The sequence below is a fragment of the Phaenicophaeus curvirostris genome, chromosome 2 (assembly GCF_032191515.1).
Source record: "Phaenicophaeus curvirostris isolate KB17595 chromosome 2, BPBGC_Pcur_1.0, whole genome shotgun sequence".
In the NCBI taxonomy this organism is placed as follows: domain Eukaryota; kingdom Metazoa; phylum Chordata; class Aves; order Cuculiformes; family Cuculidae; genus Phaenicophaeus; species Phaenicophaeus curvirostris.
The window spans coordinates 656,753-797,060 of record NC_091393.1 but is presented as its reverse complement, the minus strand read 5'-3'; the positions used below and the strand labels follow the sequence as shown (position 1 = coordinate 797,060).

The 140,308-nt window shown below is 39.9% G+C and overlaps 3 protein-coding genes across 3 annotated transcripts; 2 read left to right on the top strand and 1 right to left on the bottom strand.

Moving 5' to 3' along the window:
• The first annotated feature begins 32,265 nt into the window (after window positions 1-32,265).
• Window positions 32,266-97,323, top strand: LOC138717590 (beta/gamma crystallin domain-containing protein 1-like). Its single transcript, XM_069851120.1, has 22 exons — window positions 32,266-32,385; window positions 54,510-55,999; window positions 61,646-63,110; window positions 63,195-63,371; window positions 65,855-65,902; window positions 65,989-66,107; window positions 67,464-67,626; window positions 68,587-68,726; window positions 71,439-71,565; window positions 71,895-71,930; window positions 72,298-72,440; window positions 72,676-72,802; window positions 72,894-73,039; window positions 79,262-79,388; window positions 79,576-79,608; window positions 81,321-81,430; window positions 81,695-81,824; window positions 85,498-85,637; window positions 89,353-89,476; window positions 90,633-90,791; window positions 93,570-93,732; window positions 96,338-97,323. The coding sequence occupies exons 1-22, from the start codon at window positions 32,350-32,352 to the stop codon at window positions 96,424-96,426; spliced, it is 5,292 nt and encodes a 1,763-aa protein (XP_069707221.1). The 5' UTR covers window positions 32,266-32,349; the 3' UTR covers window positions 96,427-97,323.
• Window positions 97,324-99,106: 1,783 nt separating this feature from the next.
• Window positions 99,107-124,663, bottom strand: LOC138717588 (reticulon-4-interacting protein 1, mitochondrial-like). The gene is made up of 9 exons (XM_069851118.1): window positions 124,435-124,663; window positions 121,432-121,583; window positions 120,590-120,658; window positions 120,221-120,345; window positions 114,877-114,925; window positions 113,260-113,396; window positions 110,829-111,012; window positions 109,381-109,473; window positions 99,107-99,240 (listed from the first exon to the last, which is right to left on the bottom strand). The coding sequence occupies exons 1-9, from the start codon at window positions 124,661-124,663 to the stop codon at window positions 99,124-99,126; spliced, it is 1,155 nt and encodes a 384-aa protein (XP_069707219.1). The 3' UTR covers window positions 99,107-99,123.
• Window positions 124,664-124,855: 192 nt separating this feature from the next.
• On the top strand, window positions 124,856-139,522 carry LOC138717581 (glutamyl-tRNA(Gln) amidotransferase subunit A, mitochondrial-like). The gene is made up of 11 exons (XM_069851102.1): window positions 124,856-124,911; window positions 125,726-125,885; window positions 127,030-127,128; window positions 128,534-128,630; window positions 130,665-130,841; window positions 133,112-133,287; window positions 133,413-133,525; window positions 135,021-135,213; window positions 135,609-135,726; window positions 138,148-138,353; window positions 138,827-139,522. Exons 1-11 carry the CDS (start codon window positions 124,888-124,890, stop codon window positions 139,036-139,038), a joined length of 1,575 nt encoding a protein of 524 aa, XP_069707203.1. The 5' UTR covers window positions 124,856-124,887; the 3' UTR covers window positions 139,039-139,522.
• The last annotated feature ends 786 nt before the right edge of the window (window positions 139,523-140,308 follow it).

Genomic DNA, 140,308 nt, shown 5'->3' with positions numbered 1-140,308 from the left:
TGCTGCAGGTGACCTCAACCAGGAACAGACCCCTCTTCTGCCTTCCAAACCTAGATAAAATGGAAGCAGTTCATGCTATAGGTCAAGTAGGAAGAGAGCCCCAAGCGTGGTCAGCTCTGAGTTCAAGCCCTGGTTGCTCAGGACCATGTCCAGTTGAGTTTTGAAATCTTCTAAGAACAGAGAGTGCACAGCAACTCTGGGCAAACAACTGGCTGCAAGTGAAAAAGTTTCTCAAGGTTGGAACATCTCTTCTTTCAGTTTATGGCTTCTGCTTTTCCTGCCACTCACTACTGAAGAGCCCCTTGTCTCTTCGTGCTGACCCTCGCATGCCTATTGGCAAGCAGATGATGGGTCCTCTCTGAGGCCACCTCTTCCCTGGGCTGAACCAGCGTCTTCTCTCAGGACAAGAGCACCAGCCCCTGAACATTTTGGGGCCCTATGTTCAACTCACCCAGTTTATCAACATCTGTTTTGTGTTGAGGGGCCCTAAAACTGAACAGAGCATCTAGATGTGGCCAAATGAATTATGAGAAAAGTGGGACAAGCCTTTAATCTAGGAGTGAGGTCCATTTTCTTCCAGATACCTTGCTAGGTCTACAAAGCCAAACCAGAAATGCTGTATGAGACTTGAGGTTCAGCTTTCACAGCTGAGAAAAGTGGAATAACTTTTTACTGCATGAAAGTTCTGTGCCTAAAATAAAAATGGCGTCTAATAATTACAAGGCTTCTGAAACGATAGGGTTGTAGCTCCTCTTGCAAAATACTGTTTTTTTCTTTTTAGTCAGGGAACCGATCCTCCTGCTATTGATAACAGGTTGGGCTTGTGCTTCAGCACATGGAAATACACATGTATGTCACCACCATTAACTGCAGTCAGCCAGCTTCCCAGAGCACAAACTTCTCTTGCCTGTGTAGCTTTCTACCATCCTCTTTATAAAAAAATCAAAAAACCAAAGCCTTTAATACACAGCCAAAAAAAAAATCTCAATACTTTTTTTAAAATGTTGAAGATTGTGGTAGCATTTCTCAAAAGACATTGTTTGAAGTATTTAATTTTTATTATATGCATGATAGACTGTAATATGTAGTTGCAAGAATGCTGTACAGGCCAAATACCGGTATACTTTTAACAGTGGTTTTGAAAATTTGAGATGCTTAGTAAATGGCCATCAGTTTTGCTGTGAGAGAGACATGATTTAGCACATAACTAGCATGGCAGCTGGCAGTTTGAAGACACCTGTTTATATGATATTTCAGTTCAAAAATTATCCCATGAGCTGGTTTGTTGTTTTTTTTTTTTTTTCAGGTAGCAAATACTTTTCCTTGCTGTTAGTTACTTATCTTGACTGGCAGTAGCCACTATGGCGTTAAAAAATCTTACCATAAAAACCAAACAAGCACCTCAGCTGCTTTAGACTTAAGGCTGCTAGTGTGGATTCTCCTGCCTCGATGAAGTTTTTGTTGTACTGCCTCTCTTCGTGAGTGTTTGGCATTAAATGAGGGAAGCCAGGTGAACTCCTCTGGTCTCCTTTTCCAGCAAAAGCTTGTGGAATCTCTTTCCCAGAGAGATTAGCTACCAAGTGGAACATCTACACAGAAGAATGTGCAGTAAAAGAAAACAATGAAGAAGAATGATAGTTGTCATCATGCTGTAGGAAACCGCACCATATTAAGAAGCCAATTTTTACTTGATCCCTTGGAATTCATGTCCCTACAAGTCTTGGACATCGAATTATCTCCACCCAATGGACATTTTGAAAATTAAGACAGTGACTTGGATTTGAACTTCGAAGCGGCAAGTTGACTATGTGAGGACAAACAAGATTGTATATCTTTGGGGTGTGATTGTGTAGCAGTCTTTTTCACAATGTCCGCTACTCTGTGTATCTGGAGCTTTTGGTATTTGATGGTCAAGACCAGGCAAGTTACTTCAACCCCTCAGTATTTATGAGTTGGCTAACACATAAATGGCAGTAGCTAGATTCTTGCCCAAAATGTGTCAATGTCATCACCGTGAAGAAAGAGGACATTTTTGCTGCTTATTACTTCCTGTATTTCAACTGATTATTTGGTGCTGGCCTTTGTATTGAGCACACTAGAACCATCAGCAACAGCCATTTTCTTTAAACAACTTTCGTCTCCTCTGTTTAAATTCAACTCAACACATGTTCATCAACATACTAAACACGTGAAGGCAAAGAAACCTATGTAACTGTTATTCTGCAATGATTTGACAGGCAAACAAAAGTGAATTAGGGTTCAGTTAGCAAAGACTAGCATCAGGCTACATGCAAGGAAAGTTAGACTGTGGAATAATTGTACCTTATACTGGAGAGGAACTCACACCTTCAGGAGACTGTTGAATGTGAAGAAACGTTGGTTTGTAATTGGAGAAAGTGGCAGTGAGACCAAGATCTGGTGTCTCTTCCCTTCTTTCATATTCTTTGAGTTACTCCTATGTGAATTCTGTATTAGAAGAGGTAAAGGAACCGTTCTTCACAGCCTGCGTGAAACATGATGTTTTGCAGAAAGATGAGGAACAAATGTTGCGAAAGCTTTTCTGTGAAAAAACGAGCTTAGAATAATACAGGACATCAGTAGCTTGACTGATTGACAAGAACAGAATGTAGAAAACTGTCATATAGTCAGCTGTGTTAAATAGTAAAATATGAGTCTTCAATTCAATGTATTTTATGTGTGTAACTCTACATTTGTGCGTCATCTGGTTGAAAGAACAGATGGAATTGCTCACCTGTGTTCTTTGCAAGACTGAATTTGTGTATCTGCAAGTGTTCTTGGTTGCACTTTCTTTATGGGAGGTGGAAATGGAAAAGAGTAATTACATTTGCAGTATAATTCTTAGTACTGTACAGTGTAAGCGTAATGCCTTAGGTAAAAGGCTTTATTAGTTTAATGTTGTTTTATAGAGGAAAGAAGTCCTCTTAAACTATCATGATCAAATAATTTAATGCAGAATAGTTTGTGCTCAAATTTTGTCTAAACTGCGACCTAGTGAGGAAATTAGTGCTTATTAAAAAAGCATTTCTAAAAAGATAGTAAGATAAGGGGGATGGCATGCTAAAACATTCACTTACTTGGTTTGCATTCTTAAGAGGTAAAAAATACCATCCTGTAAAACCTTTGTAATGACATCGGTGGCATGGACGTTAGTAGACTGTCTCTCCTGCATGAGTTTGACATCGGCTACTGTTTCTGCGTTGCTAATTTTGCAGGTTTGGTGGCTGTGAAAACACGTGTGAAGAATGCTCTCCTTTTCATTTTGTCCTTTTAAAAATCAAATGACAGTCTAAATAATCTGAACCAGTAAGACTGTTGATACCTTCCTGATCATCCTGCTTGGATGTCAGTGGAACGGTGGATCATGGTGGAGAAGAGTTGGATCTCATTCCTGACTTCTGTGGGGCAGAAGAATTCCTGACTTTCTTTATTCATGTTTTTTTAGGAAAAAAATACAAGAAGTGATTCAATAGTCTCATGCCATTCACAGTCAAGGAAATTTTCCTCTTTTTTGGGGAGTGCTTCTACCTTTATTGCATGTTTATTTTGGAGACATGTTGTACCCTACTGTATTCAGGTGAATCTGATCCATAGTAGTGCAGAGTTCCATTGAGATGACAGGAGTTCTGTACTGAATAGTTAAATGTCTTTTAAAACAAGGACTGTTGTGAAAAGACAAGTTCTAGCCTGCTCATGGACTGGGTGCCAGTCTTTGGTTTTAGGGTGTTGGGTGAATGCTTCACAATGGTGACAAATAAAAATATAAAGTTGTTTTGAGAAATCATTATTTTACAAAACCATTGTGGAAACCACCCAGGAAGGTGCACAAGAAAAAAGTTCATATTGAATGGAGGTACATACAGTTGGCACTTAATAATGCATGGAGTGCTAACAAAATATTAAATATTGAATACATACCAACCCAGTGACTGCCATTTGTCTAAAAGTGAAAACAGTAGTTTTCACTCTACTCTTTCTGAACACTACCTCTTGTCTCTTCCTTTTTTCCTTGTCACATTCCCTTGTTCCTGCAACTCTCTGTCCTGTCTTTCCCTCCCTTTTCACCCTCTCGAGATTTGCATCAAGCAGTTCAGCCTTCGTTCTTTAGTTGGTTTCTGCTTGCATGGAGTAGACAGAAGAGCGATGCTTCATTGTACTTGGGATGGCCTCAGGGCGTAAGCAGGACAACATTTGCAGAAAAAAATTAATATCTGTTAATGTAAATAGTTTTACTTACTTCATATGCTAGTACACGATGGGATCCCTATCCTCTAATTTGAGGTACTACATCTGAACTGGTTGTTCCCTTTATAATCAAGGAGGGCAAATGGGCACGTCTGGTGTGCAATTCATCTCACCCTAAGGTGAGTGTCTAAAACAGGCTAAATGAATTGCATCTTAGAAGTGCCAGCTTTTCCTCATTGACTTTAAAAGCAGCCTGAAGGCAACGCCTCCAACGTATGAATTTTGGCAGTTGAATTCCATCCGTGTTACCTGATAAGGGGGAGTCAACAGACTGATGCATTCAGGCAGGACATGCTCAGGTGCAAAGAGCTTCAAAACCCATGTTGTTATTTTTCATGTGCAAATTCAGGGCACCTTCTTTGTTCACAAACAATCTAGTTTTAAAGATCAGTTTTCTGCAGAATTCCTGTGTTATTCAGTTGATTGTGGTTAAGAGGTTTAATGTTTCCTTAGGGAACTGGGATTGATCCCACTTCTGCTGTGTTTCCTAGGGAAAGCTAAGCAGATCACGGGAAAGACACAGAAAACAAACCTTTCAGAGATGATTACAGAAAGCAAATACAGGAACTGGGAGAAAGGGGAGAGTAGACTAGTTGACTTAGGGTCTGATTTGCAGAATTTTAGCCAAAATGTCAATGCTTAGGAAAGGTTAAGGCTACTGCAAATGGGCTTTTATAATGGAGAAGATGATGAACTGTTAATACTAGGCATTTTTTCTTTTAGTAGCTTTCATTTTAAAATAGAATAAAAACATGAGGAGCTGCTCTCTAATCAGAGGTTTCTGTGCAAGGGAAGAAATCCCTTCTCTAGCTTTCAAAACAGACAGAAGAAAAAAATCATTAATGCTTTGTGTGCAGGTAGTGTATCTGATAACACTGTATCTTTGTATATACTATCTTACATTAGTCACTTCTTACATCTAGCAAACGCTCTGCTGGACAGTTTACTTTCTCACACATGTTTGTTCATGCAGCCACATACTGTGAACTTAACAGAATCTGTCATCAAATATTTGATTATTCAGTACTCCTTGAAGTCAAGAAGGCAAAGATAGGCAAAGACTGATCAATATAATGGATTAATTGTCTCCTTTGGTGCAAAGAAGCATAGTATTAATTTAAACAAAAGAAATTATCATCTTGACCATATCTTTTATTTCCAAGAGTGCAAAAGTACTGTCATCTTTCATCAGCCTCACTTTGGAGCTGCACTTGGAAATTCTGAAATGAATAAAATAGTTCTGAAATGGATAAAATAGTTATTAAAAAAAACTAAACACAACTAAGTTTTAAATGAATGTCCTGAACTATAGAAATTTGTTAAACTGATAAGTTTGATGAATTCCCCAAATCCCATGTTTCAGGTAAAGTCTGACACCAGAAGCACCAGAAAAAGTGGTGAACCATCGTTTTCCATTTGTCCCTTCTTCTGTGGCCAGGGATAAGTGCCCCAAGACAATCTCTCAGGTCTTGTGTATGAACTTGTGAGGAGAAGCTGCTTTTTGGGAAGTGAGGAGGTTGTATGTTTTTTTCCTGGCAGAAAACTACTAGACTACTCTCCTCATTGTACTGGAGTTACAAAATTGGTTGATTTAGGTTGGAGGAAACCTCTGGAAGCTCATTTCAGCTGTCTACCCGCTGAAGGCAGATAGTATGGTGACGTTACATCCCTCCCTGAAGTTAGATTTGGTTTCTGAGGTCTTTGTCTAGTCAAGTGTTGAATATCTGCATGGACAGAGACTCCACAGCTTCTCTGTGAAGACTCTGAAAATTTATCCTTAGGTCTAATCAGAATTCCTCACACTGCAGTTTGTATCCTTCTCCTTTTGGTTCATCCCTGTGCATCACTTAGGAGGGGTTGGCTCCTGTTAGGCAGGTAGTTTCTACTCTTCCGTGTGCTCCTTGTACCTCATGCCTCAGCAGCTAAGCATCTTGGTGGCCGTTTCCTGTATTCACACCATTTTCTACACTTCTTGTACTGGAGATGGACAAGTAGCCTTCATTGTCACAAAGGAACACTGTTGATATGTCTGGTAATAGGTTAATGTAAAAAATAAGGACTTGCAGAGAATCAGCACTGAGAAGTCCAAGGTAATACGAAGTGTCATTGTGAACCTGTGGATTTTTGCAAGGTGTGTCTATAGTTTCTTACTTCACTTCCAGCAGGTTTTACTGTTTGTTTTGGTTTCTGTAATTTTAATTCCTTGAAACTGTCAGTTGGGATTTCGTGGTGGACATTCTACAACAGCCAGGGAGGTACTCTGTGATTAGCAGTGCTGACACCTTTTCCTACCCTTAGCTGGGAATCCTGTGCCATTTATGAATCATTTAGTGAGTAACTGGTAATTCTTGTGACAGAATGTATTTTTAGAATTTTGGGACTGTATAAGCATGTTTGACATAAAACCAAACCATATGATTACTAATGAGAGTCTGTAACATTATAGTGCCATCTCTGTCTACAAGGAGAATGTTTTGATGATTCACCCATGGTTACCAATTTGCAGATAAAGTAAAAATAATACATACTCCATGGTGTAGGGAGGACACCTGTAGGTGTATGAGGAAACTTACCTGTTGTCCCCTGTTGAAGCATTTTTGTGACTTCCCTTAGCTATGTGCAAAAGCTGAAGTAGTAGGGGATAAAATAGGAATGGAAACAATAGGATTACTCTTTCTCCTTGAAATGAAAGGGTAGCTCTTTCTACTTGAAGAATATTTGTGTACTTGGTGAAGAGGAAGAAATTGTCCTGTTTGTTTTTTCTAAATAATTCTGACTCTGTAACTCTGTAGATAATTTAGTAGAACTGCTGAGATGGCAGCCCTTGTGTTATCTTTGGTGTTAGCTCTGTATTCTTACCTGTGCAGACTAGGTCGCAAGAAAAGGTATAGTTTTATGCATGTTCAGTCTTTCTGTCTTAGAAGTTGTCTAGGAACAGAGCACCATGGAAGCAACATAGATGGGCTAGTAGACCTAGCACAGACACAGATAGCTTATACTATTAATTGATTGGGCTGATTTTTTTTTTAAAACGCTGAGAATAAGCTAACATATTCAGCCTGAAAGGGCAAATGTGCAGATACGGCACCTAAGACAGTGGCATGGCTTGCAAACTAGAACTGCTTTTACCTGGCTGATGGAAACTTGGGACACATTGAGCACGTCTGCCTCATCCCACTATGTAGACGTATTCTGACTTGACCTCATGGGATTTTTCTGGTTTAAGGCTGGATTCCTTCACTTACTTAATGGGAGGCAACCTTATCTGTCTTCAGTTTAAGCAATAAGAAATCTTTTTCTCACACCTTTTGTCTGTGTTTACTGAGTAATCTCTCCCAGGCTGTGGTAGGTTGGGTTGTGTGTTTATTAAGTGTCTAGAATAATGCAGTCTAATTTTGACTATGGCTTCTGTATGCAAATAGTAAATAACAGCACAAAAGACCAAAAAAAAAGTTGGCATCTTTCAAAGGCTCTGAATGAATACATATCATTTGCAATTTCAGAGTGGAACTCATCAGGCTTTATAGTCCTTGTTTAATGTAAAGGGTGTGTATGAGGTGAAGAATTAAAAAAGAGGGTGAGAAGCCTCTAAACATTCCACAGGGGTGTATTTTAAATACAATATAGGAGACAGTCCTGCAGGTGATCAATCTATTCACATGAAATTGGATGCCTGGTTCCTGATGAAAAGCTTGATACTTGGGGGCACTTGTGGATGCAAAGCTGGATGTGAGCTGGCGATGTGGACTCACAGCCCAGAAGGCCAACCATACTCTGGGCTGCATCAAAAGAAGCGTGGCCTGCAGGTTGAGGGAGATGATTCTACGCATCCGCTCTGCTCTGGTGAGACTCAGCATGGAGTACTGCATTCAGTTCTGGAGGCCTCAGCGCAGGAAAGACATGGACCTGTCTTCTCTCCTATGAGGAAAGGCTGAGAGAGTTAGAGTTGTTCAGCCTGAAGAAGAGAAGGCTCCGAAAGACCTTATTGTGGCCTTTCAGTACTTAAAGGGAGCCTAGAAGAATGATGGGGACAAAGTTTTTAGCAGGGCTTGTTGTGATAGGACAAGGGGTAATAGTTTTAAACTAAAAGAGAACAGATTTAGACTAGATAAAAGGAAGGATTTTTTTATGGTGAGGATGGTGAAATATTGGAACAAGTTCCCAGGGAGTTGGTAGGTACCCCATCCCTGGAAACATTCAAGACCAGGTTGGGCAGGGCTCTGAGCAACCTGATCTAGTTGAAGATGTCCCTGCTCATTGCAGGGGGCTTGGACTGGATGACTTTAAAGGTCCTTTCCAACTCAAACCATTCTATGATTCTGTGATAATCATTTCAGTCTCATTTGTTGTGGATTGAGCATAACCAGGGCTTCAGGGAGGCTCTTCTATTTTTGGGATGAAATCTGCTGATGTTTTCAGGAAAATGCTCAGCTTTGAAGTTCTAACATTGAATCATGGAGGTTTCTGTTCTCTCTGTTGGTAAAGCAGAACTCCAATGGCAGCCAAAGTTGATTCTAGTGAATCTGTCTCATTGTTAGCGTTATCTCATGCTATGTATCTGTGGCTTGGAGCAACTGGTAATTGAACTAACTGATTTTTTTAAAAGATCTAGATGATATCTTCCTTGCTTGGGACAAATAGAAATCTTTACTATAGGCACATTTGAGGTAAGGTAGAGCAAATAGCTTTAACACAGAGTTTTAGTGGTTTATGTGAGATAAATTTATGAGTAAGCTAAGTTCTGTGGGAGAGATCTCATGTTTTCACTATAATTTGCTACAAAAGGAAAACATGAGTAGAGATATGACAACTCTCCTTTTGAACTCTCTGTGGGCATATTCAACTCTTTCAGTAAACTATAGTATTATTGATGGTGTTAGTGTATCACTTTGCATAAAATAAACCGTTACATTTTATGATGGTCTGGGTGACACTCATAAAAACAAAATATTCCCCCACTGAATTAGTCTTTAACACTAAACTTTATCGTGCAGACTCATTACAGTTAATAAAATGAACAAACCAAAAATCCTGAAGCCTAAATTCAGCTTTTTCTGTCAAGATACCTGACTTCTCATCTTAACTTTCAAGAAGTATTTGTTAGCGCAAGCATCACTGTCTGGATCAAAGCACAGTTAAGAAATATGTTTGCCTTTTATAAATTTAGGTCCAAAACAGATGAGAAGCATATTCCAAACAACTTTTACATGTGTGCTAGTGTGCTAAGAATGTCTTATAAATTAAAAAAAACATAGAAAATCAGCACATATTTAATCTAGTCAGATGTCAGGCCCTAGTCTTTTTTGTTACGCAAAAAGCCCCTTTTTTTCTGTAAATGCTAAATACAATTTGATAGCAAGACTTCTAATTTGAAAACATGAGCAAAAAGTGGAGTCTGTTATAAATATTTACTAGTATGTGAAACTGTGTTTTAATTTAGACCTAAGCATTTTGATGAATGCTCTGCATCCCAAACAAGCCTTAATTTAAATGGGATATCTCTCTTTTCTTCCCACTTTACAGTACAGTGCTCAGGAGCTGTGTGTGAGACTGTCAGGAGCTGGCAGGCTGCTGGGGATGGAAGAATGTCCCATGAGCTGCTAAACCAGTGGGGCAGCATTGGAAGGACTAATAATAGTTCAGGGCTTGCATGGTGGTTTTTGAGTGATGATTACATGTTATGGAGGTGCTCGCCGTGACTGCTGAGGAGGAAGCAAATAGGAAGTATTCGGCAAAAACTTAGCCACTTCAATTTCTCATATTCTGTGCCTAACTGAGCTGTAGCAAATTCAAACATTGAGCAGAAGAGTATTTTTGACAACATCATAGTGTTGCCTGATTTAATCAGATTTTTGTGATGGGTATTTATATTTCGATATTCTGTCAAGTTTCTTTGAAAACTATGAAATACAGTTAGTCCATGAGCAGTGTTTTATTACTCTTTGAAAGATATCTAAATCACTTCTTGCTGCTGCTTGCCTGTTTTCTTTGTCTAGTTTGTCATCCTAGGTTTATTTAGCAGTTGTTTTCTTTGGAATTGTTTTCTTTTTTGATGTGTGTGATTCTTTAATAGCACTACAGTTGTAAGTGAATAGCTTGCTGTACTTTACAGTTATGTTTTGCTTGGTTTTGTTTAGGTTTAAAAGAAAAAGAAACCTCTGTGTACCTGTTTGGACATGACTAATCTCTTCTAAGTTATATCAGAGTTATTTGCCAACCTTTGGCATCTTTCCTTACTGTAATTCTGTTAACAATTATTCCCTCCCCCCCCAGCATGCTGTTTTCTGAAGTATTTTTCCTGCATCCACCTTAAAGAGAATCCTTTATGCTCTGAAGAATCCACATTTTGATAATTCATTTCTTTGTGGCTCGTAAGATTTATCGAAGTTCAGAAATTCTCTGTTCCCACTGTTCTTTATTACAGTCCATGGAATTCCTTCTTTTCCAGTGATGGATTGGATGTGCTTTTCCACTTGAAGTTGAACCCTCTGGTCATTACCCTGAGTCACCTGCCAAAACAATGAGCTAATGTAATTAATTTCTTCCCACAGTGAGCGCTATCAGTTCTGACTTAGTTCCATGGAACATAAGAGTTGATGGAGTTAATGTTAAATGTTAATTTCCTGGTTGAGTTTCTTCATAACTAAGACAGATGGATTTTTCTCTTATCAGTAATATTGCTTATTTTTTTACCAATCTGCAATTCCTTCAGTTCTCCTTCTGGGCCTATTATTACCCAGGCTGTTCACCATCTGATCTGTTTCTCTCATAATTCTGAAATATGTTTTTACCTACTTCCAGACAACTCACCAGTTTAAAACCTACATTGCAGCATAGGTATGTAGAATAGATTTATTGATATTAATGACTAATATATAAATTACACAGCACAATATTTGTTTTCATTCTGACGTATAGCTTGATTTATTGACTGCATTTTATTACTAGCAGGATGTCCAGTACACTTCAAGATGATTATAAATAAACTTTGCTGCTGCTAACAAATTAGTGTTCATGTCATCTAATGAAGCAGGTGTGACCAGCCACGTGTTGGCAGTAGCAGGCCATGATATGCGTGAAATACATGTGCTTACTTTTTTTCCTTTCAAAAACAATCAGGATGTGGTTCTCCAAGGGCAGGTTTTGTTTCACAGTGGGATATTCCATCTAGTGGTTAGGTCATTTCCACCTTTGAAAAGAGTTTTGAATCCTCTTCCATGTAGCATCTTACTCAGTTTGTGAGAAGAACACTTGTAGTTGCCTCTACCTCTCCAGTCATGGTTTCCATGTTTCTAAGGCAGTTGACATCCAACTCTCCTTTTGAACTCTCTGTGGGCATATTCATCTCTTTCAGTAAACTATAGTATTATTGATGGTGTTAATGTGCCACTTCACATAAAATAAACCATTACATTTTATGATGGTCTGGGTGCCACTCATAAAACCCCCAAAATTCCCCCACTGAATTAGTCTTTAACACTAAACTTTATTTTCTAATGTAAAGAGTATCACAGAAACAGTTGTGAAATAGAGGGTATTTACTGTCATGAAATTAAATGCCTTCTAAGTGGGTACTGCAATGTGGACATACTTACTTGATTTAACATTTCTTATGTATCCCCTGGGTTGCCCTTGCTTGCCTCTCCTTTCCTTGAAGTTTTAGCCCATGAACACTGAAGTGTTGGAGGGTCTTGATTATTCTGTTTTCTGAACTTTAGGGTCAAGTTTTTACAGAAGATGTTAGAAATCGGTTTGAAAGAGAGAAATGGTCACCATGAGCAGTTTTTCAGAAATAGGGTTTGTCAGAACCTTTCATTTCTCCGCGCATATATTCAAAATCAACTGGTTTAATTTTAAGCAATAACCGTCATTCATGTTCAGGTGTGGAGGTGTGTGGTGTTACTGTGCCCAAATATAAGGACTTTCTAGTAGTCCACACATCTGCTGCTGCTGCTTTTTCTTTGTATCAAAGGAACAGAGGGCTAAACATCTTCACGTGTTTCAGACACTCCTCAGCCTTAGTGCAAGCTCCTTGTTCACGGGGAGCTTTCAATATTTTTTGTAAGCCTGGGTCCATTGGTTTAGGTCCCTCATCACAGATTTCACAGGGGTGAAGGCCACATGAACAAACAAGGCGGTGATCAAGGGCATCTGGAGGAGTAGCGAGCACCTCCCATAACTGGAACCATGAATATTTTCCAGTGGTGCTCATGCAGCTTCTGATGTTGGTGACCTGCTTCCAAAATGCCTGGGTGCGCAACAGGTGCTGTGGTATAGTTGGTACCTTCTGCTTCTCTCCCAGGGCTGGATCACAGGCAAATAAAAATAAAGAAACATTTTGGACACTGATCCTCCATATGGCATGTTGTTATCTGATCCTTGTTAACCACCGTGGCATTCAGTACCAGTGCTGACACAACCCCGGGTGCCAGGTTGTACTGGACAGAGACTCCAGGATATGTCAGGGCATCTGAGCAGCAGGTAACACTGACTCATGTTCCAGAACTTCACATCACATTGCTGATGGCATTCAGTTTACATGACACCTCTGTTGCCTTTGGCACCAAGGCTGTCACTGTGGAGGAAGGGTGTTGCCTTCCTCTGTGACTCCTTGTCGTTTGCTGCAGTCTAGGAGGATGTAATGGTTGTAAATATTCTCTGTCTTTGCCAGTGCGAATAGGTCTTGGAGAGAAAAGATGATTTCTTAGACAGTCTAGGGGTACAGAGTGTTTGTCATGGACAGGGCAACCCAATGAGGGACACTTCAGTGCTGCATCCTTCCAGGAGCAGTCCCCAGGGGAAGATGTTTGTAAGTCAGCGACTGATTTCATGGACGTTGGAAATCCTGCTCCCAGCTCATCCTTTCAAGATGAAGTGATTGTCTGTAGATGAGCATCTTCCAAGTGAAAAGATTTCAAAGAGCTCAGGTCTAAGAAGCAATGGAGTGGCAGCATATCACCTCATCAAAGACCCAGCTAATATTGTAGGAAGTTCAGCAAACAGCCTTGGGAACAGCACCTGTGCCTATAAGCAAGTGATGTCTGGATAATGGATTTACAAACTGTCCAAGCCTGCAGGGGCCCTGGAAGTAGCCCCTGCAGCATGATTAAAAACTGTATTCATCTTAAAATATTTAAGCATTCTAAAGGACAGTTTTACTGTTTCACATTCATAAAATACTACATGGTTTCTCAGAGCACCCAGATTTGCCAGTATATTCAGCAAACCAGTCCTTGAAGTGTCTGTTCTACTTTGAATTCTCTGAGTTGATTGATTACTCGTGTGTGTTTGTGGGCCATCACAAATAGAAGAAAGTATTTTTTAAAATGTGTGTGTTAGCTTTCCATGAGATATGTTTTCCATAATCATCTTCTGCAGCCACTCTTGACAGATAAGGCAACTTGGGCTCCCATGCTCATGAAGAAACTGAAATTTTGGGCATGTTCCGCCCTCCGTGATATTGGTGCAAAGAACATTAAGATCTATATGAAGAACATCAAATGCATAGATACTGCTACAGGAAGCTCATCAGTTCTGAGTATTTGTGATACGTTGACCCACCAGTCCCTTGCTCACTTCCCCTGCCAGTGCGATGGGAAAGAAAACTGGAAAAGCAAAAGCAAGAAAATCTCATGGGTCAAGATAAGGATAGTTTAACAAGTGAAGAGGAAAAATAAAAAGAAGTGATGCACAATCAAGCATTCACCAACTCCCACTAGCAGACAAATGACCCGCCAGTCTCTAAGCGGTGGCTACTTTGGAAAAACGCGCCCCAGCACACATGCACACATTTTTTCTGCTGTGCCTGATGTTACCTGATATGGAATATCCCATCCCTTTGATCAGTTTGGGTGAGCGGTTGCCTCCCAGCCTACTTGTTGGGGGGACAGTGTAAGAAATGAATAAAGCCTTAGTGCTGTGCAAGCACTTTTCAGCCACAGCTGAAACATCGATGCGTTATCAGCTCTGGTTTTGGTCACAGATCTAAACCACAGCACCATACAGGATGCTATGAAAAAAGCTAACTCCATCCCAGCCAGACCCAGTACATGCTCTTTGGGGCTTATCCATAGTCAGTGATCTGTTGTCAAGGAAATTTAAAGCTGGTTTGTTTTTTTTTAAAGCCAGAATAAATGACATTGCATTTTGGCAGCTCTTGAAAATAATTGCCTGGGATGCACATGAGGTAAAATGCTGCAGCTTAATTTTAGAAAAGTCCTGGGTAATTTTTACAAATTAAAATATTTGTAGTTAGTAAGAAAAAATAAATCAAATAAATCCTGGATTTCAGATCTTAATAAGATTGCCCAGGAAAGACAGGAAAGACTGTTTCATGGTTTGGGTTGGTTTTTTAAGACTTGTTGAACTTACCTGGTTGTGTTTATTAATCTGTGTAAATATGTATTTGAACATGAATCTATGTCCAAACAAACAACTGGACGTATTTCACCACAATGTGACATTCCCTGCTGTCCTGCATCATTACTTAGCTAGTAATCATTGATAGTGCTATCATTGATAAATCTCTTATCCTGGAGGTAACTAGAAATGCCATCAGGTTTGGATGGCTGTCACTGTTCTCCCATGATCTTGATTTGAATGACCACAGAGGTACATATGTTGTGGATGACTCCCAGGAGCTTGCTCACATCCTATCAATTGGCTTTGATGTTCACACCTGCTGTTACCTAGTGTTGACGTCTCCTGCCACAAGACTTCCTTGTCAGATGATAGGTATTGGTGGTTATAAATCTGGTGAAGCAGCTGCTCTTCTGAAACTGTTATGATAATTGCAGATGTTTTAGCATAAGCGTGTCTCCTCCCTTCCCATTTATTAGCCGTACCCACTTTTTGGGATAGGACCTACCACAGTGAGACTCTGAAGATTCCCAGCATAACTGCAGTGCAAATAATACTAGACTTTACATCTTATGCCCTCTTTTTGGTCTTTAATATGGTCTACCTGTTGATTACATTGTGTTGCTTAATACCTGGGTATGAGATTTTATGTGGCACCAACGTAGCATGTATGCAACACAAAATAACAAATTGCCAAAGTTTGAATGAGTACAGACATTTTTTAGATGTTTATACATATTATTTTTTCCTAAAACTACTTTCCGTTTCCTCCAAGAGTAATAAAAGCTTGATTTAAAAGCATGGCTTGAGGAGATCTTCAGTCCTTACTCTCCTTTCTTTTTCCATTCTTAAAGTACCTTTCTCATCTCTCATATTTGCAGAAGTGTTTTACTTCTTCCACTCTGATTTCTTTATGTCTTATATGCCTGGAACAGTCTCAGTATTTTCATATGTTCAGTAATCTTTCATCTCTGTAAGTTCCTTCACAAATGTGCTTTTTTTGGCTAGCTTTCCACCCCTCCTTTTATGCTGCTTCACTGTCCTTTAATCTAGTCCAAATTATAATTTAATAATGAAGGTGAGGGTTGAGGAAGAGAGGTGGTTCTGTTTTCAAAAGTTAGCTGTAAAACAAAACCCTTCAGTCATCTTCCATCTTCTGTTATTACGGTCTATGGTTCAGTCTGCTCAGGCATTTCAGGATGTTTGTTTGTTTTCGTGTACTCGTGTACAGAGCAAGGCACAGAAATACAACTACATACAGCTTACAAAAAACAAAGGGAAACTGGAGCTTTTCTTTAATGAAAACTGTTTGCGTTTTTACCAGGGACAAGCAGAGCCTTTTCATGGAAATATTATTTAAAGTGTCTGCCAAGGTTTCTAATGAAAACTACTCTTTGAGACAACTCTTGGATATTTACCTAGTAGAACATGAAAAAAGAATGACTAAGGACATAAAATTAAGCTAAAAACAGCATAGAGTGGAACATAATTAGTTTGGTTTGCCCTTTCCTGAAATTATTTACTGGTTGAGGGCTTCAATCTTTTCTTCTGCATCACTGACACTGACTGCTTTTATTAATTTGTATTATGCCAGTTGGCATAGACAGGTGTTTGGGTATACTGGCTGTGCCTTGGCTGTACCTTTTATTTTATGAGACTGACATTGCATTTTAACATCTTGTGACTTGTGATCAAACAACATTACTGAGAGGATAAAAAGGTTTTTGAGGAAATACTTAGACTTAAGTGGTAAGAACATAAACACTAAACAAGCTGTTTTGAAATCAGGATGGATGGGTAAAATGAAAGTTGTGCATTCTAGATTTTTATGCTGAAATTTGCAAAGCTTGATCAGTGTTTATTGCCTCATTTTCATTAGTCTTGTGACACATCTTTAAGAGAGAAGAGTATTATGCATGGTTACCTCAGAGATCATTGCCTGGGAATGGTAGGGTCTTGCTTACAGTTCCAGCCACTGTTCTGAAGTTCCAAAAAATGTTATTGCACATGTTAGTTAGTGAGACCTGGGTAACTAAAGTGATGTTGAAGTAGTTTTAATTAGCAAAACCAAGACCTTATTGTCTTCTTGTTTCTGTAGCTCATGTTTTTTCCCATTAATTAATGGAAATGTGAATAGAAAATGGTATGTTTAATTTACTTTTTAATGTGAAAGATTTGTAATTAACAGACTTGTACACCAGGTTACAGTCCTGCCTTCTGATGTAAGTATAGTTCAGATCTCATCTTTTAGTAGGGTCATTTCTTTATGATGCTTCAGCTAAATCATGCCAGTTTATTTTTACGTTTATAATAGAGTGATTCATAACATTTAAATTAATAAGATTATCTGTCTTGAAAATAAACTTCAAATATTTAGGAATTATTTGTCATCCTTAGTTGCCTCTTCCTCATCCTTGGCTTCTTTGAAGTGAATATTATCTCATTTGAAGACAGAAAAGAGTATAGTTCTGCATTATGGATAATGGTTATCTTTTCGTGCGGATTTCAGAGTCTGTGTCTTTGCAGGAATAAACTTTACTGCCCTAAAGGTCTGCTGCCAGGTTAACTGTTTTTTTTTTTTTCAAACATGCATTTACTGCACACAGCAGCCTAGAGGGGGCTTTTAGAATGCTTGAAAGTCTGGGTTTGGAGCTGGAGTCCAACAATCTTGAATTGTCACTTGTTTCACTGTGTACGTAATACAATGAAAACATGACTGTTTCTTTTCTCTTGTATAACTGATTCTGGTAACACAGCATTGATTACTTTAGTTGTTTACTCTTACTCTTTTTTGAGAGTACTTAGGGTTTTGAAAAGGAATCTGTGGCTCATTTAGTTGGGAGAAGATTTTTTAAGAATGGAGGGGTTTATGTTTATACTTCAAAACATCATCAGGACAGAAGTCAAGCATTGGCAGCAGTGGTGAAATATTGGAACAGGCTGCCCGGGGAAGTGGTGGAGCCTTCTTCCCTGGAGGTATTCAAAAGACATGTGGATGTTATGATTCTGTGATTCTAACAAAAGACATGTGGATGTTATGATTCTGTGATTCTAAAATAATCTGCAGTCTAAAACCAAGTGCCAAAAATGTTTAGCCCCTAAATCCTGCGGATTTATCTGTGGGAGATTCTAATTTGTTGCTTATGAAGGAGTTGCCCCATCTGGGTCACAAATGACAAGATAAATGCCTTGTTAAACTGGTTCTAGCCCCTAGAGGGTTGAAAGTAGGCAAATGCAGGAATTAAAATACAAGGTTTTAGAAGGCGACTACAGAGCTGCTGGTAGATGACTCTGTAGTAAGCTATTGTAAATAGGACATCTAGGATGACTTAAGTGAGTCTTTGAACTAGCTCCAGGAAGACTTGCATTTCATGTGTAAAGTCCAAGACTTATAATATATTTGTACCAAATAATGCTTTAGGATAGAGTTTAATGTGTGAACTATTTTAAAATTAAAGTGTGATTGAAATTGTAGTAGAATGACTTTGTGTGATTCGAGATGTTTACTTGATTACTATTATACTCAACCGTCAATTAGATGTCTTGCATAAGACTTACATCAAAACTGAACTACCTGACGTACTGAGGTAGTAAGATGGTATAAACTCCTTTGGTTCCTAAGAAAAAACTTGGTATGTGGTGTCTTCCTTCCTTCCTTCCCCTCTTTCTTTCTTTCTTTCTTTCTTTCTTTCTTTCTTTCTTTCTTTCTTTCTTTCTTTCTTTCTTTCTTTCTTTCTTTCTTTCTTTCTTTCTTTCTTTCTTTCTTTCTCTCTTTCTCTCTTTCTCTCTTTCTCTCTTTCTCTCTTTCTCTCTTTCTCTCTTTCTCTCTTTCTCTCTTTCTTTCTCTCTTTCTCTCTTTCTCTCTTTCTCTCTTTCTTTCTCTCTCTCTTTCTTTCTCTCTCTCTTTCTTTCTCTCTTTCTCTCTTTCTCTCTTTCTCTCTTTCTTTCTCTCTTTCTTTCTCTCTTTCTTTCTCTCTTTCTCTCTTTCTCTCTTTCTCTCTTTCTCTCTCTCTCTCTTTCCCTCTTTCTCTCTCTTTCTCTCTTTCTCTCTCTCTTTCCCTCTTTCTCTCTCTTTCTCTCTTTCCTTTTCTCTCTCTCTTTCTCTCTCTTCTTTCTTTCTCTCTTCCTCTCTTTCTCTTTCTTTCGCTCTTTCTCTTTCTCTCTTTCTCTTTCTCTCTCTCTTTCTCTCTCTCTCTTTCTCTCTTTCTCTTTCTCTCTTTCTCTCTTTCTTTCTCTCTTTCTCTCTTCCTTCCCTCTTTCTTTCGCTCTTTCTCTTTCTCTCTTTCTTTCTCTCTCTCTTTCTCTTTTTCTCTCTCTTCTCTTTTTCTCTCTCTTTCTCTCTCTTTCTTTCTTCTCTCTCTCTCTTTCTCTCTCTCTTTCTCTCTCTCTCTCTTCTCTCTTTCTTTCCCAACTTGCAGGTGATCCTTTTAAGACTAGAAGCTTTCAGGAGCTTATATACTGAAAGTACATAAAGCATGAGAATCACTGAGATAGTATGCATGCACATTTGGACTTGTCACTTAGTGCCATGCTGAAATAATTAATTTCTTGATTACAAAGAACCGAAGCATGACACTGAGACATGAAAATTACCTCCTTCAGCAAATGCTGTGGAGGTTACTCCTGCTAGGTATAGACCAGGTCAGGTAGACATGGTAGGAGGGTGTTCTTCTAGAGCTGCAGGCTAGTAAAAGCAAGTTCACTCCTTTAAGTTTTAATTTTTAATTCCACTTCAAACACAACTGTAGTAATCTTATAATTTTATAGATGACATCTTTAATAAAAAATAAGGAAGGCTATATCTAAATTTGCTTGTTATGTGGAGGGGAAACTTTCATGAAGAATAGACTTGACCCAATCAGAAGACCAGGTGTGATTGAAAGTTAACATGGTGGACAAATCAAACTTGTTTTCATTTAGAAGTGCATGTTCATTGAGATTAGGCACCTCTGCCCCAGCTATCTGTTAAATCTAAGAGACAAGAAAAATGCATTGGTTATCTAGAGATATAGCCACAGATCAGTGCAGGGGATGGAAATAAACAGTTTGTCTTAACCAGCTTCCTCAAAGTTAGAAACTTCCTTATTTTTTTCTTAGGATTTTTTTCTTTTTGGTATAATGTTCTCATTATAGGAGCACATTGGTTTTACTCATTAAAAGGCGTCTCCCCTTGCTTTCCTGTATTCAGAACCACTTGACAGGCTCCATCCCAGACATTTAGTATAATTGCCTCCTGCTCAGGAGGTATTTAAGCATCCTAGGATGAACAAGCATTGAGGCTGGAGAATGAGTGGTTCATTACCAGTAGTTGAAGGACTTGTAGTTTAGTAATCCAGAATAGAGCTGTTAATGAGCAAAACAGAAGCAGCATTAAGTAAATGTACTGAATTTTAACAAAATGCTCATAATTTTAAATTACAAAGCCTTACACAAAATTAACTGGGCTCTCAGGGTCCCAGTTTTAAAACACTCTCTCTAGTTTGTCTGCATCTCCTTTGCTAAGATCCTCTCATTTTCATATTTCATTTCCCCTTCTCTTCTGTTTGTAACACACTTTCTTTTGCCTTCCCTCACTGCCTGCACGATCATTTTTGATAACTGTGGAAAAGAGAGGAATGATAAATTGGTATGACAACAGACAAAAATGCTGTCAGGAGACAACTTCTTAGACCTCAAAAAGTGAAGCAAAGCAAACTCTGAAAGTGAAGCCTGTTGTCTTCTGGCTCTGTAGAGTTAAGATGCAGAGATGCAGGTAGGCTGCCTTGCAGTGAGCTCATACTACAAGGAATCCTGAAGTCTTACTCTATGAGTTAGTCCTTCCTAAAAAGCCAATATGAATTCAAAGGAACACTTCATAGTGTAAATCAATCTTATGATGTCTGTGAGCTGTCAGAAAGCCTGTCCTCCGTGGAAGTATCCACATACATTTATTTTGATGTGTAACTTAACAATTTAAATTTCTGTATTCCTTGCTCTGAAAAGAATATAAGAATGAGTAACACCGATGATAACCTGTAGGGCTGCATGTTGTGAAATGTGTGTGAATGTGTGAAATGGTATCTCATGTTGGTGCTGTGCTCGAGTTTGTGATAAAACCACTTTTTACGCTGCATCTATGACTGCACTTGATACATACTGTTTGTGAGTCACCTTTACACCTTCTGCATTGTTCTCCTGGCTTAATGATTCCGTGAACTTCTTTTTCTGCTGCACTCATAACTTGAAAAGTCATAGGAAGTAGGAAAACAGATTTTTCAAAATTGTACCTTGAAGTATGTCTGCATTAAAGCATTTTGGTATTTTTTCCTCATAAATATAACTGTAAGTACACATATAACATGAAGATTATTTCTCAAAGACATGAGAGTGGTGGACATGGCCTGTTGAACACATTTATAAATTGTGATTGAGTATTGTCATCCTGTTACTTTACGACATGATTCAAACTCCACTTAGTTGTTCCATATTGAAATATGCAGGGAATTTGAATAAGAATAATTAGTGGTTTCCTAAACCAAAACAGTAAGATGTTAGGATTTATATTAAAATCTCTGCAGGCACATGCTTTTATGCAAATGAGAAAATCTATATTAGTATCTTTTGTAATGAGTTTATCATTATTTGAAACCTGAAATTATACAGTGCATTATTAATTTTGGAAGCATCTCACATTACACGACCTAACTTACCTAAAGATAACTTCATGTTACTTCTTATTGAATATATAATATTTATTCAATTTTCCATTCCTGGCATAAAAAACAGTTTCTTGACTGTTCTAAAAATTGTTCTTCCTTTCCGATTACAGCTCAGTAAAATTTTAATACCTGAGTTTTCCAAGCTAAATTTCCAAGTCTGCATTCTTAACTGGTGCCTCGATAGTGCCACTTCTAAAAAAAATGTATTTGCTTTTCTTTTGTATCGTGCTTGAAACTGTTTTATGGGTTTCTTAGGTATTTAAGTTGTTGATACTCAGAAAGGACATAATAAATTCTTACATTAATGCATTTTGTAATCACAAATCCCCATTGAATATTAGCTACTCTGTTATTTTCTGAGTAAAAGGTGGCTCCTTGCTTTGTTGCCAAATGCTGGAGTTTCAATTAGGCTTAGCATACCTGATGTTGAATGCAAACTGGCTGGTACCACACTAGGTGGTTGTCTTTGTTATAGACAGTGGGCTAATTCAGCTCATGAAATCAAGTCATTTTAGGTGAGTTCCTTTGCTGTAATTGCAGGGTGCGGTTTATGAAGATTTTGATGGACAGATAAATTGAAGAGTTTATGCAGCACCAGCCAAATCTATTAAGTCCTGCAGGCATCTCAATTATTTGGCCCATTCCTCACTCTCTCGGGCTGTGCTGCTGGGGGTTCACCTCCCTGTGTGCTACTCAACTCCCAGGACCTGCCTGGGGGTCTCTTTGGTGGCCTGATGGGTGCAGGAGAGGCTGGAACGGGCGAGAGCTGAAGCACTAGGCTGCTAAAAGGCTGTGTAATCTTCTGGGATCTCAAAGGGATCTTCCTGTGAGCTGTGGTCCCCAGCCACAGTCTGCCACTGTGGTCATTTTTTTCTGCATGACAAGATGCTGTCCTGCCAAACGATGTGGTGTTCAGATGTGTTTAGCTGCTGCATCCCTCCCTGCTGCCTTTGTACCCATCCTGTGCAGGCTTTCCCACACTTGGCCAGTGGGAACCTGGGATGCCTGCTCTGGTGTATGCCAACTCGTTTCGTCTCTTCTTGTGGGCAGAAACCTTTTTTCCTAAGAATTAAAGACTTCCCTACTCCCTGCTGGAACTGCACTGTATTTAGAGATGCCCAGATCAATTGGATGTTTTCAAAGTGAAACTTGAGTCTAAGGCAGATTACTAGATGATCACAACAAACTTTCAAGAGTAAAGTGCACTAACTATGCTAAGTTTTTTCCATCACTTTGAACCAAATGCTAATACTCAGGAAAGAGCACAGGGGCAAAACGTTGCAAGTGTGAGTCTGTGTGTTCAGAAGTCCCTGAATTTGTAAATAACTTTCTGTATCTCTCAATGTAGCTAGAGAAAGTAGCAAAATTATGGTGTAATGTGATATTTCTGTTCATCAGGTCATGGTGAGTCAATATGAACAAAGGAAGAAAAGCATCATGTGTTTAAAGAAATGAGTGATGCTGGCTTTATGTCTCCTCAGTCAAACAGCTTCATCTGGTTCTTTGAGCTTCTTGCTATATAAAATAAGATATTACCTTTGTTAGCTAAGTTAATGTGATGATTATTGTTTATACAATACTTCAAAGCTAGCCCAGAATATAAATATCAAGATTAGCTCTTCAGTCAGTGAGATAGTCCAGTGCAGTGTAGTTACAAATGATCTCTGGGAGTGAGGATGTTGCTAGTGTGTTACTTGTTCATTTCCCACCAAAACTGAAATTTGGCTTTGCCTGGGGCCGCTGGATGCTGCTACAATGTCAGACATGATTTATTTTGTATTATTACAAAGCGAGGAAGTTTGTAATGTATCTTCTCTGTCATATCTGTCAATTAAATGTCAGATGCTCACAGAAGTTGCAAATATTTACACATACTCAAAGAATCATGTTTCCAGTGGCAGGTTTCTCAGTACAGATTCATTTTCCCAAAAGAAGAATTATGGTGGTAAATTTTAGGAATATTTAGCGGAGTAAATTTTTATTAATAAACCTCAGCTGTCTCCCAGACATGGGTGCATACACAGAGCTGGTGCAATGTCAACACTTGGCTGTAGGAGGAATGTGGTGATTCTCACAGGCAGCATGGTTTGTTGAATCGGGCATGTATGTAGAGGTGCCACCCAGTGGGCAGATGGCAATAAGGAGTTTACTTGACTAATTAAAAAAAGTCCAAACCCCCACCAAAACAAAAAAGCCTCAAACCCAAACCCAACCACTATGAAAGGAGGGCATCTCACAATGCTTTAAAAAAGAATTGATTTAATTTTTTTAGAATTCACGGTGAGCACATAAAAAAAAGAGCATTCAATTTCTTGCAAATTCATAACTGACAAAGTTTGTTAGTGGTCTTCAAATGATAGAATAAAAAAAGTTTCAGTTAATTCAAATAGTCTCCAAGTGATCAAATGAAAAAATGTGTTCCTCCTTTGAAACCAGGTTTTAGAAAGTGTATCAGTATATATATGTTCAAGTCTTTTTGTACTAAACCAAGGTGCTGTTTTTATTTGGTTTGTTAGATTGTGGGTTCTTTGCCTGTACAAACAAGAGCTGGAAGTACAACTAAAGAGAAATGATTGTCTGTGGTAGGTATAAACTGGAATTTATGATGCATCTCCTCATATCAACATTAATATAAAATGATAATCTGGTTCATAGATACAAAAAAAAAAAAAAGAAAAAGAAAAAATTGAGTTTATGAGAAGTTACCCAGCAAGATACAAAATTAAATCTGTTACAGTGATTAAATTTGTCAGTTGAGATTATCAGGAGGCAAAAGAGTGAAACAGTGATGAGTATCTGGTACAGGCCTGACGTAGATCAAGCTCTACAATACTGGTCATGAAGATTTTAACTTGCTATATGATGGCTGGGCCTCTGGTTCAGCTAAAAACATTATTCACCAAGTTGCCAGATTATTTAGGAGATAAGCTTGTGATTCAAATGCAGCTATTCTCAGTCTCAAGTGTGTCTCTATTGGGTTAATTTTACAATTAGTAGAGATGCTAAAGAAGATAACTTTAAACATAATGAATAACTACAATAATTTCTATGACAGCAGGGCTTTTTTTGCTTTTGCAAATCAGAAAAGGGTAATTTGGATTAAGAAGCAAGAAACTGCTAGAATTCACTGTATTAAAGATTTGGCTACAGAGCAAGACTATCTGTATTTAGGACTCAGGAAAACATGTTTTGAAGGGTTAATGACTGTAGTATTTCCAATTGCATGCTGTTTGAAGTGCAAGAAAGCCAGAAGCTTGAAACTATTTCATCTCATGTGCAGTTGCTCAGAGCTTCCACAAACTGCCAAATGCAAACAAATACATTTAATAACCTCGAATTAATATATTGTACTGGAAAGGCAGTAGGGCTGACAAAAACAAATATATGTAGGTATGGCAGTGGACAACAAGTATGACAAGTTTGTGGTGTTACAGTGGCTCAGGAAAAGCTCTGTGCAGCCTTTGTGTGTGCAAATGTGTTATGGAACAAAGCCACGAGGCAGCAGACCTGTTCTTTGTGATTTTTGGTGTGACTAGAAGGGGAACGTTGTATCCAGCTCTGGAAGCATCTTTACTGGGGAGATGTTGTCAGAAGGAAACAGAAGAGAACACAGGAATTCATTTACAAAAGGGAAGATTATGCTAAATAACGACGGAGTGAGAGATGCAGCTGATGCCTGCAAATATTTAAATGATGTGAATTTGCCAAACAAAGGAAGGAATTATTTAGGCTGACATGGTAAGGCAGAGTGGAGTAACTACAAGAAAGGGTACTTTTAGGTGAGGTATTAACCCTGTTATTAAGGTGTATGACAAAAGAGTTTGAAGTAAGCCAGTAGGAATATATCTGTCCCGACAAGATGTGACCTAAGGTGGTTTAAACAGACTTTTCTGTGTCTAGGATGTGGGAAAGTGAAGGCAGAAAGGGAAAATTTGATTCACCTGTGAATCTGAAGCCTGGCCATTAGGTGGCAGGGTGCTGGCACTAGACGGTGGATGCCTCCCTGCCACTTCTTAATGTCATACCCCAGGAGGAGCTCAGAGCCACTTCTCAGTTCCAGGGCCTGGGACAAGTTTGAGATGCTCAGTTTTCCTGTAAAACAAACACCCACCCACCCCCACCATCACTCGCACAGCAGAAAGTCATACAGCAGCTGCGTTCCAAGCACGCGTCTCTTCAAGTGTGCATGCATCTGCTCCGGCTTTTCACTCCTTGAAACTCTTTGTGGGTTGTGTCCTGGTTCCGGTCAGAAAAGGGTTAATTTTCTGTCTTTGATGAGGAAAGAGATAATTTTGGTGAGAAGCTGTGAAGGGTCACAGCCAGGGCAGCTGACCCAAACTAGCCTAAGGGATATTCATGCTCGGTATATATATGGGGGTAGTTAGCTGGGGCTATGGGTGGTGGTTGGGATGTGGTAACTGTGGTCCAGTTTCACGGTTTTTGCAGCATGGTGTCAGGTGTGCGGCTGTGGTGCATGGCATGAAACTGTGGATCAGGAGCACACATGAATGTCAGTACCCAGACAGTGAGTGTTTTGTATTGTGTATCATTTTGTATATTCTTTCATTACTATTATTGTTCTTGTAATTTCCTTCACTGCTCTGTTAAACTATTTTTTTTTATCCCAACCTATGAGTTTTCCCCTTTCTTTCTAGTTCTTCTCCTCACTCTGTCTGGGAGGGCGAGGAGTTAGGCCCGTGGTTCTTTGCTGTCCAAGACTAAATAACAGGTAGGTAGGTAGGTAGGTAGGTAGAAGAGGTGTTAAGTTACCCCAGTGTAACAAACCATTTTGTATAGGAGCTGAAGTTGGTTTGGATCTGAGCAATGCATTAATAAAGAAAAGAAACTCTTCTATAACCAGGGATACAGTAATGGGACTGCTGAGACAGTGGGAAAAGGTATGTAAATGCAGTACATAGCTTGCTGCAGATTGTTCAGGAAAGTCCACATACTGGTTTCGTGGAAGAGATGAGAGAAGACATAACAAGCAGTAGCTTTGTATGGAAAACTTAAGCCCAGAGCAGGCCGTTTGAAATGCCCTGAATATATTCAGGCTGTAACTACAGCAACTCAATGTGCAATAAAAAAACCCTTGTTTAAAATAGAGTCTACACTGCTAAAGGATCTGCCCTAGGGAGCGATCCTTATGTATGCATCCACACCTCTCAAGATTACACGCCTTTCGAGTGAACTGGCTGTGTATGTGCTGCCTAACATTTGACCTGGGCCTGACGCCCCCATGGCTCTGAGGCCATAATTATATTTTTGTGGTTTTAGTTCAAAGTGTCTGAGGTACTGTGAGGTCTTCTTTGCTGCCTGCAAGACTGGTGTTTTTCTAGCATTATGCCAGAGGTATGCTGCATGCTATGGGGTGTGGTGTGGGACATACAGGGGGTGTCTGAGGGCAGGAGGCTAGCTGGGATATTGTAGGGCAGGAGGAGCCAAAGCTGGTATAGACCTATCCTTGCTCTGCCATCCATAGAGCAGTCCATCTACAGAGCTGTGCCTCTGCGTTTCCTCAAAGGGAAGAGTTTTCTCCAGAGGAGAGTCCAAGCACAAAGTGATGCATGTGCAGTATGGCTGACGAGGGGACCAGGACCAGAGAGTGAACCAGGGAGGTAAATTATTTGACAGTGTAGGTAAACCCGTCATGGTCTTGAGCATCTAGGTGGTGGGCGAGCTGGGGAAAAGCCCTTTACTGCTCTTAATGTTGTTTGTGTTTTGCAGCAAATCTTTATCATAGACACTTCGCTGATCAAATTGATATTTGCTGGTCCCAGGGAAAAATTTAAGTGCCGATACGGTGTGGGAGGGGGGAGACAGGATCTGAATAAACAAACAAATGTCTTCCCATTTAAAACAAGTTGCTCTTGCTCATACATGCTCTGTCTTTTTAAAAAAATGATCTCATCCTGTGTAAAAGTGTTGATTGAAAAAGGGGATTAATAAGCAAGAACCATCTCTTAGGTACAGACTGAAGACAGTTCTGAAAAACAGCAGACGAGATGGATATCAGGACTGTATATGATGGATTATAAGGGAAGCCATGGCTGTAAAATTATAAGGATGCCAGTTTAGCAGGCATTATTGGTTTACAAAGTACGTCAGTGTCCTCTTTTCTTCTTTTTCTTTGCGAGTTGTTTGCTTATTGGTCCTATTTAAGTGTTTTCATGTGTTTTTGTCTTCAGATTAATTCTTTTCAAGATGATTTGTAATTGTTGTGATAATTTAAGATAATTAATATCTTAAGATGTTTAATAGGACAGCATTGTATTGCTGCTAGAGGCTTGGGCATAGACAGGTATGAGTGATGGGGTCAAGATGTGTGGTCTGCAGCATAAAGAGAGCACTCCTCAGTTTAATTCCTATTTGATGGTTTCATTTCGCAGTTAGTACTTCTGCTGTGAACCAGTATCCCTGTGCTGGTAAAGAGAAGATGTATATAACCTACAGAATTTCTCTTTCCTCCTTTTAGTGGCTCATGCTGTCTTCAAAAGCTTGGTAATTTCCAAGGCTTCCTACCTGCTCTTCCTTTGCTTCACTGTAAAATTAGTTATTATTTTCATAAGTGAAAACATGCCAGACACACATTGCTGTAAACATACTCTAAGCATTTTTAATGTAATTAGTTGTACTATTTAGTAGCCCAACATGCAACACACAAGAAACTACTCAGTCCATCATAAATATTCACCCTGCCATTTTTCCTGATTTAAAAAGTCTTACTTCCACAGACAAAGCTCGTCTCCAGTTGCCTCTGACAATTGATGGGCCTGCTAAATGTCTGGGAGGGTTTCATAACCTGCCTGTCATGTTGCAAGCACCTTTTTCCCCTCAGGCTCTCGGGGCTCAGAGCGAGTGGGCACGGTTCCACAAACAAGCCCAGGTGAGGAAAGCAAGGGTGTGGGTTGATGGTGCGTCAGCTTCTCTACAGTAACTGTCCATCTGCCTGCCCTTGCCCCATGGGGAGTTTATCCACAGTGAGTTGGGGCGAGCTGCTCCGCGTTTGGGCTGGAAGGAGAGAATTTGGCTGGGCAGTTAGGGTAGAGGAGGTGCAGCACTGAGCCTTCACACCCCAGCCTGCCCCGGGAGCCTGCGTGTGTGCCCGTGCCTTCAGGCGGGAAGCGTACTGCAATGTGTCCCTGGAAAACTGCCCGGTGCCAAAGCTTTTTGGAAGGCTTTGGGAGCTTAACTCATCAGCAGATTGTTGCAAGGATAGGCCTTAAACCGTGAAGAAATTCAACGAGTGCCTTTTCTCACCCATTTGGAAATCTGGAGTTGGCTGTTTTCCAGCGTACAATCTTCAAGCTAAAACTTTTCACGCTGCTTCTGTCAGCTCCAGCTTTTGGCGTGAAATTGCATCCCTTAAAACAAAGGTGTCTAAAAGACAGCGTTGCTTCACCGTACTCTGAAACCAGCAGCTTCCTGGCTCCCGTGCCAAGGACGTGCCAGCACCCTGAGTGAGGGCTAACAGTGTCTGAGACTGATGGTCCTCCAGTGTGGCCAGCGGTGGGCCCATGGGGACAAGGTGTGAGGGTGCCCCAAGGGGGACTCTGCCTCCCTAAGTGGAGGGGAGCTGGCAGTTGCCTTCAAGGTGGATGTTGCTGCCTCATCTGGGGGGACTTCCTACCTAGGAAGTGTTTCCTCACCAAGCTTCCTCCTGTTGGCTCTTCAGCTTGTGGGATTGGTGGCACGTTGCTTTCTGACATACGTAAATTGTATAGCACTTGAGTTGCAGATGCCTGACACCAGCCCAGCAATGCCATTGAAAATGGTGGCCTCTTGCAGCTTTCCATCTGCTTCCCATGGTCTGCAGTTGCCTTCCTCCTTCTTATTCCTTTCCTCCTTGCTTACTTGAACCAAGTGCCTTCCCAGTCTCCTGCCTTTACTGCTCTGAGACACTGAGTTGATAGTCCTCAGTCTGCTGTTGCTCCCTTGAGTAGTGTTACAGTGGCCTCCAGCGTACCTGTTTTGACAGGGTGGGTTGCAACAGAATCTTTGAGCACTAGGTGAGCAGCTGGTTAATGTGACTTTTGAATTGTCGTGTACAACGTGTAGAGCCACCCCAAAAGCAACCTCCACCAGTGGAGACAGAAAATGAAAATCAAGAGGGACAGCTCAAACTCAGCTGTGGCATGGAGAAGGTAACGAGCTATTGAAAGCAATGAAACTTCTTCCTGGGTGGAAAACTGGTTGGATGGCCGGGCCCAGAGAGTGGTGGGAAATGGAGTTAACTCCAGCTGGAGGCCAGTGACAAGTGGGGTTCCCCAGGGCTCAGTGCTGGGTCCAGCCCTGTTCAATGTCTTTATCAATGACCTGGATGAAGGCATCGAGTGCACCCTTAGCAAGTTTGCAGATGACACTAAGCTGGGTGGAAGTGTCGATCTGCTGGAGGGTAGGGAGGCTCTGCAAAGGGATCTGAACAGGCTGGACCACTGGGCTGAAACTGATAGCATGAGGTTTAATAAGGCCAAGTGCCGGGTCCTGCATGTGGGGGACAACAACCCTGTGCAGCTACAGACTAGGAGAAATCTGGCTGGAAAGCTGCCTGGAGGAGAGGGACCTGGGGGTGTTGGTTGACAACCGACTGAACATGATCCAGCAGTGTGCCCAGGTGGCCAAGAAGGCCAATGGCATCTTGGCTTGTATCAGAAATAGCGTGGCCAGCAGGTCCAGGGAGGTTATTCTCCCTCTGTACTTGGCACTGGTGAGACCGCTCCTCGAATCCTGTGTTCATTTCTGGGCCCCTCACCACAAGAAGGATGTTGAGGCTCTGGAGCGTGTCCAGAGAAAAGCAACGAAGCTGGTGAAGGGGCTGGAAGACAAGCCTTGGGAGGAGTGGCTGAGGGAGCTGAGGTTGTTTAGCCTGGAGAAGAGGAGACCAAGGGGAGACCTCATTGCTCTCTATACCTTAAAGGAAGTTGTGGAGAGGAGAGAGCTGGCCTCTCCTCCCAAGTGACAGGGTGATAGGACAAGAGAGAATGGCCTCAAGCTGCTCTATGGGAGGTTCAGACTGGGCATCAGGAAAAAAAATTTCACGGAAAAGGTCATGGGGCACTGGCAGAGGCTGCCCAGGAAGGTGGTTGAGTCACCATCCCTGGGAGATGGGTGGATGAGGTGCTGAGGGGCATGGTTTAGAGTTTGATAGGAATGTTTGGACTCGATGATCCTGTTGGTCTTTTCCAACCTAGTGATTCTGTGATTCTTCCTTAAAAATAGGTAAATAAATAAAATAATTGCATATTGGAATATGTGTTGAAATATCAAAACATTTTTACCACAATAATAAACTGAACACCTCTATAAATATGCCTAAAGCTTTTCTGCTCCATTGTTTACCCTTTGAAAACTCCATATGGCAGTCAGTTATAAAACTAAATTGCAACTAAAGCTGTACAAACAGAGCTGGAGTTGGGTCTTTGTGATAATCTGGAAAAGAAGCCTGTGGGAAGGGGAGTTTTAATCCAACTGAAGTGGAAAATATGAATATTTTAAGGATAAAACAAAACCAAACCATTTTGAAATGCTTGGTTTTGTTTGTTTGTTTGTTTGTTTTTCTGAATGCGAATTATTTGCTCAGGGCATTTTCTACCTAAAGATTTCTCAGTGTTTCAAACTGGGGTGAGTTCGTTGGATGGCCACCACTCTGGTCAGGAGTTACTTCTGAGGCTGCACTTGTCCTGTGAGGAAAGGATGGTGAATTGATGCTTGTTCAGTCTAGGGGAACAGGCAGCTCTGGGGGGCGATGGAGGGCCCAGAGGCTCCCCAGTACGTGTGAGGAGGACACCAAGAAGACAGACCCTGACTCTTCACAGTGGTGTATGGCAGGAGGACAAGAGACAACAGGAAGACATTGAGAAAGGAGGAATTCAGACTGAATACAAGGGAAAACATTTTCACCGTTGTCTAGAGGTTGTGATGTCTCTGTCCTTGCACGTTGTCAAGAGTTGACTCATTAAAGCCCTGAGTGACCTGATCTGTTCCCATTGCTGTCCCTGCTTCAGGCAGGACATTGGGCCAGAGACCTTGTGAGCTCCCTTCCAACCTGAATTGTCCTATGATCCTAGGAGAAATACAATCAAATTTTGAAATAAAAATATCAAAATATATACATTTAAAACAAAACCTGGATATTATCTAATTGTTGAATCATCTAAAGGACGAACTATATCTTTTTATCAATATTTTTAATGAACTATAGCTTCAGACAATTCTGTATTCTTGCTACTTTGATTTTTCAGACAGTGAAATGAAAGACATAAGTTGGTCAGTTTTTACTATTCTATTTCTCTCTGAGGAGGAGCGTAAGTGAACTTTTCCACATTCTTTGGATTCAAAATTTCAAAACTGACATTGCAGAATAAGTGTAAGCAGAATTAGGTCCATTAAGCTTTAGGACTGACTGCTAAAATTTAATGTATTGATTTAGAGGTTGTATGCACTTTCATTGCAACAGTATCTTCCCAATAAATGACCTTCTGTTTTGAGAATTCAACTGATTCTTTACTGACAGAGCTGCCAGAAGGAAAGTGGACAGAATGTGCGTTGCAATGTGGAACTATAAACTCCAAATGTTGTAATCTGTTGTGTTTGTAGAGATGGAGTGACATAAAATGAGACCACCAATTTTTCTGCCTTGTGCCTCTGATGTGGTTATCCTGCTGAATCTGTATTTAGGTTTTGGTTATTTTGTTATTAGGAAAAAGCTGAAAGGGTTTCACATAGCTAAAGCAGATGGGACAAATTAATGTCTAATAAGATGAGCAAGTAGTTCAGCTAAAATAAAGCCATAAACTTTAGAAATACTGGAGGCCTAGAACCACTACAACAGGAGAAAACAGCTTAGTGTGTTTTCTTAAGAAACTCATCAGATAATTAGCTCAGACTTTATTTCACTAGGATGTATTAATTAAGCAATGTTTATGCTCCTTTCAGGTACTATGATATATCAGGCAGCCACTATACCGTTCAAGAAAACGAAATACCATCAGTAATCTGTCAACACTCTTATGTTCTTCCAGCGATATCAATGTCTACTGCCTCATTACCAGCAGCACTTAGAAAGGTAAGAGAAAATAAATATCTGTGTTATATAAAAGTATATATACATATAAATACACACACTTACATATTCTAAAGAAGGCAATTATTCTGAAAACAGAATTTAACACTAGATATAACTGTAATATTCCTTTAAAAGATCTCTGTTTGAAGTACTGGAAAATTTTCAAATTAATATCATATATGGGAATAAAGAAGGTACATAATGACTGTAGCTGGCATGAAGAGCCAACAAAGGAAATGGCTAGAGGATATCTTCCACATGCTCTCACAAAATCTCATAAAATAGTTAAAAGCAAAAATAATAAAAGACTAGCACCTACACTTTTATAGTATCTTACTTAACCTGTACTGTTTTCTGGTTTATTCCAGAGAAGGAGAAATGGCTGTGCATTTGTTTCCTAGTGTTCATTTAGTTCATGTAGTGTTACTCATTTGCTTGGCAGCAGTATTACTGCATAGAAGCAAGCTAGGGAAAATGCTAATTACTTCTGTTCTAATGTGAGAACTTAATTCCAGATTGCAGACAAGGTTGTGCAATGCCATTCTTGTTTTTTACTGTAATCTTTCCATGGAGAGAGAAATATTTTTTTTCTACATCAACAAAAGTACACAGCAGGCCAGTAACTGAAAAAAAATGTTTTTTTCTTGGTTGTGGAACTAACATCCATCTGAATATATTTGATGATGGCTTAAAATGTTCTGTCTTTAAAACAAATACATTTATTGTCTAGTCTTGTCAAGCACATCTCATCTACTAATTTATTTATGAAGCCTTTGGAAAAGACTCATTGGTATTTAGTTAAGTACTCAAATAATATAAACCCCAAACATCCCTCATTCAGCATCTTAGTTCTATTGATACTGTAGGAACATAAGTAGAAAAAGGGCCCAGTTCCTCACAATTATGAAACAGCAAAATAGTGCATTATGGTTATGGGACGTCATTTCTATTGCAGTAGAGCTAGCAGGGGAATTACCTTTCCAAAACAAAAAATTGCTCTTCACACTATTGCTGTCTTGGATGGACTTGTATATTAACTCCTTGCAAGGACTTCTCCTAGAAAAGCAAGCAGATGTTTTTCAGTGGAAATATAAGAATGACAGAATTCAGCTGCTCTTTAGTGAGCTCTGAGTTGGTATTTTGTTCTTCTTTTGGAATAAGTTGTTCATACTTAAAACTAAACTGTCGGGGTGTCATTCCTCTAACCTGGAACCAATACATTTGTACTAAGAACATTTAAAAGCCTTTAAATGAAGCATCTAAAAGAGTAACAGAGCAGGCCACGTAATTTTATACTTTGATGCCTAACACAAAAGTCTGATTGTTAGATAAGTCATAAAAATAAAGGAAATTGTGTGTGTGGTGGGTGTGGGTCTGTGAATTAAGCAGTTTCTTCTGCATTGGGATAATCTGCTAATGCGTGTAATTACGTAAGAATATAAATCTCCTGCTGATGATAGATGCCTTATGAGGACTGGGATTTAATGAAGCCCTGCCTTCCTTCAGCATTTCTTGTGGGAGAGCAGTAGAAAAAGGTGCATGACACAGAACATAAGCTGTTTGCACCAGGCTCCTCTCTGTTGCTGTTCTTCTCCATGGAAGCCTGTTCATAAGCCTTTTGAAGGTGAATGTACGAAGTAGAGTCTTGCAGGCTAATTTACACTGCCTAATTTGTTTTATCCTCTGTTTTTGCCTAATTTTGTTTTTTCCCTTTACCTTGGATAATGCTTAGAACGTACTCCAGCGATGACTAAAACAGACAAGCTCTCCTGCATTCTTTTATTAATTAAACGGTCTTCCTAAGAGACCTTGGTTATCAGTCTCTGGACCTTGTTAACATTTGATTTTGGTTTTTTTTAAAGAAAAAAATACAATATTTTTCAGCTTTCCCTTTCCTTTTTGTGATCATTAAATGAGGGAGTTCCCTTTCACCTAAATTCCTTTCCACTCTCAGCCAGTTTGTGCCTACTAGTCAGCAGAAGATCTAAAATAGCCACTCCCTTAATGGTTTTCCTCACCTTCTGAAGAAAAAGCTGTCCCCAGCATATTCCAAGAACTTGTTGGACTGTCTGTGTCTTGTATTTCTTTTCCAACAGGAAAAAAAATAATTCCAAGAAGTAATTAAAGCCGTCAGGTTCTGTCCTTTTGGATGCTTCCCTTGCTTGATCAAAAAAACCCAGTCTTCTCCCCACCCAATTAACTAGCGTATAATAAACTTTTATCATAATATACCCTGTTTTTCCCCTTTCATCATCTTCCAGAGTTGTTTAAAAAAACTTCGTCTTACCTATTCCTGTACTTCATAGCAACTCTTCCTGATACACAGTGAAATTGGTTTCTCTTTCTTTTTGTTTAACTTCCATAAATAGTGGTGGTAAAACAGCAGGTTTGATAGTGTTGCTCAGTAAGTAAATATTGTGTTGCCCTAATTATAAGGCAAAAATATTTCCTCTCACTACATCATTGTTTTAGGAAAAAAGCAACATCCTTCTGTATCAATATTGCTTTCCCATCAAATACCTCTGATGTTGATTCAGATGTACTTCCAATTCTGTATAAAGATTTCCACTCTTTTCCCTCCTTTACAAGGCCATCTGGAATGTATAACTGTTTTATTGGAAGTTTCTGATTTGAACAACTGAAAATGTCATCTATATGATAATTAAAGGTTTTAAAGTGCTTTCATCAAAGATATAAATAACATTTATTTGATCACTGGAGGTAAGTAATCTATGAGAAATGAATAAATCATACACATTTAAATATATATTTTATTTTCTTGACTCTACTAATTCTGTAGCATTTAATGTGCAGAATGTTTGTTTCAAGAAAATGAGGGTTAGCAGTTTCTCTTTTGGTATTCTGGCAAACAGAAGTTCGGTAACACACTACTAAATACTGAAAAAAAAACCCAGAAATCATTTCAGAGATGACAGCTCTGCAAAATACTCTATTTCTGGATTTCTAAAATCAATTGAGAAGGGGTCATACCTGTGATGTGGCAAATGACCTCAAATGACCTTAAATTATGTAGTTAAAGACAAATAGGCTTAAAGCTATGGGTTTTCATATAGTTAACCTGAAACCATTTATTCCTGTAGAGAACAATTGCAGATTTAGTTTGGCCTCTGCTGATAGTAAAGTGAGTGAATGAAAGAAGAGTTCCGAATCCTTCATTTTTATACATTTTCTGTACACTAGGAAAAATGATCACAAAAAATCTAGACTTTAAAATACCATGTGAGATACTTTGGTCTAAACAGTTTTTTTTCTAAGGCTTATATATGTGCTCTAATGCTTTCTCACTTCTTATATTCAGGTGTTGATTAGTCATGTTTTCAGCCCTATAACCAGGTACCTGTCTAAAGGTTTCTCAGGATTCTCCATCTAGATAAGAGTTCTCACACCTACTTGCTACCTGAGCACAGCGACTGCCTTTCACACAAAGATTCAGTCGTATGACATGAATATTTAACGAAGGAAACTGGGTGGGGTACTTTTTAACACCCAGGTGTGGCTGTGGAAGCCCATTTTGATTCTGTGTCAAATTACTGGATTAAATGAGTTTATTCTATCACTGCCTTTGCCATATTCCTGAGACAGCAGATATGCAGATCCCAATTCCTCCAGCTCTTTTAATTCATCTTTCCAGATGATAGCTTGTTTAGGTCTAGGCTATTTTCAGATTCCTCATCTGCTTCTTTAATTTCATTTCTGCCTTGCTCAGAAAAGTGTTAGCAAGACCTCCAATCCAGGTCCTCATGCTTCTTTTCCTTGAAGTGCTTTATTTTCTCAAGAAATAACAAAACGTGAATTCTATTTGGGATCCTGTGGGGTTACAAAATCACCTCCCAGTGTGATGCTTAAACAGTAGAAACAATACTGCCATTTGATAAACTTCCAATACCAAGTAAGTAAGAAACCAGGTGAGCCACTTTCCAAAGTAACAGACAACCAAATTACCAGTTTGTGGATAGATGAGAGGAGCGTGTCCTGAGGAGAACAAGTCTTTGCCTTAAGGTTCACCACGATTTTTATAGATAAGGCCTTTCAGTCGTTAACCATTCTCCTCCCCAAACCGGAGACCAAAAGAAGGGAAGGCGTCCTTCTTGGATCAGAATCAGGCTTGGAATCAGAAAGTTCAACAAAACTTTGTAGCTGGAGTTCTATGAAACGAGTCATGTGGGGCTAAGAATATCTGCTGGTGTAGGTTTTCTCAAGTAGATAAAAAACAATTTCAGGAGAGCGCTAACCTGCCTTGTGCAAAGACTGAAGGGGAAAAAGGAAGGGGAGATTATATGACACCGTAGGATTTTTTTCTTTTGAGGTGAAGGGCAGGTGTAGAAAGGCGGTCACCTAAGAGGGTCCTAAGTGGGGCAGTGGTGTGGGTTTATTCTTGGTTCTATTTTGTTTTCTTTTAAATCACGATAGGTCCTCATCTTTGTGGAATAGGTTATGCCTTTCTAGCTAATCAAATGTTGCAGCAGGACAAAATTTTATTTTATTACCTGAAAAAAAAAAACCCAAGGGAAAAAGCCTGCCGAGTGCTGAGCTAGACATTCAGATTCTTGGCGGAGTTTCTACCTCCTTAACTACACTTATGATCAACTTCTGTACAATATAATGCGCTTTGATATATTGTAGGTTGTTTTTGCTCTTCTTCAGTATAACTATTTTGTTCTCAACCTGGTAAAATTACTGTCATTCCTTGTGTGGGAAATATAGCAAGAGTCACACAGCTGATCATAGGCTCGCTAGTAGCGCATTCAGTGCTGACATTCATTGTCATCATAGAATGCTTCTAGCCACCCTCCTCCCCCAAGTATAACTTGTTTCCCTGAAATAATGGTTGCACCTCGCTCCTGGGCTGAACAAGTTGAATAATTTCTTTTCCTCTCTTTTGTTTCCTTTCTTTCTTTTTCCTACCAGGAATTCCCCCTTCTTGCTGGACAGATAGACTGAAAATCCCCTGATAATCCCCACAAAAAGCTGGCATCCACTTGCTCCCTTTTTGATTAGTCATTCTTGTACTCAGTCTGGTAGGACTACTTTCTAATCATGTTGCTCCTCGTTGTCATTCCTGCAGAGGAGAGAGTACCCTCCCATGTTTTAAGTTTTAAAGCAGGTCTGCCTATGAGAGTCATCTGCATGTTACATGCCTCTAGTGCACTAATTTATGGGAAATCTGGAGAAATATATTTCTTCAGTGTAGATCAATCAAAACATACAGCAATTTTTTTATAGGCTAGAATATATATCAGAATTTTATTTACATTTATATAAACTCATATATACACATATATATGTATAGATGCATATTTAAATGTATGTATGAATTAAAGAAAATCTGGGAGATGTTAGCCATAAGCCATGGATTTGGGATTACTGTCCTGATGCATTTGTACAAATTGAAGAGTATGGTGTATGGGGAGAAGAAAGAAGATCAAATGTGATGAAGCATGGATCATGAGAGCTCATTGACAACACTGATCATAGCTACATTATTCATTGTCTGTATGGCTTCTAATATGGATTTTTATAGAATGTTATTGTGCTGGCCAGCATGGTAATTCCTCATTGTAGTCTAAAATGTCTAGGAAAATATAAGAATGTCATAATAGTTTATTTAAGTTGTTTATTTTTTTCCTTTATCCTATCTAAACAATTTGTTCCTATTCTTGGGCTGTAACTATGCTGTGGTTTGGGCAAGAAAGTGATGCTAATAGGAGAACACTGAAGTCTTTACTTTGAAATTCATGGGGGAAAAAATGGTAATCAAATTTTCAAACCTAACCAGTTGAGTACTGTGGAGAGATGTGGGTAGGTAAGAAGAATGCCTCATTTTGTCCTGGCCATGCCAGCATTTCTTACATGGTTGGCAAAGGATTTATACTACACTTAGCAAATATTTAATTTGCTTTGTCCTTTAAAGTTTTTATAGGATGCTTAGCTTTGAGTCATGCTATGTTTTGCAATAGTTTAAGATGACTAATGCTGAAATATTCTTTCCAAATTATAATATTTACTTGATAAATATGCAATTCATAATTAAAAACACCACACCACCACAACCAGTCAGAAGCAAACAGAATTTAAATAGTATTGAAATAATCATGGAAACCAGAAAACACAGAACTGGGACAGAATTTAAATGCTGACCATTTAAGTCACAATGATGCCTCCCACAAACACTTGTGCTCTGAGAAGCCATTGTATCTTAAATTACTTGTCCACAGTATTTGATGAGTAGTGTCATAAACCAGTAACTTGAAAGTATATGGTAAAATGTTAAAACCGACAGTGTACAAGGTGTATAACTTGAAGACAGCTTCTATCAAAGCACTTGCCATTGAGAGAATATTTAAGAGCATGGTCTACACTGACATAGTGGCAGTGTTGTCTACCCTAAGCATATTTGACAGAAAGGGATACTCAGAATCATGGAAACAAACAAAACGGGCCCCAGCACGTACAGATAGTCTTTGTGTAATACCAGCTGCTTGCAAGAACCCACATGTAGGTCAGCTCTTCCTAAAGAACAGTATTAAATAACAGCAGAGGACTGAACTACGTTTTTGATGATTTGTTCAGTTTTAATAAATGCCGTCTTTTAACATAAATATTTCTTAACATTGATGCTAAAAGCTATAGAGGTAGTAGAGCCACTATACAAGCAATTTAGTTTTAGCAGTGCGTGGGTACTGTAGTCTCCGTAGGAATGCTGAATCAGGACACTTGGACAGCCATCTGTAGTTTTAAGTCACCACTGGTGATGCTTTTCAGGCTGATAGAACTTAGATGTCATGTCTACTTTAAAGAAATAAAATAAAGATAAGCCTGATATGAATTTGGGTACATCAACGATTTTTACTTTGGGGCTGTGATAAATACAAATTCATTGCTTTATCTGTATCTGTTCTTTGTCAAGGTCTCAGCAGGAAAAGGAGGGGTGAAGAGGGATACCAGAGAGGAGAGACTGAAAATTGTGTCAAAACAAGCGAAAATAACCAAAGCAACCCAAAAAAGCCAAAGCAAGAACAATTAATCATTTATAGATTGTTTGCAGCAGATATAAAAAAAAAAGCAAACCCAAAAACATAAGTAGGAGTGTTTAGAAAACATTTATGTTCTTTCAGTTACCTGATATCAGGTCTATGCTTTTCCAGGATTTTACTGTAGTCTGGCTTATTTTGTGTTTCTAGTTAAAGAACTACAGTTCTTGTAATTGCATCCACAGAAAAATAACCCATTCCTAGTAGAATTTTCTTTTTAACATGATTGATCTTTCTGAGGCACACAGCAGAACTAAGAATTCCTGAGTTAAGAGTATCCATAATGATACGTACCTTAGGTTAAGAATCATTCTGCCTAGATTTCCCAGGACACAGCTGTTATCCGTAGCATTGCAGCAGAGATGCTCTGGATACAAAACTATTATTTTTTCACAGAGGAGAATGCCAGGTGCCCTCAATTCAACTGTATTTGTTGATAATGAACAAAAGAAGCCAGCAGCTAGTTATACATGCACAGTCATACTTACGGTGTAGGCAGAGACCGAGAAGTCCCCGTGACAAAAAGCTTGGACATCAGGTCCGGTATAAATCCTGATTGTTATGATTTGGCTTTGTAACACAGCTCACTAAAGACCTACTCATCCTTTTATCTTCCAAAAAGTCTGGAAGTTTATGGCTAATTACAGCACAAGAGAGGTTCTCAGCTATCCATGAGAGAACCTCTCTGTATATTGCTCAACAAAATGACTTCTCTAGTTAATAAAATACCATTCTGATGACTAGATTAATGGCATCATTGCAATTTCCTTGTCGGTCCACTTTTTTCCATATTCCCAGCTCATTATTCTGCTATCCCCATTTGAACCACAAATTCTTTTCAGTATTAACATTTTGCTATTTCCTACCTGGCATAAGACACCAGCTCTCTTATTTACAAAAAAAATAACACCTAGGCTATGTCCTGTTCTTATGGCTGGTTCAGAGAGACCTGGAAAACATCTTTTTGTTTTATATTTCTGCTGCTTTTTGGTGAGGAGTATAGCACAAGCATTTAAGCTGTGGTTGACCGAAGGTGTACAGGACTACAGCTGACAGCTAACAAGGGCCTTGGAGAAGTGCAAAAGACAGAATGGAAGATGGCATGGCGTTACTTAGGATTTTCATAGAAGGAATGTATCTCCTGGAACACTGATGCAAGAAGAATCTGTCTTGTAGTCTAACACTTGGCATTCAAGATGGCAACGGATGCACTGAGTCAGGAAGATTCCCTCGACCCCTTTAGAATATAAGCAAATTTTAAGGCAGAGTAGGAATACCAGTAAATGCTTATTCTGGTAGAATAAGAAAAGTTTATTGAGGAGATTATTGGGATTTTTTACATGGAGTTTAAATAAAAACCCAAACCATAACATGTATCAGACAGCTTACAGTTATTTACTCTTGGCTGGCAAGTTAAGACTGATGTCACTTGGAGAACTCTCATTCCAAGCAGTTCAACACATGCACCTTGATGCAGGAGAATTGTAAACAGGCTGTGTCTGGCTTTACAGTGGATCTGCATCCTGCATGGTCTTTATGTTGAGCTAGGTTTAGAATTTAATTTCATCTTAGTTATTCCATGATCCATGCAATATTGAGAACAAACTTAGTGGATACAATGAGTGAAAATGCATTTCTCTTTGAGAGGGTTAGTGATGGCTTAAAATACAGTCATGCAAGCAATGGTCTGGGAATGGGATTATGCTGAGGTCTTCAGGGCTGGACTGCTGAATAATCTACAGTCCCCCAAGCAGTGACAAAATGAAAGGTCTATCAAACTGGCACAGTACTGTTCTTAGCAGGAGTGAGATAATGTGGATAGTCACATATTCAGAGTGGCATTCATGCATGGACAGTACAAAATGAGTCTGGTAGTGGTGACACAAGAGTGTGCATCAAGCTGTCCAGTTATCAATGTCCATCCTTTATCTGCCCCACCTTTGCGTTATCATCATGCCAAACACTTAGCTACATAGCATTTCAGCATTTCATTGGTGTTGCTCATGCTGCTGTGTAACTCTTTCTTAGGATGACACCAGGCACTTTACTGCCTTCTTCCCAGGGGTCATACTCCTCCCTTCTCTTTCTCTTGGTGAGTACAGTCTTGTGAAGTTGCTCTCTGAAGCACCTGGGGTTTGTTTCTGGCCTTCATGCTGTGCAGTGATCTCTGTGGACAGCTGTAGACTGTTTTTCCATCATGCTCTTCTTGTACCACTTCCACACTTGTGCAATGTCTTGGAATGGTTTTCAGGAGGTTGGCAGCTAGCTGTGCTCTCTCCTTGGGTGTGACCCTATTTCCATTTTGCCATGCTACGTGACCAGGTGGCTCAGCATATATGTAGTACACCTGTGCACTCTCAGATCTGAGAACGTTGCGACACAAAGCTTTTAGTAATAGTTCATTCTTCCTGACCAGGTTTTTGCCACTTTATACGCTATATAATGCATATGACAATTAGGAATGTGTATATATATATATACACATACATATATGTGTAATTTATTTCTCTGTAGTTCCAGCTGCAGTATAATAATGGGTTTGCAAAGGGTAAGTTGTGAAAACCTTCAGCTCTCTGGTTTTATTCTCTTGAAAACTGAATTACAGTGAATAAGCTGGGATGCTCTTTCACTTATCCTTCAGAACAAGCACTTGATCTGTCATAGCTCAAAATCTGCAAACACAAAATATGATCCACTTTAATAATAAAGAACTGCATAAACTACTGTTTGAGTAAGATTTAGAGATTCTAAAATAAATTACCATTCCTACAAACTAATATTGTTTGCACAATTTTCAAAACCACAGTGGGTGACATTTCAACAGATAAGCTTCTAAGTTTGTTGTGTTTGCAAACAACATCTAAAGATTTAAATAGAATATAATGTTTTGTTCCACAAACATTGCTTTTTTATAATGGAACTTGAAATCATAATTTCCTATAAATCATACCTTATGACATGCAAATAAATATACAGTATCTTTTCCTCTCACATCTTTACAGTTCCCCTCCTCCCTCCCTGTTTTTTCTTTTCATTTTACCAGTATAATTTCTGGGGTATCTTTGCTGAAAAAGAATAATTGTCTGGGAGGAGAATAGGGATTGAAAAGTGTAGCTTTTAAAGAGTCTGAAAAATCTGAACAAACTACACTGTAAATGTTCAGCAACCAGAATTTAGATAAAAAGAACATCAAGATCTGTTTATTTTTTTGTACTTCTCCTAAAGAAACCTGTGATTTTAGAAGGCTTATCAGTGGTAATTCAAGATATTCCCCTTCCCTCTTCTCCAGAGGAATTTTGATTGTTTTGCTTCTGGGAATGCTAAGGGTATGTTTTTCCTTTGGCATGTAAGACTAATTTTTATCAGATAAATTTCTGACTCTTGGACCTGAAAAAGCAATCCACTTTCTAAACATGAAAAAAGGTATAGGCAGTTTGTGGGGTTTTTTTCTAAGAGGCTGCCCAGCAAAACCAAAGCTCGCCCTGCTTGGTGCTGGCTGCTGTTCAGAGCCTTGTGCACAGCTGGGAAACTGAAGAGACTTGTCAGGTTCATCGTGCAGCTGGCTGGGAAAGTTTGCGTTGCTGCAGAGACAGAAGATGGAGTCACTGCGGACAAAAAGCGTAGGTAGCTAGAGGGAAACCAGGCACAGTAGCAGAGATTTGTCTGCCCACCCCCTTCCCATTAGGTGCCAATAAAGTGTGGGAGGGAAGTGGTAGAGTAGGAACAGGAGAGAAGACACACACCTGCCTTCTATGTACAGGAAGCACTTGCTATCTACCAGGTTTTAACGGTAGACAGCCAGCTCCTTCTTATATTCACAAGCACTGACAAGTAATGGAGTAAGCTTCTGCAAACTTGTCCCCAAGAGTTGCTAATGGAGTGTTTTTATCATATTTTGCTTATAAAGAATCTAAAATAGTTTGGGCCCAACACTACAACTGTTGTAGTTAAAAATGTGTTTGGTTAATCATGATACTTTTAAGGGTTAGCTTTAAAAGTACGTTTGTAACGTCTCTTATTCTAAGCCACAGACACCAAGGCCTCTGCCCAAACTAACATCTTATTCAGAAATTCAAGAGCAGAATCAACAATCCTGTGCATTTTGTGATATTTTCTGGAAATGCTGGTATATCTGAGCAGTATAGCTTCATCCGGTTTGATCCAATTCCCTGCTGCATTACTATTAATCAAGAAAATATATTTTTAGGGGTAAGACCTGAATTTTTTTTTTTCAAGAATACCAGGTAGGAATTCAAACTTTCCTCCAATTAGCCACTAGCGATAGTAATTAGTAGTGGGATTTAAATGTTGGTGTAGTTATATCTCTTTGGCAGCTAAGATTTAGTAATTTAGGTGTGCAAGAGGATAACGCAGCATGTCTGTAATAATATATCTGTAATAGCAGGAAAACATATATCTCCCTTTTCCTTCGGAAGTAATAATATATCTGTTTTCTGGACAGACACTTATTGTTTATTTTAATGTTTTATATACTAATTAGTTCTGTCTTAGACTAAAATAAACAGAATACAAATGCAGTTAATGAAAACATTTTCTCTTACAAGTTTCTCTTGCTTAATGTTGAATACTAGGTGATAATGATGTAATCGTGGGATTAAGAGCAAAGAGTTTGCAGGTCTGTTCTACTTGATTTAATTTCTGCCCACTGCACTGCAGGGAACCTGTGGGTCTTGAGTCATTCCTATCTTCTCTGTAATGGGTTTATAAAGTTTATTCTAATTAATAATAAAGTAGTTCTCTGTAATAATTATTGTAATAATTAGTTCAAGAGAATTCTGGGAGCCTTAGGTAAACATTGTTATTTAGAATGAATACTAAATTATAACGTTGTAATTCAAATGTAAAATGATATGTCCAGACATTTTTATAAAAGCAGGATAAGGTATGTTAGTAACAATTGTTTCTTGTAGTTAATACTCTTCATCTGTACATGACAAAAAATCTGTACATCAAAGTAGTTATCAAGGGGTGTAATCACTTGATACATTTTACAGAAGGGCTTTTTCAAGCCCATACACTATCGATCCCAGATTTTCCAAAGCGGGTGCTATGTCGAGTGCCTTCCTATTGGGCAGTGTGCCCAGGTGGCCTAGAAGGCCAATAGTATCCTGGCTTGTATCAGAAACTGCATGACTAGCAGGTCCAGGGAGGTTATTCTCCCTCTGTACTCGGCACTGGTGAGACTGCATCTCGAATCCTGTGTTCAGTTCTGGGCCCCTCACCACGGAAGGATGTTGAGGCTCTGGAGCGAGTCCAGAGAAGAGCAACGAAGCTGGTGAGGGTGCTGGAGAACAAGTCTTACGAGGAGCGGCTGAGAGAGCTGGGGTTGTTTAGCCTGGAAAAGAGGAGGCTGAGGGGAGACCTTGTTGCTCTCTACAACTACCTGAAAGGAAGTTGTGGAGAGGAGAGAGCTGGCCTCTTCTCCAAGTGACAGGGGACGGGACAAGAGGGAATGGCCTCAAACTCTGCCAAGGGAGGTTCAGGCTGGATGTCAGAAAAAAAATTTTAATGGAAAAGGTTATTGGGCACTGACAGAGGCTGCCCAGGGAGGTGGTTGAGTCCCCTTCCCTGGACGTGTTTAGAAGACGGGTGGATGAGGTGCTGAGGGGCATGGTTTAGTGCTTGATAGGAATGGTTGGACTTGATGATCCCAGGGGGTCTTTTCCAACCTAGCGATTCTGTGATTCTGTGATCAACTTCTCAAAGCAAGCATGTCAAATATGCAGTTCTCCTTGGTTTTTATGAAATTTGACTTTGGTCGTATCAGCAGTTCAATTTGCAGCTTGTTTATTGTCTTTATTCCTTTGCAGTTTTATAGTCTCACATTAACAACACGGTGCTCAGAAGGATGGCTTTCTGCCTCTTGCCCTGTATGCCCGTGACAGCCTATTTTCTATCATACCAGACCTGATATCTAGAGCTAGCACCGCTGAAGGACTGAAATACCTAGGTGCTTTAATTAGTTAACTAACTCCTAGGCATATTTTCCCTAGACTGAATTAAAACTGCAGGTAAGGACCTAGGTTTCCTACGCAGTGCAATCAAAGAGTGAGACAATCTATATCCTTCATCTGCTGAGCACTTAGAACTAGCTAACAGGAAAGACTGGGCACAGGAGCGTATTAGAAATCCTGCCTTGCTCCTAGGCTACATGCAGGATCATGCAGAGGTGCCCAAGCCAGCCCAGGAGGAGCCAGCTCAGTTAGCCAGCACAGAACAGCCACATCAGTGCCATGTTTGTCAAAGGCTAATAATATATGTGGCTCCTTAGGATTATTTCCTCTTTGCCCATAATCACTTCATGTAAAAATTTATGAACAGTCTTGAGGAGATGGGTTAGAATATCTGGAATGAGATCCAAGAATTACAATGAGTCTGACAGTTTTAATATTATTTCCACAGTCTGAGTTCAAAGGTGATTTCAGTGTGCATAATTTCTCTTCTGGGAATATATATCAGTTTTATTATATCTAAGTACATAGCAAAGAAATAAATTCAGATTGCTACTAAAAATGCTTTTTCTTAGATGAGAACGAGGCAGAATGGAAAACATAATGAGTTGTCACTTGTGCATTTTTAGGTGACCTAACCAGCAGTTTTCGTTTGATTGTAAGCTCAGTAGTATTAGTGAAAACCATTAGTGTTTGTCATAGTTCCTGATTTTGGGTTGCTCTGGGAATTTGCTGTTGCTTTTATGAAATTCTTGCCTGTGTTCTGTAATGCAGCAGGATTTTTTAAAATGTGTGAAAGCAGTGGGAAGAGATAAAGATTGATGATGCCTAAGAAAGAGATGATATCCAGAGATTTATAGCTTAGTCTATTGTACAGACACTCTTAGATTTGCAGCAAAAGAATCCTATTTCCTATTTCAAGGAATTGTACATAAATGATTAATCTAAAAGGAATTATGTTAGGATATATATTATGAGTTCATGACAGGACACTGTACGCTCTCACAAAACAGAAGAGACACCTACAAACCTAGAAGAAAGAGACCTACTAAATGGAAAACCACATATGTAACAGATTCTTTATCATTCCAAATCACATTCAGAAATTGAAAAAGGGAAAGGGGTTACATTTATTAGTCATGTCTTCTGGTTGGGGAGACCTAAAAGACTTACAAGCCCTTCTCTTCCCCTTCAAAATGCTTTTGCTATTTATCCTTCATGGCTCAACAGAAAAAGTATTTTCAAGTTCCTGTCTCTTCAAACAAAACACAGATCATCTATGGGGTTTTTTCATTCTTTACTTCCAAAGAGGTGATGTCTTGCTGAATCTTTACACTGAGTAGATTATGTAATGGTACAGCTCTGATCCAGAAGTAAGACTCGAAATCTTGAGAGAAAATATGTGACGTTAACTCATATCAAACTTTCTCACTTTTCTCTTACATTAAAACACAAAGAGTTACAAGTACAATAATTTATGTTAATGCTTTTTTTTTTTCAAATAATTTTATTTATGGATACCTTCCAAGTTCAGGAGAGTTTAAATATTCTCTCAGTGCTGCAGCATTAAATAATTGCTGCTTCTACGTTTGGTGCTGCTGCTTTTCTGCTTCTTCGAGTCCCTTCTTAATGTCATTTACTGTAAGTTGATAGAAAAATACAGATTTAATATACCAACTCAGGAAGGTGAAAAAGCAAGGATGCCTATATAAATCAATCTCTCACTGAGCGAGTTTTTTTCTTTAGCCATCATAAATGTGGATCAGAAAACAGTAATCAGGTTTATGAGAACCAACGTGTGTGGTATATTTTTTCCTCTGTTGCATATCTGCGTTCTAGTATTGCATGTTAATTAATGCACGTAAGGCATTTGCCCAATACTAACTTCACAGATCTTTGCAACAGGTTCTCTGCTCCTGCAGAGGTGCTTACTGAAGGACTTGCTGCCATCCTCCTGCAGCTGTTTCTCCTATCCTCTAATTGAGTCCCTTTCATAGTTATAATTTGTCTGCCAAATGACTTATCAGTTGGAAAGGCTCAGACACTACTTCCTTTTTTGCTTGTTTCTAACTGAGTGCTGCCAGAAGAAAGAAGGGGTTAAATCGTGGGAGGATTGCTAAGAAAAAGGGTTTGGTTAATGACACACAGGACTGCATCTCCACACCATAGTTTGTTTATTCTTCTGTAAACAGCAAAAAGAATTATCATCATCATGGTAAGGCAAATAGCACTCTCTTTTTTTTCCCCCCACCTCTTTAAACCCACCAGAAATTTTTAGGTTAATACAATATAAATTTTTTTAAAATCATAAAATCAACTGATCTCTGTTAGTTTTATAGAGCGTCTCGGTAACTGGCAGATGCTACTGCTGACAGAAGGGGAGGGGGTAAAGCTTTTAGTGTATGGAAATACCTAGCTCTGGGGAAGAGGAGATGGGAGCAGGCATGCCTTTTCTGACATGCCAGTTATTTTTTATCAGCCTCCTTTCCTAAAGAGTCATGTAAGGATCTGTCCAATTTTTATTTATGCTTTTTTGTCTTTCCTGAGCTTTTTAGAAAGATTTTTATGTATTTGATTTTGCATGACGTACTGCTTTCAGTTTTGCTTGTTTTTTTGGATACATCCAATATTTAAATCTCTGGGTTTGGCACCTAAGAAGTAACACGGGATATACGCTAATTCTATGCTCCCTGAACTGATAGTTTCCTTTCAAAAAAAGTCAGATAAACATGCAGGATCAGTATTCTCGTTATTTTATATGCTGTTCCAGATGGTCAATTTTCAGTATACACTTGAACTAAAAATTCAGTTTTACAGTGAAAAAATAAATTGAAAGCAGGTAGGTTCTGTTCTCTTGAAGACATGAACTGCTTTGCTAAAATATCCTGAATTAGTAGAAAATTGAAAGCATAAATTGTTAGTGGCAAAATATTATTTTTAAGAAAACTTAAGTTTGTTTCACTCCACTATGATCAATAGTCTCACATTTATAGCTCCTTGATTATTCAGGTAAGTTCCCCCATCTAGATAACTACATTCCCTGTATACAGAGCTCAGGTAAAATTGAAATTGTTTGAAGACTAGCTATTGCTATTTATATCCTCTGCAAGTATAGCAGGCAAAGATTTGGAAGAGGCAGGGAGTAAATTCCATGCTAGTGCAGACCTGTTAAAGTGTATTTCTTTCTCTGACTGAAGAGGATGCTGTCAACCTGGAATCTGATATATTTAAAAGAAATGCTAAAAATATTAATGCATATGTGCCAAACTCATGGTATTTGAAGGAAGGCAGCGTGTGGGTAAAAATAGCAGTTGTACTTTTCATAATAGTAACCTCTCTTTTGTGGCTTTGTGAAGGGTCAGCATAAACAAGGAAAAATATTAAAGTGAATCGAAGTAATTCAAATCTAGTTGACTGACAGCAAGGTAACAGGTTAAAAGTAGAAATTGTTTAGGTTGACTTGAATTATAATTGTTTTGCGTTTTTTCCCTCAGTGAATCAGAAAAAAAATTGTTTCAGGTCAAATGTTATAATTAAATATTAAGTATATTTTTTCCCATGCTTTTTAAATAAGAACACAAGCAAAAGCAGCAAGCCTTTATTTCCACCTACAACTCCCTCTCTCTCTCTGCCAGTATTTAGGACACTCACCTGGGAAGTGGGAGAGCAGTATGAAATCTTCTTTCTGTAGGAACTGAAGCAGGGATTTGAGTGGTTCTTGTGCTGCTCAGACTTTTCTGTCTTAGCTTCTATTTGTACATCCTTCCTTCTAGTTTTCCTACTAATATTTTTACAGCGCATCATACCAGCAATACTCCAGCTGAATTTTCAGCCTAACAAAGCCTGGCACTGCTAGTGTTGAATATTTGAGTTTCAGTCCCTGTGCAGAATGCCTGAAGAGTAGTAGTTTATTTATTTACATGTTTTTGGCTAATGCTAATGGGATATCATGTGGCTGCTGGAACTCCAAGGCTGTTTTTTTTCTCAGAGTTGTGAGAACTACAATACTGTAATTTAAAGATACCTAAAGTTCCTGGTGTTCCAGTAGGAACTTAGAATGGTCCTACATTATTAGAATTGTTAAAGATAGAAGGGTCCATAGGTTTTTTCATGTTCCTTGAAATCCAGCTGTTTATGACCTTCTAGTGAATGATAAGGCTTAAAGTTACTCTTCACTAAATAGTTTGTTGCTTTTTCCTCTCTGAAGGTGAACATACGCTAGCAAATAAATGCTTAAATTACAGAACTGTCCATACTAGATATTACCACCTATTAGTTACCACAAAGTTGCTAATGACTAGTAAAAATACTACCTTTTTTTGTAATGTGTGCTCTAAGAAGTGTTTTCAGTCATGCTCAACTGACTCAGATGAACTAATCTAAGAAAATAACATCCAATTGATCCCTCGAGACACAGCCTGAAGTTCTGATTCAACAAATCACAGTAGCTTATGCTTGCTCTCCACTGGAGACCAGCAAAGTACATGTTTAATTACGTTGTTAAATTAGGGGTTTGGCTGTGGCAACTTGTATTGACTAATGAGAAAAAAACCCAGCCAAAAACAGAGGAAATATTTTAATGCAAACCTAAACAGGTATGAATATAAATACAAACACGATTTACATTTCTTGGTTAAGAAGGTGCTTTGCTTTCAGATTAGAACAGCGCTTTAAAGATTGATGCAGTGTACTTGAAATGGCTTCCAGAATGCTGTCTGAGGGATGGATAGACAAGTCCTCTATTTTTTTAAGTTGCCAATGCTTTGGATCAGGAATTTCTGAAATGGCTAATGGCTCGAGGGTAAGAATGCTTGAGCAGAAATACGTTGAGGAGGTCTGATCTGCAGAGTAAGGATGCTTCTTGCCTTCTGAAAATTAAATATTTCAGTGTTGTGCTCTGGAAACCAAACATTCCTGTGCTGGGCTTTGTCAGGCTGGGCTCCACTTTGGAGCCTCTTGAGAAGCTCCGTCTCTGTGCCCTCTTGCACTGGCAGTACTGGCTCACCTACATTTATCTGAGTGAAAATTCAGGCTCTTCAGGGCAAGTACCCAGCCTTTTATGTGTTTTGAAAGAGCTGTATATAATTAAAGTACTTTGTATGAAGAAATTACTTCAAAACAGTTTACATAGGGCAGCTATTTCAAGATCAAGAAAAATCTTTAGCCTTGTTCCCTGAGGAAACAAGGCTTATGTGACTGGACTGGCTGGCTGTCCCTCCTCCGTTCCATCCAACACCTTTTGAACTCGTTGGACAGTTTAAACTGCATTTGAAAGGGGGAGACGTCTCAAAGATAATTAAGTTCCCATGGACTTTATGAAAATCAGCTGCTGGGAAGAGACAAATCCAGATCCACAGTTCAAATAACGAATTTTTTCCAAACATAATCTTGCAAATCCACAGCCTGACTGTGACTGTAGTAATGTCACATTGATAATGTAAACCCAACTACTTTAGAGGACTGACAGCTATTATACATCCAAATATTAATATGCAGATTGACACCAAAATGAAATTAAATTCCCCCTATTTTGGTATTTCACCAGTTTTTAATAAGAACAGTATAAGCATCCTCCTCACACTTGTAGTCATTATGCATTTTCAGAGAAATTAGTGTCCCTCACTGCTTATTGGCTTGCTTTAAGTGTTCCTGAAAAGGCAGTATTCTTATGGGTTTTTTTGGCTAGCAATGTTCATTAGTGTATCTTCTTATGCCTTCTCTATAATTAGTTAGTACTAGCAATACACATATAGAAGCAAGAAATTAGATAGTAATTGGGCTGTATTACTCACAATTGTTGCATCTGATAGGGAAATTTATAGTTGTTTTTGTTATCGCAAAAGCGCTTTAACTGTCTGAGCTGTATGAACTCAAGGCAGCCCTCAGTGTTCCTCTTCATTTAATTGAGTGTTTTGGCTTTAGTGGTTGAAAGAAGTCATCAAAGGGAGGGAAGCAACAGGCATCCAATTTTCTGATTTGCAGCTTATTTCACCGTCTCAAAAAAACCCCAACAACTCAAAAACCTCAGCTCAAGATCACGATCATAGACTTGTCTATTTGAAAGCTGCTGGGGGAAGATCCCTAGCATGCAGAGACAGGACTTCGTTGGTGGTACGGTTGCTTATCAGTTGTGTAACACACATTAAGAAAGGCAGAGAAAGACAAGGGTTCTCATGGATTTCTGTTAACACGTAAAGGTAGGGAAGGACAAGGGTTCTCATGAATTTCTGTTGACGCATATAAGAAAGGTCGGGAAAGACGAGGCTTGCCGCGGATTTCTGTTTGGTTGCAGTGATAAGCTGACTCTAGATATCCCCCAGCTCAGGTTTCCCGTATTTTCCACGCGTTTGGGCAAACCTGGCTGCCGTGCAGCGTTTCAGTGTCAGTAATGGGCCCCGGCGCTTTCCTGGAGCCGAGACTGCGTTTTACAACTCACGTTTGAGGGAGTTTTAGACCAGATACCCAATATTAGCCTGTCGATGAAGCAAAAGTAAATAACTTCCTCCTTTTTTTTTTTTTTCCACTCGGAGAAGGAAGCGAAGGTGTTAAAAAGCGCCTTATTTTCTCCCACAGCCGGAGGAACAGCCGCGGGCGGGTTGACCTGGTGCCCGTCCGCCTCCGCGGCCCCGCGCAGCGCCCAGCCGGGGCTTGTGCGCGGCCCTTCCAGTCGAAGCTGTTCCACTTCATACGAGTAATTTAGCGTTAATTAGAAGAGGACTAGTTTAGCGTTCATTAAGCATTCAATACTAATTGAGCGCCCGGGGACAGCGCCGGCACCATCAAGTCCGCCGAGTCATTCTCACGGGGGCGGGCGGGGCGAGCGGACCCCTGCCCCCCTGCAGCCTGCCCCCCAAAGCTGTCCACAGCCCCTTCAGCCTTGCTCCCTGCCCCCCAAAGCTGTCCCCAGCCCTTTCAGCCCTGCTCCCTGCCCCCAAAAGCTGTTCTCCATCCCCTTCAGCCTACTCCCTGCTCCCCAAAGCTGCTGATCCCTGCAGCCCTGCTCCTCTAAAGCTGTCCCCCAGCCCCCCCAGCCTCTTCAGCCTGCCCCTCAAAGCTGCCCCCCCAGCCCCTTCAGCCTGCCCCTCAAAGCTGCCCCCCAGCCCCCTCATCCTGCCCCCAAAACTGTTCCCCAGCCTCTTCAGCCCTGCCCCCCAAAGCTGTCTTCCAGCCCCTGCTCCCTGACCCCCAAATCTGTCCCCCAGCCCCTTCAGCCTGCCCCTCAAAGCTGTCCCCCAGCCCCTTCAGCCCTGCTCCCCAAAGCTGTCCCCCAGCCCCATCAGCCTGCCCCCCAAAGCTGTCCCCCAGCCCCTTCAGCCTGCCCCCAAAACTGTTCCCCAGCCCCTTCAGCCCTGCCCCCCAAAGCTGTCTCCCAGCCCCTGCTCCCTGCCCCCCAAATCTGTCCACCAACCCCTTCAGCCTGCTCCCCGCCCCCCCGACTTCAGCCCTGCTCCCCAAAGCTGTCCCCCAGCCCCTTCATCCTGCCCTCCAAATCTGTCTCCCAGCCTCTGCTCCCTGCCCCCCAAGGCTCTTCCCCAGCCCCTTCAGCCCTGCCCCCCAAGCTGCCCCGCAGCCTGCTCCCTGCTGCCCCCCAAGCTGCCGCCCCCAGCCGCTCCCCCCCCGCCCCACCAGGGCAGGCGCAGCCTCGCCCGGCGCCGCGCGGCGGTGTGAAACGCGGGTTCCTCTCCCCCGCGGGGCTCCGAACCCGCCCGTCCCGCCAGGTCCCCGGCACGTTCCCGGGGTGTCGCCGGGGCCGGTGACCGGCGGGTGCCTGTGGGGGCCGCCCCGTTCCCCTCCCCCGGTGCCGGGGTGACGCCGGGCCGCCCGCCTTCAGCCCTCGGCGCTCCGCCCCGTCGACATCAAAAAGCTTCGGCGGCTTCGCCCGGGGCGCCGCTTTGCCCTCAATAACGAAGGAGCCGCCCCCTTTCGGACGCCTCGCCCGCTCCCTCGTGCCTTCCCGCCGCTCCTCCGCGCTCTCCCGGGCAGGTGGGGCCGGGCCGGGGCGGGGCGGGGGCGGGGCGAGCTCACGGGCAGCTTCGCGCGGAGCCGAGCGGAGCCCTGAGCGCCGGGGCTGTCGGAGGGCGGGGAGGCGGCGGCGGCGGCCTCCGCGGGATTCCACAGCGGGTAAAGTCCGCCTGGGACGGGGAGAAGAGGGGCGGAGGGCTCCGGCGGGAGGAGAATGGGGCCGGGGGGTGGGGGGCGCGGGGGCTGCGGCGCCTCCGGGGAGGCGCCGCAGCCCCCGCGCCCCCCACCCCCCGGCCCCGGCGCGGGAATCGCCTCAGGCGCCATCTCAAAGCGCTAATGCATTAAAATTCAAATATGCGTGTGTACTCGGCGAGGCTGTTGCGTGTTTCCTGTTTACCGTGTTAATTAGAAGTTGCGAGGGAAAACAACTCACCGAGAGGCCTCCAGGGACTCCTGGCGCCCTCCTGGGCGCTCGCTGCCTGGTGCTCTGGCTCTTAGGAGTTCTGGGGGTTCTAGCCCAAAACACAAGCCGGGTGTTGATTGGACGTGCTTAATGAGGAAAGTTGTATTCACAGTTCACGTGTCTGCCTTTCAAACTGTTTTCTAGCACATGGTTTAGGGTTTGATAGGAATGGTTGGACTCGATGATCCGATGGGTCTTTTCCAGCCTGGTGATTCTATAATTCTATGACTTTGACCGAGCGGCTTGTCCCCGGTCTTACAGACACCACGATGCTTTCCTGTGTTATGTTGGGTCACATTAACTAACTGGGCAAAAGTTTGAGATTTGGGACTTATAATGCTGGTATCGTAAGGCAAGATGAGCATACTCGTAAACAAACACAGGCAAAACCATATAGGGGCATGGTTTAGTGTTTGATAGGAATGGTTGGACTCGATGATCCGGTGGGTCTCTTCCAACCTGGTTATTCTATGATTCTATGATATGTAAGGATCTTGGGGTTTAAATTGTTTCTTGAGAGTTTTCTTGTTCTTTCTTGAGAGGTAGTAGTAGTTAATAAGCTGTCTTGGTCATATTCATTGCGTCCTTTTAATTTATAGGTGGTGCTACTGCAAACAAATGTATTATAGAAAGAGTTTTGACATTAACCAAGTGTTTGTTTGTTTGCTTTTGTAGTCCACCTCACAACTTCCTGAGTCTTCTAGAGAAGAGAATAGAAAGAAACCAGTTTTGGAAAGACTTGGAAATTTGTTTGGTACAGGAAAAAGGAAAAGCGTCAAAAGTTCACTAGAACACACTTCACATCAGAAAGGAGAGAGGTCGCTTTCTCCTCACAGAGCACAGCCGATATACTGTAGGCACATAAGGGAAGCACACGAAGCTCCTCAAGTACTGAAGCAAGTGAGAAACGTCAATGCCATCTCTCAGACGCAGGAATATAATTTCAGTGGGGAAGTAGTACCGCTGTATCGTGACACCATTTCAGAATGGAATAATAGGGGAGTCTCTTCTGACAGTGAGTGGTCAGCAGACTGGAGCAGCAGCAGCGAAACAATTAAAAATTCTTTCTGTGAGAGTAGCCTGAATGTGGATACCCTGGAACTGGAGAAAGAATCCGTCACTGATATAAATAATTCCACGACTCCAGATTTCATTAAAAGCTTGAGAAGTTTGTCTAGTGAAGATATAGAAAAAAGTATCTTAAGCCACAAGCAGCTCGTGAACACGTGGGTGTCTGAGGAGCCTGGGCATGCAAAACCAAAGGATTTGCCATACGGGTTGGAATCTGCGTCAAGTGAACACTCACATTCTGCTAGAGTGTTAACAGTTGATATCTATCTAAGAAAAACAGACGAACTCCTTAATGAACCTGTGACTGTTACATCAGAAGAGAATTGTAGTGATTTGGATGCAATGGATAAAAAATCTGCTAGTAAAAGATCTGGAAAAAGGAGAAAATCTCAGTCATCTGGTGACATTCCAAATGGAGAGAGAAACCAGACTGAGACTACTGCAAAAGAAGAATCTGGTTTTGAGGATGATGTCACTTCTGAGGTGTTTTCAGACAAGATAATAAATTCAGAAAGAAAAGCAAAAACTCCTCAACAGACTCCTGAAAGGAATTCTCCTTCCCCAGGTCATAATCAGGACCTAAAAGTTGGATCTGCTCACAAAGGGGCATCTAAAACTGAAGCTGACAAAGGCAAGCAGCAGATCTCAAATGCAACCCCTGCAAGGAGAAGATCGTATAAAAAGAATCAGTCAGACGCTGTCCCCATTTCCCCTACTGGTTTGAAGGGTCAAGTAAAAGATTGCTCTTCAAAAAGGCAACCTTTACCGTCACCAGAGGGTAATCCAATGACAAGAAGAACTTCAGTGGACAAGGGAACGGTACCGTTGGCTTTTGGGGAAGACAGCTTGGAATCTTCCAAAGTTTCTTTGGCCAATAAGACCGAAGACACTGCCTTGGTGTTTGCTGAAGGCAGAAATGAGACCAAGGCAGTAAAGCATGGTAATGGTTCAGATGGTAGAGCTTTCTTGCATACTGATGGGATTAAAAATGGAGATCTGTGTGTGTCGGCTGAGAGACAGACAAGTTCTGATTTAGAAAGCTCAAAGCTGAAGAGTTTGGATGCTTCGAGAACAGTCATGACAAAGATTAGCCTGTAAGTAAAATAAACTAGTTTACCTTATCCCTGTAGCTGTTATTTTGCCTATATCTTTAGGATTCTGTAGGAACACTAGCTATGTATCTGCTCTCTATCTAAATTATTTTGAATTAAGAACTGCCTTTAAAAAAAAAAAGAGTTACAACTTAATAAGCACTGTAGTTTACATGTGTTAGAAAAATAGTTCTTTTTTCCATTTTTTAATGGATAGGGAATCTCTTTGTATGTCAATTCCATTACATGGAATAATTTAACACACAAATGCTGCTCTGTCATAGTTGTCTGTGCCTCCATTGTTGCTCAGATTAGTTCAGCTGTTATTGCCCCTAATGTAGTTTTGCCATCTGTAGTCAACTGAGGATGTGGTTGAAGATTTTCCGTGTGAAAATCTTTGAATAAGGAACATGTTCAAGTTGTTCCTTGAAACTACGTAAGTTCTGCTCTTATTTTATAAAGAAAGGTAGGATGCAATGCAGAACTTCATCCTTCAAATGATACTATAAATCACACTTCAGAAATTTGAATACATATAGTTGCTTTTGTAAGTATGTGCAGGATGAATCATGTAAATTTTTGTGCATATGAATAACATCAGGTAATTTGTAGAATTATGCATGTGTTAGTTTGGAGGATTTGGTTTCACATTCAAAGAAATTGTCATCTGTGAAATAATAGTGATCAGTGCTTTCCTTAGGGTTATAAAGAAGTGGATGTATCCATAACTTTTGCTATAATCACTAATATGAGTCCAGCAATTGATTTCCTGGGTTCAATTACATTCTCTTCTACAGTAGTTCATTTTATTGCATTCATAGTTTCTGTTATTTGATTGTCACGACTGTGTAATATATATTATTGCTTTCCTTGTTCTGGTCCATTCATTCATACGTCTCATCAGAGTACACTGGATTCTGTAGGTCCACCCTACACTACCTGGTGCACCAGATGTTCAGAATAGTCATTGAGTTGTGTTAGAGGGATGTGAAAGTTTGATATTATGGCATAAGAAACCCGTATGTTCCAAAAAATGCTTCCCACATCTGAGAAGCGCAGAAGCCTTAGGAACGTTTTCCTTTGCTCAATTTGTAATACTCAGCTGATTTGTTCATTCACAGCTGAATTAAAAGGACCTAGTACTGAAAGTTAAATTGTGGTAGTCTTGTACATGGTGACGCTTTGCCATCTGGCAGTGTAGATCACAAATCTTAAACTCTGGATGATGAAGTTGCAAATGATTGTGTAGCTGGATTTCGTTTCTGGATTTTGTTTCTCTGGCTATCTCTTTGGCTTGCTGTACAGGGAATTATCTTTTGCTCTACTCGTAAAGTAATAAGCAAGTATCCTTTCTGACAGATTTAATTTTACTGAAGAGATACCTTGTTCTATTTCTCCTGATTTTGTGGCTTTTGTGTCATACTGTATCTTGGCCTTATCTGGTGCTATAGGAACTTTAGCCCTGGGTGGGGTCTGTCGCGCTGCATTCAAGGCTACTGATGCATCTGATAGGTGTCATTGCACAGTACCGCACAATTTCTTCTAACCAGACAAATTGATATAGTCATTTTACCTGGGTATAATTTGTAGTCATTTAACAGAAGACATGAACTATAAACCTGTTATGTGGATTAACTGCTGTAAAATGGGAGAGGACAATATGGTGCCATTACTAGAAGAAGGTGTGTTTTTATTTTCTTGTTATTGCCTTGAACTAGAGAACAGATAACTTTTCCACTTCCAAAGGTTAAAAATTTATTGTCAGATAATTCATATCAATCCCTTCACGTTGAAAAATACTTATATACTAGCAGACTCATTTGCCTCTATTAGATGGGTTTTATATAGTCAAAGTAGTTTTCACTTAAAAATACATAACATGTCTTACTAATGATATTGTGCCAATTCTGGGAATCAAGTTTCTTTAGAAACGATTTTATAAGAAGTCAATTTTGCTGGGTCCTTGTGAGTAATGATAGGATTTTCTGTCTTTTCTCCTTTCATGTCTGTGTACTGGGCAACTTGGAAGTCATGGGATACTTTACTTCTAGGTTTTGAAAGAGAAACCCATCAGGTTTGAGACTAAGCTGAGGTTAATGGTACATCTTAATCCACAAATGAAACCTTAGGCAGTACTTACTTTGATGTGCTTAGTGGAAATCTTGGCTTCAGTTGTCATATTTAATGTTCAGGCATGGTTTTGTAGTTGCCTTTGCATTTATGCCTACTTGTTGTATTATTCTGCTCTGTTAACATGCCATTTTTGTTTGCTCATCTCAGTCTGATGTTTTGGCATCAATGTCTTTTGGCATCAGTTACATGCTTGACATGGTCGTTTGGACAGGATGCTTCAACTATGTGACTCACCTTCCATTTATGATTCTGTTGGGAGAGGCTTAACTAACTGCTTGCTTCCACAGGTTAGCTGCAAGGTGTAGCCAGAGAGAAAGACCATCAGTATTTCTCTTGTGCCTGCTTGTTCCTGGCATTGCAGATCAGCAATGGGTGGTAGGAATCTACCACACTAGGCTGTTAATAAGAAAAGTGTTTGTTCCGTTAAGTGAATCCATCTTCCAATGTTTTTTCCCTGTACTGGAGAGGAGTCTTACAGGATACTCGGGCAACATATCTTCCTTTTAAACAAGTGTAGGAGTTCAGTTCTTGAATAAGACACATCTTTTGGCTGTACTTAAAATCGATATTTCATAGTGTGGAAAAAGATGTCATAAAAGGATGGATTAGAGGAGGCTCGCTGCAGTGGATGCAGCTCCAGGGCTGAACTTTCCTATTGCTCTTTGGTCTCAGCTGTTTTGCTGCTGCTATGCAGAAATACTGCAGATTGTAAAATACTAAGTGCTGAAGTTGTTGCTTCTGCATAAATTTGCAAAGCTTGAAACTATACCTTTGAGGTGTTAGGTGTTCATTTAAAACAGGTTTTAGGTGTGGCTGATAACGATCAGTGTTAACCATTATGCTTGCTTGTGTCAAGGCTTACAGAGAAAGATGGATTTTCTTAGGAAGATACATGTTATGTTGAAATGCATGTTATAGTGCAAGTGACAAGTTGACAAAAGGATGGTGTGGAAATGAATCTATTGAGATAACTAGGCTATTGGCAATACTCTTGAAAATATAGGTGGAAGGAAACAATAAATATGTTTTTCTGATCAGAAAAGGACATGAAGGGTCCAGGTGACCAACAAGTTCAGGGTGTGTCAGTAGTGCATCCTTATAGCAGAAGAAGGCTAAGCCTGTACTGGGCTACATTAGCAAGAACATAGACAGCCTGTCAAATGAGAAGATGTTTGGTACTCATGAGGCTGCATCTGGGGCAGTCCATTGAGTTGTACCCCTTCCTCCTCTTCCAACTCTCTTCTGATACAAGAGAGATGTTCACAAATTTGAATGAGTCCAATGGTGAGCCATTAAGAGGGTGATGGCACCAGAGTGTACCATGTATGTGGAGAAGCTGAAGCAGCTTGATTTGCTCAGCTAAAGAAAGAGAAGGATGTGGGTAAACTCAGTCATATCTTGCTACCTGTAGAGGTATTAGAGAGAAGACAGAGCCAGATTCATCCCTGAGGAGTGCAGTGAAGGGACAATAGCCATGGTTACAAGTTGCAATGGTAAAGTTTCACTGGGATGTAAGGCAAAAATAAGTCACAGTGACAGTGGATGACCTGCTGCACTGCTGCTCTAGTAAGGCGGTTATTTCCAAGGGTTGAGACTTACTCAGAACTTGGTCAGACAAAGCCTTCAGCAACTTGATCTAATTTTGAAGCTGTCCTTGTTTGGAGCAGAAGGTTGAACTAGCTGAACTTTATAAGTCCCTTGCAACTTGTATTAATTTTCCAAAAAGAAAAACCATAGAATAATTCAACTTTGAAAAGGTCAGGAAAAACAGTCGTACTTCAAATGAAAAGTAGAGTCTAAATGTATTCAGTTTCATGCAGTGTGATAGTTCCCTTCCTCCCTTCCCACTTTCAGGATTTTTTTTTTCAGTTTCTAGACTTATATTTTCCAAGTGTGTTTTATTAGCTCCTATGTGAAGTATGGCAAGTTGTTTTTAAGTTTATTAGTTCATTTTTAAAACTGATTATGTGTTCTTCATAAGAACCTTCCGGTTGTGAACCAATGTGAGCAGGCTGGTAGTTACAGTAAGTTCTGTTGGGAAATCTTCTCTGAAAATAGGTGGTGATTGTAACAGTTGCTTTCTGTATAGATTTTTAGGCAGCTGATTTGGGATTCAGTCCATTATTTCTGTAAGTTCATTCCTCGTGCTTTTCCCAAGGAAAAAAGCTTGTACAGTGGAGAGTCTTGCTTTAGTAGGGTTTACTTTCTTGGGAAGGCTTTCTTGATGAAGAGGAAAAGGGATTTGTCTCAGGTTTGGGGTTGTTCATGATGACTCACTTCTACCTCACAGTTTTCTTGGGCTAAGGAGCTGACTGAGAGCTTAGTGGACACAGTTTGTGTAGGTAAAAAAGAAGAAAGCACTTAAATACCATAATCATGCATTGATTGATAGAGAATTTGAGGCCCTGGAGATCATTGCTGCAAGCTCATTTCTTTTACCTCCCACCATCATAAGTTTTCATGTAGGGCAGTTTCAGCTTTGTTCCCCCTCTGCTGAGTGTCTCCAGCTTCCTTTTTGGCAAAAGGCTCTCTCTGCCTTTGAGGTGATGGTGGGCTGCTTGACACTCTTTATGTCTGACTGATAAACTTTGAAGACATGTGCCGTGCATCTTCACAGCTGTCCATACCATTCCGGCAGCAGCAAGTGACATGGACAAATGATTTTTCCTGGATGTAGGCATTCAGAGGAAGGGGGCTTAAAACCCTCGACTGCATGTCATTAGCTTTCGGCCACAGAAAATGAGTACTGGGTGCTATGTACTTGTACATGCTTCTCTATCAAGTCTGACAGAGAAGTTTTTGTAAGTGTTTCTTAATTCAATTCTTGTAAAATCAGCAGGGTTAGTTTACACAATGTAGATTATTAGCTGACTTTACCTGAAGGAAATGGGAGAGTCCTCACATGTGATGTTTGCTCAGCCAAGTGGTGATGCAGTGATTGGGGACAGCTACCTTTTCCACCAGCACTAATCAGGCCAGAAGATGCATTTCATTGGTTTTAAGGTTGCTTTGGCAGTGTAAGGGCTGCAAAGGATTTGTCTGAAGGTATCTGCCGATGTCTTCAAAACTTGTTGGAGAGGTATATTCAAATGTTAACCAACTCATTATCGCCTTAATGAATTGGGATTTGTTTCCTAAACTCTGAAGGGAATTGCATGTGTGTAATTTATTCTGCCTATTCAGTATTAAATTTTAATGTCTGTCAGTCATAACTAGTTAAATTCTCTGCCTCAGCTGGAGACGCTGTAGGCTGCTGTGGTTTTTGTTTTACTGAGCGTTACAGAAATACATACAAGCTTGAAATGCGTTCTCCTTATTTAGCATATAATTTTTTTTGTTCTTGTTGTTTGTATAGTCACTCTTTTTTTAGCTCATTCCTTTAGAGATACGGAAATTTATACTGAATGTGACAGTGGAAGATTTCATTATAATGTTACCTTTTATTGTTTTCAAAATTGTTACAGATTTTTCCAATTTAATCAAAGATGTAACTCTGTATCACTTTTCTTCCTGCAGTCCAGCCAAACCCAAGAGTGTAGAGCTGAATTTTAAAGCAACTACAAATCAAGACAGTTTAGAAGGTGAGCAGGATACTCTTGAAAAACCAGTTAATAAAACTAACAGCAACATTGCCAACAAAATTTCCTTATTTGAAAATAAATGTGCTAACCAGAGCCAGAGGCCTTCTGACATCCCCGCTTCAAAAAATAGTACTGTACCAAGCACATTTGTTGGCAGAGCGAAGCTGAAATTTGGGAAACAACCTAAGGAAAGTGAACAGCCTGATAAAATATTACATAAGCAAAGCAGTCGCCAGAAGTTTTTTGAGAATGGCACAGCAGAGAAAGGAAGCACTGCAGAATTACAAGGCAAAAATGAAGAAGGCTCTGCCTCTTATGAGGATGTTGGGAAGACGAATGAACTTAAAGTAAAAGCTGCAATATCCCTTTTTAACCAGGGTAGCAAAGCTGATACTATAAGCGTCTCTCTGAAGCAGCCTGATCCAGAATTAAGCACAGCTAAAAAAGAGAGTTTACCTTTTAAGCTGTCTTTGCACTCACCCACTAAAAGTGAAAATGTTCAAGATACTTCCTACCAAAGAAATAACACAACCTCAGAATTCCACAGAAATGAAGTAAAAATGCTGCCAAGCACAGAGATTTTGTCACCTTGCAGTGATGATAAATATCCTCTACCATCTCATCAGGTTTCTAGACCAGAATTTAAGAAGATGGAAAATGGAGATAAAGAGGCAAAGCTGGGAGAACTAAGCTTACCAGCGCCACAGTGCGATGACAACAGTCAAGAGAGCGCATTGATATCAGAGCACAACATGAATATGGAAAAGAGCCCAGACAGAACTTGTAACGGATCTGCTGAAGATGATAGCATTTTTGATTCCCCATCTGACATGAAGAAGTTTGCTGAAACAATAAAAAATTTGGACAGCTCGGTTTGTTTACCACAGAAAAAGAAAAGGTCAAAGCTTCCCAAGTCCCCAGCACCCCATTTTGCAATGCCTCCCATTCACGAAGACAACTTGGAGAAAGTATTTGATCCTAGTATATTTACTTTTGGTTTGGGACTGAGGAAGGAAAAAACACAGGATCTGTTACCAACCCAACAAATTAAAATGCAAAGCCTGGAGACAGTAGCCAGAGTCAGACCTAAGCGTGCATCAACAGAGCAAAGTATTGTATTCAAAGCCCTGCAGTCGTGTAATAGGGAGGAACCTGCCTTTACTCAGGAAGTGAATGGAAAAGAGAGCACTGATGGTATAGATGGTGAAATTAAGAGATCCCGGCTTGAAAAAAGCTCCCTCTTCTCAAGCTTGCTGTCTTCTACATCAAAAGAAAAGTTTTTTAATCCTTCTGTCACTTCAATAAATAACACCACAACAGCTTTTACATCTGATTCCTCAGGAATGCCTCCTTTACAACAGGATGCTTCTGGGCCATTCAGCCTGCCTCAAAAACCTGAGGTAATAAAGATCATTCATGCAATGTGACCGTGCAACATTTTGTTTACCTGATGAATAGTCATTAATTTTGATTTTGCAATTCAGTCTCTTTCAGATATGAAGTTTCCGAGTTTTGTGGAGAAGTACATGCAAGCAGATAGTTTGAAAAAAGAACTAAGTTTACAAATGCCCAACTATGGGAACCCTGAGAAAAGTTTTTCCAGCTGGTTAGGGACAAGCAGATTTGACTCAAATGTCCCCACTGGTTTATTAGATGTGGATGTAAGTATTGTGTTGTTTAAAATCTGTCTGGAAAGTAATCCAGCTTTTATACTTCCTACAGACAATGTGCGTAGATTGTTTTGTTGTGTTTCCCCCTGTTAGAGACATCCATAGATTACAAATACAGAGAGGTGAATGTAGGTATGGGACCAGTTATATCTGATGTTTGCTACACTTGAAAATGAGATATCTGTTAACATGATCATGTTTCTTCATGGTGCCCTTATTTTGAGACTTTTCAAAATATGGATTGAAAGTGGATGTTTGAGTGTCTTTATGCTTGATTTTGTATTATTTTGAAACAAATCTCATGCTAACTGTATTCTTGATTGTAAATTAATTAGTAGAATGCTTTTGGTGAACTTCAGAAAGTTTGTGCCTGCCTCTTGTGTTGACAGTAGTGTCTTTCCTCTTGCAGCAAGACATTCAGCTATTGCACTGTTATATGAGTAACAAGGCAAATTTTTTTTTTTTTAGCCCTCTATTTTTGTTCTCAGTTTTCCCATGCTTTTGATAGAAAATATGTATTCTTTAAGAACAGTTTAGGAGGCAGATAGTAGGGATTATTGAAAGTGCTGCTACAGTGGAAGCTTGTTCCTTTGTCTGATTATGAGCACCTGTTCATCATGAGTGAAGGCAGACCTGTGTTGCTCCTTCAGGGCAGCTTTAGCCTGATGTAGAAGTTTGCAATTTCTGTTTTCAACATGATGAACCAATGTCCTATAATATGTGTTATTTCTGTGGGCCTTTACTGTTACCTGAGAGGAAAACTGTAATCATGAGATCTAAGAACTGTGGGAAGAAGTTTGAGAAATACTTTTCCAGAGCTAATGGTTATCTGCTATTACGATTTTACTAAAAGGGATGCATGAGTAGTAGAAATAACTGCTTTCTTCTTCACCTTGCAGAATGGAATCATCCATGCTACCATGCAATTTTGAGGATGGAGATTTTTTCTCTGTTGAGATTTTTTATTTAGTGTGGGGATGAAAATTAGGGGCTTATTTGCAATGGTGTAGACATGCGCTCCCAGTTAAAGAGGCTTGCTTTCTCTGGATCATCCTGCTTGGATTTCAAAACTTGAGTTTAAAGCTAAATTATTAGTACAGAGGCTTTTTACTACTTAAACTGTTCCCTGTAAGTGGGTTTCTTCATTTCAGTAGAGTGTGGTGACCTGATACGGCAAGGGAGTATGCACGTATATAAGACTGCTCTTGTGAGAAACCAGTTAGGCTCAGTAGGGTTCCCGGACTTCTGCAGCACTCTTGCTGTCTCTGAAGTGTCTTGCTCAAGTTAGACAATAACTGAAAATGTTTGTATGAAGTGTACTTGCTATGCATCTTCCACTGCCTAAGAAAATGATGGTGCAATGGCTAATGGGAAATGTGAAGGAAAAGAATAAGGGCAGCCCAAAACAATGACTTTGGCATTCCTTAAAACATGGAGCGAGTTCTAACTGGAGTGGAAGGACAGGCTAAAAAGCCGGTCATGCTTCAACATGTCTTGATGATGCCTACAAAAATCTCTATCCCAGGACCACTGTCTGTCCTGCTTGTTGACGAATATGTTCTCATTAGCTTCTTGCACACGTTGATGGTTATGTTAAGCTGCAACCTGTTTAGGGGCAGGATCTGTTTGAGGTTTTTTTGTTTGTATGAATAGTTCCTTAAAGAGCAGGACCCTGTCTCAGCGTGACATGCCTGTCCTTGCTAGGAAACCAAACACACAATTGCAGCTGTTGCTTTATTTGTTTCAAGATGACACGATGCAACTGCAACTTTTCTGTATATTCTATTTCATGTAATTCATTGCTGACTTCAACGTTGTTTTAGATTTTTTTTTTATATCTTAATGTATTTCATTTGTTCTTGGCATTTTTAGTCTGTCACTTATTACACAATCTCACACCTTTTGAAGAAACCCATCTTGTTATAAGGAGTTCTGCACAGAAGTGATATGCTAATTATTTCGTACATCTATGTACCATCATGCCTCATCAGTCTTTTCACGTATTCCTTCAAAATTATTTCAATTATGGTTACCAGACATTTAAACTTTATATTCTATCTTTATCCTTGTAGAGTATGTATTTTATTAATGCCAGTTTTTAAAGTAGTCTTTTGGTATGAAACTCCTGGAATATATAGGAAGCTGATCAGAAGCATATTAAAGCATTTCAAATCTGAGGTTAGTTGGCTTCAGTGAGATTATAATTCAGAGTTTAAAAACAAACAAACAAACAAACCCAAGTGTGTAGATTTTTTACAAGAGCAAAACACTGCTCTTCAGAAGGAAGAAGGAATTGAAGTAGTAAGTAGGCGTATGTAGTTGAAGTGTTACAAGCTTTTTACTATTTAGACTACTTTTTATTTGTATTACTAGCTGCTGGGGGTTTTTTTATAGCTGAGCATCTTTATTGAATATGGATTTGGGTTTTTGATTTTTTTTTTTTGTGACTTTCCTCTCTCCATTGCCTGTTTTAGGCCCTTTCAAGAAACGGACAAAGTAAAATCAATCCCAGACCTGGCAAGGTAAGATAAATTTTATAATTGCATAGCAAGGTATTTTGGTGGTGGTTTTTGTTTTGATTTATTGCTTCTTTTTTTTTTTAACACAGCTGGTGATATACTGTGAACCAGACTATCAGAAAAATTGTATTGAAGTTTTCCATGATGTTTTGGATTGCAGTTCTTGGGTTCTGTCACCAACAATTTTAGTTAAAGTCATCAGAGGATGGTAAGAGATTAATTTTTACTCTTTATCATTGGTCTATGAAAAAATCTTTTGGGACAGAACCAGCATGTAATTCACCGTAAAGTCTGCCTTGGAAATGGCAATGTAGCGTAAACACCTGAAAGCAGGTAAAGTGGCATTTTACTTCTGCAATGAGAAGTTCTGGGCTGGAAGACTTACTTTGCTGACAAATTGAGTGAGTGTTACCATGTGAAGGGGTGCAACATTTCACCAGGCATAAGAGGTGGGATGAAATAACAGGTTATGTCCAACTATACTACCCTTTGACTCTTCTCCCCTTAAAGGTTTCTCATGTAGTATTTGGATTGGGCTAAAAGGCTAGCAAAGGATCTTAAAGCCAGGTCTGACATGAGTTTGGATGCAGAAGATTAATTCTGTGTCCAGAGGTATAAAGTGGTGCTGTAAAGATAATTAACTGTTTCTCTGATGAGTCCAGAGGGAATTTTTCTCTAAATGCTAGACTAGGTTGCCTAAGTGTAATTCAAAACAAGTTCATCTCCTACATTCTTCGTAGCATTAACAGAACAGCCTTTATTAGCATGCAGAGCATGGCAAGTTAAGTTGAGGTGAGGTTATAATACAGTCAAATAGCAGGTTCTCAGAAGTAATGATCTGATAGAGAGCTGCAGAAACAAGGGTTAGCTGCAGTTGGAGGTATCGGGAAGCACACTGATTGCTGTTTAGCTTCAGAAATTAAAACCTTGATCTCTGTGAACTAGGTCATCTTTTCCAGTGTGGACTAGGCAACAGAATTCTTTTTGCCCCTGTTCAGCCGAGAGCTCCAAGGGAGGGTTTTTCTATTTGCAGATGGTTATAGTTTTTACCTAGTTCTTCAGAACTGCCATTAAAAATAAGGTTGTGCTTGTCTTCTGAGCAGTCTTATCATCCTTTGGCACATCTACACTAGCCCCTGTGGAACTCCAGGCTGCTGTTCCCAGGATCCAAGTAGCTTGTTTGTTTATACGTGACACAGCAGTCTGCAGTGTCAACGTTTTCTGGCCTACAAATGATTCTGATAAGTATCTCATGCAAAAGTTTAATAGTCAGAGACAGTAGTCTTCCTGCCCCAAATCATCAATTTAAAAAGGTGGTGGAGTTTTTTATGAAATTACTAACTCAGCAGTAGGTATCTTTGGTTTTATCATTGCTTTTAGAAGCATCCCAGAAACAAGAAATGTCTTGCAGCAGTGGTGTTGGGCGAGTAAGTTGTATTGGGATAGTGGGGAGGGCCTGGAAATGATAATACTTCTTGTGAAAGGATTTGTTAAATGGGAATGTGATTTTTTGCAAGTCACAGTTGAAAAAGCACCATTAAAAATAAGAATTTTTTATTTTAAGCTGGATACTCTATGAAAAGCCAAATTTTGAAGGCCCCTCTATTCCCCTGGAAGAAGGAGAGCTGGAACTCCCAGATATTTGGGGTGCAGGTACTTCCGAAGAGCAAAATGAATGCAAATCTCTAAAGCCTGCTGTGATTGGTTCAATAAGACATGTTGTTAAGGCAAGTACTATAAGCAAATAAAATTTTATATAGGTCTTAATGTTTGGTGGTTTATACTGATACAAAAAGTGATTGATATGTGAGGACACAAGCATAATGCAAGTTGTAAATGCATGTAATAATTTTCCATGTTGAATTTCTTGTTTAATCACAAAATAAGTGTGAGGAGTGACGAGTTTTGTGAGGGATTATGGCTACATCCACTGGAATGATAGGGCAGGAAGAAAAGTTTTGGAGGCTGTTCTAGTGAAAACACTATGTGCAGCTTATGTTTTTTAGTCTGGTCAGTCTGTCAGGAAAAACATCTCAGAAAACCATCAGTAGTCTCATTTTCAGAAACATGCATGTGTGGTTTTCTTTTTTTTTTTCTTTTAGTATAAGCCGTATTTACACTCAACAGAAACTTTAGTGTCAAACACCAAACCTTGTTTGATACTCAGAAAATAGCCCTGTATATGCACACTTACCAGGGAGTTTCACACATGGTGGAACAAGCCTTCCTACATACCACCTTTAACCTACTGTTTAGTAGTTATTTTTGCAGGTTGCCATGAACTGTAAAGTTATTTGACTAGGAAAGGAAAAAGGAGAAATATGTCTTGTTTGCAACTACAATTCTTGTTTAAATTGCAGTTCTTCTCAAGAATGGCTTGCTTGGTGTTATGTTAGGATGTAATTTGCTAGAGTAGATGTTAACTCATGAAAGAAGATGCATTCCTAGGTGGCAGAAAGTAAACAACATAAATAGTGATTTGAGATTGACTGACTGTCTTGGTCCAAACAGAAACAGGCAAACTGGCCTGGTTATACTTCTATTATAGATGCGTAACAGGAGTAGTAATTGACAAGAGGGAGAACTATTTAAAATAAACAGGTATTTCAAAACTGATTTAGTTATCCACAGTAATTACAGAACTTGCAGCACAGATTAAGTGATTATGGCAATCTTCATTTTTCCAGGATTACAGGGTTTGCCAAATCGATTTGTATACTGAACCTGAAGGGTTAGGAGTCGTGACTTCCTTTCTTGACGACACTGAAGAAATAGGAGTGTTTGGCACCACTCAGAAGACTTGTTCTATCAAAGTACACTGGGGCATGTAAGTGCGTAGTTCTGTATGAATGTGTACAGCTATGAAAGGAATTTGTTTGAAACCACAGGTTATGTCTGTCAGACATACAAGCAAGCTATGTTAATTCTAGTCCTGTATTTTGGTAGTATTTGTTGACAGTAGCACTAGTACATCATTAATGCTCCACTCTTGGAGAGGCTGACCTCTTAGAATGTTTTATGTTAGAGCCAGTTTTTCTTCTGCTTGCATGTAGTAGACACAGAGTAATCCTTGTGTGTTTGTAGTATAGGAATGATTTTGCCTCTGCTGCTCTTTCTCGTTCAGGCAAACTTATTGCAAGTGAGAGTGAGGGGGTGAACTATTACAATAAGATCACATTTCCTACTTGCTTTCCTCTAAACTTGAAGTCATTGTACTAAAAAGAGGAAAGATTTCAAGCCCGTATGTTACAAAATAAGGCTTACAGCCGTGTGTGGATTCTAGGAAGTGTTCTTGTATTTCACAGCACGTTCTAATCAGTGTTTTTTATGGTGATGTTTAGGACACGTATGTTACGTCACCTGAAAATAGTTAGCCAGGTGAGTTAGGAGTGTAATGTGTGTCATGTACTAAGCAAGCTTTTTTGAGAAAGGAGACCTTTAAGGAACAATCCGGGCACTGCATCAGTGGTAATTTTGATCACTCAATAAGCAAACTTGTAAATCGGTACTGAAAATACTCCTCAAAGCGGTGCTGAGAAAAGGATGCAGAAGAGGGAGGCTGCTTTCAGAAATAGTGAGTGTGTCCACTCTCAATGATGTTGGGTCTTGCAGAATGTTCTACAGGGTTTACAGATGTTGGTTGCTACCTCTCAGCCATGTCACATTTGGACGCTAGTGGTATTTGCCTTGCTGCAAACAGTCTATTTAACGATCAAAAACTGCCCAGCTAAAGACAAGTGTTACATACGACTGCAAAGGAGTATTCAAATATGCCACATGATGGACAGGGTGTTTTAGTTGCTAGGTAAAGCGTATTTTATTTGATTAAATCTTTACACTTTGATTTGAGTTAAAAATTAAGCACTCGCGTATGTATGAAACCTTTAGGGTATCCAAGCAGCTACTTTTTTGACAGGAGCTTATTTTTATTGAACTGTATGTTTAATCCAAATTACATATCTGCTCAGACTAATGAAATCAGATGTTTTATTTGGAGGTTGATTCATTGACTTACTCTACCTCTCCACTTTCTGTCCTTCATTTAAAAGCATTCCGTGCACAGGGAAATAACACATTTTTTGGAAGGTAAGTGTGGCCTGTGCACATCCCTCAAAACACCCTTATCATGCATCACTGTGAAAGTGTTTTTTTGCACTAAATCTGTGCAAACTTTAGTTGTCTCTGTTGCAGTTGAACCACTTGAGGGAAGGCAGGCTAATATTTGCACCAGGAAGCAAAATAGGCAGTTGGAAAATAATCTTTCTCAGATATCAGTTTATTGGTCCCGTATAGAAAGAAGTTACTTCTGCCAGTTGCTTGCATGAGAAATTCGGTAAACTGCAGCTACTTTTTTTTTTTGCATGTTGCAGGGAGGTTTCTTTCCTTTAGTTTACAGGCATGACATAGTTCACTGTATTGGCAGTTGAGGGAGGCTGTGATTCTGAGTCACCTTGCCATGTGGGTGTGGTTGTATCTTCTTAAGGTTTCCCAGTGTTCATGCTTAATTATTATTTACTAAAAGCTGCCAGCAGAGATGAGTCAGTGCACCTTTATCGTCTGGTTGTACTGTCCTTGGAGTTCGATGTGTCTGAATTCCTGCAGTGAAGCTGAGGGCTTACTGAGCGGTTCTACTATAGGACACAAAATATACTGAACGTTTGGTTATAGGCAACAATAAAACTAAAGCTTCTTGTTTGTTTCTTGCAACCATATGTCTGCAGCGAAAATATGCCAACTTGTGCCAGTTTACGTCAGCTTGGAATCTGAGTTTTAAGCATGGTAGAGTGATGGATTATTTTAACATCTTTCTGATATCACCAAATTTGTACATTATGATCCTTACACGATGAAAGGGGTGGCTGCATAAAGTGTTGCTGTTTAGTATGTGTGTTTTACGGCTCGGTACTGCACTTCTGAGAGCCCTGTAAATTTAACTGGAAGAAATACATTGCCATTCTCTATGCAGAGATCAGCAGTATGCTTGCTTCCAGTAGGTGATTACTGGTTAAGATTTTCTTGAAAAAGCTTTGAAAAACTACTGTTGCTGCCCCCAATTAGGAATTTTTAAAGTTATGTCTTTCAAAGCAGACTAATTGACACATGAAAACCATGAGGAAGTAGATTTCTAAGGAGTCTTCAGGTTGTTCTACGTATTAATAAATAATACAAGTTTAGAATTTCCTATTGAACAGATTTTGCAACAAATCCAAGTTTATGTTGGTAAAGATCTTTCAATTTCTTGAAATTTGATTCTGCATGTTTTAAAGCTATTAAAAAAATAATACACAGTACTCTTAAATCGTGAAACTTCAGTCTAAAATTTGTGTTGTCCCCAGATAAGACAGGGTCAAATTCTTTACTGTTTATTGTACTGATTTTTTTAGCCTGTTCAACCAAATGCATGCATTGTTGGTGGTTGCTGCACAAACACAGAAGCTGGACAGTATGCCAGCTTGTAGTTGGCAGTTTTGATGGTAACATTAAAGAAGCAGAATTTTATTATTTGTTATCTTTTACTTTCCTCTCTCCCTTACTTTAGATGGTTAATTTATGAAGAACCTGGTTTTCAGGGAATCCCTTTAATGTTGGAGCCTGGTGAATATCCTAATTTAGCATTCTGGGAGAAGAAGGAAGCCTACGTAAGGTCCATGAAGCCCTTAAAAATGGTAAAATACTGTTATTATTTGCAAGTTACATGACCTGCATTTATATGTTAGAAATAATGTGTTAAGGTGGCTAGATTTTTCCAAGTCACTCAAAAAATGTCTTTAAAACCTGAAATTTTTAGTCTATAAAATCCTTAAAGTTTTAACATCTGATTGCATATATTTTTGCCTTTAATCTACTTATGTTCATTTGTGTTCTTCAAGGAACGTTTCAACTTAATTCTGTCTTTTTGTGAGGAATTGGTGACTCTTATAGTTGTCTGTAAGTTGTGCAAGTAAGTATAGACAACTTATTTTTTTTTTTCCTTCCTCCCCCTTTTCTTTAACAGGGTGGTCGCAAAGTTGAATTCAGTGGAGAGCCGAAGGTAAAAGTCAATATGTACTTGATTATGCAAAGGTATTTTATAACACGTGAATTATGCATGGGTAGATAAGTAAATTTTGATGGTTTAGTGGCTGGTTTGCTGCATGCGACCACACCATGAAACTGCAGTATCTGTCATATTTATGCATCCATTGCATACGTATTAACAGCCTCTGGGTAATGCAAATGAGTAATGAACATTCAAGACTTCATGTTGCATCCCTAAGGGAAAGACCTCTTGAAGAGATTAGAGAGGTCCCACTAATTATTTTAATATTCTTGCCTTCTCCCTCTATACGTCCATGTAAAATATAGTCAGAATTTATCATGCTCTCTGCAATTTTTTTTCTACTACATTTCTGCTATAGGTAATAATTTATGAGAAGCCTTTCTTTGAAGGGAGACATGTGGAAGTAGAATCAGAAATCTTTATGCTCGGTGACAGTGAATCGGAAGAGAAGACAAGACTTCCACTTATGTCGGTGGGATCCATGAAAGTACTAGGAGGAGTGTAAGTGTGGGAAAACATTAGCAATATTTGCCTTTCAAGAGAAATAGTATTTCCATAGATTAAAAAATCAGTACCCATTTCTTTTCTCTGTTTTCCTATATTTTGGTTTTAGATTAGGTTAAATGTGCAAATATTCTCAGCAAAAGAACAAATTTCACACATCTGTACGCACTTCGTAATAACACGGAGTGGTAGTTGTCTGCTTCCACGTGCAGTCTCTGTTGTTGTTTTTCAGTTGGGTTGCTTATGAGAAGCCTGGGTTTGAAGGTCATCAGTACTTGCTGGAAGAAGGAGAGTATCAAGATTGGACAGAGTGGGGTGGCTATGATGAAGAGGTGCAGTCACTGCGACCCATTGTTGGTGTAAGTTCCAAGAACATGTAGTAGGAATCTTCTGAGTGTAGTGAGACATCATATTGCATTTTCCTTATAATGCTTCTCTATGTTTTAACAGGACTTCACGAGCTCCCACATGATAATGTACAGTGAAAAAGACTTTGGATCAAAGGGTTCCAATATTAACGTGTTAGGAATTATTTCAGATTTAAAAGACACTGGATATGGGCTGAGGACACAGTCTATAAATGTGCTGAGTGGCGTGTAAGTGATATTTTTAACTGCTGTTTAATTTTAAATGTGCTACTCTTCTAAGAATTTGATAATATTTAGAGATGTTTTTAATCACTCGGACTTCTGATGTGTTTGTGGAGTCTTAAGATAATATTTTCTGCCCTTGACTGCAAAGTGTGAAAGGTAAAGCTTGTTGGTTTTGTATGTGCAGTAAATAGGTTTTCTTCTCACTGTAATATCAGATGGTCCCAGGAAGTGTTGACTTACTGATTTAGAGAGTATGAAAGTATATGAGATGACATTTCATCAGAGACGGAGAAGTAGCTTTTTCTCATAGCTACATTTTTGGTAATGTTTCAACAGCAGAATCGTTATGTAGCTAATTTCCTGTTTTGAAACTAATTTCCAGGCTTCTTGTGTTTGGCCAAAGGCAAATTCCTTGGTATTTTTCTCAGTTGTGTGTAAAATGGAGGTGACTCTTACCATACTCAGTAATACATCGTGCTGTTAAGGAGACTAACTGTTCTGAAAAGTAATAGTGGTTTTTCAGTGAATCCTATAGGTTAATTGCGGTTTAGTACCGTGGTGCTCTTTTTTATGGTTAACAGAGTGGTTCCCAGAGCTTTGTGTTGGCACGGCCATTAACAACGACTACTGTTTGTGCCACCTGTGTTGTCCCATGCAGGTGATAAATCAATAGACACTGCTGTTTGATTTGTTCAGTACATCAACTGCAGATTGAGTTTCACAGTCTTGCAGGCTGCATCCAGGTGTTTTGGAAATGCAAACAAGCATTAGCAATCATGTCTCCAAATATGCAAAATTATTGAAGTAGTAGGACCAAAAGAGTGAGACGTACAGTCTGTCTCACTGCCTGGTATGCAGGTGACTTGCTGAAAGCCCTGGCTTACCGAGGCACACCCTGAATCTTTTTATGTGTTACCTGTGTGATATCTCTGCAGGTTTTGTCTGGATAAAGATTGCAGAAACAAGCTCAGTGCATTGCAGTGGAATGCTTTTAATTTGTATGTGATTGTGGTGCGACAGCAGATTTTTTTCTGCCTGCTGACCTTTGAAGCCACTGTGCCCTTTTGTCTTCTGTAATATGCAAGGCAGATTAATGGGAAAGAGTCACCACAGAAGATTGGGAAATAAATTGTGGGTTACCTATCATGCCCTACGTGTAGTTGTTCTTGTAAATGTCTGTTGCAGCTAAGATAGGAATCATACGTCAGTTTGAGTATTCTAGTAATTAAGAGTGACTCTAAATACTCGGATGGAAAGGCAGCTAGAAGTCATCACAAACAAAACTCTTGTCCCACAGGCTCTGCTACTGCTCCTGTGATCTCACCTTGTAGTGTGTAAAAGATGTGATTTGTAGCAATAAGCTTTTTAAAAGCTTCATGTAGGTTGTTGGTAGGAATTGAGAGCTAGTCACCTGTTAAGTCTTGTTGTGAGCCTTTTGTTTCTAAAGAGGTTGTGAGTGTTAGGGGCTTTTGTGGTGGTGTTCTTACTAGATGCTAATGTGTCAGAAAGGTTGAATGATTCTTGTTAAGTCACAGTTTGTAATAAAATGCTTTATTGTAAGTGTCAAGGAAGTGTTCAGGTAGAAAATTTTTGTGTCTTTCGTTCCAAGAAATCAGTCATAGAGTGATGAATAATCCATTGAGCAACTTCCTGAGCTATTTAGACGATAATGTAGATGATGTCATAGTGAACTGTGACAGATTCAGTAAAAGCTTGTCATAACATTTTGATACCTTCCTGGTATCACACTGAAAATATTTCATTAAAAAAAAAAATGAAGAAACGTAAGAAACTTAAAACCTTTCATAGCAATTTTGGAACTACAGGTATCTAGGGTAAACAGTTATAGCAGTTACAGATAACAGGTCATCTGTATTTCCCCCATAATTAGTTTGATTGCCCTGCAATTTAAAGGGTATATCAAAGAAAAGAAAGCCTGACACTGCAGTGTACAGATACTACTTAACAAGTTCTAAGCTAAACTGCACCTCTAAAGTGTATACTGAAGACAGCACAGCTCTTCACTTGGAGAGTGAATATTTCATGCAGTGGTAGCTGTATCAAAATTTTCAGCTATTGTGTTTCTGAAGAATGTTTCCAAGCGGTATTTTAACATCTTTGCCAAATCCATTGTGAAGACATCTGCCCCAAAATACTGTAAAGTGATGAGGGTTAACTTCTTTAAAAATGGAAATGTTTTGTTCTTGAGCATTCTTCAGAAACTTGCCAAGGATAAAATCCAGGAGATTTTATTCTTATGCCGCTGGGGCAGGAGAAAGCAATTCAGACTGCCTGAAAACAGGAGAGGCCTTTCTTCTTTTAAGTAGGGTTTGAGCTTTACTTTCAAATTGGCAGGATTTTAAGTGGCAGAATATGGCAGTGTTTACTAGCAACAGGTAACACCCTTTACAAGTTTAAGCAAGTACTAAAATTAACTCTTGTACAAGTTTTATTTCCTCTCTGCTTAAAAACTCCCCAAGCTTATATTGAATAGTGATCAAAATCACAAGAATCACGTGTTTGAAATGTGCCTTTTCTTTATCCATAAACACACCAAACTTTTGCCAAAAGTAGTGAGAAAGCCTCCATCTTTAAGTTATCCTTTTTGAATGGGTGGAAGAACTTTTTCACTTTTTTTTTTTTTTTTTTTACATAGGCACTTGTTTTACTGCAGTCCTGTGATCAGCCTGATTTTCCCCTAATTTTCAAACTATTTTTTTAAGTAAACAGTTCAGATTTGGCTTCTTCTAGTGTACATATGGATAGTGATATTAAGGAAACCATTAGGTGATGTATAGTTCATATACAGGGGCCAGAATGTAGTTAAATCTAATCTAGATGCACTTGGGAAGGTAACACGGGTGAAACTAGAGAGGCATGAGGTCAAGAACAAACCTCCCCTAAGAGCTGAAAAGGGCAAGAGCCCTTGGGTATGCTGTGGGAGAACATTTCAAACAAAGCTTCCACTTCCCTTCCTCTCTGAACTGAGCTGCATTGATGTTCGAGAGAGCCTTTCAATGAGTCCTAAAGTTCACATATTCCTGGGATACTAGGAATCACAAGCATGAAGGGGTATGGTAAAGAATCTGTTTTCTCTCTTTCCTATAAACAGAATTTTATTACCTCTCCCTCTCTGTTCTTACTACAAATCTGCAAGTGCCGGTTAACTTCCTGGCCTCTCATGATCTCTCTGTTTAGAATACATAGGCCAACTTAAACCCATTGTCTCCACATAGTATTTAATTTTTAAAGATTATCGATGCTATTTCATATCTGAAGAAGCACTCCCATGCCTGAAAGCTTATTTTACAACTATGGCATTTACTTTTAACGGAGGTGTCGCTGCTTCTTCCATAGCTGAGAGAGAAGGTCCTTCCAGGACTTAGGTAATCTATCCTGTCCTAAGATGAGCGTGAGCAATGCAAAAAGGGGAATTACCCCTCTCAGCTAACATTAGAAAGAGCACATGTGATGAGAAATGGCCAATGTTTTAAAAGATGAAGTTATGTGAGTTGCATCCTGAGCTGATCATGGGCAAAACTGATTTTTGGCAAGTTATTGTCTCTGGATTCTTTTCTTGGCTCTTCTTCCAAACAGTGTTTGGGACTAAGCTTCCTGGACATTGTGTAGAAGGCTTTGGGGAAAAATGCTGTGTGTGTAATAGTACTAACAGCATACAAACAACACTTTTTTTCTACATCTCTGGTTCCAGAGGCATGGATTGTGCAGAGGGGTGCAGGTCTCCATCACCACTCTGTCCCTGCCAGCAACCTGGGAGGAGGCTGTTGCTCAGCCTGACGGCGGCAGTTTGTAGGGCTGGGGGTTACGGAAACTATTGTGTTAGAAGAACTTGCTCCCTGTAGGGCAGGGTTGTTGCTGCCATGCTGCAGAGCAGTGCTTCAGTTTTTGTGGTGCCTGGCAGTTGGGACATGATTCTCTTGCTTGGGTATGGAGACGATGTCTTGCTCTCCAGGCTTTTCTATTAGTCAGATGTTGGATTAAGTCACTGTTCCTTCCTAGGGGTAGTCTTGAGGTCTGACAGGTTTAGCTGGTACTGAATTCAGCTGCCTGTCCTTGATGTTGTTATTACAACTCTCAGCAGTTTGCATGGGCTTCAGAATGAAGTGGAAAAACACAAGTATTTCTCTAATAAGCCCTGACTCTAGAAGCTCTCAGACTGCTTGGACTGACTTGCGTGGCACTTAATTATTTAAATCCCAGTGATTTCAGCATAAACATGTGCTTAGAGTGAGATACATTGATTACTTCTGTATTCACGCTTCTTTTTAAATTAGGAGAAATTAAATAACTGCTGTCAAGAGATTCTGGCATGTTTTATCATTCATTTATGATCTGAAGCTGTTGTTTGCATTCATATAATTAAACTGTCATGAATTGTGGTTGTGCCCTGGCATTTGTGCACTGAAAAATTATGAATGTCTGCTGAAAAAAATGGTTAAGGAAACCTCATTTTTACAGCTTTTGATATATGCAGCATAGAGGTATAGACACACCTGAGACATTTGAACTGTCTGCTCAATTTATTGTACATACCGATGTCTCTTAGATCAATTACTGTAAGGTGATTTTGAAATGTGCCTTGAAGTATGCCTTAAGTAATTAGTGCATAACAAGTTAGAATAATTGATTATATCTGAGGCAAACCAAGAGATGTGTCTAGTGATAAATGTGAGTCACTGTATGAGTGTTTGCCGTAACACGAACTTCATACTTTCAGCACATAAATGTTAATGCAGCTTTATTTCAGTCTGTAGTTATCCCATTTCTTATAAATGCAGAGATTCTGGTGTTTTGTTCTTGGAGTAAAACTGCAGCTTAATGAAATCCAGTTGCTTGAAACACATAAATAGTTTTATGGTAAATCTGGATGGTGAGAGTTAGCCTCTACTGCAAATTTTAAGTTCCCTATCATTTTACTACTTGATGATGTGAATTTTTTGGTTAGTGTTGAAACTCTGTAAGAAGATTGCACTGAAAGTGGGTTTTGGCATAACCTAGCATACACTCCTAATGCAATGTATTGGCTAAAATTAAAAGCTGGGTCACTATAAGTACACAATTATCTTGTAGAACAAGGAATCAGGAAGGTGTCCTGATCCATGCATAAAAATGCCAAACAATCTAGCAAACAGATGAGTTTAAAAAGAGCCAGAATGTAATTATGGGAAAGTTTGGGCAGTCTAACAGTGAAAGGCAACAGAAGTTATGTAGGTTATTACAAAACCAAAGGTAGTGCTGATTCAGGAGTGCTTTATCTGGGCTTTCAATGTGGAGCCAGGGTTAGAAGAAAGCCATAATAGAAGGTTTATTGAATGTGGAAGACTAGACATAGGACGATTAGCTGACAGAGATACTTCAGACTAGAAATAAAGCACTGCAGGGGTAATTGAACATTGGGAGATACATGTAGTGATTTAGTTGCTTTTCTGATGGTTCAAGTTTGTGTGTTAAAAGTCCGATGTCCTTCAAAAAGGCTTATTCTGACTGAGACTGAAGTTACGGGCTTGATGCAGAAACCTGAGTTTGTGGCTGCATGAGATCTGAGTGGCCATAACAATGGTCTTGAGTTTAAATACATAAATCTGGTTATTGTGATGGTTTTAATGCTTAATTTTCAAGGATGTTCTTCCCACTGTTGTCTATGATTCCAAGCAGGGAACAGCCTCCTCTCTTTACCATATATGCCTGTTGCTGGAACTCAGCTTTCTGTTGGAGTGTGTGTTTACTTGAATACAACTGAACTGTAGCTACAAGCAACATTAAAAACCAGTATTCCTATCTTTACTGCATAGATGACTCTTTAAAGCTAGTTTTATAAAAAAAGATGCACTCTGATATCTGCCTGTTTTTCTAGAGAATAACTTGATCTAGATAAAATAATAGAACTATGAAACATGTCAAGATATTCTTACTGAAGACAGCTCTTAAGATGTCTAGCAGATGATGTATGTGAACTCATGGTCTGCTTAGCTAATTCAGTCAGATTTGTATTGACATAGTAGGGTGAACGGAAGTGAAATTCGCATGAGTTTTGGTATCAGGTATACAGGTTGGTTAAGGTTTAATAGCATCACAGTTCAGCACTTGAGGGAAGATTTTTTTTTTAATTTGTTCTTACATTCAGACAGTGATGAATATACACATCTGTATTTTGGCAAAGTAACGTGACTTCTACCCATCACCCTCTTCTTCTGTCTCTCTTAGGTGGGTGGCTTATGAAAATCCTGATTTTACAGGGGAACAGTATGTACTGGCTAAAGGGCTGTATCCCAGCACTGAGGCATGGGGGGCAAAGAGTTGCAAAATATCTTCAGTTCAACCCATCCTTATGGTAAGGAATTCATTTTATACTTGTTTTACAAGTTTTTATGAAGTATTTGGAGCTATACTTTCCTCTATCAAATTCAATCTATTTACATTCTTTAAACAATAATTACTAGTGAACTTTTGTATGTTTGTTATTTTGTCACTGTTTAAATTTTTTTCCTTTTTTTCTCCCCTCCTCTAAACCTTTCCAGGATATTGTTGGAAGTGGAAGGGGTAAAGTCAAGGTAAGAGACACCTCTAACTGCATGCAACATACTGTGTAGCGTCTGTAGCATGTGTAAGTAAAGAAATGGCTTTTTGTCTACTGTAACGCCTAAGTATTTGTACAGATGGTTGACTAGTCAGACAGAATGAGAGCTACAAGTGAAGGAAGGCTGCTTTCCAAACCTCTTAAGTAAGGCACGTTAAGGCCCGAGGATTTAATACATAGCTCCATCAGAACTTTCTCAGGGCACACACAGTGTTTTGGTTCAGCAATTGAGCTGTTTTGGGATATTGGTGATTGTTCTGAGCAACTGGAGCCCACTGCCCTCTACCCAGAGGTGCACGTACCTGAAGTTTGTTGCTGAGGCAAAGGCTCTGCAAGTTAGATGTTGTTCATGGTACAGTTGTGATTTAATGCCTTTTGAACCTAGTTCTTTGGTTAGTAGTTCTGCTCATGGGGGTTGCACTTCAAAGGAATCCTGTCACTCACAAATACTGCTGAGTTGTGCTGAGAAGTTAGTCTCATCTTTGTCAATAACTAGGAGAAGGATACGGCAGGGAAAACCTACCTGTTCTGTAAGCTAAGATATTTTCCTGTTGGACTGTCTCCTACATACAAGTTCTAATACGTGGTTTTGACAGTGAGGCTAATGGGTAGCTTTTTTCACCCTTTCATAATTCTGAACCTTTTAATGTTTGTCCCTGTACAAAGTTACTTTTATTTTCATCTCAGTCAAAATGGTGAGTATGTCATGGAAATAAAAACTAAGGAGAAAAGTCTTAGCTGTCTCATTCTGCATTCTTGATTAGTAGCATGCCTCCTGCATAGGGATAATGAACTATGTAGAATAAAAATCTCAAGGCTGCTTATTTTCAGCTAAAGGCATGAAAAACTATTTGCATGTACATATTATGTGCCTATTAAGACTATATCCTAAGGAAGCAGGGTAGTAATAACTTGTAGTTAACAGACTGCATCCCTTATCAGCGTGTTTCTCTTTGGAGAATTCTGTACATGCCCACACTCCTATCTGTGTTAAGAGTGAATAAAGCTGGTAGGCATGTGATACTGTGAATGACTTCTGTGTGATCAGGGTCAATTATCATCTAACCAAATTAGCAGGTTTGCTGCGTAGAATTTTTTCCTTTTTAACAAGGACAGAAGGCTCTGGGTGATGTATGCTCTCTTATTCTGCAAACAGTGAAAGAACAACTGACATGACTGTAACTATAGCTGTAATAGTCCTATAAAGCCCATCTACCCTGGGAATATATACCATGCCTGGTGGTGTGCTGTCTGACTTTGCCAGGCTTATGCAGCATTTATATTCTGAGAGACAGGTAGTTTCCTCTTAATGGGAAGAGAGTGTGTGTATTGGAGATTAAGTGCATTAAACCAAAATGGTCTATGGCCCTTTACTAAAGATGTGCCTATTTTGGCCATTCTGTGGGAATTTAAAAATCTCCAGTTGAGAGTCCAAGCAGCTATCTTTGTTAGTGTTATTTTAATTATTTTGTATGTTACTGAGTGATACACAGCCAGAAGTAATTTTTGATATTTTGACCTTGCTGTCTTGAACAAGAACACTGAAGAAGTAACAAAACTGTATGTAACTGAGGAAGTCTGGGTGCCTTAAGTATGCTTAAATCTAGTTATAAAAGTAGTGGTAGAGATATACTACTGGACATCGAAAACCGAATTGATTTAAATATGTTTGTAACTCTTTTAAAGGTCCAGTTATTTTCAGAGCCTGAATTCAAGGGTAACTGCCAAATATTTGAAAGAAACACAAGGTGTATTGGTTCATTTGCTGTGAAGTCTTCAAAAATTTTAGATGGCAGGTAAGTTGTATCGAATGAATATTGCAAAATCACTGAAATGGTAAAACTTCTTAAAAATCAACCAGCTTTCTAACACCTGAAATGCTTTCACATACAGGGACTTGGAACAATGCTTTGCAGTGTACACATCAAATTTAGCTTGTCAGGACAAAACATTGTAAATAATGTTTCTGAAAGTAGCTCTTGCTAAGGACTGAGAAACACTAGCGTTGTTTTACTTGCACAGAATTGTTAAGAGGCAATTTATTCTCCTTGTTCCTGCAGCTGCATAGTGTATGACGAGGAAGAATTCTCCGGTAACCAGTATGTGTTAGAAGAAGGAATCTATCCTGATCTGACAGCAATGGGTTGTTCACCTCAAACAGTTCTAAAATCTTTACGGATTATAAATATTGTAAGTAAAGCTATTAGAAATAATTGTGAAGTAGATAAGTACACTGATGATTCTGACCTCCACATTTTTTGCAACAGTAAAAATGGTATGAATGCACAGACAACAGAGGAGTTGGTTTGGTTTTTTTTTTCCGTACAGTAGCAGTTACATGTCCTGGCTGCAGTCAGGTTTTTTGACCTTTTTTCTGTTTTTGCAAAAGAGAGGATATCGCAGAAGTAGCTGCCCAACATCACTGTTCTTAAGAACAGACTTATTTACAAAGAGTCAAGGATGTCAAGGGTAGACTCTTTATTTTCCAGTAGGACAGAACACTTATATTGGGTTGAGAAATGTCACTAGGACAGTGTGACAAAATACCTGTACTGCAGAACTTTTTTTTTTTTATGCATATTAGAAAAGAAGACTTAACTGAGCAACTTTCCATGACATACATGTAATTATAAAACACTGCTGCTATAATAAAGGAAATACAGCATGAGTTAATCATGAAATAATGCACTCTTCTAGATAAAGTCAAGCAACACCCAGTGCCATTTGGCAAAACCAGTGTTGTTGTTATGTGTGATGGATACAAACTGAACATTTACATATTTTGTAACTGGCTCATCAGTACTGAGGAATGAGTTTGCTCAAGCCTATAACTAATCATTATGATGGATCACTTACAGAAATATCTTTTAAGATCAAAGTAATTACTAGCAAAATGTGGTGAAGAACCCAGGAACTTAAAGTAATACGAAGTGATGGTGCTCATTTTGAAAGAGGAGTCCCCTACTGACTGTCTTCTTTGAATTTGGCAACTTCATTGCACTCCACTGTAATTTTGGTAACCTGTCAGTGATGTAGCAGTTGACAAAGGAGAACTAAAATGTGTCATACTCTTTCATGTCTCTGGAGCATTTTGATGTACAGCGTAAACAAACATCTGTAGCAAGTATGTTTGGCTTCCGAACTCTTTGGCTGCCCAGTAGACAGATCACAATAAAAACAGTAGAAGTGCTTCTAGGCAAGGTTAATGGGTGATCACTGTGAATTAAAAAAGGCTCTTTTGTACACGTCAGTATTAAGATCTTGGGTTTAAAATGCTTGCTTGAAGCTGGAAAGATCAGCTTACTTTTGGAAGATATATTATTTGTGACAGAGACTATTGTGTTAAAACAGCCAAATGCCAGTTCTCTGCCTCTTTAAGTTCTTATGACTTCTGAAACCTTTTCTAGCCCTACGTTTTATTACACTTCAGAAAGTATCATGGAGCTGCATCTGTCCACAAGTCACGTGCTGCTGCTTCCTTCTTCAGAAGCTCCCTGCATGTGGAGAAGAGGCAAATTAGTTGCTTTGCTCAGTAGCTTATTAGCAAACCAGAATACAGAGAATAAGAAGTTAGGTTGAAATGATCATATTATACTGTTCATTTTTCATAATTTTTACAAAAGCTCAAACCTTAGTATTGTGGATATTAGTTTCACCCATCAGATTTATTTTGGGACTGTTTCTTTTGGTGATGCTAATCTTAATTCCTCCCTACTGTCTGCCTTCCTGTAACTTTCCCCATGATTTTTCTGTGACATTCCTATACAAGAAGCACCTTTACTATTTTAATATGTCACGTTACGATACATATCTAGTCTAACTCCCTCTAATAGGGATGTATTGCTAAGGGACCATAAAAGAAATAAATTAAAAGGATACTTGATAAACTTGGAAGTGAAAGTTAAAAGTACTTTTCTTCATTAGGTCAAGATTTGTGGGGTTTTTATACCACTGTATCTTTGCTTGATTGTCCTTTCTTTGCGTGCTCCACATGCTGCAGATAGAAAATAGCATTTTTCCTTCTAGAATTTTCTATATGTGCTTTTGCATGAAAAATGTGAACATGGTTTGTGCTTACTTGTGCAAAATACTGCTTCTTTTTAATGAACAACTCTGTGAAATAACTGAGTGTAGATATATGGGAGCTCCAGCTTTGTACAGTACATGGGGAGTACTGAAAGCAAACTCGTGAGCTGGGCTTGCACTTCTCTGTGTCGAACGATTCATATAACAGCGTTGCTGCAGAACTAAAAAATGCCCAGAGTGAAAGGTGTGGCAGAAAATGGGAGGATTTCCTTTTCTGTCCATGTGTTTTCTTTGTAAGTAGATTATTTCTGAAGCATTGCATATGGCTCAGGGGCTGCTGCCTAACCAGTCGCATGCCTTAGAGTGCGGGTGTAGGTTTGCAAAAGGCCTTGAGGGTTTGGAGATATCAGGAAATAATCATGGTGTGACTGTCCTGTTGTGCTTTTTACCTGTGATGATGCATGACAGTCTAACTGGTGTGAAACTTTTCATGGTGGGGATGAGTGTACTCTGATTTTTGGAGTGAGCTGAAAGGCATCTCCAGACATTTCCTGCAGCCTAGTAGCATGCATGTGATCAGGAACCATAGCTCAGCTGCGGTAACCCAGACTGCTGAGGAGATAATGGTGATGCTCATGCAATAGGGTCATCTGGGCCCTTAAACATCTAAAGGAAGTTTAAAGAGGAATTTAAGCAGTCTTGAAATGGGTAGAGGTGAGATCTTGCCTAACAAAGTCACATGGAAGCACAGATATCTGCTGCCGTGCATGTACAGAGCCACCTCTGCCTTGGAAGGCCTGTTTCCATGCCTGAGGCCCGATCTGAGTCTGTCAAGACTTCATGTCATATCAGGTGTTCCCAATCCAGCTGATGTTTTGAGCACGCTGAACTTAGGCCAGCAGGAAGGAGCTCTCCGGCTATGGCGTTGGTTTTATGCTCTTGTTGCTGGAAGACGTGCGAGAAAGGGAGTGGCAGGGTCATTTCAATCTATGAGTGTAAACTATAACACCGGGACACTCAGGATTAATTGACTTTACCCTGGGGGATTTCAAACCTCCCAGCTTCCAGGGGAGGGCCGTAACTGTGAGAGGTTATTTCCAATCCACTACAACACAGAAAAGAGAGTTGCAAGGCAACACAGAAAAGAATCCAAGGTTTTTATCCAGAAAGCATTTAAAATTGATTCAGTGATGCGGGGAGCTTTATGTGGGTAGAATCCCTTTGATACCAGAATCATTCTGACAGAGAGGGAGAAGAATCATCTCCCCACAACAATCTGGAGGATTCAGATGTTACCGTTTTTCCTTGAGTCGTTAATTTCACCTCAGAAGTATGAGTCTTTTGTCTAGTTAGAGATTGATGTAGCTTACCGTAAGAGTTAAAAATGAGAGCAGTAAGTGATAAGCAGTGCTGACAAGGCTGTCATTTGAAGCTGTAGAAATCGATGTTCTCTTATTGTGTGTTTAAATCTGAAGATAAAAATTCCTACAGCGAATGGAGTTTGGTGCGATGGAAGAGGGATTTGGCATTAATTAAAATATGTTCTAAAACATACTTAAGATGTTATGCAACAATTTGCCAGACACGTTTGTGTGTGCCTTTATATAAGAAAATGTTATGTTCCATGCAAGAAAGTCCCTTGTGTGTTTTGTATAAGGGCTTTTTATTACATTTTTTTTCCTTTAAGTAACCTGTTGCAGAGCAAAAACATTATTCAGGGTCTTTGATCTTAATGAAGAAGAAAGCTCCTAAATAAAACGCCTGTGTGGAGTAATATGTTCACAGTCACCATCTGGAATTCTAACATCCTATAAAAGTGCTCATCTTCCTTTTGCAGGAGCTGTCTGAGCCATGCATAGCTCTTTTTGAAAAGGTGGGTTTCCAAGGAAAGAAAATTGAGTTCAGTACAGAAATTCTAAATCTCCAGTTCCTGGGATACAGTCCTCGGATAGCTTCAGTTCAAGTCCTTGGTGGCATGTAAGTTCAAAATTGCATTTTGATTCTTTAGAATGATATACTTATTCAAAAAATTTACAGGTGTTAGAAACCAACCAAAATTAGAATATCATAGTGTGTGCAGTGCGTTAATGCAATTCTTCTTGCAGAACCTTCTTACATCCTGTTTCAGTGTTATCACTGAGTGTCGCCCTGTGCTAGAAGTTGAAACCAATTTGAATAAAACTCCCAAGAAAACTGGTGTCTTCTTTCAGGCCATATTATAAAAGCCAGCTTGCGTAGCCTTAAAACCAGCTTCTGTGCTCTTGGTTTAGGTCTCAATCAAAAAACAAAATCATTCAGTTTGTGATCTGTTGCGTGTATCATAAGCTCAAAATGCTTTAATAAGTCTTTCCATTCATCCTTTTATCCAGATGTTACGGAGGCAGTGGTACAAACAGATCATGATCTGACCTCTTTTGACATTAGTAATAATCCCTTCAGGAACTGGTTGTAAATCTAGCAGTTAAGTTTGTTAGCCATTTTCAAGCAGTTGTGTTCTCTAAATTTACTTTTGAAGATCGTGTGAAAAAAAACTGTGAAGCTTGAAAAACTACTGTGCCCTCTTCTGGTGTTCCAGCAGATCTATTAAATTCCTCTTTTTGTATTTTACCCGTTGTTAACCTCTACCTCCAAGATACTTGTTCAAGTATATGTTCATTTTTTTCCCAAACTAGTATAATGTGACTTATTTTTTAGCGATAGATCGATGTTACTGTTGCTTTGCATTTAAATGTGTGCTTTCAAAGGGGTGAATTTGCAAGGTGTGTGTCAGAGAGATGCTGTTGGATAGCTTTAGACTGCCCTCAAGTGGACAGCTAATATCAGATGTGCAGAGCAAAACATTTTCACCATCAGGATAAGCTGGTCAGAAGATTTCCTTAGCACAAGTTTGAAACATAAAGATCATAAGAAAAGGCACCTGCACCATATTCCTGTGATTTTCGTCATAATCACAATATAGCTGATTTCCACTTCCCATAACATGAAATAACATGAAGTCAATCATCAAGTTACTTCTTTGCCAAGGGCATGGTTACCATGATTCCAGGCAGTGGAGTTGTGAATTGTGTGTTTTCTGTCCAGTGAGTATATATGTGTTTTTTTTCTCGTTGATCACTGGAAAGGTAGAGAGGATGGTAGGAAAATTCTGATTTTGCTATAGCAGTGTCAGCTGCTGAAATGTGTCAAAATAAAGGTTTCAGTGTCCTTGTCCCTACTGCCTCCCTTATTGAAGGGGTTTTTGTCTTCCCTTCCTTTGCTAAGAGACATCTGTTTATCATTCCCTTGATTTCATACCTGAGGAAAGATGTGTATTAGGCTGTGGAAAAATACCAAAATAAAGGTGAGTGTGCTTCTTCTGGATATGGACGTCTACTGACAAATCTGTCAGAGGAAAGCGGTCACAGGAAAATTTGCTATTGAGTGTACTCAGAAACATACGGCTATTGGACAGTCCCAGCAAATCGCTATGAGAAAACTCAACAAATTGCACTTTATTGCAGCCTGTTGCAAGGTCTAGTTGTAATTCACTGCCTATGCCAATAGCATAAGTCAATTTTTGACAGATTGCTCTCCATGTGATTGTAAGCCTGGCTGGATATGTGCTAGGGAATGGTAGACATAATTTTTCTATGTGTTCTCTTTCTCTGTCACTGTCTCCCTCTCCCTTCCTACTTTCAGGTAATTTGAAAGAAGAAAGGTGTTCTGAAATAAACCCCTATCAAAATACCCTAGATAACTTCACCCTGTTGCAGTTCCAGTATTTGTTTGTTGCAGTCTGCATCCCTAGTAGTTCTTTCCCATGTGGGCCAGGCCTCTCCAGATTAAGATACACAGAACTACTGGTTCTGCACATGCAGCAATCTGGCATATACAGCAGATACAGAAGGGTATGGGGGGAGGTGGCAGAGGTGCTCACCAAACCCTTTTCCATCATCTACCAGCAGTCCTGGCTGACTGGGGGAGTTGTGCTTGACTGGCAGTTGGCAAGTGTTATGCCCATTTACAAAAAGGGTTGGAGAGAGGATCCAGGGAACTACAGGCCTGTCAGTCTGACCTTGGTGCTGGGGAAGGTCATGGAGCAGGTCATCTTGAGTGCCTTCACACAGCACATGCAAGACAATCGGGTGATCAGGCCTAGCCAACAGGGGTTTATGAAAGGCAGCTCCTGCCAAACTAACCAGATCTCCTTCTGTGACAAGGTCACCCACTTAATGGATGAGGGAAAGGCTGTGGATGTACTGTATCTGGACTTTAGTAAAGCCTTTGACGCTGTTTCTCACAGAACTGTGCTTGAGAAACTGGCTGCCACTGGCCTGGACAGGTTCACCCTCTGATGGGTTAAAAACTGGTTGGATGGCCAGGCCCAAAAAGAGATGATCGTAAATGGAATTAAATCCAGCTGGAGGCTGGACACAAGTGGTGTCCCCCAGGGCTCAGTGCTGGGTCCTGTTGTGTTCAGTCTCTTTATTGATGATCTAGATGAGAGGATTGAGTGTTCCCCTAGTAAGTTCACAGATGACACTAAGCTGGGAGGAAATGTTGATCTCCTTGAGGGCAGGGAGGTTCTACAGAGGGAAGTGAACAGGCTGCATCAATGGGTTGTGACCAATGGTATGAGGTTCAACAAGGCCAAGTCCTGCACTTGGGACACAGCAGCCCCATACAGAGCTACAGTCTTGGGGACAAGTGGCTGGAAAGCTGTTTGGCAGAGAAGGACCTGGGTTGCTGGTTCACAGCAGCTGAATATGAATCAGCAGTGTGCCCAGGTGGCCAAGAAGGCCAATAGCATCTTGGCTTGTATCAGAAATGGTACGGCTAACAGGAACAGGGAGGTGATTGTGCACCTGTACTTGGCACTGGTGAGACCACACCTTGAATACTGTGTTCAGTTTTGGGACCCTCGCTACAAGAAAGACCTTGAGGTGCTGGAGTGTGTCCAGAGAAGGGCAACGAACCTGGTGAAGGGGTTGGAGAAGAAGTCTTATGAGGACCTGGGGCTGTTCAGCCTAGAGAGGAGGAGGCTGAGAGGAGACCTTATCACTGTCTGGTACTAAGTGAAAGGAGGTTGTAGTGAGGTGAGTGTTGGTCTGTTCTCCGAAGTGATAGGTGATAGGATGAGAAGACATGGCCTCAAGTTGCATCTGGGGAGGTTCAGATTAGACATCAGGAAAAATTTCTTCACCGAAAGGGTTATTAAGCACTGGCACAGGCTGCCCAGGGAGGTAGTTGAGTCACCATCCCTGGAGATATTTAAAAGACAGGTAGATGAGGTGCTCAGGGATATGGTTTAGTAGTGGACAGGTGTGTTTGGACTTGATAATCTCAAATGTCTTTTCCAGCCAAGTGATTCTACGATTCATATATGCCCCATATGAGGAGTCACAGTACTTCCTGACAACAGATGATATTTATAAGTTGGATTCTCCCAACTTCCATGCTTTGTTTCATTCAGCGTGTAACTCTTAAATAACTGGGCTTTAAAATGTGAACTCCAGTGTACTCATCTTAATGCTGTTGATCTAAGTTAGGACATGATTTTATTATTTTTGAAGACTTGTTGAAAATAGAGTAATTGGCTTTCCAAAGCTAAACACCACTACTTTGTGGGACAGACTTTTATTGAACTAATTTATTAATTCCAAAGCAGGATTTGTCAGTAAAAGCATTCTGTACCTTTTTTTCCCCCTCACAGATGGATAGTTTATGAGCACAGTAATTACAGGGGGCGTCAGATGTTGTTATCACCGAATGAAATTCCAGATTGGTATAAAGCAAGTGGCTGTTGTCAAATAGGTTCTCTCAGACCTTTACTGCAGGTAAGTAGGCTCTGACATGAAATTGTCAAGTACTAATTTGTATTTCATAATGGAGTGGGGGGATATTGTTGAGATGAAGGTAATGGTGCACATCACAAGCTTCAGCAATGCCCGATTGCACAAAAACTCGCTCTACAGTTTCATCAGTAATAAAAGCTCTTTGATTATGCTACATGGCTTTGCAGTTCTTCTGCTTAAGCTGTTCTTTAAGCATACTTTAAACTGAAGTGTAGAAGACAGCATATAAGAATTGGCTACATTATTTTAACAAATAACAGCTGTAACTGCTATATAAAAACTATTATAAGTTGTTTTATAATTAGCACCCAACCTGGTCACTGTCTGTGCCATCTGCATTATTTTTGGAATAACAAGAAAATTGGTCAACAAAATCGAATACTTCAATTAGTATTGATGTTGTGTTGATTTAGGGGTGAAGGTCCTTCCCTGCTTACTACATAACAGAATAATGTGTAAATAATGCAAAACTTACTCTTGTGGTGTCCTTTGAATTTTGTTCTCTAAATAAGGACCATGTCATTTGGTCCAATGCTCCAGCAGTCCTGTGAGCTTTAACGTTTATGTTCTTGCTGAGCCATATTTTAATGAGGGAACAGCTTTTCCTTTTCACAGATTACTTGTACCTGTAACTAAACGCATTTGCTCGCTGTCACGGTGTTGTCTTTGTGTAGCCTTAAGCAGAGTTAGAAATAATGCATTTTGACTGCCCTGACTGAGAGCTTTTCTAAACAGAGATGTCCGTGTGTAACAAGCTGCAGCATGAATGTGCAGCGTAATGCTTGCTGCCAGTGAAATGCACGGCACAAGTGCACCCAAAATGAAAGCGAAGAGCACCTATGCAAGAAGTTAGCAGAAAGAAGTTAGTGCTAATCTGAATTAAAAATGCTTAGCTTTCCACTCTGTGCTGATCTCGGTGCACAGGAAAGCCTATAACTCTCCATGCAGAATGGTGAGTTCTCCAAGCTTGGCTTCTCCTAGACGTTTATGGACTTCACAAAGTTCTAAACTAGTAAAGTTAAGCTCTCTGCAAGAAAGAGGGAGGCCCAGAGTTCAGCACTGAACAGTAATTGCTCTGAAGTTAACTAGAGCAGGATGTGTTCTGAGACTGATTAAAGAGTTCTGTTGTTTTCTGCAGAAACGTGTGTACTTCAGGCTGCGAAACAAGGGAACAGGAAAATTCATGTCAGCTGATGGAAACTTAGACAATCTGAATCTTCTCAGAATACAGGTTGCAGAAGATGCAGACTCAGATGATCAAATCTGGGTTTATCAGGATGGATTCATAAAGTGCCGGGTGAGATTCAAATTCAGTGTGATTTTTTTTTTCTTTTTGTCTCCAATAGTAGGGCTTTCTGAATTCAATTCCTACTGTATGATCTTAAATTATTTTATTGTCTCATTCAGTTTCAACTGCAGTATAATCTTTTCATAGGGGGTTGTTGGTTTTATTTTTTAATCAAGCTTTGGCTTTTTCAGGTGATACAGACTATTTGTATGATAACCTTTTCTGATGCAATTGAAATTTTGAGAGATTTTCGTTATGATCTAATTTTCTCCTAAAGAACAGTAGCCTTATAAGTACAATCAACACCACAAGACCATTGTCTTGCTCTTCATGAGCTCCTTCCACTCTCACGCCCTCTTTCTCCACAGTGAAAATATCACAAAAGTGTCAAAGCAGGGGACACTTTTTAAAATGTAAACCCTTCCTGATAATCTTTTCAACTACACAGACCTTGTGGCAAGTCCATTAATGTAATGTAGGTTTTATCCTCTTCTGCATTCAGGCAAGCTTAAAGCTAAAATGCTATTCTTTTGGTTTGGGTTGGTTGGTTGTTTGTTTTTCTGGTCATCCCTGTATTTGTTGAATTCATCCCTGTTCCATTTCTCTGTACAAGTTTCCAGATGAAGTCCTACTTTTCTCACAGTCCATAAAATTAATCATGTGTGAATTGTCATTGAGGTGAGCAGAAGTATGCACAGTTCATAATGTTTAAGCATGAACAGTCTTAGAGTCTTAGGTAGGGATGCCAGCCAAAGAAAATTAAGTTACTTTAATACTGTTAAACAGCTTGACTGCAAAGAATTATGTGAACTCTTTCTATAGGATTGTATAACTTCAAAGGAGCCATTTATAACTATGTCATCTATGCTGGAGGGAAGAATCTTACTGTTAATAAGCTAAGACATTGTTTAGACATGTTTACAGGACACATGCAGTAGTAAAAGGGATTTATGCAGACAGCAAAGTGATGCAATGTAAGCCAAAAACTTTAATATCGCATACAAAAGACCTCTCTTGACAGTGCCTCTTGGACATTTCACTGAACATATTCATATAGAGACAGTGTGGTATTCTTCGGCTCTGGATGGATGCTCTTGGGTTTAGTCCCTGTCTCTGTAGTTCATAAAGCGTATTTTCTATGCACAGAAGATACATAGGTGGTGCTGTATAGCTGTCAGTAGTTTAGTGCGGAGTGCAATCTGGCAACATTGAACTTAAATGACTGAACTCTTACAGAGCTCTGCCATCTTTCTCTTGAATGGCAGTAAATGTATTTTGTACAAGGAATTGTTTCTCACTGCATTTAAAAAAAGAAAACTAAACTCATAGGTAGACACATGCACATTGGCAGACAGGTCACTGGAAGAACTTGTGCCTTTCTTCCTGTAAGCTTAGGTCATCTCACTGACTGAGTCACAGCATATTGAGGTATGTGTGAGGTTTTCAAGCAAGGTCTGTTTTAGGTAGGTAGGATAACCAGCAAGCAGGATATTGAAGACATTCTGCTCATTTTCTCAGAAACAGGTATGAATAGTAGATATGAATTCAGGTCTCCTCACTCTTCATGAGTTTCCTGGAGATGGGTGAAGGAGTGGCCAAAAGTGGATGTCATGTGTAAGCTTAGAGTCTTCCGAGTCCCATGAGGGAACATTTTTAGACACAGATGAGAATTTCAGAACTGCAGAACTTACTTCAATTCCAGCTTGCGACAGGAAGAATTACAAGTTTTTCCAAACTGTGTATTTAATGATTTAGGGCCACATCAACAAGGGCAGATGAGTGTCTGGTTAATCTGGTACTGAAGTCTGTTCAGAAGTTAAAAGGCAGCTTATAGCGATCTACTGAAAATCCCTGTTCACATAGAAGAATGAACTGCAATTTGCTGTTAATACAGCCTTAATCTCCTTTTCAAGTAAGCTTGACTTCTGCCAGTTTTTTTAACCATAAAGACATTTGCAGAGTTTTGAAATCAAATAATACAAAAGACTGGCAAAAGAATACAGGACAAAGAAGAAAATATTATTGAGATACACCGTGACCTTTGTACACTCGATACTGTATAGTTATGTCTATTATCTTGAAAGGTTATTGCAGAACTAGAAATGATTAAAGAACGAAAAAGGATGAGCCTATGAGATGGGGGCTTCTATGCAAGGAAGACAAAACAGCTAGGACTTTTTAGCCTGCAAAGGGGACAGTTTGAGGAATGATAGGACTGAAGTCTCTGCAAAAACAGTGTGGACAAGACATCCCTTAAAATAAGGGAGGGAAAGGGAGATAAGGAGAGCATCAAATAAAACCAGAGTTGCCTATCAAATTATTTTAAAATAGTAGTAGTTAAGATGTGGAACTGCTTGCCACAGAAAGTTGTGATACAGAAGGGTGTATGTGTGAAAAGGTTACATTGATTGGGAAGTGGGCAACAAATTCACATATGGGACAGAAACCGTCCAGATATAAAAGGTACCAGCTCTGCATGGAAAGTCCTCTGAGCTGGAAATTGCTGTAGACTGGGAGGGTTTAGCAGGAATGTACTGCATACAAGAGCAGAGTATGTGTAATCTCCCATGGCATCTGTTATTGGCCACTGCTGGAGAATGTCAGCAGAAACAGGGACAAAAGAAAAAGAAGTAGTCTTTAGTTTGGGGCAAAAATACATTCCTTTAGGGAAAGCAGATTCTAGATTCTGTTCTCACCCGCTGACGTCCCTCCTATCCATTTTCAACAACGGTGCATATGAGAATTAAGGCCTTTTGAATAATTGCTGTTGCCTTTCTGCTGATACAGATGGCAGAGGATTGCTGCTTGACAATTGTTGGAAATCTTATAACACCTGGCTCTAAACTTGGTCTGTCATTTGAGCGGAACGAAGACAAACAATATTGGCATATTAGTCCTGATGGCAGGATTTATAGCAAGATGAAACCCAAGCTGGTTTTAGATATCAAAGGTAAGCAAGTGTGTTATCTCATTACATTGTGTTGTAATTACATGGTATTTACAGTGGGATAGGCACTAATGTGCCTATAAATTAAGGATGGTCTTATAGGTACTTTAATCTAGAATTACATAAGACCCGATTAGCTAGTGTGACCTTCTAAATTATACAGGCCCTAGGACTTTGTTTCATTTTTCTACATAGAGATTAATAACTCACAGTACTTGCTTATCTTGTATTCCCAGTGTCCACTCGCTGTAGCCATCTTCGGTTAATTTTACGTGGCAGTGGGTCATGTGAACATCATTATTTAAAATGCTGAAGCAAGAAAATCCTAGCTTCTCATTGACTTTAATTTGTATAGAGCATATTTTCCTATATAGTAGTTGTAGATGCAATAGCCAAAGGATATGAGGAAAGGAAAGGCAAGCTTGTATGCTGATGTGATTAGATGCAACAAGTTTTTTTTATTCGTTTATTAATGGCTGTGCCTTTACTGCAAACAGGAGATTCTGCCATAGCAGCCTAAGGGCTGTGCACACGTGGTGCTTATTTTATATTCACTTTTTTTACAGCCATTTGATTCACCTTTTTAGAAGGCAGCAAATGGAACAATTAGCAGAATTAGCATAATCAAATGTTCTTACTTAATGCTGCATTTTCAGGTGGGGAAAGTAATCACTTCAGAACTACAAAGGACAAGACCATCAGAACTGTGAGGAAAGGGTTACCTAATGTCTGACAGCACCGGCACAAATACTCACAAATTCTCTTTGCTGCCATAAAAAACTGGGAATGATTAATCATAAACTTATCAAAGGTTCCAGTTCAAGGGAGTGTCTTTAGTCACAATGACTGCAATAACTTTTTCTAAAGTCAGTGCTGAGTTGCACCAAACAAGCAGCAATACTATTATGCTGCCTTGTCTTCAGTTAATCATGTTAAAAGCAATTATGTAATTCTGCATTTTATAATTGAAGAACCTCACAGTGGACAGGTCTGGTTATGAAAGTATAGATGCACTCCTAGTTTAAAAAACGTTAATCTGTGTGGGAACATTACCTGTTTGTGCCATCCGTTCTTGACCACAAACTGAGCACCGCCGAGTTCTTCAGCAAACGATTGGAATTGTTCAACCTTGCAGTTACCAATGCCACCTCGTGGATGTACAGGCATAGCACACAGCCTTGTCCAGAGCAGTGATCTATCAAAGTATCCGCTCTATCAAATTTCCACTTTAAAAGTCTCTTGTTCCACTGAAAAAAATCCCGTTTTTTTCCCCATTATAACATGTTTTCATTCTGTCAGGCACTGCTCACAAAATACTTTTTGCACCCACAGTGCCAACTGAGCTATGTAGTTTGTGTTATCGTTTTGTAGCTGCCAATTAAGATTTTTTTTGCTGTGGGAGTATTTGATCTGCTATTCCCTTCTTTTGCCCCTCTTTCTGAAGAACTTTGAAAGTATTTTTATTGTGTATCTCTACCGCTTTTAAGTAATTTCCTGGTGATGGCAAGGACAGAAATCATGTTGTTAACCTTCTCAGACCTTTCCAATTTGGGACAGTGGCACCAGAAAGCCTCACCTGATCTCCTGAAGTAGAGAACACCCAAGGTCCTTCTACTTCCTCAGTACCAAAGAGTTGGTCTTAAACGTGCCTTCCCCTTCAGAACTCCGGGTGCTTTGCTTATTTCTTTCTGAGATCCGCTAGAATCTGTATTGGTTACATTCATTGCAAGCTTTCACCTGCCGGGTATTGTCTTTTGCTCATTCAGGGTGAGGCTGTAGGGGTGCAGAATGGAAGACTGACTGAAGGTGTGTCCTGGTGCTCTGTGTAAATGGTTGGTTCAGGTGGCTGCTTCCAGTGGGAGTACCTGCTACTGCAGGAGATGTGTGCGTCCTCCACTCCTGCAGTATGTTTTGGATCTGAGAAGAAAACATCAGTTCTGACTTTTCTAGTTGAACATTGCTTCCAGGTTTCTTTAAGTCAGAATGCTAATGATACTCTTCTATGGGAATGTGTTTGGCATTGCATCATGTGAGTAGCGAGCCCCTCTAGGAAAAGGTTCTATTTTGCATTCAGGTATGTTCAGCTGCCAGCAGAAACAGCTGAACTTGAGGCAGTAGTCTGTGTATGGCAACTTGGGATTCAGCTGGTCATAATACAGGATTACAACGGTTAAATGAGTACCAGACGTTGTCCCTAGTGGCCATGCTTCTTTTGTCTTTTAGCAGCAGGACTTATTTCATCACATAATCGTCATCTTTGGAGCAAAGTGACAACTGACAGCTGTTGAGGGGACATGCAAGTTGGACTTTTGGGAAGTGACAGTCTTAAAGGAGCTTTGCCTGACTGACTTTCAGTGTTTCCTTCCCCTCCAGGCTGAAAAAGCCGAGGTGCTGAGTTACTGAATGGGTAGGGGTGTAGGGGAGCAGGCGTGCTCCCCTGCTTCAAAATTAATCCCAAGGGAGGTAGTGATGAAAATGAGTTTGTCTTTTCAGTGCCTTGGGCAGGAGAGAAACTATGTACACTGGCACTTACTGGAGTTGCCCTGAAACCTAGAGTGTCTCTCTTATTTCAGAGATAATCTACACTATCTGAAATATTTCTTTACAGGGGGCGCACAATATGATCGTGAACATGTCGTCGTCAACACAGTCAATGAAGAAAAGTTAACACAGTGCTGGGAACCGCTGGTTTTATAAACCCCAAAAACGATGTTTGAATTGGCCACTATTCCACACACTAGAATTGCCACCACCATCTCTGAAGGATACAGGATCGACAATGAGAGTTTAGTCTTCTCTTTGCAATTTTAAAAGAACAAGCAACAGAATGATTTCACCTCCCTATCCAAGACTGTTATCTGAAGTATCTCTCAACCTTATTTTTATTTTTTATCATCACAACTCAATGTGAGATGGAGCGTGGTAGTGTGCCTCAGGCTAGATGGAAAAGTGAAAAGTGGGAGAGACCCCATGGAGTTACAGTTGTGTCAGTAAGTAGTTAATCCACAATAGTCAAGAAGCATAATTTTAAATTATTTTTAGAAGGTTTGGTTTTTTAACTGAGAAGGGCTAAAACCCAAAGCTTATTTTAATAAGGACAGGAGTGCAATGTGTATGTGGGTATAGATCTATGGGCTGTAGTATAGAGAAATATTCACTACTGGAAATTAATATATTTGTTTCACTGGAAGTTTAAAGACTGCTAGCACACAGCACATCCAAAGATTTTTTTTTAACATGTGGCTTCAAATAGAGTTAGTACGCTAATAAAGTAAATCCTAAATTAAGAAAAAGTTCTAGATTTTCTCATGTAGAAATGATGTAAATTAGTAGATGATTTTTAGAAAAAGAGGGCTGGCAAAAGGATGAATCAGAATGAAAAGAACTTGCCCATTTTCTAAGCTGCCTAACTTTTTGAGTTATAGATATTTTACTTTGCCAAGTCAAATTTTTACCTTTTAGAACAGTTCCAGTAAGCATAGTCTTCCTGAACACCAAAACGATATAGGAAACAAGAATTCCTAGGGAAAGTATCACTAAAGATGACTGCAACAGCACCAAAGCATTGTGGTTACAAAGATTTTTCACCCCTGCCTGTTGGCTTATGTGGAGAATGTCAGACCTGCAAGTTCTTCTGGTGAGGCTGGAGAGCAGCATGTGTGGTGGCCTGGTGGCTTCTGGTTGCTGCTGGGCAGAAGTTTCAGGCGGCTCTAGTAAGGGGCAAAGCCTGGAACTGTGCCCAGTCACAAGGGCTGTGCCCTTTCAAAGTGAGTGTTACTGCTTTAGTAAAGAACTCGCGACAAGTCAGACGTACTGGAGGAGGTTCTTCTGTTGCCCTGCTCCTCACCTGACTTTGTTAGTTTCCCTCAATATTGGCAAAAAGGTAAAATACGAAGTCTTGTACTATGCTGCTGTGTTTTGTTCTGGCTTAGACCAGTGTTATGACAAGCTGCTCCTAGGAGCATCCAGGCCTTTGTCTTGCATAGTAAGTATGTTTAAAGTTAACATTTTCATTACTATTGTATTGCCTCAAAGGATACTGGTGCTTTTACTGTCACCACCTTAGAGAAGTGCCTTACTGATCTTCCTCCTTTTGTACAGACGTACTGAAGTTTTCTTGCTCTGAAATGTGCTGCTTTTAGTCCTTCATAGAAAACATGTTGTTATTGGTTCCAAACAGTGGTACTTTGTCGTATTGATGTGCTCTTGCTATACGTAATATAGCATTTTAGAAATAAATTTGTTAGGTAACTTTTTATTGACATTATTTTTAAAGGCAGAAAGCTGACATTTGGACAGTTAGGTTTGTTTCTGTCTTGTGCCCTTCTCTGTCCATAATTCCTCTGCAACAACTAGCTAATGAGGAGTGACTGCCTGGCATGGAATACCTGCAGGTTCTGAGGAACAGATGCTTTTCCTGAAGGTTTCCTGAAGGTTCCGTGCACCTGTACCCGGGGCCACAGTTCACATGGCTGCTGTTTCTGTTCCCTGGTGGAAGTAGCTGCATGACAGTAAATGTGCAGCTCTCAATGAGGTTACCCCTTTCCTTCGATCTACCTGCATAATTGCAAGGGGAGGTTGCTCCGTAGCCCATCTCTGGCAAAATGGTAACTATAAAACCAGCCCAGCAGCCAGGTAGCCCTCAAGCCCTTCATCCACCAGCAGTGACAGGGGGCAGGGAAGGAACAGGCTCTCCCAATTACTGACAAAATCCTACCTAGCCTACCTGTAGGAGCACTGTAGCCAGCTGAATCTGTGCCAGGAGTTAGGCAATTAGAATAATTATCAGTTACTGATTGATTTTATTCCATGCTTCTACTCAGATTAGGTATGCCATGAGAGATTTGGTCAAGTATATAAAGATGAAAATACCAGTCTTGAGACAGCAGTGTGACCACTCAATACTGGAAAAGTTTGCAGGCTCTGAGAATGAACTAGACTGCGTCATAATATGTGGTAATAAAGGTGAACAGAAGTAGGAAGGACCAAAGAAGAAAGGGCAGCACAAGCTTCCCATGGCCAGTTAGATAAAAGTGTGTCTCACCTTTTGAGTACTTGGCTGAAACACCTGGAAAATAAAAGCCTGAAAATGCTGCTAGCTGTCCCTCTTATCCCAAGAGTGAAGAGCATCATGCAGAAGTCACAACTACGTTCTTAACATTGTTTTCACGTAGAAATATCTAAGGGACATTAGTACTTCTTGTCTTTGTATTACATCATTAACAAGTAGAGTATGAAGGAACCAAAGAGGGTTTTCTAAAACAAGACTTTTTTAAAAATTATGTATCCTGCTTGAGCTTTTAAAGAAAAAACAGTTGCTATGTACAAATTCATGTTAAGGTGTAATTTACCAGTAAAGGGCTGACTGTGGGCAGAATAATGATTAGAGATACTTTATTTTCTGCTGATTACATCGATGACTGTTTTTCCACGTGCGTGTCCTCCTTCCAATTTCATAAAGGCCTTTGGAACTTCAGAAAAAGTGAAGACTTGATCAATAACTGGTTGAATCTACAGAATAAAGAAAAAGTGTCATTGTATTAGGAATAATGTATCACCTTCACAGTTCCAAACCCTAGAAGAAAGAGGGGAGGTTTCTTTATAGTATTTAGGGTAGTTATTTTTAACTTTTTTTCAGGGATCCCTCTGCATGCAGGAGAAGGCTCTTGGCTGCTCTTTGCCCAAGTTTTGAAATATCTCTGCTAGCACAGTTCAGAGCCCACACCTCCAACAATAAAATCAATATGCAAGGCTCTAGCTTCTCAATCCCTTCAAAAGCTGACACTGTGGTTCAACTTTCTCTTGCCTACAATGCTACACTGAAGAAAAAAAGAACATATTTCTCTACTGTTTTCTTGGTTAGACCCAAGAATTTTAAAAAGGTCAGAAATTTTAAACGTACTGTCTACTTATCTGCATCAGTGCCTGCCTTGTCACTCTTAAAAGACTTGGTCACATATTAAGTAAAAAAAAAAAACCTCCACATTGTTGCTGAATCATTTAGATGCACTTGAACACTCAGCCACTGTGTCTTCCAATAGGCATAAATCATTATGCCCAGCTTGCATCAACTGTTACTTTGACATTAATTTTGTAAAGTAGCCTTCTGGATTGTTATAATGTCTAATAATGAAGGTGAAACTACCCTATTCACTGTCCACATCATTAACTAAGGAGCCATAAAACTATACAAGTGTTTTCTTTAAACATCATAGCACACTGACACAAGCAGAAGAAATCCCAACTGCCTCTGAAAAATACTTGTCAGTGCTGGTCCAAGGGAAGACGCTTTTTCTGTCAAGTTCTGAGTCATCCCTCCAGTGACCAAATTAAACCTGTACACAAAGATCCTCCATACCCTGAGGACTCTCTGGGTCCTGGGGCCTCAACACCAGCCTGATGCGTGCTCCTGCATTGATGAACTGACCCTAATCCTCTTATCAGAGGAAAACATTAATGCTAGATGAGTCTGCAGTCATCTCGGTAGTGATGAAGATTTTAAGTAACAGAGCTCCAAAGGCTCCCAACAAGGTCCCTGTTACTTGTATCAGTGAAAAATATCTCCAGGCTTTTTCCTTACAGCTTCTAGCATGAGCACTATCTTGTTGAGTACTCCAGAACTCGTAACAGCCCTCTCCTGGTAGGACATGCATCTCACTAAGCAGAAAAGAAATATAACAGCAGTAAGGCAGCACACAATTTGCCAGCGTCAGAACAGGACCATCTTTCAAAAGGCTTGCTTACTGTTACCAGAAGACAAGAGGTCCATACTCTGACATGCTGTTCAGAAGGTGAACATGTAGCACAACCAAGGAAAGATTGTTATATGCACACATTTTCCATGCAGCAGCACAACGACCAATCTGGTAGTTGTCTGAGCTCACAAAGGTCCTTGTCTCACCTCTTTATTTTCATTTCTACGCAGTGCCTTACCGTGAAGTCCATTAATTGCACTAACATAACTAATATTTTTTGGATTACTGTTATTGTATAAGCAAGACATCAATAATCATACTATTACACTGCAGTATCTCCTAGTCTTGCCATAAGGATTTTCCTTTCTATTTTGTCAAGGCAAGCTTAGAAGTTGTGTGAAATTCCACATGGCAGAAAAGTAAGAATGAGTGAACACCTCCAAACAAAAAGTCTGAATTAGTATCAGAATCACTGTGAGGACAACCGTGGAAATAACTACATTCACAAAGTGCCTCAAGTTTGCAGAGCGTGAGGCTGGGTAATTTCTTCCCCTTGTTCTGCCAGGACAATCTCCACAGACAGACCTGTAGCAGAGAAGCCCAAAAGATACTGTATAACACTCTCTGCTGCTCAACTGGAAAAGAAATGTGGGACCTAAATGACTGAGTTCAAGAGAAAAACCATGTTTGGCCAACACCCAGCACAGAATGGGAATGCCGTCTTGGGCATCAGCAAATTCAGGGACACAGACCCAGGGCAGCAAAAAACAATGAATGAGACAATGGCTTTGGGTAAACCGAGCGTCTGAGTAAACTGCAGGTGCTGTGACCATCAGCAGGAGGAACGTGCTGCTGATCATTGGTGACTGTTCTGAGGATGACCAACTTGCTTTCATAGCAGAAGCCTGGGGAAAAAACAGTTCAGTAACCGTGTTTAGCCATGCACAAGTGCAGCACTCGTACAAGCACTTGTTGTTAATGGAGGTTGCATACAAAGCGGTGCTTCACTTACTTAAGAGAAAAAAATACAGAAACTGAGCCTGCCAGAGCATGGACATAGGTGACCCTAGCAAGGCAAGAGACTGGGAAGAGGAGAAAGGTATTCAGGGAGTAATGCAGTGCACCAGTAAAGGGGATGTGAAGTACAAAGGATTCCAGGGAAAGAGGGAAATTAATTGCAGACACATGCAGCAACAAACGAGAAAAACAAATGAGGCGCTTCTGTGTTCTGTTACCTGCAGTCATTTACTGTAGGCTGCAGCTTATAACACTGCCAGAACAAGGTATGTTAAGTCCTCAGCCTATTAGGTAAAGTCCAAAGCATCGTATTTGAAAAGTGGTGACACGGGGATTCAGAGGAGCCCTGAAATCAGCCTCACAGTTCAAAACTGTGCGTATTGCAGCCACTACGCACTCAAAGCCCATGTGGTACATTGATGTAACCTCTAGCTCCATTTAAATGCTGGCTTTAGGCAGTGCTACAGAGACACATGAATACTAAATTGATGATCCTGGCAATCTAGAGCATTAAACATTTTATCTGGCTGGCTGGTCAGCCCCATTGTCTAAATAACCCTGAAAGGGCTGACCCTGTTGCAGCACAGTGATTCACTCAGCCTTTACCATAATCCACTGACTAAGATAAAATTTCTTCCTGTGAACAGACAAACAAGTAGGGGAGAGTCTGCTGTTTGTTGAATGTGTGATGATAAATGGAGATTAACTGGATAATAAAAACACTGCCTATTTACAGCCACACATCAGTTCCTTGCCAGAGGACACCTATTTGTTCAGGGAAAGGGATTAAACTAAAGTCTGGGAGAGAAAGGCTTAACACACCCGCATTGAAACATTTATGTGAAAACAGATTGGGCCTGAAAGGTATTTTCTTCCTCTTCATTCTCTCCAATGCACGACATACTATAGAAATGAATCTCAGGTCTCTTGAAATGAACTCATGTGTTTGGAAAAATAGAAAGAGTAACTGCTGATGCTGATTGTGGCTATCCTACATAAAGCACAGAACTGGTATCCCCCAGGCAGTCTGCCTCTGAGCGCAGCAGGCAGTGAACAGGCACTGGCAGGTGCTGGCTGGTCAGTGGGAATGCACTCCTGCTAATGCCAAATTCAGGCCCTCCCTTGGAGGTCCCCACTTTTGCAGTAGCAAGGACACAGTCTGAATCTATCAGGAGAAAACATGCAAGAAAATATGAAGGGAATGAAGATGGCTTTGACCCTTATATTAGTAACAAGTCACTCCAGTGAACGCGGAGCTGCTTCCTGCCGCTGGAGGGAGAGCTAGAGCCTTGAAATTCTCAGGAAGCGATGAACCTAGCCTCAGACGCCCTCAAAGCAAGCCTAGCTCAAAGCACTAACCAAGTCCTCTCACTCCAAGGGCAATGACAGTGCATTGGCTGTCCTCCAGGTCAGAAAGAACGGCCGTGTCCAAACTGCAGGGCAGCCTTGCTTTGCAGAGTGCCTCCCTCCCAGCCGCTGACTCCCAGTGCACACACCCTACTCACGCCTTGATAAGTAGCCAGGGGTCTGAGTACACGCTTTGGAAAAGGTACTTGCACATGCACAGAGAGCAGTGCTGTGCTCCACCAGACCTCAAAATCCTCTTGCAGGCTTGCTGTAACGGAAAAGACTTGCTTGCCATCCTGACTAGCTGAGTCAGAAGATAAAGGCTGTCTTCATCCAGAAATTACCATGATGGCCAAATGTGGTATATAAGCACAAACGCAGAGCTTGATGCTCTCCTTTGGCCGTCAGTGAGTCTCCTTTCAATATCAACAAGAGACCTGAACAGAAACCATTACAAAGAACAGTCCCCTTCCTGTACCTGAACATTTACTTATCCGTTTGGTATTTTACTGTCATCTCATGGAAAAAGTGCTGGTTTGGGACACTGCCATTTCTTCCCTTTGACTATCTCCTTCTCTGCTCCAGTTCCACTCAAGGTGGTCTTAATTCCACCCCTTTTTTCTTCATCTTTCCTCTCCCTTAAAATGTATGCTCTTTCATATTGCTTGCCATTGTTAGGTTCTAGGTTAGGTTCTAACTAAAGACAACAATTAAAGTTCTTGTCTTCTGGAACAGAAGGCTAAGTAGCTTTGCAGCTATACAGTACTATGCTTTTGAGGCACGAGGGCTCCAGACCTGAACGCAGTACTCCAGTGGGATCTCAGCACAGTGGAGTAGAGGGGCAGAATCATCTCCCTTGACTTGCTGGCCATGCTTCTATTGATGCAGTGCAGGATACGCTTGGCCTTCTGGGCCTCAAGGGTGCATTGCTGGCTCACATCCAGCTTTTCATCCACCTGTGCCCCCAAGTCTTTGTCAGGGCTGCTCTCAATCCCTTTATCCCCCAGTCTGTATTGATATCAGGGGTTGCCCTGACCCAGGTGCAGAACCCTGTACTCGGCCTTGCTGAACCTCATGAGGTTCACATGGCCCCACTTCTTGAGCTTGTCCAGATCCCTCTGGATGGCATCCCATTCCTCAGGTGTGTCCATTACACCACTCAGCTTGGGGCTGTCTGCAAAATTGGTCAATCCTGTTGTCTATGTCTTTAATGAAGATATTGAACAGTACTGGTCCCAATATGGACCCCTGAGGGACACCATTTGTGGTGTCAATGTGGACATTGAACCATTGAACACCACCCTCTGGATGCAACCATTCAACCAAGTCCTTATCTACTGAACAGTCCATCGATCAAATCCATATCTCGCCAACAAACTTTAGTACATGTATATATACACACCCACATATATGTATGAGAATACATATATTCATATATGAAAGCACATTATATATTTTTTATATATATTAGAAGAATAGTCCTGCATGACCTGCATCTCCCCATATCTCAACAAATTAAAACACGCAAGAACTGTCTTGTTGAGCCCACATTTCACTGTTGTGCTGGATGCAATTCCTTCCTACACTAGGGACTAGAGCTCAGAATGCTGCGACCAACCTACAGAATATGCAGTTACATCAGGCTGAGGCAACACATTTGATTAAATACTTGGTATATGATGAAATTTTTCCAGACTTCATTGTGGTTTATGTGAATTTACATATTCAAACCCTATCCCTCCACAGCATGTAAAATTTACATTGGTCTTCTTCACAGACATTTTATGATGTAATCACACAGCACTTTCATTAAGAGCATACGCAAGCTACCATGTCCTGGAGAGGAGCAGATGTGTTTTAATAAAAATCATAGTGGTTGTTTTGGTGGCCATGACAACTTCCAGATAGAGGTTCCTTTTGGAAGGGAAAGGACTGAACAGAGCTTTTGGCAACCTCTGCTTTATAAAAACCTCTGGACTCTAGCCAACCAACCTGGCAAGCAAAAGCACTGCAACAAGAAAACACAATATTCGGGGGGAAAGGAGGCAGAAGAAAGGGGCGGGGGGGAAAGGGGGCAGAGGGAAGGGGCAAGCTTTGAAATTTCACATGAAGAAAGATGATTGGCGAAATCGGCATGAGTGACTAGCGAGTGGGGAAAAAGGACTGATCTCTAGTCAATTTAGACATTTAAGTACAGAACTGGTACCCTAGTGTCCTTTTTCCTGATAGGGAGAGTAAAGCAGGCACCACCCACGGGTGAGTCCTCTCAGGTACCTTAAGATACCTTAGCACAGCCATAAAGATGAAGACCAGAATTACCACAGAGAAGGGCACATCTCGAGACACCAGATCTGGAGAAGGTTCAAGGACTTAATATGTTACATTAGCTGTTTGATATTCAGACAGATGAGAAATCTGCAATAATTGTGCAACAAGAGTCAAGGAAAAAGTTACTTGCAGAAACTGTAACAAAATAAATTAGAAGCAAATCAATACACACAGGTTAGGATAAAAAGTCAAGAACCTGTAATAACCTGTTTGTAGGAGGAGTGGAAGCCATCTTAAATCATAGCCATCCAAACAACTCAAAACCCAAGTAATGTCAAACTGGATGACCACATTCATTTGCGTTTACTTCCTGAATAGCAAAGGTGAGCAATAGGTAACAACAGAATTCCACATTTTAACAGGGTATCCCAGAGCAAATCACCCTAGGTAGATAAAGGGCATGAGACCTCACAGGTAGATAAAGGGCACAAGACCTCATTAGTAGATAGAGAAATTATAGTAGCAAAAAGGTTATGTGATTTGTACAGCACCGCACAGGAAGAGAGCAGCAGGGCCAAAGAACAGGCAGCACCCTGTCCTCCAAACCAGAACAGCAGGTGCCAAGTCCAAAGCATCAGTGTCTTCAGCAAAATGTATAATCAACACTACAGAAAAATTACATTAATATAGGTATGCAATTGGGGTTTTTTTGTTTTGTTTTTTTTTAAATGTGTGCCTGTGCTGTAACATTTACCTAAAACCCAAACAACACAATGATCTTTTCATTTAGGGATCAAAGGTACTTGTCCTTTACTCTTACTTCTGCAAAACCAACTTTCACCCATCAGCCCATCGGAAGGGAAGAGAATTAGCCCACCATCAATTCTGCACTCACACACATCTGCACTGCATTTAAATGGCATTGAATTAAAACATTAACCCACATCATATTATGACCCAGCAGGAGCATACAACTTAGTGCTCTTCCTTACTTCACTCCAGAGTCTTTTGAGCTTGCCTGACCCCGTGAGGCTTCCTAAAAGGCAAAGCACTCAATTATTTAAGTTAAGAGACTTTCTACAAACTTATCTAGTTAAAAAAGCTTGATATATTTTCACCAAGGAATAAATGACACATCCTTAGAATGGAGTAAAAAGTTAAGCAAGCAGCAAAACCCAAGACTGTCAATGTTAAATTCACAACACTGACCACAAATATGTAAAACTAAACCCTAACCAGCCTTTCAGTGACAGTGCCGGCAGCAGAGACCACTCATGATGCTTCAGCAAACAGTGTGCCAGCAGATCTGTGTCCTCAACTAAAGGCTGTGTTGATTTCAGCTGTCTTTAGATGAGAGCCTTAAAATTCACCAGGAATATTCTGCCATGGGAAGAGATTCTCAGTTTTTGACATGTGTTTCATCAACTCATTTGGTGGAGGCCAGGTTAAGGCAGTCCTTACTGGCTTGTAATTAACCGGCAGAGTTTAAGCTACAACAGGGATTTCCCAGCAGTTTAGAAAATAGCCAGTATCTCTAAAATTCGATGAGGAAATACTTTATTTTCTCCATGACTGCTAGTGTTGCAGCAGCCTCCCAGTCCCTCAGTCTCACAACAGTCTCTCTGCAAAATGTTCAGCTACAAGGCAGAGAAAACAGCTTGTAAACCATACATGGTTTTACAATCCCCAGAACTGAGCTGATGAGCAGGTAAATTACAAAAGGAAAGTTATTCTCCTTCCTTGCACTATCAGCTCATCAAATCCTCTCCTCTTCCTCCCCAATAAAAGGGCTGTTAAAAGAACACCTCATAGCTGACATACTGCAAATCTCTTCCTTGCTGCAAAGATCGTCCATGTGAAAACCAAGTATCTTTAAAAAAAATGCCCTCTTTACTTACTCTTCATCCAATGAAGGACTGAGAATCCTTTTGCTTTTGTGAAGGAAGATGAACTCATCAGAACTAAAAATAGGTGTTGGTGCAAAAGGACTACAAGAAAATACACTGGCAAATTAATCTGTAACTGCTTCAAGGGTATGCTCTGCGAAGCTTCACTTACTGCAACATCCCCTCTTTAAACCATCACCTCTTTTTCAATTTCCCTCATTTAACCCCCCTCATCATTTATGTTTTCCTGAAAAAAAAGACTCTCATTTTCAAGGGCTCTCCAATTGCTCTCCTATTCACACTTCATACAATCTCAAAATTAAGATGTCTTTAACAGGAAAGTTGATTCACTGTAATTTCAAAATAACTAAATCTGCATTACTCAAAACTATTCACCCAAACTTGAGAAGCTGAACTACGGGAGCTCACTTTGCTGGCTTCACCAAGTCTCCTTGTTACACTTTTGCTCTGTGGTGGATTGGTGTTTTTTTTTAAATTCTCATTTATTCTCTCATACTCAAACATAATCATTTCTTTTCACTTAGTTATAGCAAATTATGGATCAATTTCTCCAGTAATTCTCTCCTGCCTTTTTTCCAAACACCTATACTTCTGAATGGATGATCTGTTCACTTAAGAAGAGAACTCTCAAGTCTAGATAGTAAAGGTCATAGTCTTATTAACATCTATCTAAATGGAACACATCTAGGTCCTATAAAATGCTGATGATAGTTTACAACTTTTTTACAAAATAGAGTAAAATGCTGCTAGAATAATGATTATGGAAACAGTCTGACATTATGACCTGTTTTTGCACAGAGAATAAGCGATCATGCAAACGTCTTTGTCCTCATGATTGTCTTACAACACAAAGTACATCAGGACGTTCATATATGTATGACGTACCTTTTAAATGACATTACAATTCACCTGTCCACATTATTCGGCAGAGAATGCCGATTAAGCCCTATCTCTATTGCATAAACAAGTGTTTCCCAAGAGGCTTTCATAGGCATATTCTGAATTTGTTTTGCATACAAGGTAGGAGCAGAACACAAAACAAGCTGTGACTGGCTAAGAATCAGGACAAACTGTAAAAACAAAGACAAGGGCATTTCTGTTTCTTCAACAATTATAATTTAGTAGCGTGATTGGATGCAATCACAGGACAAGGAGCATCTTCTAGGATTTCTTTCTTGACCATGGGAAAATGCCTACAGCACTGGACATAGAGTGGTGAAATCGTGTAGCCAGGAACACACTTCACTACAGCTTGTTTGCTTCTACAGCCTCTGTTTATGAGTAAGTAACTTTTTTAGGAGAAACAGACTTCCCACTGGCTCTGTCAGCAGCACTGTCACGACAGAGGAATAGAAGTGGCTGAATTCAGGAAGATGTTTATTCTGATTAGCAGCACTGAGGTGGTAAAATAGAAGCAAGCAAGTAAATAGAAGCCTCAAGCATGACACCAATTCATCTGCTCTTCTCCAAACTCTGGGACACAATGCATAGCGAAAAAGGAGATCAACACTCAGACTCTGAGAGATCAAAAATTTTGCTTAACATGCACAACTTTGGAGCACAAGATGGCCTGACAGTTCTTTTAGTGAAACTGCAGTCATGACAAACTCTGCTTCTTCTTCTGCTTAGGTACCATATACCAAGATTAGCAGCAATTGTCCATATTCTCTACTCTGGGAATTTTGGCAACATGAAATTATTTGAAAGAGGACACTGCCAGTACCTACAACACCCCACAGTCCAATACACAGGCAACCAACTGCTGCCCCTCTCTTAAGATTTTGTAACAAGCTCATAAATACGAAAAGAACAGAAAAGCTGTCACTTCGTGCCTTTCCCTCCAGTCCACTAAGAGATTCCCCGAAAGCTTATGAACTCTCACAATATTCCAAGTCACTGTGCTGAATTAGCACAAATATTATAGTCTGAAGCACTGAAATAATGAAATACGAGTCTGTGACCTGCAATAACCTGAATATTCTAGTTCTGTGCACATTATGGGCAGGACTCCAGATCATCCAGACAAGGCAATTTTGCATATGCAGATACAGAGTCATGTTCATTCTGATCAAATGAACCAAATGAGGCCTCTTAGAACATATCATTTTCAACACCACAATTCGTGCAAAGTGATTCCCATTGGCAAAAATAAACAATCACTGGACTTTCTTTCCTCATAACTCAGTAAGCTTTGTGTTTTTAAAATCAGACAGGGTGGAGAGCGAGAAGACATAAAGAGTATTAAGATTTACAAACTATGCAAAAGGCAGAAGTTAAAAACTGGAGCGAGTAAATCCTTAACTAGTTTTTCTCACTGTGACTCTTAGTATTTTATTCCCTAATTTGAACTACACCATTTTTGAGTTAAAGCAGCACCTCTCTCAGTACAAATACCCAAATAACCATTACTGACATACCTTTCCAGAATCAACTAGTTCTGCTATTTCATCCAAATTTGGGCCACTTGGCATAAAAAATGCCCACCGATAATGGACTCCTTTGCAGAGATGCTGCAATAAAGAAAACAAATATATTAAAAAATCATGAGAGGAAACTGAAATGGGAACTGAAATCAATGACAAAAGCACTAGAGAAGTAACTTAAGAAAAATACATGGAAATTATATGCTACTGTCTGAAAAAAATGCCAACTAAACATGTGGATTAAATGTACAGACAGAGATGTTGTATTACCACAATAGGATCAGGGTGAATTTTGTGTCCAATTGCACAAGTCAGGTAGCTGAGAAAAACAACCACCTTGTCTTTGAAGCTAGAAACAGCATAATTTATTAAGTAAGAGAGAAATGGTACTGTATGTTTATAAATATTCACAATGGGGTGAAATAAACCCAGCAATAATTTAGAATCCTCTACCTCAGTGTCAGTGATTAAATTTTCCACGACCACATCTGTCAAAGTCATCACTTCTCAATGACAGATGGCAGCTTACAAGAAAAGTATTTTGGGAAGATTTCACAAGTACAAGACAAGAGTACCTCTTCCGAGTAAGTCATTACAGGAATAAAAGCAATCATCTGCCAAAGAGGTGATTTTTAATCAATGGCATATAACACTCATCATGGAACCATGCACACTGAGAAATAATATCACATTATTTCTTCTCAGCCTTTTCACTTTGTTTTTGAGCCTTCCTTTGAAAGTATTGGTGCAGGACTTAGAATCTCATTCAACCATGCCATCACAGGAATACCATAGCAACTGCTTGAAAAGCATTTGTTTGGAGAGCAAGTACACATGTTGAGTGAAGAAAGAGGACAGTTCTAAAAACCCTCACTGATCTGGCCCCTGGCAGAACACGTTAAGATCTACTTATGAAAACTAGAAAGATCAGTATCACCATCCAGATACATGAACATGAAAGAGATGAAAAGACTTTCTAGCCACCCTCAACCACTTTTATTACCCTCTGGTGCTCGAATAGGATAAAGGGAATCAATCATGGAACAATGTTTTGAGAGAAAGCCTGTCCAGCCTAAAGCAAGAGGCAAAATTACCCTCACTTCAATGAGGCATGGATTTGCTCTGTTTACTATGAAACACTAGCTGTCAGCAGGACTCACCAGGGAGGCCATATGGAAACAGCCACAATGAAAAGCACAATAAGGAATCGAAACTTCAAAGCACTCCACACTACCACATACACCAATCAGCACCATCCCAACGTGGTTTTTTTTCAGTGTAAGAAAGAAGGAAAGAATAAAAACACATCTGAAGTGCACTAATGATAAATAAGGAAAATACGACAGATGTCTCTGGATGAGCCATGTGACTAGACTCTAGGCCACAAAGGAAGCCACTAGAGTACTACGTAATATTAAAGTATATAGGATTTGGCCAAATACCTTTACAGTTTTGGAACCAATAGTGACTCCCGTTCGTAACATGCCATCAGCCACTCCAAGTTTGTCCATGTTGATGAGGAAAGGTGTCACTAAGGTAACATATGTTGCTCCTGACCATTTCTTCAGGAGGTTTAGAGCCCACTTCTCAGTGGAGCCACCAACATTATCTAGGATGAAATCAAATCTGCAGACATGTAAAGAACAGGTTTAAAATCATGATATGGGAAAAGTAATTCCATCATAATTAAGCTAATTCCTATAATAAACTGACTATAGTGTACATTTTTATGTGGCACTGCAATGTAATAAAATAATTTGCATTCAAGATAGTCGCGCAAAAGTGCCAAGACTTCAGCTAAATCCCAGCTTTACTGTACAATGGGAGTTAAATTTATTGGGTATTGGCCATTCACTGCACAGCAGACACAAACTATTTAGATAACTTAAAACAGACTTCAACTCCAAAAAGCAGATTCTTAAATGCACAACGACATCCTCTACTTGCTTAAAGTCTTCTAGAGCTCTATCTCTTCAGCTTTACCACTGAGACTACTGGAATAGTCTTGAGGTCTGGTCTTAGCACTGAACAATGTTGTACGTGCATGTACAAACTCATCAGGACTCCCTGACTAGGAACATCTCCTGTACATGCTGTACTCGCATGAAAGTCACTTCCAGTGGCCAAAGTTACACAAACAAATTGCCACTACGAACCCTTATGTCTCAACATCTTTTCCATGACCCAATTCTCACCTTCACTTCTAAGTCTTTTTTGACCACCTTATTTGTTTGGGTGCTGTTTTACTTCTACTGACAGCTCTTTTTCTTGCATCACCTATTCAACACAGAACTTAACAATGCAAAGAGTCTAAAACCTTCCTCCCATGGAATGAGTGGATGCAGCCCCTGTCAACAAGCCACAGGTTCAGCGTTCTTCCTCATTATCCCAGCACGTGAGCCTGTAACGGCTGATCAGGGCAGTAGGGAGTTATGCACGTATTCTGTTAGATGCACAGCTCATTCTCATTTTCATCTGTAAACTTCCAGCAATCTCCACATTGCAGTAGGTCTGTATATGCACATACATCTAATCTAAATAACCTACAAATAAGAAGGGAAATACTTTACGCAAATTAAATGGAAAATTTCTTATCTCTGGAAAGACAGCTTTCCTGCCTCTCTTCCAAGAATGTGAGTTCATCTTGAAGCTCAGTCAATCTAACAGTTAGCTGCCAATAAAATAAATTAAAATCATAAAAACTAATGCTCCAGGAAAAACTATGGGACCCAAAAAGTCAGTACAACTGAAAAGGGAAGGGAAGTAGCAACAGCCCTCTCTGTATATACCTGGCCAATCAGCTTAACTATATCATAAAATTGCGCACTAGGACAGTTCTGTTGATACCTCCTAAAAAGGGTCACTTGCTAGAACTGCTGTATAGCATTTAAGATGTTGATTTGCACATAGGCAAATTTCACAGAATCACAGAATCACAGAATAACCAGGTTGGAAGAGACCCACCGGATCACCGAGTCCAACCGTTCCTACCAAATTTAGAACTTTGCAACTACTAAGTTACTTGCTGCACATGCTTCCCACACAGACAATGCCAGCAGCCTCACAATCAACCTCAGGCCTGCTGATAATCACCACAGTTAAAGGGCGTATGCCTTACTAGCACAGTTATCAGTAAGATTCTTTCACAGACTGAACAGCTTCCATTTTCCCTCCCAGGAAGTTTACTCAATCTAGCTATTTTTATTTGAGCAGCGTAAATACCATATTCAAATACGAGTCACAGCAGACCAAGTTTAACAGATGGAAAGATTACAAAAGCAAGAAAAACTTCAGTTCTAGAGAAAGCCCCCAAGCTAGTTTAAACATAACTGCTGTGACAAGATAAGCATGATTGCTTATCAGAGGCAGTCCTACCCAATGTTACAGAAGAGAAATTTACTTCCAGTTGAGTTGCACAGTGGCTAAAGACCTTCAGGCAAGTCACTTAACTGCTTTGTGACATAGTTCTTCTCCCTAGAAGATCAACTTTATTATTTCCTAACCTCACGCAGGATTTCTGAGACTTATTTTAATTTATTCATGTTATGTACATGCCTCAAGAACCTTGGATGGAAGCTGACAAAAATGTTCAGCTCAGAGTCACTGAAGAGGAGCACGTAAAAGTAAGCTTGCCTCCACAAGCCAAATTAACTGCCTCAGTCTTACAATGAAACCTCTGCTTGCGATACTCATTTGACAAATTGCATTCAAGAAGAGTTGGGATGAATTTGCTTTACAAAGTAACACCTTAGAAATATGGAAAAGAAAACCAGAAAAAGAGGGAGTTCTGATAGACTGGAGTCAAGTAATCAAAATGCAGAAGGTCTGCCTGCCAACTCCTTCAACTCAGTATTAAGCAACACAAACACGTACAAGGGTAATGCTTTAAGCTGCTCTTCCAGATTTCCAGATTTGTAATCAATCACATCATCTGCTCCAAGCTTTTTCATCAGTGCGCTGGCATCATGAGAACAAACTGCTGTCACGTGAGCACCCCAGGCCTTCACTAGCTAAAAACAAGTATAAAAATAAAGAAGTCCACAGAATAAAATTTAGTGAAACATTCAGAACAACTTAAAAAGCCAAAGTCTTGTTGTATTTATACAATAAATGAGCACCTTTAGCAGCGAGTGGAGAGACTGTTTTCCAACACAGGCTAATTTGTTCACACATCCCACAGACAAAAAATGATTAGAACTTATCAGTACTTAAGGAGATTTTGGAGGGGAAATGCAGAGGAAAGAGGGTGGGTTTTTTAATGCCATTTAGAAATATCAGGTCTCAGGACAAATAAGGCTTCAAATAAAATACTCGTGCATATTAAGGCTATCTGGATCTGCAGCTAAATATGTATCTAGAGATATTGTCCAAGTTACCAACCTACAAAACTGTCACCAAATCAATCATTAAATATATTAAATATTTAAAATTAAAATATTGTATATTCCTACCTGCTCATGAAGTATTTAATATATCTATCTCACTGTAAATATCAAATACTAACAAGAAAAAGAAGGAAGTTACCTCTGATTTACCACAGGGAGGATGTCAGGTTTTCTTCTACTCCAAAAGCTACAGCAAAGTAAAGGATTTTTGCTACTTCTTTATCTCTTTTGTAATCTCATTTTTCAGTCACAGTGGTATTTTTAAAATGTGTTCCAGGATTAATTACTCAGGATTAATCAGAAAGCTGGTCAGCCTTTTGTACTGATCTAACGTAGCCACCTGCTTCATCACGGATCAAGCCACTAGCACACCACTAAAAATGCTCCTGTAAGCCTCTTTAAAATCCCTATATTTCTGGTCTAGTAATACGGAACACAGTGATGCCATCACCCAACTTCTGTATTTTTTTCATATACTCAAGAGACAGATGTTTCAGTACAAGATGACACCAATTACAATCAAAATCGTCAAGTTAAATGAGAGCACTGAAAGAGGATGTTCCACAATTAATGGATCAATAAAAGAACATGTTGACTCTCCAAAGTTTACAGCTACTGGAATGAAGATGGATAAAAGGGCAACAGGGCACAGACAGCAAGGTGAAGTTAATCTAAGCCACTGTGCTTTACGTACACTACGCATAAAAGCCTTGTGCCTCTCACATCATTTGACCACCTACAACAGTTACGGTAGATGATACATTCTCCATCAGTTTTTCTAATCATGCACCGAGTTCTTTTCGTATTTATGGAGCAAAGCTGACTGATAATGAAAACAGGCTACATATTTCAAGTTATACCAATTAGAGATTTCTTGCACTCAAACTGTGAAATGTAATATTTCACTACCTCTTTTCTTTGGAAGATCCTTTTTCTTACTTTAAACTAATCCAACGTAAAAATTGGAGAGCAATAAATCTGAAAATATTTTACTTTTGTGACAGACAGTGACGTGCCACTATTTCTTCTCTCAGTTCCCTTCCATTACATTTCTTTCATATTGAATGGTTTGAAGATGTATCCTGGGTGTGCTGGTTTATATTACCTGTACAGCAAATGTACCAACTCCTCCTGAAGCTCCTAATATTAATACTCTGTAAGAGAAAATTAATATTAGTAAATAGTTCTTTAAGTAAGCTCTACAGTAACTATGTATTCTAATGCCTCTTATACATCTCTGACAGCTAACTATTTTAAGCAAAATTTGTATCTGTCATTCAATGTTACCTAGTGGTTAACTTTTCAGACAGCCAGTAACATGACTTAACATTGCTGACCATGTTTCCTGTGCCAAAAGCATCACCTCAGCGCAGCCAAAAAGACTGGTGGAGGCGCACTGGAACAGGTTGCCCAGAGAACTTGCAGATGCGCTACCCGTGGAGGTGTTCAAGGCCAGATTGGATGAGGCTTTGAGCAACCCGATATAGTGGAAGTTGTCCCTGCCTGTGGTGGGGGGGGTTGGAATCAGATGATCTTTAGGGTCCCTTACAACTCAAACCATTATATGATTCTATACATGCTTTCCACTAAAACCAGGCAGTGGAACAGTCAGGCAGTAACATATGTCAGGCAAAAGCTCTGTTCCTCTCCTTGCTTTCCCAAACTCAATTGCTTAGCTTGGGACAAAATCATTCAAGAGCCTTTCTGTCTTCCAGACTCCACTGTCATATCTCCTAAAGAAAAAAAATCTGAGTCACCAACATTTTACACAAATAGGTGTTACCCAAGAAAAAAACTGGTTTAGTATCACGTTATTTAGGGAGACTAGGAATATATGGAACATAAATTTCCCATATTGCATAATATTCATCTAGAAGACAAAAATACAATGAAACAGCCTCACCATAAACAAGTTTAAGTTCTAGTAAATTAAGATATATTCCTTTTTCTTTAGAAAAAAGGCAGTAGAATTTTTCTAGTTCAGTACATTTCACAAAGACCCCGTAAATGCCAGGTTGCAGAAGCTGACATAGAAGCAAGAAAATGAAAGACTATATTACCAAATTGTTAGCAAGTGAGAGTTCATTTTAACTGAAAAGACTACCCTAAATTTCATTAAAATGAACACAAGTTTAGTGGTACAAGAACCTTACTGCTAGCAGCCTAATCACTGTCCAAAAATGTCAGCCAGGTAGTTTATTAAATAACTAAACTTCAGTTGCTGAACCTACAAACTGTGCTTGGACTTTGAACCCATTTGCTAATTCCAAGACAAAAGGAAGATCCAAGATAAGTCTTGGCACAGACTGTGGAACATCATGTTTCTCAGAACTTCTATTTGCCAGAAAAATTTTAGAAGCTGGTGATGTTCCCACTTTAAATCTCACTTTACTGGATGCTGAAGGAAACTGTTTTTTACAGTCCAAAATTGTACTTTACAATCTGGAATCTCAGTTTACAAGAATTCTTTGAAGTAACCTAAGAGACTTGGTTGTGGAAGCATTTTAAACACTTCCTCTTTTGTAACTGATCAGATATGGTTCCCCCCTATTTCACCAATCCAAGCTGCAAGAAACCACAATGCCTGCAGCTTTTAAAACTGCCAGAAAGTATTTATACCCAGAACCATGCTTCTAAAACCAGATGTCTGAAGCAACATTCAAATTCAGATTTTATTGTACATGAAAAGGCTCAGGAATACTACACTTGATACTGGGCTAAGACAATCTTTATCCTTAAAATGGGCAGTCACAAATCCTTTCAAAATAACGATGTCAAACTGCCCTTCCAATTTTACTCTTTGATTAAAGGGCATTTCTTCCACTACAGATTTTTGGAGAAAGCTGTTGTTTTAAAAAATTTGCTCAGCAGCTAGGTAACAATTTCACTTTCGGGGAGCTGCTTGGCTAGAACTTTTTTTTTATTCTCCCTTCCCTTGAGTAAAAGCCCTTGAAATTCTAAAGAGAGAAATACTTTCCAAGTCTGGTTTATTCCTATGTTGTGTGAGCTCTTTTCTCCCAAACCTTCAAATTATTACATTTCTCTCCATACACTGTGATTTTAAGACTGCTCTTCACTTCAGAGACAAACTATGTCTGCACATTTGCCACAGCTCAACAGATCAGTGCTTTTGCAGCACTGACAGCAAGACATTGTTTGGCACAAGGAAGCAGGTGTGGGCGTTTAAAGGTGGAGGACCTATTAGGACAGTACTGAAGGACCACAGAAGGTAAAAAGTGCCCAATCAGGCAAGATTTTGTTTGCATTTCCTTGGGAAAACACAGCCAGGAGAAAGCAAATTGGAGAAAATACCTGTTTCACTGCAAAGGTGAGCCTAGAAGTACACTAACATATAAGCATGTGCACAACAAGAGAACAAATCAACAAATTATTTGACCTAACATAGGTCCAAGAGAACCTGTTCTCTCAAAAGAACAAAACATTCATACTCCATGGCTTTGCTCCTTTCTGACAAAGGCATATAATTCAATCCAGCACTCACCAAGCCCCATATGAGGCTCTAGTGGTTCAAATTATGAGACAGTCAGCAGATCTCTCCAGATAAGCATACCATGGGATTTGAGAGTCCAGCCCTTCTCTCTGGGCCCTGCTCTGAACTTCAGCACAGCCACAATCTAGCATAAGAGAGCCAGGACCTGCTTCAGCTCTGTGTCATTCCCAGAAAGACAGAGGGGGTGAGGAGTACTTGTACAGATTAAGCATTTTCTCCAAATTATAAACAACTAACCATTTTCAGTGACTCACCTACATGCCAAAAAAACCCAAACCCAAAAAACCCTAATTTATATATACATAAATTCCATTTGATTATGCCAGTAACATTGCCAAGAGATTTATTCCTGTATGAAGAAGCACCTACCCTACAAAAAAGTTTTACAACTTACGCTCACCTTGTACTTCAACAGATAAAATGATAAAATGCACAGAATTTGAGAAAAATATTTTCTTGGTGTATTGTATCATTCAAATTTTTGTTGTAACAATACAAACCAACAGTGTATGCTTAACAGCTTATAGTAACAGAATCCCATGTCTCTCCGCAGCATACTTACATGCATAAAATACTAACTCTGTATTTATATAAAAAACTTTTACTTAATATTAACATAAATGTTTTCAAGAACTTCTCAAAATGTCAGGTTTGGTTTTACCATGGTTTTTTTGTGAATACAGTAAGAAAGATATTTAACAGCTCTTACTGAACAAGCAGATCCCCTTTCTATTGAAAGAGGACACTTGCACATATGAGAAACTCTCCAGGTATCATCTACAGAGAACTTCAAAACAACAAGAGTCACTCTGAATATTTTGGGTAACAAGAAGATTCACTTTTAGCTTGTGCAAGAATATTGACATAAATTACAGTGGTATATGACAAAAGTTATGGAGAAATGACTGGAGTTACAGTGATGCCAGAAACATCATAATGTGAGCACACTTCAGGTAACTTGTAAGAACAAAATTTGTGAAAGTGTGTGGAGATGCAGCAGATCCTCTAGTCAGATCAACATATAGTCAGATGTTGGACTGTTAGCGAGTATTTCTGGTTAACCCACCCCTCCACCTTAAAAAGGCAAAGAAAACAATACACACCAACAGAAAAATAATGCTGTTTCTAAGATGTCTTAACACTGCAAGTATCAGTGAAGTAGCTTTTGTCAAGGAATACAGCTGCTCTCAAAATAAGACACACTCGTGTGTACACACACCCTTCTACATAGCTATTTACATACACCTACAGGAGACAAAAAGACCAACATAAAATCACATATGCAGGTAAGTTCTTACCAAACATTAAATTATTTCAAGATATTAAGAAACATTATGTAAATTCTTGTCTTTTGAAATCACTCGTCTTTTGAAATTATTGCCTCAAGAAAGTCATGTAACTTTCACGGAATATACTTTTGCACAGCCCCTCTAATATATTTTCTGTATTTTTCCACAAGAAATTTTTCAGAGGGGGGAAAAAAAAAAAGATCTACCGTCAGTTGTCACTCTCAGCTGTTTTTAAGATTCAAAACTTCTAGATGGCAAACATCATCATTTTATAAGTACATTAAAATGTCTTTGCTGACACAGTAATTAAATATTTATTTGGAACATAAAAGTAAATGTTAAGTGTAAAGATACAGTATAAATGCAGTCTGAATTTCACTTTTAACAATCTAAACATTTACCTGAAGACTGGAAAGATACTTTAAACAAGTCCAGCCTACCAGCATATCTTTGGGTTTGTTCTATTTACACTATGAAAGTTAAGACAATAAAAAAGTGTAAACAATGAAAAATAAAAAGGAAGGCAACATATCTGGAATTTTATCAGTAGCTGGAAGTTAATTTCAATTACACCCCTCTGAAATTGCTTTAAATTTTGCAGTTACATTTTCTCAGATTATCTTTAGAACAAAAAATTACCTGGTATTTTCATGATGAAATTTACCGTGACATATGAACAACCACTCACATCTTCTAAAGATGTGGGTTAATGTCAATAAATCCAGTGTCCTTTGCAGTGTGTTGCGTTAACAACTGTAACACCCAAAATAAGATGAGGTCAGGCATTTAGACTCCTACTCCCTAGTAATTACTTTATGACCTAAATTTTTAGTGCAGCACAGTTATTTTAATGATTATTTTTCAATTACAGTATTTTTACTTTTGCTCTTTCCACTCCGAACATTGTGCTATCTATTTACACAAACATCCAAAAGCCAAAATAACTGCAAATTCCAGTTATCAGGAGAAAAATGCTTTCTGCTCTAATCCATTTTTCTTCTTCCATTCTCTATCTGCCATTGTGAGATTAACAGGCTGATAAACAAAGCCAATTCTTCTATTTTATATGGCTGCTCATCTTGCACGTTTTATTCTTCTCTTCTGCATTCCTGACCTCATCAAAGTTCTGGCCCATAAGTCAAATGAGAGACAGTCACCTGCTCATTTTTTTCTAAAAAACTAGGAAACCCGTCTGCTCCAAATGGCCCGTGCGTGAAGGAACTGAGTGAACCACACCTCTGCGGTTGGTTGAGAGGGCTTTCTGCAAGTTGGCCAAAGTAATTCAGAGAGGACATTACATTTGCATAACTGTCCCAGCAGGCAGCAAAGTCCCTATAAATTCCCAGAGATACCACTCTGAAATTCCCTACATAGCCCTATACATCAGATATACATTGGACTACCTCTAAGTAGTCACTACATAGAGGAAGCAAGCAGCAGGTGACTGGGTACACTTCAGTTAAGGTCCTCATCTGAGTCTCCCTCTAAAGGCCTCTCTCTCAGCCTTGTGTAGATTGAACATTTTTGGGCTAGCTGGTCTTTGTGAATGTCAGGATGCAACAGTCTTCATCACTGTTGGGAACTCTTAGAAGCAGCTAATCAGTATCAAAATGAAACACTAAGTTTCAGCACAAGAATTACTTAATTACCTTTTCCCACTACAATTGCTTTGGTTCAGTCCTCCAACCTGGTGAACTGCAGACCAGGCTGTGAGACCCACATATGGCAAGGAGGCAGCTTCTGTGTGACTGAGACTCTTTGGCTTAAAAGACACCTGAAATAAAATCAATCGCATCCAAGTCACACAGCAGAACCTATGTGATAGCAAAATACTTAAACAAGTTTTACTGAACTGCAGATTGTGTACTACAGATTTTCAACAATTTTTCATAACTAGCTAGAGCCTAAATCAACCCAAGCACCAAGCGAGTCAGTTGCTTAGATACCAAAGAAAAAAAAATGTCAGTCTTTAGAATTGCAGGAGGGTTTGTCTGTTAGCCACATTTTTGAAGGTTTACCTCGTTTCCACTAGCTACCACAAACTCTGACAGAGTGCCTTGCTTCCATGGAGGAATTGCTGCCCACACCTAAAACCAAACAGAAAACTATTATCCAGTTTTGTTACTTTGCACATGATTGTACCTACACAGAGAAGTTTTCTTCATTAAAGAAATCTTTTTTCCAATTTGCAGTATGTGTTCACTAAAGCTTGTCAGAAATGAGTTTAGCTTATTCTTTAGACAGAAAAACATCACAAGACTAAATGAAGGACTGCAGAGCTATGAAAATAAATTGTACCATATTACGTATAATACATAATTTTTTTAAAAAACCCAAACTACTTTCATACCAGGAAAGCCTATACTAGAGGAGGGGTTGGGTAGAATCAGAATTTGCTATACTCAAACTGGTGAAATACGAAAGCAGCTGATGACGGTGAACAATTCCACTATTTATATGGGGACTCACCAAGTGGTTCTTGTGCTATACCAGAGTTCCTATCCTAAGTAAGTTACTAAAGGAAAAAAATAAATCATAATCCCTTCCTGTTAGAATTCTATCTTCAGTCAAATATGATACAGTATCTTGAGTGTGCACTTAGAAACAAATAAACTCCTTTCTTGCTACCACCGAAATGGACCAAAACATAAAAAACAGAAGGTAAATCAACTTGAAGAGGCAAGTCTGGGAAAGACAATATTTTGAAAGATAAAAAGGTAGGGAAGAAAGCACTCTAGGAATTTATTGCCAGACAGTCCTCATTCAGAGTGCAGCAACCCAATTTTCTTAAGAGGAAACAAAAGCTGAACATCTCGTAGTAAACTATGTATTTTAGAAACAAAGGAAACTGTGGTACCACCTCATCTCCAGGTTTGAAATAAGACACACTGAGTCCACATTCCATAACAACACCAGAGACATCTCGACCAAGTGTCAGTGGAAATTCAGTCTCCTTGCTTTTGAGTTTCAGGGGATCCCGCTTCATATTTAATGCGGTTGCACCATAACCACCTGCAAAACATGAAATTAAACAAGACATAGTGTACTGATTTTTCATTTATTAATGGAACAATTCAATTTAGAAAGCACTGTCTGTACGTAACGTGCCCCATTACTGTTTCAATGTCAGCATGCAAAAAAACCCAAACCAATCCACAATATTTTATACTTCTACAGATTTTACAAATAAAAAGTAAATCACAGTTCTGGCTTATTTGATCATTAAATTTCTCTCCATTATAAAAATACTTTGTATGGGATAACACCGTCAGAAAGTCTAAGTCTGCTAGAAACACTGTACTTTCCAACAGCATCATGTAGCTAGGAATACAAAAGAACTCTAAGTTTTCCATTAGCCTTTTCAAATTACATACTGTAAACAAAGCAACATGAAAATAACTGTAAATACTATTAAGGCACATATCAGGTGAGTAACTTGAACTTCTATTCAGTATGCAATAGCTAAATGCTGCAAGTTACTCATCTAGTAATAGTGTTCAGTCTAAAAAAAGTCAGCATTCGTCCAGGTATACCCTTTCAAGTGTTTGCAGAAGTCTGCCTAGGTGCCCTATTATGCTAGAAAGTGGTTTTATACTGAAAAGAAATGGACGCAAACCCAGGCACCTTGAAATCAGGGTGCAAATTTAGTTTCTTCAAAGTACTTTTATATGACTCAAAATAGCAGCAGCCCCACAGTTCCAGCAGGTCATTCAACTAGAATCCCTAGATAGCAGATGTCCCATAATCAAACTTACAACTTTATATGAAGATTTTTTTAAAAATTAATTAATTAGAGGCCCCAAACAGAAATTACAGCTCTGTCAGTAGGCTTCCTCCAGGTATCTCTGCATGCACTACTGAATCTGATTTGATATGCAAGGTCTTCTCAACATGAAATATAAGGTCTTCTGCTACCACAACTTCCTTCTTGTGTTTCAGACCTTGAAACCTGTGGAAAGAATCCAGCTCAATGTGTCAAATACAAAGAGTTAGTCAGTCAAAAGATGTAGATTTCTGGCACCAGATGCTCAGATGCTAATTCAGGAAGCAATGGCATGACAAGGGACAACGTGGTTCAGATCAGCTCACACATGCCAACATTGAGGTCACTGACCTTCAGCCCCATTATCCTCAAAGAGATGGGAAAATCCAGTACCTCTCAGGGGCAGAGCTGCTCCTTGGACTAGTCTCTGGACCAAGAGAATGCCACCAACTCGGTGGTGGGGGCAGGGGAGATGGCCAGGAAACAACCCCCACCACAGTCATGCTACTAACAAATCATAAAATCATATAATGTCCTGAGTTGGAAGGGACCTACAAGGATCACAAAACCCAAATCCTGTCGTAGGTCAACCCCAACACTCACACCATGTGTCTGAGGGTATTGTGCAAATCAGTCTAGGCACCACAACTACCTCCCTGGGAAGCCTGTTACAGCGCTCCATCATCCTCTGGATGAAGAGCCTTTTTCCTAATATCCAACCTAAACCTCCCATGGCACATCTTCCAACCATTCTCTTGGATACTATCACTGGTTGCCAGAGAGGAGAGCTAAGTGGCTGCTACTCCTCCTCCCCTTGTAAGGAAGCAGTAAACTGTGATGAGGTCTCCCTTCAGCCTCCTCTTCTTCAGGCTGAACAGGCCAAGACAGCTGGCTTGAGAACCACAGGCCTGGGGGGCGACAGCAATAAGTGACTTGGATTAGAAGTGCGCCCTCTCAATAAAGACACTCCTGTCTTCAGAAAGACAACGGCTTTTTGTATTGCTTTTCCTTAAGAACTTAGAATCACAGAATGATTTGGGTTGGAAGGGACCTTAAAGATCATCCAGTTCCAATCCCCCTGCAACAAGCAGAGACACCTTCTACCAGAGCAGGCTGCTTAAGGCCCCATCCAACCTGGCCTTGAACACCTCCAGTGATGGGGCATATATGACTTCTCTGGGCAACCTGTTCCAGTGCCTCACTGCCCTCACAGAAAAAGATTTCTTCCGAATGTCTAATCTGAATCTCCTCTCTTGAAAAAACAAGTTGTAAAGAGGTGGTTTCCCACAGTGCCCAGATTGACCTGAGTTCAGAGGGGGCCCTCTCACAGAATCACTAGGTTGGAAAAGACTTTTGAGATCATCAAGCCAAATGGTAGCTGTCCACTACTAAACCATATCCCTGAGCACCTCATCTACCTGTCTTTCAAATACCTCCAGGGATGGTGACTCAACCACCTCCCTGAGCAACCTATTCTGGTGCCAGATAACCCTTTCAGTGAAGAATTTTGTTCCTGATGTCTAATCTAAATCAACCCTGCTGCAACTCGAGGCGCTTTCCTCTCGTCCTGTTGCCTGTAACTTGGGAGAAGAAACCAACACCCACCTCGCTACAACCTCCTTTCAGGTAGCCGTAGACAGTGGTAAGTTCTCCCCTCAGCCTCCTCTTCTCTACGCTAAACAACCCCAGGTCCTCATCAGACTTGTTCTCCAGCCCCTTCACCAGCTTCGCTGCCCTTCTCTGGCCACGCTCCAGCACCTCAACGTCCTTCTTGTAGCGAGGAGCCCCAAACCGAACACCGAATTCGAGGCGCAGCCTCCCCAGCGCCGAGTAGAGGGGCAGAATCGTTTCATAAGAATCACTAGGTTGGAAAGGACCCACTGGATCATCGAGTCCAACCATTCCCATCAGCAGCTTCCCTGCTCCTTGCTGGCCACGCCGTTTCTGACACGGACCGGGGCGCCTCCTCGGCCTGCCGGGCACAGCGCGGGCCCGCGTTCAGCCACCACCGGCGGGCCCTTCTCCGCCGGGCAGCTCCCCAGCCGCAGCCCCCGGGGCCGGGGCCGGTGTCGGTGCCGCCCGGGCGGGCGCGGCACTTACTTCTCATGCTGAGGTCGATGGGGTTCAGGCTGGCGGCATGAACTTTAATGACGACCTCGTTGGGGAAGCGTATGGCGGGGAGCCCCATGTCGCGGGTGAAGCGCAGCGCCTCGTTGCAGCCGTACCGGTCGATAACCCAGGCGGGCATGGCGGAGGGCGCGCGCGCCGACACCCGCAGCGCGCGGCACGGGGCCCTCCCGCCCGCGCGCAGCGCCCGCCGCCACAGCATGACCACCCACCGGGCCCCCCACCCGAACCCCTCCGCCGACCCGGGCGGGGCGGGGCGGGACGGGGGCAGCGCCCGCGGCCAACGGGCGGCCTCCTTCTTGGCAGCGCCCCGCCAATGGGGCGGCTCGGTGCTGCGGGGGAAGATGGCGGCGCCCTGGGGGGGCGCGTGAGAGGGGGCGCGCGCGAGAGCGCCGGGGCGCGCGCGCGCGCGGTGCGGGGGGAACGATGCTGCGCGCCTCCCTGCGCGAGGTGAGCCGCGCGCGCCGCCTCGCGAGCCCGGGGTGGGACGGGGGGCGGGGGCGGAGGAAGCGGGGGGGAGAAAGAGGAGAGGAGCAGGGGAGGCGGGGGGAGAAAAGAAGGGGGGCGGAGAAGTGGTTCCCCCCCCCCCACCACCGCCGCATCCACCCCTCCCTCGCCGTGTCCCCAAATCACGGAGTCACAGAATGGTTTGGGTCGGAAGGGACCTCAAAGCCCATCCAATTCCAGCCCCCCAACCCCGGCACGGACACCTCCCGCTGACCAGGCTGCCCAAAGCATTTCCTAAGCGTGTGAAAGACAACTAAATAGCAACGAATTCATGGAATCGTAGTATGGGTTGGGTCGGAAGGGACCTTTGTAGGTCATTGAATCATAGAATGGTTTAGGCTGGAAGAGACCTCAAAGCCCATCCAGTTCCAACCCTCCAGCCATGAGCAGGGACACCTCCCGCTGACCAGGCTGTGCCCAAGGCCCAATCCAACCTGGCCCTGAACACCTCCAGGGATGGGGCAGCCACAGCTTCCCTGGGCAACCTGGGCCTCACTACCCTCACAGTAAAGAATTTCTTCCTCATGTCTAATCTAAGTCTTCCGTTTTCCGATTTAAAGCCGTTTCCCCTCGTCCTGTTGCAACATGCGCTGCATAGGGTGTCCCCTCACAGTGTCCCCCAGGGCAGTGGGAAGCAGCCATGGTGACCTCTTACCACGGGCTTCTTCCTGAAGCGGCAGGGATGGCGCTTTGAGCCCTGCGCACCCCAAAGCAGGTGCTGTCAGCAGGGTGCCTTGACAAAGGGGTGTGCTTGCAGGTGTCGGCGGCGTTGAAGGAAGGACAGGTAACCCCGACCCAGCTCTGCCAGAGGTGTCTTGCTCTCATCAGAAGCACCAAGTTCCTTAACGCGTACATTACGGTAGCGGAAGAAACTGCTTTGAAGCAAGCTGAAGAATCGGAGAAAAGATACAGAAGAGGTATGTTCACTCCCGCTTGGCATTAGTCGTTAGAGAACCCTTGGGGAGGAACTCATTGCGTTAGAGGAAGCAAGTTTTCTTCTTAAACCAGCTGTCTGCGCTGCTGGCTGGGCTGTTCCAGAATGAGAGTTGTGGTTGTGGCTTCAGTGGGCTCACGCTCCCGAGAGTGTGCTTGGCACCCAGGAGCATATTTGGTCAAACAGACAGAGGCAAAATCTAGACCAAACCAGGCAAGGATTGTAGATCAATTGTGCTCCGCACTTCTTGGATCATGGTGCTGCCTATCCTCTTCTTTCCCTCAGCAGTTTATTTTGATTGGGTAGACAGCAGTTACTGTGCTCAGGAAGATGCGCTGGTCATTTGCTTGCTTATTGGCTGACGTGGACAAACATCTAGCTCAGTTTACCAGGTTTTAAATTAAGAAAGCAAATGAAAATAAAGCAGCTTTGTTAGCTGGAGTTGCGAGTTGATGAGCAGCATTAAATCCTGTCATCTGCAGCATTTAGCGGTTTACCCTCTTCATTTTCCCTTATGTTTCCTAGAAGACAGAAAAGGGAATTTTTTTATTTTTTTCATTTCTGGGTAATGCTTGCTGTCCTCTGACAGCTTGAGAATTGCCATCTGAAATGTTTTGTTTCCTGACATAGGCATTTAATATTTTTTTTTTTACTGGATGGTGGATGAATCAATCACTTAGAGAAGAGTTTCTTCGCTTCAGTAATTTTTTTAGATCATACCTACTGCGTATCAGGCAGACAATTTATGGCTCCCAGCCTAGGGATGGAGTAGATTTAGGCACCTGTGGCTGAAATACGCATTACGTTGTCACATTTGAAGAGATGAGCACTCCTTTGTCATGCCTAACTTATATAAAAGCAACTGTCTGTGTTGTGCACTTAGACACATTTGCAGAGCTCTCCTCTGCAGGGTGAAGTCTGGGATGAGCAGAATGCTCAGCACTGGAGATAGAATGGAAGGTAGTTCTCAAAAATGTAACTTAAAACCATCAAATGCTAAGTGGATAGTGTTCGTGCTTCCAATAAACACCTGAAGGGACATGTAAAATAAATTATGATTAATGAGAAGCCTATACATATACACTTTGCTTTAATTGCTGTTGTCTTTGCAATAATTCCTAATGCAGGTCAGCCGCTGGGTGTTTTAGATGGAATTCCTATTTCAGTAAAAGACAACTTTAATACAGCGGGCATTGAGACAACATGCGCATCAAACATGCTAAAAGGTACAGTAGAGCTTTTAAAGTAAAATCAGATCTCATTTCAGAGCTCTTTCTTTTCTTTGTGGAGTTTATAGAGTGGAGTTTCTGAGAAACCTAAATATTTTCAAAAAGCAAGGGAGCTAATTTAAGAAAACCTGTTTATCTAATTTCTTCTGCCAAGCTCATCTGGTATTACAGATGCAACTTTTTCTTGTGTAAGCACATTATCTCCTTTATTCATATAGTTACAGGCTTTTAATGACACAATGTTTATTATAGCATATACACTTAAAATAGATTTGTTCTATATTTCACTTTTTGCTTCACATTACTTCTAGGTCTGCACAAGAGCAGTCAGTACTGTTTGCTGCTGTTCTATCAAAATCCAAAGTCTTTTTTTTTTTTTTGGTTTCTTCTGTTGAGACCTATTGACTTGAGTAGCTTTTTCATATGGCTATAGGAAGAATAGGCATTAACAATTCTTTTCTCTATATTCCTGATGTACAGATGCGTTCTGTAAGGCTTTTTCAATTTTTTGAAAGTTCCTAAGCTCATTGTTTCTGTTAATATGCCATGGACATTTTCAAGGCGTTGGAATTTTCCAATAGTAAAAGCAAATGTAGAAAACATTTCCTATATCTGTTTTACTCTCTTTAAAGTAAAACTAAAGAATTTTGTAGAAAATAGCTCAAGTAAATTAGCAGAACCCTAATCTGATTTAATAGGGGGGTTTAATAGCAGAAGAAGCGAAATACAACTTTGCCATTTTATATAACCTGAGATGCTTTTCCTTTAAGGACATTCTTAGACCCATTGTGATTGATTGCAGTGTTATGGCTGAGGGTATTTGGAGTGATGTTGATTTTGTTCCTTTTGACAGTGGGGAAACCTCTGTCAGTATTCACAAGAGGAGTTGGTTGCTACCTAAGGATCTTATTTAAGTGTTATAGTTCTCATCCTAGTTTATGTAACGTCTAAGTGGTCAAGGGTGCACACGTTTGATCACAGGATAGCAAGTTTGTATTTCAGCTTGTGCTTAACCATGTGCTCCTTTATCTCATGGTAATGGGAGATAATTCAAGATAGTTTAGCACTTTCCTCTAAAGAGCCGTTTCTCGTTTCTTCTGGTTTTAGACAGTTCCATCAAATTGGCTGAATGCAGTACTTAGCTACTCTTGTGGTAACTTGTTTATATGAAGCCTTAGCTTCACACTCTAGGAATTTATAATGCAGAATCACTGAGCTATAAATTGGTTTACTTTTGCTAAATTTTGGAAATTACTCATGTTATTTTGAGGCAAAATTTTGGCGCTGTGAACTGTCAATTCTTGTGCACAAATAATGACGGGTTTGAAGTGTTCAGTATAGCTACTTCTAAAAAGCAGCTGTATCTCACCAATCACTCTTCAATTGTTCTGATTGTTTTCAGGTTATATTTCTCCTTACAATGCTACAGTAGTTCAGAAATTACTGGATCAGGGAGCTGTGCTTTTAGGAAAAACAAACCTAGATGAATTTGCAATGGGGTGAGTGATGTTTATTATTTTTAATGTGTGATTGCACATTAAATAGGATGCACACTGTTCTGATCTACCTGTTATCCTTAACTCCTCTTTCTGTGAGGTTAGAAAATAATGAATACTAACCCATGAAAAGTATGTAGACTAGCATGAATTTCTCTCTGAGCATTTATACTGTGGTATCAATGGTATAAATGCTGAGTTTTCTGAACACAGGGTTTGACTGTGTCTGGTTTTGAGTGGGAGGAAGTGGGTACAACCTTTGCAGAAGGCCAAGGACAAGCAGTCTTCTTCCAGATCCAGAAGTGTGTTAGCAATTAAGCTGCCTTTTTCTCTCTCCTTACTAGTGTTTATTGCCTTTAGCTAATTATTATGCCCCTGATGGCAGTCATTGCCTCTGCCTGTCGGCCACTGGAGTAATTTGTATGAGTAGTACCTGATTTACTGCAAACAGGATAATCTAGAGGAATGGTTTAAATTGCCTAAGCTAATGTCAGTGACTTTTTGTCAGGAGTATGTTGGAAAATGCTCTCACAAATTGATTCTCCAGCAAATCAGTGAGGGCAGCCAAGCTATAGCAGGGAACAGCATTAGGCCATTAGGGATGGGTGTCTCTGTGGCTCTAACTACTGGATCTGGAAAGTTAATTACCAATGGCTTTAGTTGGCTTCACTCTGCCCTTTGCTGCTTCTTTATTTTCTTTCATTTTACAGACCAAGTATCCATATGTTCTTTTTGCTGTCAGCCCTCTAGACTGTGCACATATTCTTGTCATTTTGCAGTTATTCTGCCAAAAAAAGGACTTGGTACTGGTCAGTGTAGTTCAGGTGGAGATAACATTGCGTAGTTTTTTGCATTCAATATGCAACCTGATCAGTTGTTGACTGTCTCTAGTCAATTAAATAGTACATACATGAAGATGTACAATATTAAAAACACTGTTGTACTTAAAGAGTTAGAATTGCTTTCAAAGTGCCTAACCACATACATATTTAAAATGTGATTTGTTTTTGTTTTACCTAAACTAAAACAGAGATTTGATCGAATTATTTTTACTGTGTTGTTTTGAACAAAGTAATTTCTGTGTCAAAAAGAGACTCTTGAGAGGAAGAACAGAGAAAAATCATGGAAAAAACTGATTATGCAGTATTACAACTGGTCTAAGCTCATTAAAGTACAGGATACTCCTGAAAAAGCTTATCCCACCACTGGCTTCTCATCTCTGGTCTGTGTGTTTGCGTCATCTCTTACGCTAGCAGGAACGTGGTCGCATCATGAGTTTGATCAGGGAGCTGATCCAGCTCAAAAGTAATGATGTCTCAGTAAGGTTAGTTTTCAGCTGCTGTGTCAACTGCCCGCTGTGTCTGATGATTTGGCTGATAACATTTGCACCCTCGAGTCAGAGGAAACCTGGGGTAGAGGTTGAGAGGAAGGAGGAAAGTACCTCACGCCCCCAAGCCTGGTGGCAACTCACACTTAGGGGACCACAAGCTGACTGAAACTAGTTTCTGAGAAGCCAGTTGAGCACTCTAAACCAGCAAACTGGCCTCAGGAGAAGGCTAGAGAGTGAGTAATAGTTATTTACGGAGAAGTGCGTGTTACTGCTATTGCAGGGTTCTCCCCTTCCCCACCACTCTAGTAGCATGGGTTTCCACAGGACTGTGGTTATCTTCTTTTGCCTTTTCGAAATGCAGGGTTAGAAAACCAGATGATCCTCATTATAAAGAAGACTTGGAGCTTTACTGTTTCATAGCTTAAATCAGTTTTATGGTTTTGTGATTACATTCTTTTCAGAGGCATTAGCAGAAATTAGGAAGAGGCATGAGTACAGGTTCTGTGTCAGAAAGGGATAAACATCTTAAACTTTACAGTTCTGGTTGACATTGTTGAAGTTGACTGCACAAGGATTTACATACACTGGTCTTTTTGTGTTGAAATTGAATTTGCTAGGGTGTAGGGTAAGGAATTGGATAAAGAAGGAAATACCAACGAATGCAGTGTGTCATTTCTGTCCGTATTTGTCCTGTCTGACTGTTGTAGATCTGGGAGTACGGACGGGGTATTTGGACCAGTCAGAAATCCTTGGAGTTATTCAAAACAGTACAAGGAAAAATCTGCCTCAAAATCCCATTCTGAGGATGAAGAGTCTAACTGGGTGATAACGGGCGGGAGCTCAGGAGGCAGCGCGGCTGCTGTGTCATCTTTCACATGTTTTGCGTAAGAGCCTTTTAAAAATTGTTTTTTATTAAATGTCTCAAAATGTATTGCAAGGTTTTAACTTTATAATTTTCTCATAATCTAGTTTGAAGTAGGAGGGTTATTTGTACTGACATGCAGGAATTTATTTCAGCATCCCTGGTTTATTTGTGGCATAACATGAAGCCAGAGTGAATCCATGTGAGCAAATCTAGGCTTATTCATTTTGAGTGTTACTCAGCGCACTGATATGACCGCTTTGTGCTGCGTGAAACAAATGATAATGGCAGTGAAGGTATTACATTTTTATTATTATTCCCACATACTTTAAATGAATGAGGGGTTTGCGACACATTCTCTTCTTCGGTAAATGTGTTCCACAAAGGCACGCTAAGAATGTAATTCAGCAGAGGAGGAGATTCCTTGGTTTCTAACAGTGTAGTCATCTTTCCTCCCCTCCGTGTTTTTATAGGAGTGTTTTGTAATAATACATGAGATTTGGGATCTAAAGGCTTTCAGATCCCTAAGTTAACAAAAGGATACACAGGTACTTACCACAGAGATCTTACAGTCTTGTCTGGTTTAGAAAGTTCGAAGACAATTTTAGGTTTTTTTGGATTTTGGTTTGGTTTTTTTAAAGGAATTTAAACAAGCTGGATTTTTTTTTTTAACAATTATTATCTGCATGGAATAGCAACACACTATTTAACAAATCAGTTTTCTGTATACTATCTTCCCAGTAAAACTGTTAAAAGAAATCTGATCCGTAAAACTTTACACCTTTCATTTTATGCAGGTTTTAGAGCTACATAATGCAGCACATATCATAGAGCACAACTGAAACTATCTTCTTAACTGGAAAGCATTTAAAATGCTCTTTAATTACTGTTTCCCTGTTTACCCATAGACTGTTATAAGCATCTATTTTATTGTTAAAATATTTTTTGCTAGAATTGATACCGTAACATTTTTTAAAAAACTGTCTTTATATACAAAACTCAATTTATCTTATGATTTTTTTAAATCATATCTCTCTTCTTCTCATTGCTTTTTGCTAGGATGTAGTACACTCAACATTTTAATATTCTTGAAACCGAGCTCAGTGCAGCCATTCCCAAGGACTGCTGGTCCTTTTCCCGAGCCAGAATCGCCTGATCCTTACATAGTCTGGCACCTTCTTTTATGTTGCTGGGTGTGCTGATCTCCCATTTTGCACTGCTCAGCACTTTGTCAGATCAGGGAGATATTTTGCCTATTTTGCCTATTTTAACCTATTGTATATGTCCACTGTATTAGTTTCTTTCAACCATCAGGAATGCTGCTTTGTCTTTTCTGTGTGAGATTTTTCTGCACAGAAATGGCAAAAAAATTGAGGATGTTGTCAACACAAAAGCTTTGAAAAAATTCCACTTCAGCAAAGTTAATTGAATTGATTCAGCAATCTCAGTAACAAATGCCTATGGGAAAAGTCATGTTCCTGCTTCAATAAAACTGTATGTTCTTGTAAACTTTAATTTATTTTTGGCAAGGATTTGGATGAAAAGGGTTTTTTTTTTAAATGATGCTTGAGTTAAAATTATGAAAACCAAGAGAAGACCAGGTTTCATTTCAATATGAATTTCCAATTCGATTCCAGTTTTTGAAACAAAAATTTCAGTATAGAAAGAACAAGGTTTTACCTGTGAAAGAACAAAAAAAATTATACAACTTAAAAAAACCCCAAAACATATTCTAAAAGTGTACCTGAGCTACTCTAAACTGGGTGTTCTGATGCTGTGCTTTGGTAGGTTTGGAAAGAGAAAAACATCCTAGACTTTGAAAAGCGTGCCCTGTTATTAGGAGTAAAAAGTGTACTGTGTTGCTATTTATTCATATACTGGAAAATGCTGCTTCGTAGTGCATTGACAACTGTATGAAGAAGATATCGGTGTCTGAAGATTGTACTCTAAATCATATGAGACCTATCTTTTGAAGTCCACAGAATTGGAACAGACAAACTGAGAATACACAAGTAGATATTCAAGCCATATTCAGATGGCCTAAATTCTGCCTGTCTGCCTCTGCTTTGTGGAGGGAACTGGGCTCTCCTGATGACAAGGCTATAAGAAAAACAGGAGAACAGATGAAAAATTTTAGGCATAGGGAGCAGGCTGAAATTTAGGCTGTGTGATTATGACTTCTAATCTGTGAGAATTCACGTTTTTAAATCCATTCATCTTAAAGCCATACATTTTTATTATTTGGAAATGTTCTGAACTATTTTACTAATGATAATCCTTTTGAAACCATAGAGCCTTAGGGTCAGACACAGGAGGATCTACCAGAAACCCTGCTGCTCACTGTGGCGTAGTAGGTTTAAAGCCAACATATGGGCTGATCTCTCGACATGGTCTCATTCCTCTAGTGAACTCCATGGATGTACCAGGAATCCTAACCAGATGCGTGGATGATGCAGCAGTTGTGCTAGGTATTGTTACTTTTTATGTCTTTGTCTACAATACATCTTTGTCTACAATATTGTCTCAAAACAAATTGAATTCTTGCTACCCCTTGTACATTTTCCTGTTCTTTGTATGTCATGTCATATTTCAGGTTCACTTGCTGGACATGATCCTAAAGACTCTACCACTATTCAGGATACCTTTAAGTCATTTGAACTGCCAGATTTGACTGATGTCAGCAAGCTGTCAATAGGAATTCCAAAGGTAACATTTAAATGTGGTCAATAATTGTGAGCAGAAACAACAAATAGGACACCTAACAAAAAACTTATTTCTTGCCCACCACCTCCCATTCTCTCTCAGTTTAAAACAGTGAAGACAGTATGACCAGCTCCTGGAAAAGAGTAGTATGTGCTCTGTTGCCTGTGCAGGCAGTTCGTGGTGAGCACATGTTAATGCTTCATCTGAAACATTTTGTCATCGTTGTGGGAAGCAGTGTTGGGAAGTTTGAAAAGAAATGGGGAACTTCAGTTCTTGATTCTCCCTGTTGCTTTTTTGTCAGTCACCTGTCTTAACTACAAACAAGTTGCTCTAAGTGCCTTCTTGTGCAATGAGGTTAGTGCTGGTTGTGCAGTGCTTTGAGATACTTGTCTAAATGGCACTGTGGTAAAACAAAGCAGAATTTTTAAAGGCAACTGAGAGGCACGAGGAGCTGTGATTTGCAGTGCCCTAATAGGGATTGAAAGACACTGTGATGTGGCTTCTGATGCATACAATTCAATTGTGTTTGTAACTATAAGGACATAAGCAGACCATTTGGAACTTCAGCATATTTTTAATTGCCTGTTATAATTTAGCAAAGACTGCCTTCAAAGAGACAGCATGAATAACATTTATTGATTTGTGTCTCAGTATGACTGTGTGCTAGAAAAGGTGTACTGAATGATTTAATTTGGTAAACAGAGATGTCCACTGGTGAATGCAAAACTATATTACTAGAAAATTAATTTGCTGTATGCTGTTTAGATTTGGATAGATCTAGTGGTGTTGGTTGATTATTCAGTTGGACAGTTGTTTTCCACTGCTACAGATCATCCTAAACAGATAAATGCATATATTAAACATTGGGGTAACAACAACTCAGAAATCACACAGTACTATGGCCCTAATATTGTGGTTTAGAACTAAAGCAAGTATCTTCAAAAATAGAGAACTTTAATAGAATATATTTAACTTAGCTCTTTAACAGGAACCGAGTTCTTCTAAGTCTTCTCACAGCCCCATGATTGTGGTTCTTCTTTGGTGGGATGTTTTGTTTGTTTCATGCCAGTTCCCACTGATGTGCTGTGGCCATAATTTCCTTTTATCTTTCCCACTCACAGGAGCCCTAGTATTAGAGTTTTGAGTTTCTATCCAGAAACTGCAGAGCAGTGCAGTATAGTCTCCCATGAATAGGCAAATAAGTGGATAACTGGGTAATTTCTCCTTCAGAAGAAACCGGTGAAATTCCATGTCTGTGGTATGTGGGTTGGTCCTACTGGGATGAACATAATGTTCATAAGAAGACTGAATGCTGTTAATTTAATATTGCTTGATTGTATAATATTTAGTAGATGCCAGATGCTTTAATAAGTACTTTAAGTCATATCGTGGTGAAGTAATAGCTTCAGTGTATTTTTAGCAAAGAGTATTTGCATTTTGGTTGCCATTAGAAGTAAACCAGTATGTAAAATCACTCCCCTTCTTGTTTTTCCAAAAGGAATATCATGCACCCGGGCTTTCTAGTGAAATTCTGGCTCTCTGGTCAAAGGCTGCTGATCTCTTTAAGAATGCAGGTGCTAAAGTAATTGAAGTGAGTCTACCGCACACTCGTTACTCGATTGTCTGCTACCATGTGCTGTGCACAGCAGAAGTGGCATCAAATATGGCCAGATTTGATGGACTGGAATATGGTAAGGCCTTTGAAAAAACTTTTCTTCTCAAACAATTGAAACATAGCTGGATGCCATTAAAACTTTGTAGTCTTGATAGATAGTGCTTTTCATGGTTGAAAGTCCCGTGTTATTTCTCCAAGATGGAATAGAGTAAAACTCCTGTCCAAATAAAAATAAGTAAGTTAATGCATATTTTAATATGTTTCACTTCTGGACACGGAAGTGTCTGGACTTAAATCTATTTAATATTTCTGTAATAAAACAAGAATATACTTTGTTATTATTCCTGAACAGTAGCATGTCAGACTGCAGAAAACAGTGGCTATTGTATTACTATGTATAACATTACCATATGTTGTTAAGTCTTAAGGATTACAAAAACTATTAATTTCCAAATTGGTTTTTCTTTTCAGGACACCGCTCTGACATGAACGAGTCCACAGAAAGTATGTACGCTGCAACACGTCGAGAAGGGTTTAATGATGTTGTAAGAGGAAGAATTCTATCGGGAAACTATTTCTTGTTGAAACAGTAAGTGGAACATCTTGAAACTCAAATTTGCTAATTATTTCAGCAAATGTTGATTAATTCCTCATCATGACATGAAAAAAGTTCATCGTCACACTAATGGATACTTTTATTGTTGTTATTGCTTTAGCTATATAATACCTAGTAAACTGTTAATAATTAATGAAAATGTTTTCCCTTAGCCTTCCAGTAAGCCTCCTGAATTAAGTAAGTAAAACAACTCAGTGATTTTTATTTTTTTCCCCCTACCAGACTATTATTGACACCCATTAGTTAAGATAAGAAATGATCTATCCTGTGGTATGACATTGAAATCATACTGAAGCCATTACTGTCATAGTGTAAAAAGTTCTGTGGCTGTTAATCTCATTAAAACTGCATGGGAAAACTGCTGGTACATTCTAGTGAGGTCTTCTAGAGAAAGCCTGAAGATATGGTAATTAAATTAACTATAGCTCTTTGCCTCATTGTATGGGAAAGGAAGGCACTGGCAAAGGTACTGAACTGATGTCTTTCCAGGAGACAGGGTTTTGTACAGCTCATGTGGAGAAGCTGGTGCCTGGATAAACTTGACTTCTTTTGTTGTTTTTCAATCATTATCTAACAGTACTTGTAATTTATCTTGGTAAAAGTGCTGGTTTTCTCTGTCTTAATTTGTTCAGATACTAACAAAAGTATTAGTCATGTAATCAGTCTCAAAGCAAGTACACTACAGAAAGAGCTCTGTCAGCAAGAGTATTCATCAGACGTGACTCCTAGTGGCTCTCAGAAGCGGGACTGTTGTCAGTCAGTATGTAACAACTCGCTTTTATGGAATGCTGATATTCCTGCCAAGTGTGCTCCTTCTGGTTACAAGAGCCCAGTCTCAGGTCCTGCAACTGGCCCCAACAATCCCATGCAACACTGCAGGCTTGGGGAAGAGTGGCTGGAAAGCTGCCCAGCGGAAAAGGATCTGGGGTGCTGGTCGACAGCTGACTGAACATGAGCCAGCTCTGTTCCCAGGTGGCCAAGAAGGCCAATAGCATTCTGGCTTGTATCAGAGCTGATGTGGCTAGCAGGAAGTGATCATGCCCCTGTACTCAGTGCTGGTGAGGCAATATGCTCAAATACTGTGTTCAGTTTTGGGCCTCTCACTACAAGAAAGACAATGAGGTGCTGAAGCATGTCTAGAGAAGGACAACGGAGCTGGTGAGGGGGCTGGAGCACAGGTCTCCTGAGGAGTGGCTAAGGTAACAGGGATTGTTTAGCCTGGAGAAGAGGATGCTGAGGGGAGACCTTACCACTGTCTACAACTACCAGAAAGGAGATTGTAGCAAGGTGGGTGTTGGGTCTCTTCTCCCAAGTAACAAGCGATGGGATGAGAGGAAATGGTCTCAAGTTGTGCCAGGGGAGGTTTAAGAAAAGTTTATTCACCAAGAGGGTTGTTAAGAATTGGAACAGGCTGCCCGAGGAAGTGGTTGAGTCACCATCCTTGCACGTATTTAAAACGTGAGTAGATGTGGTGCTTAGGGGCTTTCTGAAGTTAACAGCTAGAATGATTTCAGGAATGATTGTAGGAAAAGGGCTAATTCTCATGGTACAATTTCTTGTCTATTATACTGTCTATTATTGATTATAATAATTTTCACTGAAGTTTTTCAGAAACTTAATCTTTAGATTACTCTGTCAAAGTGGCTCTTGGGTAGTTTCAGTTGTTGTTTTATGTGCAAACACTCTGGCATGTAGCAGTGGTTTATATCCCACTTGCCTGCCTTTTTTTAATAGCTGTGGTTTTAGATGGCAATTACTTTTGAAACTGAACTCTGAATGTAAGTATTCCACATTTAGCAGTTCTGCATATGAAGTTGAAAGGAGCTGTGGAGATAAAGCTGATGCAATTGTGTCTTCTTCAGGGTTGTGTAAAGGCAGTTTAGAAATCCATAGATGGCATACTTAGATGAGAAAAAAGGGTTAGGGAGAGATAAAATGTACTACAAACACATACATAGTTTTAAGTCCATTTAGAGTCCACCATAGATGATGGGATTTTTTTGCATGCTTTATGTATCTTTCTGGATTGAATCCTAAATGATTAATGTCCATTTTCCAGGCCTGCTTAGTCCTTATTGTTTCTAGGCTTTGCTGTGCTGTACTGCAGTGAAATTTAATGCATAGTTTAGTTTCATAATGAAAATGTTGTTTTAATTTTTAGTTAATTACTGTAAACTAGGGTTCTGTTTTCCCTCCGTGTTTCTTCAGCAGTATGCCCTCATCTCTTCCTTCTCTGACAGCTTCATTGGTATAAGCATAAACCCCATTTTTGATGACTAAGCTTCTGGTATATCAAAAACTCAAATACCAGTGCTTGTCTTTTAACCAAAAGGAATACTGTGCTTGTCTTTTGTATGGTAACTAAGAAATCCTTACGTCTATATTTCTTTCTAGGAACTATGAGAATTACTTTATCAAGGCACAGAAAGTCAGACGTCTCATTGCCAGTGACTTTGTGAAAGTTTTCAGGAGCGGTGTTGATATTTTACTCACTCCTACCACTCTGAGTGATGCAGTACCATATATGGAATTCATCAAAGAAGACAACAGAACTCGCAGCACACAAGATGACATCCTAACACAAGCTGCAAACATGGCTGGTGTGTAGGGACAGGAATTCAGTTATATTTTCCCCTGCCATTCACTTCAGCTATTTACTTCTTCTGTAGAATCAAGATATTTCACCCCTGTGTTGTACGTCTTACAGTCATAACCAAGTATAAGATAATTTTTTTATTAAATGCTTTAAAATTCAAGACGAGTTTAATGTGGAACACCTTGAATCTGAGTGCAGGCTGCAGATAAGATGAATCCATTCAAGTTCCAGAGACCGAAAGATCTTTCTAAGGAGAGTTGATTATGTTTTCAGAGGATGCTGTCTTTAAAAAATCATTCTAATTAATTTCTTGTGATCACTTAGCAGTATCCTTAGTTCATTGACTTGAATTATTTTATCTAGTCTTTTTCCTCTACATATTTTTTTTTCTGATTCTCTTAGAATTGTTACAGAAATGACTCCAACTGGATTTGTTTTAATAGTACATCTTTGCACGTGTATCTTTTTTTCTTTCAGGACTGCCAGCCATAAGTGTTCCTACAGCTCTTTCAGAGAGAGGCTTGCCAGTTGGGCTTCAGTTCATTGGACGTTCATTCCAGGAGGAGCAGCTTCTCACTGTAGCCAAATGGTTTGAAAAACAAGTAAAATTTCCAATGATCCAGCTAGAAGAAGTGAAGAGGCTTGATCATGGTATTCTTCAGCATCAGAAATCTGCTTCTTTTTCATAACATGGGACTTGCTGGTCAGATAAAGCAAGAAGCTGTGGGGATGGTGTAAAAATATATTCCTGCAGTTAAATATCTTTTGCAGATATAATAATCCATTTTAACAAGAACATATTCAATAATGCAGGATGGAATCATGACAGCTTGTTACTGTGTAATTAAGGCAAAATGAATTATTAAGTAAACATGTCTGCATTATTAGGAACTATTTCTAACTGGTATTAAAAACACTCAAGTTGAAATTATGTGTCTTATGTGGAGCTGCTTTTTTTCCGTTCCCAGAGGGTGTTCAAGATATCTGGCCCACAAAAGAATCTGAACTTTGGTGTGAAAATTGCATGGTTGCTAGAGTTGGTTTCCTCATGGAACATAGACTTTTAATGACAACAACCAGACAAGCTGTAATGGAACAAAGCTATCAAAGATCTGTTCACTAACAGGTAGACACAAAAGTGAACAAAGAAATAACATATAGAGAGTTCATGTAGGAAAGAAAAAAATCAAAAAAAAATCCTACTTCTAGCAAACTCATGCAGGAGGTAAAATAACCTCTAGGTTTACTAATCGTGAAGATTACTTTGATTACATCCATTGTTAGAATGATGAATTCCAGATTTCTTCTGGGGAAAGAAGCCTGGTAGTCCTTGAGTAATTATGTTCTTCCTTCTATATAACAAGTTCTTTATAATCAACACCTAAAATGAACACTTGCTAGAAAAGAAATTACCTTCAGTGTAACTCTCCGTAAGAGTAATGCAACCTATTCCTTCATGGACAGTCAGTCAACACAATAGTAATCTGAAACAAATTTCCAAACCATAATGTTGGTAGACAAGATGACCTACTTAACAACTAAGGGCCTGTTGTAAATGCTGTATTTTCCATTTTTTTAAGTTGATAAAGTGTGAAGGATTAAGTTTGTAGATTTGTTTTTGCATCGGATACACTTTCAGTTGTAGTCTATAACATATGCAGATGGAAAAAGCGTAGGATGGGGAAAATGATAAGAGATGCAGTCTGATGTGATAACATACAGGATCTTCCTGATTAAGGCGTGTTTGAGACTGTAGTGTTACCTCTATATAAAGAAAAAGATTACCTTATTTCTAAAAACTGCAAATGAATTGGTGAATTTTTCACACCCTGAGGTAGAGCTATTCCAATACCTTTCCCACAGGATTAAAATGGTGCATGATTAAAAATTCCAGATGACTAAAATTTAAAAAGTAAAATTAATCTTCTATTTTACATGTTAAAAATCAAGGTACACCTT

Excerpts from the sequence above, each read along its gene's own strand:
- LOC138717590 (XM_069851120.1), top strand. The coding sequence starts at position 32,350 with ATGTCTACTGCCTCATTACCAGCAGCACTTAGAAAG. Across the intron at positions 72,441-72,675 it reads ATGAAAGTACTAGGAGGAGT|TTGGGTTGCTTATGAGAAGC; the intron begins GTAAGTGTGGGA and ends GTTGTTTTTCAG. Across the intron at positions 79,609-81,320 it reads GTGGAAGGGGTAAAGTCAAG|GTCCAGTTATTTTCAGAGCC; the intron begins GTAAGAGACACC and ends ACTCTTTTAAAG.
- LOC138717588 (XM_069851118.1), bottom strand. The coding sequence starts at position 124,663 with ATGCTGTGGCGGCGGGCGCTGCGCGCGGGCGGGAGGGCCCCGTGCCGC. Across the intron at positions 120,659-121,431 it reads ATTTCAAACCTGGAGATGAG|GTGTGGGCAGCAATTCCTCC; the intron begins GTGGTACCACAG and ends GTTTGGTTTTAG. Across the intron at positions 109,474-110,828 it reads TTGGTTCCAAAACTGTAAAG|CATCTCTGCAAAGGAGTCCA; the intron begins GTATTTGGCCAA and ends TCTTTATTGCAG.
- LOC138717581 (XM_069851102.1), top strand. The coding sequence starts at position 124,888 with ATGCTGCGCGCCTCCCTGCGCGAG. Across the intron at positions 127,129-128,533 it reads CGCATCAAACATGCTAAAAG|GTTATATTTCTCCTTACAAT; the intron begins GTACAGTAGAGC and ends GATTGTTTTCAG. Across the intron at positions 135,214-135,608 it reads ATTTGATGGACTGGAATATG|GACACCGCTCTGACATGAAC; the intron begins GTAAGGCCTTTG and ends TTTTCTTTTCAG.